This window comes from Hyperolius riggenbachi, chromosome 5 (genome assembly GCF_040937935.1).
Source record: "Hyperolius riggenbachi isolate aHypRig1 chromosome 5, aHypRig1.pri, whole genome shotgun sequence".
NCBI lineage: Eukaryota > Metazoa > Chordata > Amphibia > Anura > Hyperoliidae > Hyperolius > Hyperolius riggenbachi.
In genome coordinates, this window is record NC_090650.1 from 28323029 (window position 1) to 28448050 (window position 125022).

At 47.2% G+C, this 125022-nt stretch overlaps 1 protein-coding gene across 2 annotated transcripts; it reads left to right on the forward strand.

Moving 5' to 3' along the window:
- The first annotated feature begins 11662 nt into the window (after window positions 1-11662).
- LOC137518051 (acid-sensing ion channel 1C-like) lies at window positions 11663-83457 on the forward strand. 2 transcript variants are annotated; one of them, XM_068235258.1, is made up of 10 exons: window positions 11663-12487; window positions 25402-25552; window positions 27878-28005; window positions 28381-28531; window positions 42047-42112; window positions 44208-44361; window positions 46553-46644; window positions 60663-60742; window positions 66924-66995; window positions 83192-83457. In XM_068235258.1, the coding sequence occupies exons 1-10, from the start codon at window positions 11957-11959 to the stop codon at window positions 83258-83260; spliced, it is 1494 nt and encodes a 497-aa protein (XP_068091359.1). In that variant the 5' UTR covers window positions 11663-11956; the 3' UTR covers window positions 83261-83457. The 2 variants fall into 2 exon arrangements, with proteins under 2 accessions (XP_068091359.1, XP_068091360.1); XM_068235259.1 differs by having other exon boundaries at window positions 11664-12487; window positions 66924-67017; window positions 83192-83274.
- Window positions 83458-125022: the final 41565 nt, after the last annotated feature.

A 125022-nucleotide genomic window follows, 5' to 3' on the forward strand; every position in this document is an offset into this window, starting at 1 on the left:
TGGTATATGCAGGTGTCAGGTACCGCAATGGGAACACCTGTCGCATGCGCTTACGCTAATTTATTTTTGGCAGCTTGGGAGGAGGATTGCGTCTATAATAGACGTAATTCCTACAGAAGCTGTATCAGGAGATGGTCCAGGTATGTGGACGACGTCCTGGTGTTCTGGTCTGGGTCCCCTTCGGAGTTTACCCGATTTGTAGATTATCTTAATCTGAATGAGGTCAATATGGCCTTCACGTTTGAAATGGGCCCGACAAAATTGCCTTCCTCGATTTGGAGCTGCGGGTTTGCGGTTCTCGCCTAGTGGCGAGGGGGCACCGCAAGCCCACAGCTACCAACTCACTTTTGCGAAGGGATAGCTTCCACCCTGATCATGTCACTAAATCATTGCCTTATGGCCAATTCCTCCGTCTGAGAAGAAACAACTCAGAATTGGAAGACTTTGTAACTCAGGGAAATGCTCTGAAAAAAAGACTTTGCAGTAGAGGGTATCCCGAGAACGAACTTGATACTGCCTTCCATAGAGCCCTACAAAAAAATCGAGACGACCTCCTGTTCAAGGATCGCAATTCTAAATGCGATGACAAAATTGCCTTTACGTTTAACTACACACAAATGGCCAACACAGTTAGAAATGTTATTAAAAAGAACTGGTCTGTCCTAGTTAAAGACCCTATTCTGAAATCCTTGCTGCCCTCTTCCCCCTTGGTGGCATTCAGGCATGCGCCCACTATTGGAGACCATGTCACTAGGAGTGAGTGCACGCCTGGTCCCATTGAGAATTGGTTACAAAGATGTCGGCTGAAGGGCAACCACAGATGCCAATTTTGCTCCCACTGCCAATTTATGTGTACCGGCACGTCTTATCGTGTAGGTGCCTTGCAGTGGACAGTGCGTGACTTAATTACTTGTAATACTAAATTCGTGGTTTATGCTCTGTGGTGCCCTTGTGGCCGATTTTATATTGGCAAAACCACTCGCCCCTTAAAAGAGAGAATACAAGAACATTGGCGTTCCGTTGATAACGGTAAAGGCGACACGAGATTAATAGAGCATGTCAGACAAACACATGAAAGCAACCCAAACGTGTTAAAATTTTGTGGTCTGGCACAGGTTATGATTCCAAAACGGGGAGGAGATCGCTCTCGACTTCTATTAAGAAAAGAGTCGCTTTTGATCATTAAAAGTGAAGCCCTGGGCCCATTGGGTTTTAACGATCATAACGATTTGGCATGTTTTTTAGATCCATAGCTGTAGCAACCTATGCATTGAGATTATCCCTTAAGTTTGAATATGTACTTTTGATCTGTAATTTTAGATGTTGCAATTTTATGCAAACAGGTTTGCAATGAGGATGATGATTCCTGTAATAATTGCTTCCATCGTCTAGTAGTTTTTTCCTCCTTTATCTTCCCCTCGCATTTTCGGCATTTTTATGCAATCTCACGTTCCACATGCACGTTTGAGTCACTGTACTTCACAGCTAGCCTCAAACGGCCCCCCTCCCCCTTTTTCTTACAACTGATTTTGCAATCTGAAGCAATATGCTCCTTTAAGATGGTGAATACGCCTCTTTTTTAGATTGCATGCGTATACGGTTACGCGTCCGCATGCGTTCCATGCCGATACGCATGGTCTGCGCCGACGTGTAATTTGTTACGCATACGGTAACGCGTTTTCCTTTTGGATGCGTGAACGTCTGGTTGACGCTTACGTTTTTACGTATGCGGCCGGAAATACGCACGTCATTGCATTCATGTGTACAAACGTGGATCAGCCTCGGAAGAAGCACCGCCGTGCGAAACGGCCGTTAGGCTACCGTTTTTGCCCTGCACCCACCACCGCCACCTTTTGATATGGTAGGACATCTTCCTCTTGCAACTGTTTGAATGCACAAGATGTTTGCACATGACGATTTGTCTACAGATGATGATGTTTTGTACCTACCTTTTTGAATGTCATAATTTTTGCAATAACAATGGTGATTTTATTCACAATCTGAAACACCATTAAAACAGCAATCACTGCAGTGCCTGATTCAATTGCTTTTCTTTTCTGATGCTGATCCTATGTCTGTATCAAGCTGGCTTTGGGTACCAAGGTCTAGTTTGTATTGGGTGTTTATTTGCAGTGGATGCTATGCAGTATTGGGTGCTGAATGATTAGCAGATGGTGATAAACAATAGTGGGTGCCATGTGAGTGCTAATTACCATGTTTACTGCACTTTTTCTTATGTTCTGCCTGTCTGCAAACATCTACAAGTTGCATTGCAATATGCATCCTCCCAGTGTACCTCACTCCATATTCATTTCATCTGCTCTGCTTTGCTCACCTTACTCAGCTTCTCATGAACTGTTAGCTCTCCTGAAATCTCTCTCTCCCTCCAGCAGCTCAAAAACCTCACAAACATTTAAATCCCATTCACATTTGCTTACTCTCTCCCTCCTACTCTTACTTGCTGCTGGTGATATATCGCCTAACCCTGGGCCACAGCCTCCTGCCAGACAAGCATCCCCTGCTGACCCGCTTCACAGCTCTCTGTCCACAAATAACTTCAACACCCATCCTCGCCCCAACCTCATTTCCATCCATCCCACTCACAAGCACATGCTCCCCCTACCCTGCGGTCTCTGGAATGCCAGATCCGTCCGCAATAAACTTACAGAGGTCCACAACCTCTTCCTCTCCAAATCCCTCACCATCCTCGCACTCACTGAGACATGGCTCACCCCCTCTGACTCTGCCGCAGAGGCTGCCCTCTCCTACGGGGGGCTTCACCTCAGTCACACCACCAGACCAGACAACAGGACTGGGGGAGGGGTGGGTCTGCTCCTCTCCCCATCCTGCACATTCCGTGTCCTCACTCCACCTTTCTCTCTACAATTCACATCATTTGAGGCCCACACTATCCGCCTCTACAATCCCCTCCCAGCCATTGTTGCAGTCTTATACCGCCCTCCGGGCTCCACACGACAATTTCTCGACAACCTTGCCTCCTGGCTCCCACACATCCTCTCCTCTGACCTCCCCACCATCATCCTCGGGGATTTCAATATACCCATCAATGAACCCAAGAACTCTGTTGCGACCCGGCTACTCGCCATAGCCAACTCACATGGCCTAGTACAACACACCAACGCCCCCACTCACACTGCACGTCACACTCTCGACCTTATATTCACTAAATCCACCACCATTGCAGACCTCGACATCGCACCATTTCCACCCTCAGACCATTACCTTCTCGCCTTCAACCTCCTCACGGAAGGCACCTCCAAACTACCCGCCCACCCACCTGGTCGATGGCAGCGAGACCTACGCAAGCTCAACCCTGGCGTCCTTGCTGACTCCCTCCATGGCCTATCCTCCACTCTCCCCACCCTAACCTGTCCTAATCTTGCTGCAGCTCAGTATCACCAAATTCTCTCATCAGCCCTAGAGAGAGCTGCTCCACCAATATTCCGCCGCAACCGACCCCCTAACCCCCAGCCCTGGCGCACTACCCATACTCGCAACCTCCAGAGGGAAACACGCGCCACTGAACGAAAATGGCGGAAAACTCGACTAAACCAGGATTTCCTACAGTACAAAACTAACCTGCAGCAGTTCCACACTGCCCTTGCTCATGCGAAGCAGGAATACTTTACCAAGCTCATCGGAGCACAAGCTTCCAATCCCCGGCGTCTTTTTAGCACCTTCAACTCCCTGCTTAAACCCACCCCCCCACCTTCTGTTTCCTCCCTCTCTGCCACAGATTTAGCCACACACTTCACCAACAAAATAGTCTCCATCCGTCAGGAAATATCCAATCTTCAATCTTCACCTCCCACCTGCTCACAACCTACTCCTTCTCCACCCTATCCTCCCCTCACCTCCTTCACTCCTACTACCACTGAGGAGGTCAACCACCTACTGCAGACTTCCCATACCACTACCTCCCCCCTTGACCCTATCCCTTCTGATCTACTTCAGCCTCACTTCACGGATCTGGCCCCAGTCCTCACTACCATGTTTAACCTCTCCCTATCCACAGGCACCTTCCCCTCAGACTTCAAGCAGGCCACTGTACTGCCTCTGCTCAAGAAACCCTCCCTCGACCCCTCGCTACCCTCCAACTACCGCCCGATCTCCCTCCTCCCCTTCGCCTCAAAACTCCTTGAGCGTCTGGTTCACAAACGCCTGACCCAGTACCTCAATGCCAACTCACTACTAGACCCACTGCAATCTGGATTTCGGCCTGCCCACTCAACCGAAACGGCTCTCACAAAAGTGGTCAATGACCTTGCCTTAGCTAAAGCTGAAGGTAAATACAGCATTCTCCTCCTCCTTGACCTTTCAGCAGCTTTTGATACAGTAGATCATCCCCTACTCCTCCAGTCCCTCCAATCCATGGGCATTCACGATCTCGCCCTGACCTGGCTTTCATCCTACCTCTCCAACCGCTCCTTCACGACCTCCTTCAATGAGTCCTCGTCCACCCCCAACCACCTCTCAGTGGGAGTCCCCCAAGGCTCGGTCCTTGGCCCCCTACTGTTCTCCCTATACACATCCTCCATTGGCAACGTTATCTCCTCCATGGGTTTTAACTATCATCTGTATGCAGATGACACCCAAATCTATCTCCACACCCCTGACATATCCACCACTACCATGGACAAGGTCTCCTCCTGCCTATCTGCCATCTCCTCCTGGATGTCCGCTAGGTTCCTAAAACTAAATCTAGACAAAACGGAATTTATGATCTTCCCACCCCGGTCATCCCTGGACCTCCCAGATGTGCAGGTCACTGTTAACCACACTACTATTCACCCTACCTCTCAAGCCCGCTGTCTGGGTGTCACCCTGGACTCCGCACTCTCCTTCACTCCCCACATCCAAAACCTCACAAAGTCCTGCAACTTCCACCTTCGTAACATCTGTAAGATTCGCCCTTTCCTGACCCCTGCCACCACCAAACTCCTCATCCATGCCCTCATAATTTCCCGCCTCGACTACTGCAATGCCCTTCTGTCTGGACTCCCTAAGACCCGAATAGCCCCACTGCAGTCCATCATGAATGCGGCTGCCAGAATTATCCACTCCTCCCATCGCTCCACCAGGGCGGCTCCCCTCCGTGAATCCCTCCACTGGCTTCCTATCCAGTCCAGAATCAGATTCAAGATATTGTGTCTGACCTACAAATCCATCCACAAAACCTGTCCAACCTACATTTCTGATCTTACTCAGAGATACACACCAAGCCGCTCACTCCGCTCCTCCAATGAACTTCGCCTGACCGTTCCCTGCATCACCCAGTCCCATGCACGCCTCCAAGACTTCTCAAGAGCCGCTCCGACACTATGGAACTCCCTACCTCCACCCATTAGGGCAGCCCCCTCCTTCAACACCTTCAAGAAGGCCCTCAAAACTCACCTTTTCACTCTTGCCTACCACCCCTCACAATTGCTCTAAACCCACAGCCGAACTCTGGTCCCCTACCTCTCGTGTCCCTACCTCTCCCTCTAGATTGTAAGCCTTTGGGCAGGGTCCTCACTCCTTTTGTGTCCTACCTGATCATGCACCTCTATTACTGTGCACCCATGCTATGCATTTGAGTGAACCTAACTTGCCTAACTCCATGCTCCCATCCAGTGACTGACTAAGCATTACCTTGTACTCATACTGTGCTGTGTGATCTGGTTTTCTTGTATTCCTGTATTGTCATTTTGCTGTTTGTCACCCCTAAATATTGTCTGTAACCTAAATTAATGTCCAGCGCTGCGTAATATGTTGGCGCTTTATAAATACAACAAATAAATAAATAAATAAATAAATTGGTACAGGGAGCCATGTGAGTGTTGGACATGAGTGAGTAGGGAGTGCCATGTGTGGTCTGGATGTGTGCCATGGGAGAGTACGGAGTCTCATATGGGTTCGGACCAAGGATGGGCACTGGGTGCTATTTGGTTGCTGGTCATGGACTGGGAATAGGTGCATATAATGGCTTTGGAACTTGGTGACGTTTGAGTACTGTGCCATGTGCGTGTTGATTATGGGGGTATGTGGGTCTTAGGTGCAAATACTGAGTGCCAAGTGGCTACTGGGAGTGAGTACATGGTGACATATGGGTGCTGGGTGCTGGCTAGTGGGGTATTTGTTGTCATGTGGGTGCTAAAGGCAGATGCTGGGTGCCATGTGGGTTTTGGGTGCTGGCACAGGGTGTCATGTGGATTCTGGCTGTATGCGTGTGTATTAACCATCATGTAGGTGTTGATTGCAGGTACTCAATCCCTTGTGAGTTCTGGGTGCAAGTACTGGATGTCATACGTGAGTGCTTGGTGTGGGTGCTGGACACCAAGTGGAGGCTTAGTGCAACTGGAACTACTACAGATGAAACATGTGGGTGTTGGGTGCAGGTACTGGGTATCACATACTATAGGTGCAAATACTTGGTGCCATGCCTGGGTGCTAGCTATGGTTGGGCATTGTGTCATGTGGGTTCTGAGTGCAGGTACTTTGGATGTTAGTACTAGTTATGTGGGTGCAGATAGTGGGTGCCATGTGGAGGCTGTGTGCAGGTGTGAGTAGTGGGTGCCATGTTAGGGCTGGGTGCAAGTACTGTGCCATGTAGGTGTGAGTACTGGGTGCCAGCTATAGGGTGAAGGGGTGCAGGTATTGGGTGTCATGTGGCTGTTTGATGCAAGTACTAAGCAGGCATGGGCTTCCGAATTCCGCGGAAGCTAAAATTCCGAAATTCCGCCGGAATTGGGGTTTCCGCATGGTTCCGCGGAATTCGGAATTTGCAATCCGGAATTCGGAATTTGCAATCCGGAATTCGGAATTCCGGCAAAATCGGAATCGGAATGAATTGACCAATCAGGAGATGCGGAATGAGTTGACCAATCATAATCAGCGGAGAGTTACTGCGCTAAAATAACGGTTTCAACATTTTTTTTATCCAAATTTACAAAATACAAATCAACTTTATTAACAATAGATATTTCAAATGAGCGATTGAGTGTTTCCTCCTAAATTTACGGAAATCCGTTTAAAAATTACGGAAGTCCGTTTAAAAATACGGAAAGTGCACGTGGCGGAATACCGCGGAATGTAGCGGAATTCCACCGGAATGTAGCGGAAGCGGAATTTCGGTAGTGGCGGTATGCGGAATTACCGCGGAATCGGAAATTGGCTCTTCCGACCATGCCTGGTACTAAGTGCCATATTGAGGCCGGATGTGAGTATTGGGTGCAGGGTGCTTGGTGCAAGTACTGGGTGCTTGCTATAGTGGGGGTTACTGGTTGAGTGTAATGTGGGTGCTGAATATTGGTGGGATTGTTTTTGGTGCAAGGAGTGGGAGATCACTGTGGGTACTGCTATGAATGGCATAGTTGTTGCTAGGGGAGGTAGAGGTCAGTGTGGTTGCTGGGGGAAGGGTAGGTCACTGTAGGTGCTGGGGGGAGAAGTAACTGTAGGTGTTGTGGAAGGTAAAGGTCAGTATGGGTGCTGGAGGAAAGGGAGGTCACTGTGGGTCCTTTAGGGGAGGTCACTGTGGGTCTCGGGAGGTAGAGGTCATTGTGGGTGCAGGGGGTGGGAGGTCACTATGGGTGCTGCTATGAATGGCATAGTTGCTGCTAAGGGAGGTAGAGGTCAGTGTGGGTGCTGGGGGAAGGGTACGCTACCGTGGGTGCTGTGGAAGGAAGAGATCAGTATGGGTGCTGAAGGAAGGGGCAGGGCAGCCATCAGAGGGGGACAACTGACACTGCAGTGAGGGGCCAGGTCAGCTGGGGGCCCTGGCCCCCCACAAAGCGCTGGAAGGGCCGCATGTGCTGACTGCAGCACACCGCGTTCCAGCACTGAGAGTGACATCAGCGCTTGAATGTGGGGAGCAATTAAATGAGCCCGCTACAGCGGACACTCTATACTGGGGCACCACCTACATCTGGCTACAGGCTACCTATGCTGGGCCACCACCTATACCTGGCAACCTATACTGGGGCTGGAACCACCTATACCTAGCTACCTATACTGGGGCACCACCTATACTTGGCTACCTTTACTGAGGAAACCACCTGTACCTGGCTACTTATACTGGGGCACCACCTATACTTGGCTACTTATACTGGGGCGCCTATAGCTTGCTACCTATACTGGGGGCACCTGTACCTGGCTAACCTATACTGGTGCACTACCCATACCAGGCTACCTATACTGGTAGGCTGGGGTGGCTAGTGGGCGGGCACAGAAACCAGTGGGTGGGCCCATGGAGGATGGCCTAGGCCTGATGATGTGTGAGGGGCCCCAAAATTTCTGATGGCGGCCCTGGGAAGGGGAGGTCACTGTGGGTGCTGGGAGAAGTCAGTGTGGTTACTGGAGGAGGGAGTGGATGCTGGGTGTTGGGAGAGGCCACTATGGGAGCTGGCAACGGGAGAGGTCACTGTAGGTGCTGCTTTTGGGATGGGACGTCCCTATGGGTGCTGCAAGGGACAGGAAGGTAGCCACTGGGGGAGGGAAAAATCACTGTGGGTGCTGGGGGAGGGATAGGTCAGTGTGGGTGCTAGGTGGAGGGAGAGGTCACTGTGGGTGCTGGGGGGAGGGAGAGGTCACTGTGGGTGCTGGGGAGGGAGAGGTCACTGTGGGTGGTAGGTGGAGGGAGAGGTCACTGTGAGTGCTGGGAAGGGAGAGGTCACTGTGGGTGCTAGATGGAGGGAAAGGTCACTGTGGGTGCTGGGTAAGGGGGATGTCACTGTGGGTGCTAGGTGGAGCGAGAGGTCACTGTGTGTGCTGGGAAGGGAGATGTCACTGTGGGTACTGGGGTGGGAAAGGTCAGTATGGGTCTTAGCCTAGGTGGAGGGAGTGGTCACTGTGGGTACTAGGTACAGGTAGAGGTCAGTATGGGTCCTAGGTGGAGGGAGAGGTCAGTATGCCACACTAGGATTTCTGTCTGGGCCTCTTCACTTGAAAGTGTCCCAGGCGGGGGCGGAACTTCCCGCGGGTGGGCGGGGCTTATCGCGACCAGGGGCGGGGCTTATTTTGAGCAGCGAGAGGGGCTTTTTTTTTTGAATATTTTAAAAAGGGGGGTGCCTGGGCACCCAGAGAACCCCCCTGTGCACGTGCCTGGCCATACGGTTATTATATTTGCATTTGTGCATAAGTATTATTATTCATTTAGAAATTACAAGTTCCCAAGAGTACAGTTTTTTGCTTTGAGAGCTGCCTTTGCATTTTATTTATAACTGGTTTTATTAATTATGTATTGAAGGCAGAAATGCTTTGTTCCTGTCTGTGTCCAGGAGCTTCTCCACAGTCAGAGAATGTGTCACATTCCTCACTTGATACAATTAAGTAAACACAAGATAACGTTATCTACACTTAGGATGAGTCCAGATTTCTCTGCACTGAACGTTCACATTCTGTGTGTAACCCTTCGAATGCTGGTTGTATATAATATGCTGTAAATAATTTTTTAGAGAAAAGAAGAAATGCTGGGTTTCTTTCCGCTATTAGATATATAACATATTCATGTACCGTTACAATAAAAAAAAATTCTTAAAGTGGGATTGTCACCATAAAAATCTAATTTCAACAGCAACTGGTGTGAGTGTATTAAGTGATAAATATGCCAATCCTGAATTTAAAATTTTCTAAACTTTTTCTGCTCTTATGGTTTGGAGTTATCACATACCTTAGGAGCACTGGCACTTTAATTGCCATTGCCAAACAGTTGCATGCTGGGGGGTCTTTTTATCTATAATATATTCCTCTTCCCTTTATTTCCCCTTCCTTCTAATGGTGGCTGGATGGTGTAATGGCTCTGCCTCTGACACAGGAGACCAGGGTTTGAATCTCGGCTCTGCCTGTTCAGTAAGCAAGCACCTATTCAGTAGGAGACCTTAGGCAAGTCTCCCTAACACTGCTACGGCCTATAGAGCGCGTCCTAGTGGCTGCAGCTCTGGCGCTTTGAGTCCGCCAGGAGAAAAGCGCAATATAAATGTTCTGTGTTTGTTTGTTTGTTGTTTGTTCTAATGACATAAGACAGTACACTTCCTAGTATAGACATCAATGGGAGACTCTGAAGCTACATACTCACGGGGGACAATTGTCCCCCGTAGCATGCGCGCACGTGAACAGGGAGCGACAGCTCCCTGCCGGCGACAGCTGTCCACATGTCTCGCCAGAAAGGCAGAGACGCGGCGGAAGCTGTTTGTGAATGGAGCATCCCCCGGCCGGATGCTCCATTCACTCGCGTAGATCTCCTGTCGCTAGCACGCGTACTCACGCGGGACTAGCGACAGTTCCGGTGAAGTCGCGGCGACAGCTGTAGCCGGCGATTGAACATGTCAATCGCCTGGCGACAGCTCCGACGGACGGGCGACGGTTCGGGTTCGCGCGTTAAACACACGGGCGACCTGTCGCCGCAACACGCGCGTGCCACATGACTGCGGCGACGGCCGTACCCCGTGTGTATGGGTCTTGAGAGGAGGGCAGGTAATTAATACACAATTAGCAAGAGGAGAAAAAAAGAGTGAAGGAGGAAATTATGTCAGGAGGTCAAAGTTAATTTTTAAAATTCACAGGAATCATAATGTGGACAGTGCAATACATCTGTTATGTAAGTAGAACTACTGAACTGGTATTTATCTACTTATATAAGTGTTTTTATTTGTAGGTTAGCATTGGTGTCACTTATTCTTTAAAGGGACCATGCACATTCTTAGTTAACCAAGGACTCTACCAATACATATATTTGGTATTTATATAGCTCCGACATCTACCGCACGGAGTATATAGGGCTTGATTCACAAAGCGGTGCTAACCTACTTAGCACGCCTAAAGTCTTTAGACGTGCTAACCAGGGTGCTAAGTAGGTTAGCACCGAATTTCTGAATCAGATCGCGCGCTAAGTACCACGCGCAAAGTCCTATGCGCGCGCTAAGTCCCATAGGCTTTAATGGGCACTTCGCGCGGAGCGCCCTGCGCTCTGTGCAGTGCGCGCGTAAAGTTTTACGTGTGAAAAGCTCGTTTAGACATGCTAAGGGGGTTTTCACAGGCGTGCTAACAGTTAGCACCGCTTTGTGAATCAAGCCCATAGTCTTCTCACTTAACTGTCCCTCAGAGGGGCTCACAATCTAATCCCTACCATAGTCCTATGTATGTATCCTGTAGCGTAATCTAGGGCCAATTTTTAAGGGGAAGCCAATTAACTTATCTGTATGTTTTTTGGTATGTGGGAGAAAACCAGAATCCCCAGAGGAAACCCACACAGACATGGGGAGAATATACAAACTCCCTGCAGATAGTGCCCCAGCTGGGATTTGAACCAGGGACCCAGCAATGCACGGCAAGAGAGAGCTAACCACTACGCCACCGTGCTGCCTAATAGGAACATTGCTGCATGCTTTCTCCTCTCTGCTGGATTTACATGCGCTCTGCATGATACTGCTCTGCTGTTTATAGTTTATATATGCAAACACAGAGCACTTCCAGCTACAGGACCACAGTGGTATCCATGACTCCTGGCTGACTTTTGCCATTGTGTGTAATGCAGGCAAGTCTATAGTATTGCTACATATGCTACAGTATTTGTACTGTTTTAGGTTGTCCCTCATTATCTCTTCCGGCCGTCTCAAGATGTCTTTCATTTTACAGTTTGTTTCTCTAGTTCTGTAGCTCCCCCTTCTCCAGGCCACATGGGACATAAAATTCAAAGTGTTGGGTTTCTGGCTAATCCCCTCCTACTTACTCAGAGACCGCAGAGCAACAAACACAAAACTTTTGCAGCATCCCATCAGAGACACTTGGATGTCCACTGTTTTCTCCTACTGCATTGTTCGGTCACACCTCATCCAGGACATTTATTTTAAGACCCTTCCTTCCCATCCCATCAAAGCTGGAGGGGCAAGTTGGAGGCACTTCCTGGGATCCACAGACCATTTAGTGCCTCTGTCCCCACACAGATCAATCCCAGATTATCATGGATATCCTGGAACCACCACAAGGATCCGAGGCAGAGGAGAACAATGACAAAGCTTCTGACCTCACCACCTTTGCTAGTAACTCCACTCTCCATGGAATCAGCCACATCTTCCTGCCTGGAGGGGTGACCCCACGACGAGTGTTTTGGGCTTGTGCCTTCCTGGTATCCCTCATCTGCTTTCTCTTCCAAGTGGCCGATCGGATCAACTACTATTCAGAATATCACCATGTCACAACCCTGGATGTGCAGGAGAGCCAACTAATGACCTTCCCGGCTGTCACCATCTGTAACTACAACCGTTTCCGCGCCTCCAAGTTGAATGGGAATGATCTCTTCTGGATGAAGGAACTGCTGGGAATGGACAAAAATCTTGAAGAGGTGAAGAGAGCTCTGGGAATCGAGGCCCACAAATCCACAAATAAGTTCGACATGCTTGAGTTCCTCGACCGAACTGGCCACTCTATGGATGAGATGATCTTAGATTGTACCTATCGGAAAATTCCCTGCGAAGCCAGAAACTTCTCTGTGGTGAGTATCTAGCTGCTGTTGAATCTTTTCATTTGAGTCTTCTTTTTTTCTTTTTGAGTATTGATTCTGTTGTGAGTCTTGATTTTGAGTTGTGTAGTGTAACAGGCTAAGTCCTTGGTGCCTCTTTACCAGCCTTTCTATGTGTGATGGAAGAGTGTGAGGTAATCTGCATTCCTTGTTGGCGCTGTAGCACTATACCCTGGTCATGGCTCCAGGACCTTCATGATGGTAATTTTGACCACAGGAGTAGTATTAACAGTAACTGCTTATACCTAACTCTCCTGTAATCAAAGCAAGAATTCTGGGCATTTTATAAAATTCACAGATATTTCCCTCATCACCCTCACCCAGGAAGATTTAGCCTCCTGCTGCTGGCTTGCTATTAGCCTTAGCTACAGTATAGGTAGGATTACTGTGTATAGGTCCGTACACACGCCGGACTTTAGGCAACGACGGGTCCGTCGTTGCCTCCCGCTGGGTGGGCGTGCCAGCGACAGTCCGGCGTGTGTACACTCTGTCGTCAGACTGATACGGCTGTTTCTGAGCGATCCGCCGGGCGGATCGCTCAGAAACAGCCGTATCAGTCTGACGACAGAGCGTACACACGCCGGACTGTCGCTGGCACGCCCACCCAGCGGGAGGCAACGACGGACCCGTCGTTGCCTAAAGTCCGGCGTGTGTACGGACCTTTAATGTGTAGTTACTGCAGTGCTAGTTAGTTGTTAGAGAGTAGTACTGTGTAGCTACTTCAGATTACTGCAGTGCTGGTGTGCTGCTGAGCAGTGTCAGTGTGTCTTTTTCTACTCTGCTGTCTGTCACTCTGTGCTGATTTTATTCAAAGTCCAAGCCCGATATTAATAAAGTACAAGTACCCCACATCATCTGTGACATCACATATCTTGTACTATGTCTGGCACTGGCAGCCGGGGGAGGGTCAGCAAGGCCAAGACGAGAGGGAGCAACATTGCGGCCTCCGTCAGCAGCCGCGTCAGTCTCCATTCAGCCGCTAGCCACTGGCCGTCCAGCTTTTAGGGGAGTCACGCTGCAGAGGCACAGCAGGGTGTAGCGGCCATTTTCAAGCAGGGTTGGCTGCGCAAATTGGAGGAGAAAGACGCCGCGCCTGTGATGCAGCTGATGGTGAATGACGAGCAAGCCACCACCAGCTCTACAAAAGACATTCTGGGCGCAATGGGCTTTGTGGAGGAGTCTGAGATGTTGATGGTGGTTGTTGGGGGGGGGAGTCCGTCCATGATGTGTCAGCAGAAGAGGAGTTTGGGGCGGGGTCATCATCCCAGCAGTTGTTCGAGGAGGAGGAGTATGATGTTGATGATGGGATGAAGGACCAGGAGGACTACCATCCACAGGAGGGGGATGTCAGCTCTGACTCTGAGGAGGAGGATGCGTCAGTGGATCTGGCACAGAGGATCAGCATCACTGACATTCGCAGGAGCAGCAGTGGGCATGGAATGCATGACCCACAGCCTGCTGCTTCATCTGCCACTACTACCACCAGCCGCACCACTCAACCCCAGGCCCCAACCACCACAGGAAGAAAATCAGCAGCAGCAGCATCCCATTCTGGGCGTAAGGGGAAATTGCAATCTCCAATCTGGCAGTTTTTTCATCTGCCCTCAGTGGAAAGCCAGTTTGTGACTTGTAATGTGTGCCATGTGAAGCTGAGCAGGGGGTGTAACCCCTCCAACTATGGCACCTCCAGCTTCATCAACCATCTGGCCAAAAAGCACAAACATGAGCATGAGGCATTCAAGAGGCTGAAGGAAGCTGGCGCTGGCGCTTGTAGTGGTCAGAGCACCATAACCCCCTTTGCCACTCCTGCCGACGCTGAGGCCTGTTCAGGCAGACAGTCCTCCTCAGTGGTCTCCTCTGCTCCCTCCTCGGCTTCCCGTGCAAGCCAAAAACGCCACCAGACCCTGCTGAGCGAGTCCTTCGTGGTCAGGGCTCAGCCTCCCGGCAGCTGTCGAAGATGCCAGCTGAACAGCTTGCTTACACGGACCATGTCCTCCCAGCTCCTCCCGTACTCGTTTGTGCAGGAGGGGAGCCAGATGCGTGCGCTCCTGCAGTGTGCAGCGCCGGATTGGCCAATCCCCAGCCGGCACTACTTCGCACGCTTGTCCATCCCAACACTGCACCAGTTTGTAAAGACCAACGTGGAACGTGGGCTTGATCATGCGGTGGGTGAGCGGGTCCATGTGACAATGGACTCATGGAGCAGCCGGTTCGGGACAGGCCGATATCTGTCCTTCATGGCACACTGGGTCAGTTTGGTGGAAGGGGGTGAGGAGGGGACAGCAGCATCGGGCACAGCAGCAATCCAGTGGGTGTTGCCACCCCGCAGCAGGGTTAGGGGAAGTGCAGCAGGTTCCAGCTCTGATCCGGTTCTATCCTCCGGCAAACCCGCCGCCAAATCTGCCTATCACTACCTGCTCGCTACAACAATTTACCTATCAGGTTGTGATTTGGGGAGGTTTGCCTAGTATAGGGCCCCGAAAATTCTGATGGCGGCCTAGCTAACATTCATACAGACAGTTTTGGACTGGTTGATCCTCATCAGTGCATGGCATGGATAAATGTGGTTATATTGGGTAAGACTTGAAACACCCAGAGGTACAGATTGTCCAGCAAGCTAATGGTGAACCAGAACTCCTAAGAGCGTGTAAGGGGCTAAAAAGTACAAAAAAAATCCTCCTTACAAAAAACACAATGCAAAACATAAACTTGCCGTCTTAATACAGAAGGTATTTGCGCTTATTCAGGTCGGAGTGAACATCTCATGTCTCCCACAATGCATCACTGCTTAATTTGCAAGGCTTTGGTCACAGTTTGAGGCTTTGGTCACATCTAAAATCGAAATCGATGACACCAGCAATTTTCAATTTTTTTCCCCCTCCCGCCACTTACTTGTGAGTTGCAATTTTTTGTAAATCGCTTTTGCAGAGCGATTTGTTTTTTCGCTTCCTGACGCAAGTCAGGAAGTGAACTCTTTGACCCAGTCATAAAATATACAATGTATTTATTCTTAAAAGCGTTTGGGAAATCGCTATACCAAGCGCTTTTTCAAGCATTTTGCGATTTCCCTATACCTTCCATTGTGCAAATCGCCCTAAAAATGGTACAGGCAGCGCTTTGGTAAGCGGATCGGAATCAAACCGCTCAGATGTGAACAATCTCATAGGGAATCATTGCACAGGCGCTTTTAGGGTGATTTTTAAAACTCACCGGTGCTTAAAAATGCAGTCGCTCACGCTGATTGGCTGGCGGGGGGGGAGGGAGGGATACAAAATTATTTTAAAAATATGTTCTTTTATTTAAGAAATAAAGACATAATTATTTATAAAAAAATAAAATAAACACCCAGGGAGTGATCATAGCCCAACAACAGAAAGCTTTGTTGGCGGGCAGAAAAAAGGGGTGGAGGGGGATCACTAGTGTGCTGAATTGTACGGCCCTGCAGCAAGGCCTTAAAGCTGCAGTGGCCAATTAGCAAAAAATGGCCTTGTGACGGGGGGGGGGGGGGGGGGTTAAGACCGCAATCCTCAAGAAGTTAATGCAGTGGGGTGAACAAAACAATTGCATAAAAATGTGAGGCAACTAAAGCTTTTTTATAACACAGTCACTTTTTTCAGGTGCACAAAAGTAGTTGGCTAATTGACTCAAAGGCTATTTCATAGGTAGGTGTGAGCAAGTCCATCGTTATATGAACAGATAAAAGGCCTGGAGTTGATTTGAGATGTGGTGCTTACATATGGAAGATTTTTCTGTTAACAGACAATATGCGGTCAATGAAACTCTCCATGTATGTGAAAAAAGCCATCCTTAAAGAAAACCTGAAACGAAAATTTAGGCCCCGTTCACACTTGCGGTTTTGCGAAAATCGCACCGGATGTCCGGACCGCACCGGAGCCGGATCGGACCTGAACCGTACGGTTCCTGTCCGGATCCGGTCCGGTTGCATACGGTTTCCGTGCGGTATGAACACGGTTGCGGTCCGGATCCGGATTCTTAAAGAGATAACAACCTGTATAAATACCTGGGGTTCTGGGAGGTCAGCAGAAGCTCTGGGGTCATTGTTGGAGACAGCTGGATGTGTGGAGACCATCCTTGGATACAGAGACAACAGTTGGGACCATGGATCCAGTCATTTTTTACGCTTATTACCTGGGAATTCTCTCCTTCCTGTTGTTTACCTACTACTATGTTGGGAGAAGGCGTGCTCCTCGCAGGAGATGGTGGGTGCACCCTCTACTAGCCAGGAGGCAGAGGAAGGGAGAGTTCCAGGCCCTCTACCGGGACCTCAGACGACACCCACAGAAGTTCTACAGCTACACTCGGATGTCTATTCCCCTGTAAGTATATAGGCCTAAATACACCAACCCCCACCATTCCTAAACACCCCACCCTCACCCCCACAACACCTCATCCCTGTATACCTAGCTAAACACACCACCCTGACCCCCACACCCCTGTATACCTAGCTATACACTACACCCCCACCCTCCACAACACTCCCAAACCTCTGTAAACACACCTCCCCCATCCTCCACCCAACACCTTGTCCCACAACATACTTTACAGCTTCTTCCTTTACATCTCCTGACAGGTTTGATACCCTTTTGGAGATGGTGAAGGATGACCTTAGGAAGAAGGATACCACGTTCAGGAGAGCAGTCACACCACAAGAACAACTACTCATCACACTGAGGTATGTAAAAACAAAATTTTTTATTGCAAAAACAACCACTTTCCAACATGGAAACATTCTTCCAACATGGAAGACAAAAAAATAACATATCTATGGTATAGCCCGGTCAGTTTTAAGGAACACCAACCACCAACTTTGTGCTGGAAGAGTTGCAGGGCATAGCTGCCCAAGTGTCTTTCGGGGACACCAGGCCCTAATAAATTGAAGTGCTTCAAAAACCTAACCACTGGCACAGGACCCTCTGAGCCATGGGTGAAGGACACAGGTCAGTGAAAAGGCTAGGCCTCTCACCGACCAGTCAAGGTGTCCTTCATCCATGGCTCCAAGGGTCTTGTGCAAGTGGTTAGGAACAAGAACAAAGTGAGGAGCAAGAGGAACCGATGGCAGAGGAGCAGGACTACAGGTAGTGTCTTTTGGGGACAAAAGGCCCTAAATTATTATTGCTTCTAAACCTAACCACTGGCACAGGACCCTCTGAGCCATAGGTGAAGGACACAGGTCAGTGAAAAGGCTAGGCCTCTCACCGACCAGTCAAGGTGTCCTTCATCCATGGTTCAAAGGGTCTTGTGCAAGTGGTTAGGAACAAGAACAAAGTGAGGAGCAAGAGGAACCGATGGCAGAGGTACATGACTACAGGTGCAGTGCAACAGGCACAAGGTTGTGACCCAGGTAGTGTCTTTCGGGGACACCAGGCCCTAATAAATTGAAGTGCTTCAAAAACCTAACCACTGGCACAGGACCCTCTGAGCCATGGATGAAGGACACAGGTCAGTGAAAAGGCTAGGCCTCTCACCGACCAGTCAAGGTGTCCTTCATCCATGGTTCAAAGGGTCTTGTGCAAGTGGTTAGGAACAAGAACAAAGTGAGGAGCAAGAGGAACCGATGGCAGAGGTGCATGACTACAGGTGCAGTGCAACAGGCACAAGGTTGTGACCCAGGTAGTGTCTTTCGGGGACACCAGGCCCTAATAAATTGAAGTGCTTCAAAAACCTAACCACTGGCACAGGACCCTCTGAGCCATGGGTGAAGGACACAGGTCAGTGAAAAGGCTAGGCCTCTCACCGACCAGTCAAGGTGTCCTTCATCCATGGTTCAAAGGGTCTTGTCCAAGTGGTTAGGAACAAGAACAAAGTGAGGAGCAAGAGGAACCGATGGCAGAGGTGCATGACTACAGGTGCAGTGCAACAGGCACAAGGTTGTGACCCAGGTAGTGTCTTTCGGGGACACCAGGCCCTAATAAATTGAAGTGCTTCAAAAACCTAACCACTGGCACAGGACCCTCTGAGCCATGGGTGAAGGACACAGGTCAGTGAAAAGGCTAGGCCTCTCACCGACCAGTCAAGGTGTCCTTCATCCATGGTTCAAAGGGTCTTGTGCAAGTGGTTAGGAACAAGAACAAAGTGAGGAGCAAGAGGAACCGATGGCAGAGGTGCATGACTACAGGTGCAGTGCAACAGGCACAAGGTTGTGACCCAGGTAGTGTCTTTCGGGGACACCAGGCCCTAATAAATTGAAGTGCTTCAAAAACCTAACCACTGGCACAGGACCCTCTGAGCCATGGATGAAGGACACAGGTCAGTGAAAAGGCTAGGCCTCTCACCGACCAGTCAAGGTGTCCTTCACCCATGGCTCCAAGGGTCTTGTGCAAGTGATTAGGAACAACAAAGTAAGGAACAAGAGGAATCAAAGGCACAGGTGCAGGACTACAGGTGCAGTGCAACAGGCACAAGGTTGTGACCCAGGTAGTGTCTTTCGGGGACACCAGGCCCTAAATTATTAGTGCTTCTAAAACCTAACCACTGGCACAGGACCCTCTGAGCCATGGATGAAGGACACAGGTCAGTGAAAAGGCTAGGCCTCTCACCGACCAGTGAAGGTGTCCTTCACCCATGGCTCCAAGGGTCTTGTGCAAGTGATTAGGAACAACAAAGTAAGGAACAAGAGGAATCAAAGGCACAGGTGCAGGACTACAGGTGCAGTGCAACAGGCACAAGGTTGTGACCCAGGTAGTGTCTTTCGGGGACACCAGGCCCTAAAGTTCAAGTCCAGCAAAACCAAAAGTTCCCTGACATGGTCATCTGAACACCTCAGAACCTTGGTTGAAGGAGATGGGGCAGGGAAAAGGTTGGGCTAAAAAGCCCTGTGATGGTATCCTTCCTCCGAGGATCGGAGGTATTCAGAGGAGCATGTCCAGGAACAATTTGACTTTTTTTTTCAAATTGTATCGGCACCACTACTAGAAAAGGTGGGAGTTGCTGCCTGGAAATCTGGACTCTCTTGGGTGCTGGTCGTGGATGAGCTGGACCCTGACAGCGGTGGCCCATATTGACTGCCTCTGTAGCCGGTGTACATCTGTGATGATTGCCAGGTGGGCACCGCTGTTGGTTGTGGGGGTCTAAAAATTGGTGGTTGCAATAATGGCGTGTCCATGTGCTGTTTGATCACCTCCAGCAAAGTGGAATGGCACGCCATCATGTTTTGGGAAGGCACCTTTTCCAAATATGGTATTAGAGACATCACAGTGTGAAAACACGGGTGTGCCTGCAATTTCAGTAGTTCCTTGCTTTGTTGATGCATTTGCTGCATCATGTTCTGCAGCTGGCCCACCGACTGATGATGCTGCGCACGCAGTTGGTCGATTTCTCCTCTGTGCATCTCATGCATCATTTTAAGCTCGTCCCTGTAGTGCCCATGTACAGCGTCGAGCTCACATTGCAGTGAAGTGATGTGGGACTTGTACTGCTCCATGATATGGCCCCTGTCCTCATCTTGCAACTGCCGGGTTATGAGAGTTTGGTGGCTCTGAAGAATCCCGAGAAGTCCGGAGACAGCCCCGGACATCTCGGACTCTGTCTCTCTCCTTGTTGGGGGGAGGGTACCTCGACGCCTCACTGGTGTGGTGGTCCTCACTGGTGGTGTGGCAGCATCTTCCCGTCCTCTGGCCTGTGTCGGGGTTGCCCTGCGCGCTGGTTGTGCTGCAGTCTCTCGGTGCTCCTCACTTTGTTCTTGTTCCCCTGGAGCTTCCATAGCGGTCGATTGTGGAGGTGCAGCTTCTTCCACACTCGGTCCTGCAACCTCAACATCCAAGCTCTCTTCTCCCAAGTCATCATCAAAGGAGAGAGCTGGGATAGCTAAGGACTCCCTCCTCCTACTCCTCTCCTCGGGGAAAAAGGTTACATCGGCGACGTCATCATCCACCAAGCTCTCCTCACTGCTGAACCGTGCCTCCTGGGTCGGTTCCTCTTGCTCCAAATTGTCTTCAGTCCTGTAGATAAAAACAATATTTATTGGTGTGCCAAACAGCATGTGGCGTCAATTCACAGAGCTAGCAAACACTTTATCAACCGTTTCTACCAAACATTTGATAAAGCTTGTGAGAAAAGTTCGCTAGCCATGGGAATTGAGGCCAGTTTATAGCAATACATGGCCGAAGTCATGGTAGTAAATGAGCTCTCAGTTCCTGCCCACAGTAGTGGTACTTACAGTCTAGGTTCCAGGCTTGCATTGATGAAAGACAATTGCTTGGCAAATTGGTAGTCTTTTTGTCGCTTTCCCCCGCCACTGCCACTTCGTTCGGCAAGTTTTTTCTTCCGTAGCCATTTCACGTATGCATCACGTATATTGCGCCACCTTGTCTTGAACCTTTCTCCTGTAACGACATGAAAAATTGATTTCGATTATTTCTCTTGTAGGTACATCGCAACTGGACAAACATATACATCGCTACATGTCACATTTCGTATTGGGAAGAGCACGGTGGCAGGCATCGTCGTGAGGACTTCGAGGATCCTTTGGACGCGACTGAGGGCCAGATACATGCCTGTGCCGGACACCACGAAATGGGAGGAGATCGCCCAGGGCTTCTGGACCGAGTGCAAGTTTCCTAATTGTGTTGGCGCACTGGATGGGAAACACATCCGGATTCAGAAACCCGTGGGGAGTGGCAGCCATTATTTCAACTATAAAAAATACTTCAGCATTGTTCTAATGGCAGTGGCAGATGCGGACTACAAGTTTGTGTACGTGGACGTGGGGTCGTACGGTAGTTCCAATGACTCTGGAATTTTCCAGCGTACGACCCTTTGCCGGCTGATGGAGGAAGGCAGACTGCGTCTCCCCCGTGACAGACCCTGGCCTGGGACAAGGGCACCGGCCTACCCCTATGTGTTTGTGGGGGACGAGGCCTTCGCCCTGTCCGACCATGTAATGCGTCCTTACCCAGACAGGGGACTTGATGCCAGCCAGCTACACTTCAATGCTCGGTTGAGCCGTGCAAGGAGAATGGTGGAGTGCACATTTGGGATCCTGGTGTCAAAGTGGAGGGTGTTCCACACGCCCATGCTGCTGAAACCGGGCAACGCAGTTGTCGTGGTGAAGGCAGCATGCATCCTCCACAACTTTGTGCGGCAGGAGGAAAGAGAGACTCCGGAACCCCCGAATGTGCTTCCACTAATGCCCCTGCGGAGGTATGCAACCAGGCCAAGGGTAGTGTCACTGCGGAACAGGGACCAACTGAGACTTTATTTTACCACACCACCAGGACGAGGGTGAATGTTTGGTTTTTAATATGTTTTGTTGAAATGTGTTTATTTTGGAGTTTAAAGTTTTTAAGTGATTTTAAATGTCTTAATTTTTTTGCAATAAATTGATGTTTAATAATTGGTCATTGTGTATGTTTTATGTGCACAGGTGGGGTACATCGCAGGTGGGTGGGAGACATCACAGGTGGGTGGGATACATCACAGGTGGGTGGGATACATCACAGGTGGGGTACAGGTGGGTGGGATACATCACAGGTGGGTGGGATACATCACAGGTGGGTGGGATACATCACAGGTGGGTGGGATACATCACAGGTGGGGTACAGGTGGGTGGGGAACAGGTGGGTGGGCAACACGTGGGTGACACAAATCCATAGCAAAAGTGGAATACATCACAAGCTAACCACAAGCCCCCCCAAAAACTTCTAGTCAACATACCCTCTGTGCCTTGCTGTCTCTTGCTCAAGTGCTCAAAGTCCTCCACATACAGCTTGGCAATTTTTTTCCACAGGCCTCTGCATTTTTTGATGTTGCTGTGGTCCGCATCCCCCTTGTCCCACAGGGCTGGTACCTGCTGCACCTGTAGGATGAGGTCTTCTGATGTGTAGGGCCTCACCCCCTCGTTATCAGACATATCGTCAGACATGTTGCTGCCAAACAGCTCCAGCATGAAGTCACTGCTGCTCCACTCTGTGAACGCTGGTGCCATGTGGTCCCCATCCAAAATGGCCACCATACCATAGAGTCAGCATAGGAAGTGTGGTATAACATCCGGTTTTTATAGCCAGTGTGTTGTGCGCTCTCCGGTTCTCATTGGTTTCCATTGGCCGGATGCAACATTCCGGCTCCGGTCCGGATACGTCAGCCGGACCAGCCGGACCAAAAAATAGCGCATGTTGGAACGGACGCCGGAGTCCGGATCCGGTCCGGCTCCGGTCCGGACGAAACGGACGCATGTGAACGGTCGCATAGACTTTCATTGCTATGCCGTGCGTCCGTTTCGTCCGGTCCGCATGCGGTCCGGCTCCGGCACGGCTCCGGCACGGCGATTCCGGATAGCAACCGCTAATGTGAACCGGGCCAGCAAGTCAAAATAAGCATACACAAGTCATACTTACCTTCCATGTAGTCTACTCCTCAGTGTCTTTCTCCTGTCCCGCGTCCTATTTGTTCACTGTGATCGAGGGAATTTTCCGTCCTCCATTTTGAAAATGGCCATTACCCATAACAGCTTTCTGGTCAGCACACAGTTAAACTGTAACATCGCCCACTTGAGCCATAGGGAAACATGGACATTACCTGGTACATCAGTTTTCCTCTCAGCTATAACTGACAGCAACTGATATTTTATTGACAGCAACTGATATATTTCAGATCTGACAAAATAGTGTCAGAACTGGAAGGGATTATTGTCAGAAGAAAATAGTGAGCTTCTGAGAGGAACTGATGGCAAGGTAACTATGTAATGTTCATTTGAAGTTACCTCGTGTGTTTATTTTAAATATTTTTACTCAGCACAGGTTCTCTTTAACCTCCTTGGCGGTAACCAGTGCCAGGCAGCGCTGAGGGGTGGTTCGGGACTCCCAATGACGTCCCGACGTCGGTGACGTCATCCCGCCATGGCGACGGGGGAAGTCCTCCAGGAAATCCCGTTCTTCGAACGGGATTTCCTGATCGGAGATCGCCGAAAGCGATCGAAGCGGGCGGTGGGATGCCGCTGAGCAGCGGCTATCATGTAGCGAGCCCTGGGCTCGGTACATGATATAATAAAAAAAAAAACTGCTGCGCTGCTTCTTGACGGATTTTTTTATACCGCCAGGAGGGTTAAGCTGCGAACACAGAAAAAAAAACATTCCGAGAAACTGTTACTATGTTACAAGTGGCAATATCTACAGCTTGGTACAACCTGAGAAAGAAAGCAAGCACTGGTGAACTCAGCAATGCAAAAAAGCCTGGATGTCCACAGAAGACGACAGTGGTGGATGATCACAGAATCATTTCCATGGCGAAGAGAAACAACCTTCACAGCAGTCAGCCAAGTGAACACAACACTCTCCAGGGGGTAGACTTATCGATATCCAAGTGTACCATAAATAGAAGACTGCTTGAAAGTAAATACAGAGGGTGCACTGCAACGTGCAAGCCATTCAAAAGCCTCAAGAATAGAAAGGCTATATTGGAGTTTGCTAAAGAACATCTAAAAAAAGCCAAAACAGATCTGGAAAAAACATTCTTTGTACAGATAAAACTAAAATCAACCTCTACCAGAATGATGTCAAGAAAAAATATGGAGAAGACGTGGAACAACTCGTTATCCAAAGCATAACCAAGCATACCACATCACCTGTAAAACACAGTGGAGGCAGTGTGATGGCTTGGGCATGCCTGGCTGCTAGTAGCACGGGGACACTAGTGTTTATTGATGATGTGACACAGGACAGAAGCAGCCGAATGAATTCTGAGTTGTTCAGAGACATGCTGTCTGCTCAAATCCAGCTAAATGCAGTCAAATGAATTGGGTGGCATTTCATGATACAGATGGCCAATGACCCAAAACATACAGCCAAACCAACCCAGGAGTGTATTAAAGCAATTCTTGAATGACCAAGTCAGTTACCTGATATTAACCAAATTGGGCATGCATATCACTTCACATGTTAAAGACTAAACTTGAGACAGGCCCAAAAACAAACAGCCACTGCACTAAAAGCCTGGCTGAGCATTAAAATGGAGGAAACCCAACATATGGTGATGTCTATGGGTTCAAGACTTCAGGCTTGCATTGCCAGCAAAGGGTTTTCAACCAAATATTAGAAATGAACATTTTATTTCCAGTTAATTAATTTTTCTTTTGAGCCCCAGAAATTAAGAGATTGTGTTCCAAAAATGCTTTAGTTGCCTCACATTTTATGCAATCGTTTTGTGACTTGTTGCCTCATCATACCGATGTACGAGGCTCTATAAAAAAATGAAAATGTGAGAAAATGTTCTTCTCCTTTTGCCGAAGTCCAACAAAGTCAACTCTTTCTGCTGTCCCCGCTTCCTGCTTATCTGGAGAGACTTCTAGTCCTGTTTCTTTTTCTGAGCAGAAGCAGTAGAGTGTTGTACCATGTTAGCCATCAGGAAAAGCACAACGTTTGAAATCAGGATGATACCATTTATTGGCTAACTTAGAGGTAAACAAAAAGTAAGCTTTTGGCTAATAAGCCTTATTCAGACTTTGTTCCTGTATATAAACAAGACGTTGACATTTATGATATTTATGTTTACCCCCTAGCGAGAGTCCTTTTTCGTGTGCCAAACTATATGCAACATTGGACCTATGCAGGAAAAGGCCAACATAGTCCAACATAGACTAAAAAGGGTTAAAGATAGGTTCTTGCGGATGCACAGAAGACACAAATTCACTAAAATTCTACTGTGTGCTGATATGACACGGGTGATGGCTTACTTCTAGCAGTCATTACTGAGTTCTGATATGACACAGGTGATGGCTGCAAACTACCATTTCATAACAGACAGTTAAAAAAAAAACAAAAAAAAAACAGGCAGTTCAGATTGATTGGAGTAAATGCTCCAGTGTTTTCCAGCTTTAGTGACTCAAGTCCAGAGGATGATGAGGTCACAGCATGTTCCTCATCCATGTCCTGCAGGTGTATACACGCTATGGGAAGTGCTACACGTTTAACTCGGGGAAGGAAGGCTTTGATCTCCTCTACACGCTAAAGGGTGGAACCGGGAATGGCCTGGAGCTGATGCTGGACATACAACAAGATGAGTACCTACCTGTGTTTGGAGAGACAGGTGAGTGACCTTCAGCAGGAGACCAGTGATGGGAGTGATCAGTAGCGAGACTCTGTGGGAGGCATCATTGACCCCTTGATTGGCCTGTCCATGGGAGCTTAGATCAGGGGTAACCCCTCTGCTTCTTTGTGTGAGTTTGAGCTGGTGGTTATAAACTGGGTGAGGGTGGAGGAAGGGGATTAGGGATGACCCCATAGTTTCCTGGGGAGGCTGGTGGTGAAACCAATATCTCCATGACTGTGGGAGACTAGTCTGGTAATAATGACCGAAGCAGGCAATTTGGGCGCCATAGCCACCTATAGAAATATAGCCATTGAGCCGTAATTTGGGTGCCCGATTAAGTGCCCGCCAATTATCAGGCACCCAAATTATGGCTCAAGGTTCCTATGGCGGTGCTAGAGAACGTACCTTTTTTTTGCGGCTTGGTTTGGCGATGGTGAGGGGAAAGGCATGCGTGTTAGATGTCAGGGAGGTAGTTTGGGGGGGAATATGGGTTAGGCATCAGGGAGGTAGTTTGCGCGGGGAGAATGTAAGGGATAGGCATCAGGGAGGTAGTTTGTGTGCAGGGGGGGTTTAAGGGTTAGGCATCAGGGAAGTCGTTTATGCAGGGGCCAGGGGATGTGGGTTAGGCACCAGGGAGGTAGTTTATGTGGGGGCCAAGGGATGTGGGTTAGGCACCAGGGAGGTAGCTTGCGCGGGGAGGGAGTAAGGGTTGGGCGTCAGGGAGGTAGTTTATGCGGGGTCCAGGGGATGTGGGTTAGGCACCAAGGAGGTAGTTTGTGCAGCGGGGGGGGGGGGGGAGGGGGGTAAGAGTTAGCCATCAGGGAGGCAGTTTGTGTGGGGGGTGTTTAAGGGTTAGGCATCAGGTAGGTAGTTTGTGCAGCTAGAGGGGGGTCAGTGTTGGGTATCGGGTAGGTAGTTTATGTGGGAGAGATGTTAAGGTTAGGCATCAGAGAGGTCGTTTGTGTGTGGGGGGAGTAAAGGTTAGGTTTCAGGGGGGGGGGGGAGTTTGTGTGGGGGTGGAGTTTAAGGGTTAGGCGTCAGGGAGGCCGTTTGTGCAGCTGGGGGGGTGAGAGTTAGGAGTCAGGTAGGTAGTTTGTGAAGCTGGGAGGGGGGGAAGGGAGGTAGGGATTTAAGGGTTAGGCGTCAGGTAGGTAGTTTGTGAAGCTGGGAGGGGGGGGAGGGAGGTAGGGGTTTAAGGGTTAGGCGTCAGGTAGGTAGTTTGTGCAGCTGGGGGGGTGAGAGTTAGGAGTCAGGTAGGTAGTTTGTGAAGCTGGGAGGGGGGGGAAGGGAGGTAGGGGTTTAAGGGTTAGGCGTCAGGTAGGTAGTTTGTGCAGCTGGGGGGAAGGGGGGTGAGGGTTAAGCATCAGGTAGGTAGTTAGTGGAGCTAGAGGGGGATTAAGGGTTAGGCGTCTGGTAGGTAGTTTGTGCAGGTAGGGGGTTTTTAAGAGTTATGTGTCAGGGGTGAGGTTCTGTGTGAGAGTAGGGTTAGGTTTAGCTTTAGTAAAAGTATTTAATACTGATATTTTACACTTTATAGTAAAATATCAGTATTAAATACCAATATTTTACTATCGGCATTACTCAACGCCCAAATGTTTGTGTGCCTTTTATTTGATGTACGCAATAACAACTGCTTAGCGATATGTAAGAACTGTGCAATATTACAACATTTTAGGCGACAACAGCACATCAATACATGTATAAAAAAAAATACATACCAAAATACCCCAATTTACAGATATAGAAAGTGTTTCTGATGCTGAATTCAGGAAAATTACTGTAAAAGTGGGTATCCTGAATAATTTACTGCATTCTACTATTTTTCACTACAACACCCCCCTAATGTTTTGCTGGTCCTGGCATATATCTTTCCTACACTGAAAGGGGTACGGTATATGATAACTGAAACATACTGAAGAAATATGTAAGAGTTTGGTCCAATTGGCTTTATTTACTTGAAGTCTGTTTAGATCAGTAACTTGAGTCGGCTCTTGTAGGAATGCAGGTTGGTGGTAAGTCAGTTGACTTGCGCGTTGACGGGGCTTGCCTCTGTTCTGCAATTTAGGTAAATCTATATGTTATTTTGTGTTTGTTTTTTTCTGTTCTGCTCTGTCCGCTTAACAGTTGCTGCTGCTGTTATATTTATGCACAATGTTAAATAAAATCTGTCTTAAAAATGTTCTGCTGGTCTGATAACTTTGTCTTTTTTCTCTCCAATCCATCTTCCCCTGTTCCCCACTCCTTACCCCTCCTCTTTCCCTTACCCCCTTCCTTTTCCCCTTTCTTCCCCCTCCCTTTCCCCTCCCCTTTTCCCTCCCCAAGAGGAGACAGCAATAGAAGCCGGGGTGAAGGTGCAGATCCACAGCCAGGATGAGCCCCCATTTATAGACCAGTTTGGCTTTGGTGTAGCTCCTGGATTCCAGACCTTTGTGTCCTGCCAGCAGCAGCAGGTAACCCTTCCCCAACGCTCATCCTCTGTATTGTCTTGTGTGGCTCCTCCAGATGAATTTGGCAAATGTCTAAAGTTTTGATGGGTGAAGTGAATTTCAGAATCCTCCATTAGTGCACAGGGATGACCCCCATACAAGGACCACTATAAAATGGGTGCAAGTAGTACCTCAGTTCTGGCCTATGGGGAGGAGGAGCATAGGTTTCCCTTGCCTGGGAAGCCGACATACAAGAGCAGTCCTGAACTTCTGCATCCATCCCTAACATGTCCATTCTAAGTGGACTTAGTCGTCACTGAGTATTACTACACTTTTCAATGTATGGTCTTCCAGTCTTGTCCTCATGTATAATGGCAAATCTCTCCTCCTCCACCACAGCTGACGTACCTTCCCCCTCCATGGGGGGATTGCAAGAGCAGTCCCTTTGAGTCGTCTTATTTCAAGAACTATAGCATTACCGCCTGCCGCATTGAGTGCGAGACACGCTACGTGCTGAAGGAATGCAGCTGTCGTATGGCGCACATGCCAGGTAAGGACTGGTGCATTGTGGGTAATCAGAGATATAAAGACGGTTGTGGTGGGAATCTAGAGCCATGTGTTAGGGGTCCACAGGTCAGCTGGTATTGTGCTGGCAAAAGGCAATGGTACCTAAGCTAAGCACAGAGGTATGCTGATGCTGGAGCCACATACATCTGTGTGCTGTCTGTTCCTTTGTCCCTGAAACCACTTCTTGAAAAAGTTGACTTTTAGCTTGAAGAGACTCTAAGGAAAAAAAAAAACCTCTGGGGGATACTTACCTTGGGAGCAGGGGCAAATCCAGGATTTTCAAGGGGGATTCAGGGGGATTCCTGATAGGTCTCTTTTGGCAAGCCGCACACTACCGCGCATGCGTTTGCCCACAAAATCCACATGATGCACAGCATTTCTCCACAAAATACACACAATGCGCAGTGTTTCCCCACAAAATACACATGATGTAGTAGCGTTTCGCCAAAATATATATAATGTGGCAGTGATGAAGTAGCCAGATAACCCCCCTTTATTATGGATAACGAAATTACCCCACCCCTCTTTAGTATAGGTGACCAGATGACCCCCATTTATCACACAGGTAGCCAGATGAGCCCCCCCCCCCCCCAGTTAGGATAAGTAACCACATGATCCCCATTTATAGTATATAGCCAGATAACTCCCCGTTCAGTACATTCCCCCTTGTATTTCGCCAGATCCCCCTTGTGTATATATAGCCAGTGTATATAGTCAGATCCCCTGTATATATAGCCAGAGATCCCCCCCCCTGTATATACCCATATACCCACTGTATGTAGCCAGATGCCTCCCCCTGCATATAGCCAGTGTATATAGCCAGATCCCCCTGCATACAGCCAGTGTATATAATCGTAATGTGGGCAGCAGCCATCAGAAAATAATCGTAATGTGGGCAGCAGCCAGCAGTCATCAGAAAATAATCGTCATGTGGGCAGGAGTCACCAGAAAATAATCGTAAAGTGGGCAGCAGTCACCAGAAAATCACAATGTGGGCAGCAGGCACCAGAAAATCGCAATGTGGGCAGCCGTTACCAGAAAATTGCAATGTGGGCAGCAGTCACCAGAAAATTGCAATGTGGGCAGCAGACACCTGAAAATCACAATGTGGGCAGCAGACACCTGAAAATCACAATGTGGGCAGCAGTGACCAGAAAATCGTAATGTGGGCAGCAGACACCTGAAAATCGTAACGTGGGCAGCAGTCATCAGAAAATCGTAATGTGGGCAGCAGACACCTGAAAATCACAATGTGGGCAGCAGTGACCAGAAAATCGTAATGTGGGCAGCAGACACCTTAAAATCACAATGTGGGCAGCAGTTACCAGAAAATCGCAATGTGGGCAGCAGGCACCAGAAAATCGCAATGTGGGCAGCAGTGACCAGAAAATCGTAATGTGGGCAGGAGACACCTGAAAATCGTAATGTGGGCAGCAGACACCTGAAAATCGCAATGTGGGCAGGAGACACCTGAAAATCGTAATGTGGGCAGCAGACACCTGAAAATCGCAATGTGGGCAGCAGACACCTGAAAATCGCAATGTGGGCAGCAGTGACCAGAAAATCATAATGTGGGCAGCAGTCACCTGAAAATCATAATGTGGGCAGCAGACACCAGAAAATCCTAATGTGGGCAGCAGTCACCAGAAAATCATAATGTGGGCAGCAGACACCTGAAAATCATAATGTGGGCAGCAGTGACCAGAAAATCGCAATGTGGGCAGCAGTCACCTGAAAATCGCAATGTGGGCAGCAGTCACCTGAAAATCGCAATGTGGGCAGCAGACACCTGAAAATCGTAATGTGGGCAGCAGACACCTGAAAATCACAATGTAGGCAGCAGAAACTAGGAAAAAAATGCACCTGTGAAAAAAAAACCAATTCACTTACCTGACAGAAGTCTTCTCCTCTCCTGGCATCTGGCACACAGCTCCCCGACGTCGATCCTCCTGCAGCACATCTCCCACGCTGACAGGCAGAGTGCAGGGCTATGACAATATGGCTCCCGAAGCCCTGTACTGGAGACACAAATAGTCTCCAGAGCAGGGCTTCGGCAGCCATCTTGCCGTAGCCCTGCTCTGCCTCCGGGAGACTGCGGGGAAGAAGTAGTATATCTGGCTGGGGGGTCCCTCAATCGGGAGGGTGACAGCACCCCCCCCCACACGGCTGGCGGGCCCCCCTGCTGCACACACACATGAGCAGGCGGCAACTGCACCATAACATTCAGTGGCTGCCGCTGCTCAGATTCCAGAGGCACTTCCGGTCTAGGTGCGAGGGGGTGGTTCCAGACACCCGGAACACCCCCTTCCGTGCGCCAGTGGGGAGAGTAAAGCCTCTGGATCCTAACAAGGCTTCCCTCATCCTCCTAAACCTCCGGAATTCAGCGCTGGCTCCCCCTAAACCACAGCCGACAATACAGTAGCGCTGTCAATATTAACCTACCGCAATCCAGCCTGCGCAATAGAGCAGACCTGATCGGGCTTGCCTGTTTCTGCCTGAACCTGATCGGAAAGCCACTACTGCACCTGCACTGGATAGCGGCAGGTAAATATTTACCTCACCGTTGTTTGGGGGCTTCCAGCACTGGATCGCCGAGGCTAAAGGGGCCCATACACCTAACGATTTTCCCGCCGAAATACGTCCGTTTCGAAACCGCCGTGAAATCGCCGCGCACACCGCTAACAGAACGATGGATTTCCATCCGAAATCCATCGTTCCCGTCGACTCCCGTCGATCCATCCGTGGGAAAGATTTTTCTCAGTCGCCGGCGGGTCGGGAGTGCGTCGATAGCAGCGTTCGAATGCCAGACGACCGACGCAATACAGCGGGTATACATTACCTGCTCCGCCGCCGCGAGTCCCCTGGTCCACCGCTGTCTTCTCCGCATCAGCTTCCGCATCCCGGCATTCGGCATAACTTCCTGTGTCACTGCAGTGACAGCGGAAGTACAAATAGAGGGCGCTCTATTTGAACTTCCGCTGTCACTGGAGTGACAGAAAGTTATACGCGGATGCCAGCCGGGAGCCGATGCGGAGAAGATGCCGGGACCAGGGGACTCTCGCCGGCGGAGCAGGTAATGTATGCAGGGGGGGGGGGGGGGCGGCAGCAGCGGCATGCTGAAATCGATTCACAATCTGTTTGCAGTTAAGGTGGCCATACCATCCCTCTCTGATCAGATTCGATCAGAGAGGGATCTATCTTTTGGTCGAATCTGATGGCAAATCGACCAGTGTATGGCCACTTTTAGGAGGGAAACCTCATTAGGATCCAGAGGCTTCCCCATCCCAAAATAAATATCCCCCAGAGGGTTTTTTTCCTTACAGACTTTCTTTAACCATTTCAGCCTGCAGGTATTTTTCACCTTATGGACGACAGGTATTTTCCCCTTTCATCGCTCCTCCCTTTCATTCCCCAATAACTTTATCACTACTTATCACAAATAATTGATCTATACCTTGTTTTTTCTGCCACTAATTAGGCTTTCTTTGGGTGGTACATTATGTTAAGAATTATTTTATTGTAAATGCATTTTAACCGGAATAATAAAAAAAATGGAAAAAAATCATTATTTCTCAGTTTTCGGCTATTATAGTTTTAAAATACCACATGCTACCGTAATTAAAACCCACACATTTTATTTGCCCATTTGTCCCGGTTACTGCAATGTTAAAATTATATCCCTAGTGTAATGTATAGTGACAACATTTTATTTGGAAATAAAGGTACATTTTTTCAGTTTTACATCCATTGCAAATTTTTAGCCCATGAATTTATAACAATATTGCCCTCTTGACATACATACATATTTTTTTTTTATTCCCTAAAGTCAGTAGATGTGATTTTACTATTTTAGGGAAAGGTGGGAGGAAAGGCTGCGCATCCCTAAACACATGTTGCAATTGAATGGTTAATCGCACAGGCATACACCGCCTCTGCCAGACTGAAAAATGCATGCCCTGCATGATTTGCATCTGAATTGAATGCGAAGTGTGCAGAAAATCTATTTAGGTGCTGCACACTGAGCTGGTGGTCATTTCAGATGCAGCCTTAGTGGTATGCGCTGGCGTTCTTCTCGTGATTTTACTATTTGGCCACAGGATGTCCCCGTTGAGAAAAATACTATGTAGCGTACAAGTACCCTACATAGGAAACAATGTGTTGCTACATTGTTACTAGGGAAGTGACACGTTTCAATGGAAGCCTGCATCACGGGTGGGCTGCGGGGAGAATAAGGAATGGGAACTTTGTTGGCATGATTTGGCACAGAGCACTGCAGCCAATTCCCCCTGCACCCAGCAACAACGCGATCTTTGGCATTTGCCTGCAGAATCTCCTGCACAGCAAACTGCAGGGACGTGACTAGCACGTCCCTGTGGCTGTAGCAACTGCCGCTGCGGACCAGGAGCTCACGCCCACGCGGCATAAATGGTTACGGGGTACCCCAGGTGACATGGTGAGATAGACATGTATGTATGTACAGTGCCTAGCACACAAATAACTATGCTGTGTTCCTTTTTTTCTTTCTCTGCCTGAAAGAGTTAAATATCAGGTATGTAAGTGGCAGACTCATTCCTGACTCAGACAGGAAGTGACTACAGTGTGACCCTCACTGGTAAGAAATTCCAACTATAAAACACTTTCCTAGCAGAAAATTTCTTCTGAGAGCAGGAAAGAGATAAAAAGGGTCAATAATTCATAGATTTTAGCTCTGGCATACGTCCATTAATGTGTCATTGAGCAAAAACAATAAAACAGTTAAAACTTAAAAAGTAGATTTAAACATAAAATAAAACTGTGGAATATCTTAAAAAGTCGTTTTAGGAGAAGGAAGATAGATACAATCGTTTATTTCATTAGTTTATTTTCGCCTCGGGTGTCCTTTAAGTCAAATTTTCAGAGAGGCAGGTTGACTACAATGTTCCCTTCCATCACCCTCTGCCACGGTCAGCTACCTGTTCAGAAGAGGCGGCTGGTACACACCGATACTGGCAGGCATTCATGTGCACTCCGGCAGGGACCCACCCGGGGGGGGAGGCGGTTTAGGCACACGCACGTTATGTAGCTCGGAGTAAGTGTTGGCTTCATTGACCATTTGTGCACATGAGGGGGTCTGTTATGTATGATTTCAAGGCTGTGTGCATGTGGTGGCATGTCCCCGTAGGCGAGTGAGGCGTTATGCAATTCGCGCCATACAGCCTATTTAAGTCTGGAGAATGCCACTCTCCAGTGCTGCAGTATTGCAGCTCGTTGTGAGTCCTGATTCCTTGTTCCATGTTCCTGATCCTGGCTCGTCTGACTACCCGCTCTGTTATTGACCTTGGCTATGTACCACTACCTCCTCTGTTGCCGACCCACACTTATCTGACTACCTGCTCCCCGGCCGAACCTGTTGCCTGTCCGAGAATCCACATTGCTGATGAAACCTGCCTGTCTGAGAGTCTGTCCTGTTGCTCAACCTGCATTCGTTTCTGACTTAAGCCTATGTCTGAGGTCTTGTAACAAGTCCTTGTGGGAGCATTGCTTCACTGTTCTGGTCACGCCCCTTTCTCACTGTTGCCAGGGGCATAACAATAGACCCTGCAAGGGATGCAGCTGAAGGGGGCCCAGAAGCAACAGGGGGCCCTGTCCTGAGAGACTGACAACTAAGGGCAAGGAGGGAAACAAATTTCTGCTCTTGTACTCTTTGCACAATTGTTCTAATGACTGCATCTGCTCAGCTATTGATAAGGAATCATACAAAGTTTTGCAGACAAAGATTTGTAGACAGTCCTTATTCAGTGTTCAGCAGGCTATTGTGTACAGCACTGCTCTACCCCTCCCCAACTGCTGTGTCCTGTAGTGGTACTTGAGGAGACTGGGCAGGGAGAGAAGGTGGGGTGGGGCGGAGGGGCAGCCAAAGTTTTGCAGGGGGCTCCGTGAATTCTAGTTACGACCCTGACTGTAGCCCCCTGTTTCAACTTCAGGGGACACAGTTATTAAGTCACAAGTGTTGCTGTCCTCGACACTGCAGTCTCCAGGTACGTGACACCCTCCAATTTCCTGCTCTTTCCTGCTCTATTCACCCACCTTAAAGAGTAACTGTCAGGCTGCAAAAGCTAATTTAAACCTCTATTCTCCTGTGTTAAACAGTTTAGAAGGAAGCCAAAAAGGCAATACTGAACTTAAAAATCTCTCTTACTTTGATGTGTGCTGAACAGCAAGGCTCTGTATTCCCAAGCTCCTAAGGAGGACGGCAGGACGCATAACAGATACTGCAAAGCATTCTGGGGCTGCTTCTTCTCCCCAGTGCACTCCCTTGGTCCTCCCCTTCATTTTCCTATCCCGCCCTAAGGCTGCTTTCACAGTGGGAAGTTACATGCTCAAGTTACAGCAGCTTGTAACAGCAGCCTAACTCACAGCACATGTTCCATTAGAGTATACTGCCTGAGTCCTCTATTGGTCCTAGCCACATGGCTAATTAATATGCACTGCACAGTAGTGTTGTCCGGATCATGAACCATTAGGATCTTTGATCCTGATCTTTTTTGTGAGTCGAATCACCAGGAAGCAGGGTAAGGGAGGATATTACATCACAATTGGCTTCATACAAGACAGACAAACATGTAACCTGCCATGAGCTGTCAGGAGCATCATTCTCTGCAAATACTATATACAAATTCTGTGAAATCCAAATGTGGACAGTGAAATGCATATGTAATGTAAGTACAGCCAATATTTAGCTACTGATATATGTTTTTTTTCTCTGAGACCTTATACCTAACAGCTCCTCTTTAAAGTGGTCTGACAGTCAGCATTTCTACTTTGCTCTAAAAGATTCCTCACAGCTTTAAAGCTAATATCCCAGAGAAAATTTGTAGCAAAGCATCACTGAAATGGTTAAACAAAGCACTGTGTCCTGCTATTCAGCTTCAAATCCGCATCCAAACTGAAGATAACAGTATCTTTGTTTACATTCCAATGTTGATACATTGGGCTTGATTCACTGAACCGTGATGACTCATATCACAGCCGTGCTAGCGTTTTTGCATTTTCGCACGCAATCACGAATTTTCGCGTGTAAATCAGCGATTGCATGCGGAAATTTACAATTGCGCTCAAAAAGGCAGGCAAAAACGCTAGCAAGGCCTTGATATGAGTTATCACGGGTTTAGTGAATCAAGCCCTTTGTGTGTAACAAGTAAAAAAAAAAAAAAACACTGTCTGAGACGCTGTCTCTGCTTCAAGCACACACACAGTTCAGAACAACTCATTAGAAGATTTTAATATATAATAAAAAGCAGTTGGAATAAAATGCCATGGCATCTTTCAGGGCAAGAAAAACTACACTTCGGAAACTTATTTGTAGACAGACAATATTACTTGTGCACAAAAGCAAATATGATAACTGTATGAATAATAACAAGTAGAAAAACACATTTTTATTGAATGTTATGAGTTTCGGACCACTTTAAGAGAAGAGAATAAAAGGGTGATAGGAGGAAACCTCACAGCAAGCCAGCCTCTTCCAGGTGCCTGTGCAGGTGCGAGGTGCCTGTGCAGTAGAGCAAACCCGATTGGTCTTGGCTAATTGCACCAAAGCCCGAGCGGGAAGCCGGTAATGCACCTGCACTCAGCGGAGAATAGAAATGTTTTTTTTATTTGTTTTGTTTTTTTTGTTTTTTGTTTTTTTTTTTCTTCCAGCGCTGGATTGGGCTGACTCAGGAGGACGGGGGAAGCCTCATTTGGATCCAGAGGCTTCCTCCTCCTGAGGTCAGAACTCCCCTTGGGCTCTTTTTTTTCCCTACAGGTTCACCTTAAAGGATACCCGAGGTGACATGATCAGTAGACGTGTATGTACAGTGCCTAGCACACAAATAATTATATGGTGTTCCCTTGTTTTTTCTTTCTCTCACTGAAATAGTTAAACATCAGGCATGTAAGTGGCAGTTCATGTGTGAGTCAGGAGTGGGTCAAACTACAGTGTGACCCTCACTGCTAAGAAATTACAACTATAAAACACTTTTCTAGCAGAAAATGACTTCCGAGAGCAGGAAAGAGATGAAAAGAGCTAATAGTTCATAGATTTTAGCTCTGGCATACTTCAATGAATGTGTCATTGAGCAAAAACAACAAAACAGTAAAAACTTAAGGCTGCTTTCACAGTTAGACGTTACAGGCGCACGTTAGTGCAGCCAGTAACGCAGTCCACCTCACAGTAATGAAAAGTCAATGGGCTGTTCACAGTGCCCACGTTGCGTTACATTGTAACGCAGCACGTCAAGTTAAAGTGCTGCATGCTGTACGTTATAAGCGGCTAAGCCGCGTTAGACATTTTGCACAGGCTCAGTAGTGTTGGAGGAGGAGGTCTCCCCTCCTCCTCCCCGGCCAGCCACATGGCAGATTAATATTCACTGCACGGTGTGACGTGCAGTGTTTACTTCCTGGAGCGGCCGCTCTGTGCGGCGATTGGCTGGCGGGACCACGTGATGCCGCATGCATCCAAAAGTACGCATCACGGCATCACGGACGCCAGAGTGAGCTGCACAACGCGGCTCACTCTGACCTCCACATCCAACACCACCAGGCGTTGCGTTAGGGGCACGTTATGCGACGACAACGTCCCCTAAAATGCAACGTCCTGGTGGGAAAGTAGCCTAAAAAGTAGATTTAAATATAAATTAAAACTGTGGAATATCTTAAAACTTCATTTTTAGGAGAAGTAGGATAGATACAGTTGTTTTTCATTAGTTTATTTTCACCTCGGGTGTCCTTTAATGCCCATATGCAATTAACTTTTTCTCCTTAGTTTTCTATATGTGATATTTTCAAAATTATCAATGAAATGCCTTTTAACCTCCCTGCCGGTTATCCCGAGCTCAGCTCGGGGTAACCTGCCGCGGAGGATTCCTCAGGCCCTGCTGGGCCGATTTGCATAATTTTTTTTTTGTTACACGCAGCTAGCATTTTGCTAGCTGCGTGCAACTTACGATCGCCGCCGCTCCGCGCCGATTCGCCGCAACACGCCGCATCAGAGGGTGCCCCCCCCGAGACCCGTGCGCTGCCTGGCCAATCAGTGCCAGGCAGCGTCGAGGGGTGGTTCGGGACTCCCTCTTACGTCACGACGTCGATGACGTCGGTGCCGTCATCGCGCCCGTCGCCATGGCGACGGGGGAAGCCCTCCTGGAAATCCCGTTCAGAACGGGATTTCCGGATGGGTATATGCGCCGGCGGCGATCGGCGCATTCGGGGGGACGCCGCATGGAGGGGGGAAGCATGTAGCTAGCGCTAGGCTAGCTACATGCTATAAAAAAAAAAATAATGCCAAAAAACACCCTCCCTGCCGTGCGCAGCAATTTTTTATAACGGCAGGGAGGTTAAACCCCCAGCAAGCAGGAAAATACTCAAAATAATGTTGATATTACATTTTAACCTACTTTTTTGTACTTTTTCAGTTGCAAAATGGTACAAAGTTATTTTAAAAAGATGATGAAAAATTATGTTTGTGAGAAACCGTTTATTGCATACGGGCCTAAGAGAGAAGAAGCATCGGCTTGTAAACGTTCTCTGCTTGTATATGAAGACGCCGCTTACTTAAAAAGTTGAAGCTCCATTAAATTCCCCAAAAATATTTTTCTTGTCTTGCAAAGCACTCAAGGCTCTTTTACACTACATGTGATTCCAATTTTGATGCAATTTTAAATGCGATTTTGATTTTTGAGCCGATTAACCACATGAGGACGACAGTGTTAAACCTCCCTAAAGACCAGGCCATTTGTCAATAAATTGGCCACTGCAGCTTTAAAGGCTCACTGCAGTGGTAATTGTCTATTTTTTATTAATAAATTTCCTATTTTTCTTTTTCTTCTAGTCCCTCCCTGCCCCCGCCAGTCAATCACTGTGATCGGCTGTCATAGGCTTCTGCCTATGACAGCGGCTCACCTCCGAGCCCACAGAGGGGACAGTCGTGTCACACGGCTGTCCCCAGTAGAGCGCTGCCGTAGATCGCAGCGCTGTACAAGCTAATTAGCGCGCGATCTCCTGCAAAGCAGGCCCCAAGGACCTTACGCCAATTGGCGTTAGCCAGTCCTGACGCGGTCGGCAACCAGTTAAAATGAAAGTCCTGCATGCTGCTTTCTTTTTTGTGTTTTGCTTCTTGTGTTGCTAGCATCCAGTTAAAATCGTTATTGCAAATCAGAATTGGAGATCAAAATTGCGGTTTGCAGTGTAAACGAAGCTTCAAATCAAGTTACGCTCTCAACCCAAGGTTTTCACTGAATAAAATCTTACCATCAAACTAGTATAACAGTGCCACCTACAGTCCAGATGTATGAACACCACAATTGTCATTACATGAATGCTTACATTGAATCTAACCTCTGTACAGAGCATGGAGCAGCAGCGTGTGTACAGATCATGGAGCAGCAGTGTGTGTACAGAGCATGGAGCAGCAGTGTGTGTACAGAGCATGGAGCAGCAGTGTGTGTACAGAGCATGGAGCAGCAGTGTGTGTACAGAGCATGGAGCAGCAGTGTGTGTACAGAGCAAGGAGCAGCAGCGTGTTTACAGAGCATGGAGCAGCGTGTGTACAGAGCATGAAGCAGCAGCGTGTGTACAGAGCAAGGAGCAGCAGCGTGTTTACAGAGCATGGAGCAGCAGCGTGTGTTCAGAGCATGGAGCAGCAGCGTGTGTACAGAGCATGGAGCAGCTGCATGTGTACAGAGCATGGAGCAGCTGCGTGTGTACAGAGCATGGAGCAGCTGCGTGTGTACAGAGCATGGAGCAGCTGCGTGTGTACAGAGCATGGAGCAGCAGCGTGTTTACAGAGCATGGAGCAGCAGCGTGTTTACAGAGCATGGAGCAGCAGCGTGTGCACAGAGCATGGAGCAGCAGCGTGTGCACAGAGCATGGAGCAGCAGCGTGTGCACAGAGCATGGAGCAGCAGCGTGTGCACAGAGCATGGAGCAGCAGCGTGTGCACAGAGCATGGAGCAGCAGCGTGTGTACAGAGCATGGAGCAGCAGCGTGTGTACAGAGAATGGAGCAGCAGCGTGTATATAGAACATGGAGCAGCAGTGTGTGTACAGAGCATGGAGCAGCAGTGTGTGTACAGAGCATGGAGCAGCAGTGTGTGTACAGAGCATGGAGCAGCAGCGTGTGTACAGAGCATGGAGCAGCAGTGTGTGTACAGAGCATGGAGCAGCAGCGTGTGTACAGAGCATGGAACAGCAGCGTGTGTACAGAGCATGGAGCAGCAGTGTGTACAGAGCATGGAGCAGCAGTGTGTGTACAGAGCATGGAGCAGCAGCGTGTGTACAGAGCATGGAGCAGCAGCGTGTGTACAGAGCATGGAGCAGCAGCATGTGTACAGAGCATGGAGCAGTAGCTCTAGGGAACTTAAAGGGAACCTTAACCGTGGAGCAAAGAAAAGTTTCACTTACCTGGGGCTTTCCCAAGCCTCCTGCAGCCGTCCTGTGCCCGCGCAGCTCCTCCAGTGTCCTCCGGTCCCCCGCTGCGGCTTAGTTTCGTTTTCGGCCGACTCCCAGTCGTCCTCCGGCAATGCGTCCTATTCTTACGCATCCCCCGCCGTAAAGCGCGTCATGCGCAGGCGCAAAGGTAGGTAGCCACTTAGATGCCCCCAGTATTGGTATCTAGGTACAGTTTCCCCCAGTATATGTTAGCCAGACACAGTTGCCCCCAGTATAGGTTGGCCAGGCACTCTCTTCACTTCCTACTTCTGCCTGGTGCTGCCCCCAGACTTCTCCCTCTTGAGGAAGTCACATCATGGGTGGAACGGGGCTGACCCCTGGTGTGGGGAACATTACATAATCAGGCCGGCAAACACATTAGTCCAAGGAAATACTATGCAGGTCCATCCACTTAAACCAAACCTTTTCAAACTTTTTAGGGATATTTCTGAAGTCATATACCTGCTTAAAAGTGAACCAGAGACGAAGCACCTTCATGTATTTTACCATATATATATCAGTGGTGACATTAGAGAAAACACCTACCCTGCTGTATGTTTTATCCTTCACTGCTCAGCCTGCTTGTTAGCAGCCCTGATAAAATCGCTGACTGAGCATTTAGGCTGGCATTGCTCAATAATCATTATAGCTGAGTCTGTCTTCTCTGATGTCTTTTCAAGGCCAAGCCTGCCCCCTGCTGGCTCTGCTATAATGACTCAGCTATAATGATTCCTGAGCAAAGCTAGACTGAAAGCTCAGTCAGGGATTTTATCAGGGCTGATAACAAGCAGGCTGAGCAGTGAAGAATGAAACAGACAGCAGGGTAGATGTTCCCACTGATGTATATATGGTAAAATACAAGAGGGTGCTTCGTCTCTGGTTCCCTTTGTTCACTTTAAAGAGAATCTGTACTCTGAAATTCTTACAATAAAAAGCATACCATTCTATTCATTATGTGCTCCTGGTCCCCTCTGTGCTGTTTCTGCCATTCTCTGCTGCAAACCTGGCTTGTAATTGCCAGTTTTAGGCAGTGTTTACAAACAAACTAACCAGCTTCTAATAGGCTCAGCTAAGCAGAGTGTGTTAGTCACACAGAGCCTGCAGGGGGTGTGTACAGCTTCTAGCTAATCACAAGCAGCCCTGCACATTCCAGTCTGACTGCCTCAGCCTGACTGTGCCGACTATAGAGAGAAGATTAGATCATATAACAGAGATAACACAGCTACTGTGCAATTAGGAAAAGCTGCAGTAAGCCAGACCACATTAGAAAAGGCATAGGAACTTATAGCATAGAAGAAATAAAGATAAACAATTTGTTACAGAGTCTCTTTAAGGGTTAATAATTCTTGTGCAATATAAGCCTCCCAGTTGCTCACTGTTGTGGGATCCCCCTGTTTCCACCTGAGGATTATAGCCTTAACAGCATAATAAGCAATGTTTCTAAATAGCTTGGGTTCTCCCTTGACAGTGTCGTTAATAATTCCGCGGAATGTTGGAAGAGATTTGGGAACAGTTTCTGTGTTCCGCTCATACCTGCGACCAAAAGGACTGCAACTGAGGACACACCGACAAAACATGGAAGAAGTCAGCACTCAGCAGGCCGCATCTATTGCACACAGGCAGTTTAACTGATTTAATGTCAGCCCTCTGCCCGCCCCTTGCTTTCTGGTACCCTAGGCCGTGGCCTTTGTGGCCTTGCCTCAAATCCGGCCATGCTAGTGACCATTAGTGGTGTGAATTGTTCAGTGAAAAGCGCTATATAAATGCACTATTCTAATACTGTGCAGATCAGTGTCAGTGTATTTCTAACTATCTGTGTCCCCTCCTGTCTGTGTCAGATTTCCTCAGTAGAAAGCAAAGAGAAACCTTTTCCAAGGAAGCACAGGCAACATTTTTGGTAGAAAAATTAAGAAAAGTGTAACTTAAGTCCTGTTGTTAACCCCCCCCCCCCCCCTCCCCATTCCCCGCCCTCCTTTTTAGGTGATTCTGCTGACTAGATTCAAAGTTTAGGCATGAATTAGGACATATATTGGTAATCTAATCTCTCTTCTGCAGGAACAGAGAGGGTCTGCAGTCCGGTGGAGTACCTGGATTGTGCGGAGATCCAGTTAGAGCATATAGGTTGGTATCTTTATAAAGCATCATATTATACTGCAAATTACAGATACATAAATAAGGAGTGCAAGAATCGTAGTTAACCACTTGGGGACCACAGTGGTAAACCCCCCTAAAGACCAGGCTGTTTTTTTCATAATTGGCAACTGCAGCTTTAAGGCCAAGCTGCAGGGCCACACAAGTGTTCCCCCCCCCCCCCCTTTTTCTCCACACCAACAGAGCTCTCTGTTGGTGGGGTCTGATCGCCCCCTTGTGTTTATTTATTTTTTTAATAAATACAGTGTTTATGTTCTTATTTTTTTAATATTTTTTAATGTCTGTCTTTTTTTCCCCCAATCCCCTCCCTCCCCCCAGCCGACCAATCCTGGCGATCGGCTGTCATAGGCTTCTGCTATGAGAACCGATCGCTCTCTTGTGCCCCAGGGGGATGTGTCCCACGGCTGTCCCCAGTACAGAGCTGCTGCTGATCGCAGTGCTGTATTACATGTAAAGACGGCGAAACGCCGATGGCAATCGCCGCTTGGAGACTGAAGGCGTTGTGGAGCTCCGCCCCCCCCGAGCAGAAGATTAAGGGTCAGTACTATTCCATTGTGAAAAAGGGTTTACAAGAGGACACTGCAAGGGAATCGCAGAGATGGCAGGACGGAGAATAGAGAAAGGAATGCGGAGTAGGTAAGTAATGATGAGGTGGGGGGGGGGGGGGGGGGTTGGGGGTAAAGGATACCTTTGGCCCCATTAAATTCTCAAATTGATGCCCTGTGTGAGTGGGGAGGTGCGCATAGGCTTACCGCACCTCCCGTGGCCTGGCGTTTGCCTCAGTTTGCCCGCTAGGTCTCCCGTTTTCAGGGGTTCTGGTCAGCGCCTGCTGACCCGGACATATAGTATCATTCAGAAAGCATTTCTGCATGCGGAAATGCTGAAAACAGCTGAATTTACCGAGCACTTAGCAAAGTGTTTATTCATAAAAGCTGTTTCCGCATGAAAAGCTTACATTCCTGAGCAGATCAATAAATTACCGCCTTGTGCGGTGATTATGTTAACAAATGTCACCATATGTCAATTCATAAAGATTAGAGCAAGCGGTATCAGCAAGGAGATTACCGCTCCCTTTGAAGTAGCGATAACCATGCAGAGAACAGCTAAGCTAATGAGACAGACCTCCCAGGCAGCAGCAGCAGTGAGAGCAGAGCAAAATATATCAATACGGCAGCTTCTCATGTTATGCAAACATACCGCCAGCCTACCGCCTGCCTAGTTCGGGAAAAAACCAAACTTGTATCGCAACTGTAAACATTTTTATGAATGAGCACACAGAAGTCTAAACTACCGAATGCGGTATTTTCCCGCACAGATTTTTTTTTTACCACACTGCTTTTATGAATGATAGCCATACTGTGCTGCACAGTCCTCGCTGGGGACCTAGTGTGCTGCGCGCACACACTCCCAAGCGTGGAGGACATACTGCGCATGTGCAGCACAGTATGTTCGGGTCAAGGGGCACCGAACGCGTCGACCAGAACCCTGAAAATGGGGGGCATAGTGGAGAAACGGAGGCAGACGCAGGGCCGCGGGAGGTGAGGTAAGCCTATGTGCACCTCCCCACACACGCAGGGCATCTACCTGAGAATTTAGTGAGGATGTATTTAGCCTTCAAAGGCAATTCTGGCATGCGATCCTGGCAACGAACACGCCTCCGGCAGCGCACACACATAGCAGCTCTCCTGCACACTGAGAACTGTAACACATTGGTATCTGGAACTGGTATCTGGAAGTCTGAGTAGGAGGTAAGTATGCCTCAAGGGGGCGTGATCAGGGGTGAAAGGGGTGTTCTTAGGGACGGACTGGTTGCATACAAAGGAGGAGAACTGCCACTTCCTCCCTGCCCGAAGTGCCTCCTATTTGAAGATTTCAACAGAGTAGCCCCAGGACCCCTAAGGGCACTGGACAGTAGGGATGGTGCTGCGATTAGTCACTCAGCACCACACACAAAACCTAATTAATATGAACCCCGCTCTGAGTTCAGGGTTACGTTAAAGTGCATTTCAAATATGGACCACAGAACGTTGTTCTACAGATATCACTAGTTTATTTCTCCTTCTAGATAGGATGGCGGAGCAGGATGAAAAGGTGTGTCCCTGTGAGACTCCCTGCAGCCTGACCCGCTACGGGAAGGAACTGTCCATGGTCAGGTTTCCCAGCAAAGCCTCCTCCAAATATCTGGCGAAAAAGTATAACAAGACAGAAGAATATATTGTGTGAGTTACTCCCCTCTCTCTCTCTCTCTATCCATCACCTAGTCTACACCAAGTTCTGACCACTGGCTGATGTGTACGTTCCATGCCACAGTCCAACCTCGTGCCCACCTATCAGATGCTTCAACTATCAGGTGAAGAAAACCCGTACATCAAATAAAGGCGCGGGGAAATAAGGGCGCACAGTAAAGTTGTTAGTACAATATCGTTATTAAATACCAATATTTTACTATAAAAACGTAAAATATCTATATTAAATATCAATATTTTACTATGGCCAAAACTAACACTACTTTCGCACAGAACCCTCCCCCTGCCGCCTAACCCTAATCGCCCCCTCCCAATGCCTAAAACTAACCCTCCCATCCGTACAACCTACCTAACTAGTGCCTAAAACCCATCCACACACACTTTCTACCTAATTCCTAAAACTAACCCTCCCCATCCGTACAACCTACCTTAGGCCTCGTTCACATCAGGGCCGTTTATGTGCGCTTTTTACAGCGCACTGCCCTGTGCGATCAGCAAGGTATTTATTTTCACATGTAACTAAATGTAGCTGGTTCACATCTATGCGCTGCGCTGAGCAGCGTTACAGAAACGTAGGGTTGCATGCATTTCTGTGCATTGAGCTGGAAAGCGCACATCAATGCAAGTGAATGGGTGCGCTTTTTTAGTGCATAGAAGCGCGTACAAGCGCATAGAAGCGCATGCGTTTTTTACCCCTAATTGGAGAAAAAAATACATTTACATACAAAAACAAAGTTTTATTGACAACTGCTGCTGGTACAACAAGCAAAACGTGCTTTAAAGAAGCGCAGCGCAACGCACAGAAACGCGCACTAAAGCGCGCACAAGCGCATGCGGTTTTTACCACGCGCTTTCACACGTTTTTCAGCGCAGCAGATGTGAACGACTAGTGCCTAAAACAAATCTCACCCATCCACACACACTTCCTACCTAATGCCTAAAACTAACCCTCCCCATCCGTACAACCTACCTAACTAGTGCCTAAAACGAATCCCGCCCATCCACACACACTTCCTACCTAATGCCTAAAACGAACCCCCACCCGCACAAACTACCTAACTAAAGATGCAAACCCTCGATCGCACCGCACAAAAAAGTAAGAAAGAAAGTTAAATATGCGCTACAGAATAGCGGCATTTTGATGCTTGCTACAGATCAGGCGTCCCATTTTCCACTGTGGCGCCCAAAGACCGTTATATTGTATTGGCACCTATGGCGGTGCCCATTTAGTCCACTTGCCGCATGCCCCCTTTTTTCTGCTTCGAAAGAAAACTCCTCCTCCATGCAGTGGCGTAGCTAAGGAGCTGTGGGCCCCGATGCAAGTTTTACAATGGGCCCCCCCAAGCACTCTATACATAACAATTGACATGACGCACCAAAACCTGCCAATTGCAACTACAGTGTCAGAGGTGCAAGAAGGGGATGGGGAATAGTTTGTTAATAATTACCACAATTCAAAGTATCTATAGAAGTGATTATTATGAGCACATGACCAATAGAGAGCTAATATTGTGTTTGAGGGAGGACTCTTCGGGGTCCCTCTGGCCCAAGGGCCCCGATGCGGTCACAACCTCTGCAACCCCTATTGCTACGCCCCTGCCTCCATGGCATACAGACAGTGTCTATGTACGTAGCAGTTGGAGGTGGATGTTATTTGAATAGTTCATCTGTGGAAAGCAATGGTGCACACCAGATTATTAACAGGATCCTGTGACATCTCCGAACCTAGTGTGGTAGACCATCTATGAAGTCAGATCCTGGATCCTGATATGACACTGTGGGAGGGGTTTCACCGCAATATCAGCCATATACACACCCCTGATGATCTATTCAAGAAAAGGTAAAGATTTCTCATGGGAAAGGGGGTATCAGCTACTGATTGGGATGACGTTCAATCCTTGGTTACAGTTCCTCTTTAAGTTTGAGCCTCTGGAGTGCCTCGCTTTCTTCTACTGTATTGAAGTTTGACTGGTTGGCTGGAGTGGTGTACCTGCAGAAGAGGATGAGTTGATGGACTTGCAGGTGAATCACGGCCATCTCCTGTAGTCACATTTCTGCCTCTAACAGGTGCCTGACTGTCACAGCAAGCTGTCTCCTTCTCACACATCTCTCTCTTACAGATTCTCGGCTGTCTATCACAGAGTTCTGTGTCTTCTGTCCGCAGGGAGAACATTCTGGTTCTGAATATTTTCTTTGAAGCATTGACCTACGAAAGCATCGAGCAGAAGAAGGCATATGAGATGGTCGGACTGCTGGGTGAGAGGACTCTCTTGCACCAATCCGTAATAATCGCACAATATTTACAGACAGCGCCGTTCTAGCTGTAATTAGTGAGGGTCCAAATAGTTCCCAGCGAACTTAGGCTGTTCACCGTTCGCATTTGATGCTAATTTTTTTGTCAAAAATTTGCGTTCGCATTCAATAGCCACTGACTTTAGCGGTTAATAGCAAAGCCCCTTGATAACAGGGTGCTGTGGGTGCTCCAGGCTGCCGGCATGGGTGGGCGGGGGGGGGAGTGGTGGCTTTTTTTTGGGGGGTGCTATGCAGGTGCTGGACCAATTTCTGGGGTAGCTGATCTCACGCCACGGCAAAAAATGGGTGTGGCCATAACCTGCGTGCCGTGGCAAAGAAATGGGCATGGTCATGACCGGATGAGGGCGGAGCTAACTGTAATTTAAAGTGAACCTGAGGTGAGAGTGATATGGAGGCTGCCATATTTATTTCCTTTTAAACAATACTAGTTGCCTGGCAGTCCTGCAGTAGTGAACTGAATTACACCAGAAACAAGCATGCAGCTAATCTTGTCAGTTCTGACAATATTGTCAGAAACCCCTTGCTGTATGCTTGTTCAGGGTCTATGGTTGAAAGAATTAAAGGCAGAGGACCAGCACAGCAAGGCAACTGGTATTGCTTAAAAGGAGATGAATATGGCAGCCTCAATATTATTCTCACCTCAGGTACCCTTTAAAAGTGCAACGCAAAGACAGTGGCCCCAAGTTTTGGTGACCCTTTCCCCAGAAAATTCACATAATTGTGCAGGTTTTCTCAAGAAAATACACATAATGTGAGCAGATTTAAATAGAAAATACGTTCAATCATGTCAGCAGATTTGACCAAAAAACACGTTCAATCATGTGGCAGATTTGACCAGAAAACACGTTCAATCGTGCGGCAGATTTGACCAGAAAATAGTTCAATCATGTCGGCAGATTTGACTAGAAAATATGTGCAATCATGTGGCAGATTTGACTAGAAAATACGTTCAATCATGCGGCAGATTTGACCAGAAAATAGTTCAATCATGTCGGCAGATTTGACTAGAAAATATGTGCAATCATGTGGCAGATTTGACCAGAAAATAAATGCAATCATGTGGCAGATTTGACCAGAAAATACATGCAATCATGTGGAAGATTAGACCAGAAAATATGTGCAATCATGTCGGCAGATTTGACCAGAAAATACATGCAATCATGTGGAAGATTTGACCAGAAAATACATGCAATCATGTCGGCAGATTTGACCAGAAAATATGTGCAATCATGTGGCAGACTTAACCAGCAAATACACCTGATAATATAATTATAAAAAAAAAACATTTACTCACCTGCAGCAGACCTCCTGTCCCAGCCTCCGTCCGGCGCGCAGCTCCCACGATCCTCTGCAGCCAGCAACTGAAACTCCCGCGCTGAGAGCAGGGCTACGGGAAAATGGCGCCCAAAGCCCTGCACTGCAGACTCAGTCTCCAGAGCAGGACTTCAGACGCCATTTTACCGTAGCCCTGCTCTGATGCTGTCGGAGCTGCGCTGTGACCTGCGGGCTGCTGCTGTCAGTGAACTGACTGTCTATTAGATGCTGAAAGTCAGTTCACACTGGGGGGTGCTTGGAAAATTTTAGGGGGTGCTTCAGCACCCGAAAACACCCCTCTGGCGCTGCCACTGGCGGGGAGGAGAGATGGAGAATTGTAGGGATGCAGCTCTAGCTATACTAAGTATAGCTAGATCACAAAGCAACTTTAACCACTTTATCCACCACTGCAGTATATCCACGTCCTCTGTGACTTCATCTAAGCCACGAGGATATAGATATACATCTTGTAGCAGAAACAATGCTGTGCAGGATGGGGCTTGCTCCTGTGCACATTTTTTGGCACTATCTGATGCAGCACTAATTGGTGAACGGGAATATATGTTCCCTGAGCTAATGAGATTGATTTTTACCATTAAAAATACTTTTATTTTCTCAGTTCATAGTGAAAAAATACAATCTGTAGCATTATTTCAGAATCAACTATCTTAACCATAAATTGTGACAGGAATATAATCTAAGTTTTGTGATAAACGGCAAGAATAGCCAAACAAAATTTGTGGTTTTTATCCACAGTAGCACTTTTTATTTTTAAACTGGAATTGGTAAAACTGAGAAATAAGGCGTTTTTTTTCTTGTTTTTCCATTCAAATTCATAGAAAACAAAATTGTTCAAGGGAAAAATGGCATACAATGAAAGCCTAGTTTATCTTGAAAAAAACAATATATATTTCATTTCTGTGTCATACGTAGGGATCAAGTTATTGCTGATTAAATAAGGACATAGCTAAACTGTCAAAAGGTGGGGAAACAAGGTCTGGATGCAAAGTGGTTACATTTCCCTCCAGGGCTCCCAATTTGTCTATTAACAGACCAATGGGGGTGCCATGGAGGGAAATTTAAAGATTGTGCTCTAGCTATACTTAGTATAGCTAGAGCTGTGTGGGCAGCGGCGGTGTGTGGCTGTGGGTACACGGTGGAGATCTTCAATCAAGTTAACAAGAGGATATTGGCGTGGGAAGTATTTATGGTTAATTAAGAAAAATAAGACTTTTTTTGTTGTGTTTTTAGAGCCCCTTGTCCATGGATTGGACAATGGCTCTGGGGAAAGCGGGAGGCTTGGCTTCCCCTCCCCCAGAACCTCCCATACCATGGACCATGCGGGCCAGTATAGTTCTGGGTGCGAAGCCCCACACGGCCGGTGCTACATGGGGAACAAGGGGTTAAAGAGGCTCAGAAAGGGGGATCCCACTTAATTTTTTGCTAGGTATTTGACAGCTGATCCTCCTCTGCCATTCCACTGACTGGGTTTTGGTATACATTTTACACCTTTTTTAAAAGAAATTGTGGCTACAGAGAGATGCCCTGCAAGTTTTAGAAGTTCGAATGCCATTAAAGTCTATGGAGCCCACATCGGTGCTCAACCTTATTTCAACGTTTGGGGAATACTCAGGCCTACAGATAAACTGGACTAAGTCACTACCTTTAGATCCTCTGCCAGATAACCCCATAATTATGTCACCACTTCAGGTGGTTAACCACTTCCCGACCGCCTAACGCACAGAGGCGGCCGGGAAGTGGAGCCCTGAAGGACCGGCTCACCCACAGAGGCGGCGGTCCTTCTAAGGGCATGGGCGGAGCGATCGCGTCATCCGTGACGCGATCCTCCGTCGGCGCCTGTCACCGCTCGCCCGCCGCAACATCCCGCCGGCTATACGGAAGCGCCGGCGGGATGTTAACCCCGCGATCGCCGCATACAAAGTGTATAATACACTTTGTAATGTTTACAAAGTGTATTATACAGGCTGCCTCCTGCCCTGGTGGTCCCAGTGTCCGAGGGACCACCAGGGCAGGCTGCAGCCACCCTAGTCTGCACCCAAGCACACTGATTTCTCCCCCCCCCTGCCCCAGATCGCCCACAGAACCCCTCAGACCCCCCCCTGCCCACCCCCCAGACCCCTGTTTGCACCCAATCACCCCCCTAATCACCCATCAATCACTCCCTGTCACTATCTGTCAACGCTATTTTTTTTATCTCCCCCCCTGCCCACTGCCCCCTCCTGATCACCCCCCCACCCCTCAGATTCTCCCCAGACCCCCCCCCCCCCCAGACCCCCCCCCCCCCCTGTGTACTGTATGCATCTTTCCCCCCTGATCACCTGTCAATCACCCATCAATCACCCCCTGTCACTGCCACCCATCAATCAGCCCCTAACCTGCCCCTTGCGGGCAATCTGATCACCCACCCACACCAATAGATCGCCCGCAGATCCGACATCAGATCACCACCCAAACGCAGTGTTTACATCTATTCTCTCCTCTAAACACCCACTAATTACCCATCAATCACCCATCAATCACCCCCTATCACCACCTGTCACTGTTACCCATCAGATCAGACCCTAATCTGCCCCTTGCGGGCACCCAATCACCCGCCTACACGCTCAGATTGCCCTCAGACGCCCCCTTATCAATTTGCCAGTGCAATATTTACATCGGTTCTTCCCTGTAATAACCCACTGATCACCTGTCAATCACCCATCAATCACCCCCTGTCACTGCCACCCATCAATCACCCCCTGTCACTGCCACCCATCAATCAGCCCCTAACCTGCCCCTTGCGGCAATCTGATCACCCACCCACACCAATAGATCGCCCGCAGATCCGACATCAGATCACCACCCAAACGCAGTGTTTACATCTATTCTCTCCTCTAAACACCCTCTAATTACCCATCAATCACCCTCTATCACCACCTGTCACTGTTACCCATCAGATCAGACCCTAATCTGCCTCTTGCGGGCACCCAATCACCCGCCTACACGCTCAGATTGCCCTCAGACCCCCCCCCTTATCAATTCGCCAGGGCATTATTTACATCTGTCCTTCCCTGTAATAACCCACTGATCACCTGTCAATCACCTGTCAATCACCCATCAATCACCCCCTGTCACTGCCACCCATCAATCACCCCCTGTCACTGCAAAGAAATGAACAGCGCTACTTAAAAACAGATGAGTGCTTACCTGCAAAAAAGTGCACATCCCACTCATGGGATTCAAATACACAATGAGCATACACATGACCTGTCTACCACTTGGAGGATGTTAGTTTCTGCTAACAATTTGCAATTTGTTAGGTACTTGTCCCTCCCACTGTCGAAGAAGTCTTTCCTCCATGGGAGGGGACCTACCACTAACTAAATTCTACCTATGCATATGCATAGCCTGGGCGCGCTACCAGTAAAATTGAGAATTGCGCAAAAAAAGTGGGATCAGCGCATCACCAGGCCGCCTCTGAATGGCCTCAGCTCAGAGATGCGCTGAGCCCCCCCAGAAACTGCAAACGCACCTTGAACCCAAACAGAGGCTCTGCATATACACCAAAGGAAAACTATTAAGTGGGAGCAGCTGACCAGAAATAAATCAATCAAACATAGCAAAGAAATGAACAGCGCTACTTAAAAACAGATGAGTGCTTACCTGCAAAAAAGTGCACATCCCACTCATGGGATTCAAATACACAATGAGCATACACATGACCTGTCTACCACTTGGAGGATGTTAGTTTCTGCTAACAATTTGCAATTTGTTATGTACTTGTCCCTCCCACTGTCGAAGAAGTCTTTCCTCCATGGGAGGGGACCTACCACTAACTAAATTCTACCTATGCATATGCATAGCCTGGGCGCGCTACCAGTAAAATTGAGAATTGCGCAAAAAAAAAAGGTGCGTTTGCAGTTTCTGGGGGGGCTCAGCGCATCTCTGAGCTGAGGCCATTCAGAGGCGGCCTGGTGATGCGCTGATCCCACTTTTTTTGCGCAATTCTCAATTTTACTGGTAGCGCGCCCAGGCTATGCATATGCATAGGTAGAATTTAGTTAGTGTTAGGTCCCCTCCCATGGAGGAAAGACTTTTTCGACAGTGGGAGGGACAAGTACCTAACAAATTGCAAATTGTTAGCAGAAACTAACATCCTCCAAGTGGTAGACAGGTCATGTGTATGCTCATTGTGTATTTGAATCCCATGAGTGGGATGTGCACTTTTTTGCAGGTAAGCACTCATCTGTTTTTAAGTAGCGCTGTTCATTTCTTTGCTATGTTTGATTGATTTATTTCTGGTCAGCTGCTCCCACTTAATAGTTTTCCTTTGGTGTATATGCAGAGCCTCTGTTTGGGTTCAAGGTGCGTTTGCAGTTTCTGGGGGGGCTCAGCGCATCTCTGAGCTGAGGCCATTCAGAGGCGGCCTGGTGATGCGCTGATCCCACTTTTTTTGCGCAACCCCCTGTCACTGCCACCCATCAATCAGCCCCTAACCTGCCCCACGCGGGCAATCTGATCACCCACCCACACCAATAGATCGCCTGCAGATCCGACATCAGATCACCATTCAAGCGCAGTGTTTACATCTATTCTCTCCTCTAAACACCCACTAATTACCCATCAATCACCCATCAATCACCCCCTATCACCACCTGTCACTGTTACCCATCAGATCAGACCCTAATCTGCCCCTTGCGGGCACCCAATCACCCGCCTACACGCTCAGATTGCCCTCAGACCCCCCCTTATCAATTCGCCATTGCATTAGTTACATCTGTTCTTCCCTGTAATAACCCACTGATCACCTGTCAATCACCTGTCACTGCCACCCATCAATCACCCCCTGTCACTGCCACCCATCAATCACACCCTGGCACTGCCACTCATCAATCACCCCCTGTCACTGCCACTCATCAATCAGCCCCTAACCTGCCCCTTGCGGGCAATCTGATCACCCACCCACACCAATAGCTCGCCCGCAGATCCGACGTCAGATCACCTCCCAAGGGCAGTGTTTATATCTGTTCTCTACCCTAAACACCCACTAATTACCTATCAATCACCCCCTGTCACTGCTACCTATCAGATTAGACCCCTATCTGCCCCTAGGGCACTCAATCACCCGCCCACACCCTCAGAATGCCCTCAGGCCCCAGCCCTGATCACCTCGCCAGTGCATTGCTTGCATCTATTCCCCCCTCTAATCACACCTTGAGACACCCATCAATCACTTCCTGTCACCCCCTAGCACACCTACCCATCAGATCAGGCCCTAATTTGCCCCGTGTGGGCTCCTGATCACTCGGCCAAACCCTCAGATCCCCCTCAGACCCCCTTCCGATCACCTCCCCAGTGCATTGATTGCATCTATTTTCCCCTCTAACCACCCCCTGAGACACCCATCAATCACCTCCTGTCACCCCCCTAGCACTCCTATCCATCAGATCAGGCCCAATACAACCTGTCATCTAAAAGGCCACCCTGCATATGACCGGTTCCACAAAATTCGCCCCCTCATAGACCACCTGTCATCAAAATTTGCAGATGCTTATACCCCTGAACAGTCATTTTGAGACATTTGGTTTCCAGACTACTCACGGTTTTGGGCCCGTAAAATGCCAGGGCGGTATAGGAACCCCAGAAACGGACCCCATTTTAGAAAAAAGACACCCCAATGTATTCTGTTAGGTGTATGGCGAGTTCATAGAAGATTTTATTTTTTGTCAAAAGTTAGCGGAAATTGATTTTTGTTTTTTTTCACAAAGTGTCATTTTTCACTAACTTGTGACAAAAAATAAAATCTTCTATGAACTCGCCATACACCTAACGGAATACCTTGGGGTGTCTTCTTTCTAAAATGGGGTCACTTGTGGGGTTCCTATACTGCCCTGGCATTTTAGGGGCCCTAAACCGTGAGGAGTAGTCTAGAAAACAAATGCCTCAAAATGACCTGTGATTAGGACGTTGGACCCCTTAGCGCACCTAGGCTGCAAAAAAGTGTCACACATGTGATATCGCCGTACTCAGGAGAAGTAGTATAATGTGTTTTGGGGTGTATTTTTACACATACCCATGCTGGGTGGGAGAAATCTCTCTGTAAATGGACAATTGTGTGTAAAAAAAAATCAAACAATTGTCATTTACAGAGGTATTTCTCCTACCCAGCATGGGTATGTGTAAAAATACACCCCAAAACACATTATACTACATCTCCCGAGTACGGCGATACCACATGATTGGCACTTTTTTGCAGCCTAACTGCGCTAAGGGGCCCAAAGTCCAATGAGTACCTTTAGGATTTCACAGGTCATTTTTGTTTCAAGACTACTCCTCACGGTTTAGGGCCCCTAAAATGCCAGGGCAGTATAGGAACCCCACAAATGACCCCATTCTAGAAAGAAGACACCCAAACGTATTCCGTTAGGAGTATGGTGAGTTCATAGAAGATTTTATTTTTTGTCACAAGTTAGCGGAAAATGACACTTTGTGAAAAAAAACAATTAAAATCAATTTCCGCTAACTTGTGACAAAAAAATAAAAACTTCTATGAACTCACCATACTCCTAACGGAATACCTTGGGGTGTCTTCTTTCTAAAATGGGGTCATTAGTGGGGTTCCTATACTGCCCTGGCATTTTAGGGGCCCTAAACCGTGAGGAGTAGTCTTGAAACAAAAATGACCTGTGAAATCCTAAAGGTACTCATTGGACTTTGGGCCCTTTAGCGCAGTTAGGGTGCAAAAAAGTGCCACACATGTGGTATCGCCGTACTCGGGAGAAGTAGTACAATGTGTTTTGGGGTGTATTTTTACACATACCCATGCTGGGTGGGAGAAATACCGCTGTAAATGGACAATTGTGTGTAAAAAAATCAAAAGATTGTCATTTACAGAGGTGTTTCTCCCACCCAGCATGGGTATGTGTAAAAATACACCCCAAAACACATTGTACTACTTCTCCCGAGTACGGCGATACCACATGTGTGGAACTTTTTTGCACCCTAACTGCGCTAAAGGGCCCAAAGTCCAATGAGTACCTTTAGGATTTCACAGGTCATTTTGAGAAATTTCGTTTCAAGACTACTCCTCACGGTTTAGGGCCCCTAAAATGCCAGGGCAGTATAGGAACCCCACAAATGACCCCATTTTAGAAAGAAGACACCCCAAGGTATTCCGTTAGTAGTATGGCGAGTTCATAGAAGATTTTATTTTTTGTCACAAGTTAGCGGAAATTGATTTTAATTGTGTTTTTTCACAAAGTGTCATTTTCCGCTAACTTGTGACAAAAAATAAAATCTTCTATGAACTCACCATACTCCTAACGGAATACCTTGGGGTGTCTTCTTTCTAAAATGGGGTCATTTGTGGGGTTCCTATACTGCCCTGGCATTTTAGGGGCCCTAAACCGTGAGGAGTAGTCTTGAAACGAAATTTCTCAAAATGACCTGTGAAATCCTAAAGGTACTTATTGGACTTTGGGCCCTTTAGCGCAGTTAGGGTGCAAAAAAGTGCCACACATGTGGTATCGCCGTACTCAGGAGAAGTAGTATAATGTGTTTTGGGGTGTATTTTTACACATACCCATGCTGAGTGGGAGAAAGATCTCTGTAAATGGACAATTGTGTGTAAAAAAAAAATAAAAATTGTCATTTACAGAGATATTTCTCCCACCCAGCATGGGTATGTGTAAAAATACACCCCAAAACACATTATACTACTTCTCCTGAGTACGGCAATACCACATGTGTGGCACTTTTTTGCAGCCTAACTGCGCTAAGGGGTTCAAAGTCCAATGAGCACCTTTAGGCTTTACAGGGGTGCCCAAAATGTCAGGACAGTAAACACACCCCACAAATGACCCCATTTTGGAAAGTAGACCCTTCAAGGTATTCAGAGAGGGGCATGGTGAGTCCGTGGCGGATTTCATTTTTTTTTGTCGCAAGTTAGAAGAAATGGAAACTTTTTTTTTTTTTTTTTTTTGTCACAAAGTGTCATTTTCCGCTTACTTGTGACAAAAAATAATATCTTCTATGAACTCACTATGCCTCTCAGTGAATACTTTGGGATGTCTTCTTTCCAAAATGGGGTCATTTGGGGGGTATTTATACTATCCTGGAATTCTAGCCCCTCATGAAACATGACAGGGGGTCAGAAAAGTCATAGATGCTTGAAAATGGGAAAATTCACTTTTTGCACCATAGTTTGTAAACGCTATAACTTTTACCCAAACCAATAAATATACACTGAATGGGTTTTTTTTTTATCAAAAACATGTTTGTCCACATTTTTCGCGCTGCATGTATACAGAAATTTTACTTTATTTGAAAACTGTCAGCACAGAAAGTTAAAAAAATCATTTTTTTGCCAAAATTCATGTCTTTTTTGATGAATATAATAAAAAGTAAAAATCGCAGGAGCAATCAAATAGCACCAAAAGAAAGCTTTATTAGTGACAAGAAAAGGAGCCAAAATTCATTTAGGTGGTAGGTTGTATGAGCGAGCAATAAACCGTGAAAGCTGCAGTGGTCTGAATGGAAAAAAAGTGGCCGGTCCTTAAAGCGGAATATAACCCTGCATTTCAACTTTGCTCTAAAACATTATTTACAGCGTATTATATGCAAAAAGCATTTTTTTTTAGTAGACCAGCATTGGAAGGGTTAAACACAGAGGTTTTAAGTTCCCTGCAGACGTTCAGATAGTTACATTCTATTTAGTTAGATGTATCTATTGATAAACAGTTACACACTCTTTGGCTGTCCTCCAAGCTCCTTCTCAGTGAGAGAGATGAGTCACAATAAACACTTAGATACTTATTTGTAAACAAAAAGTATCTAACTGAAGTTCGGATGCGTCTGCAAAAATCTCCAGGGACTTTAAAGCCCTGTGTAACCCTTCCAATGCTGGTCTAGTAAAAAAAAAAAATGCTGGTTGCATATAATATACTGTAAATAATGTTTTAGAGCAAAGTTGAAATGCAGGGTTATATTCCGCTTTAAGGGGTAGAAAGCCCTAGGTCCTCAAGTGGTTAAACGCAGGGCCAGGCCGAGGCATAGGCTGGAGAGGCTTCAGCCTCAGGGCGCAGTGTAGGAGGGGGCGCACAATTCATTCAGCTGTCATTCCTAATTGTGTATGAAGCAGAAAGAAATAAGAAAAGGGGATACATAGCAGTGACTGCAAGCCAGATAACTAGATATTAAGGTGTTGGGGAGGTTGTGGGCCCTGTGGCGCCTCTTAGTCTAATAGCAATCAGTGTGTGACGGCTGGGGTGGGAGGGATGGAGGGGCGCACTTTGGTGGGGGCACTTGGGTGCTGAAGGACCTTGTCCCAGCTCTGGTTAAACGAATAACATATCTTGGGATTGAAATATCCCCGCAGGTTTCCTCTTACTATGGTCTCAATGTATTACCATTACAAAATCATATTAAATCTAAATTTCCCGTCTGGAGCACACTGTCTATATCACTAATAGGGAAAGTTAATCTAGTCAAAATGTGCATCCTCCCACATCTTCTCTATGTATTTAGAAATACACCTGTTCTCGGGGGCGTTGCTAGGATCCTAAGAGATCCGGGGCACTTCAGAAGGAAAATGGGTGTGGTCATGGGTGGAGTCAAATTTACATGACCTTAACAGCTGTCTACGTAGCTCTGCCCAGAAAAATCTTGGATGAACACAACTCCCAGCATGCCCCCATAAAGGCATCACAGCGCCTAGCATGGCACCACAGCACTCAGTATGCCCACATAGAGGCACCACAGCACCCAGCATACCCCCAATTGATGCACCACAGCTCCCAGCATAACCGCCATTGAGGCACCACAGCTGACTCTGCCTGGGGGACATCCGGGGCACCCCACAATAGATCCAGGGCACGTGCCACTGATCTATGGGGCTAGCAATGCCCCTGCCTGTTCTGATACCAAACTGCTTCTTCTCTGCTATAAATAAGCTGATAACGTCCTTTCTTTGAAGCTTATCATCCCCACGCATAGCCCTCTTCAACCTACAGCTGCCTGTGGAAAGGGGGGGTCTGGCTTTACCAATTCTTAAGCTTTATTATTGGGCAGTAGTTCTTCATACAGAATATTGGTGATTTAAACAATCCATATATAACCCAGCAACAGTACTAGAGGGCTGCCATGTAGGCTGGTGTAGGCCAGCTGCTGCCTGCCACATGCAAACACGTGCAAAGTGCTACATGCAAACACGTGCAAACTGCCACGTGCAAAGTGCAAACACGTGCAAAGTGCCACATGCACACACGTGCAAAGTGCAAAGTACCACGTGTAAACAAGTGCAAAGTGCCACATGTAAACAAGTGCAAAGTGCCAATTGCAAAGTGGCACGTGGCACTTTGCACGTGTTTGCACTTTGCACGTGTTTGCACTTTGCATGTGGCACTTTGCACGTGGCACTTTGCACGTGTTTGTATGTGGCACTTTGCACGTGTTTGCACGTGGCACTTTGCACATGTTTGCACGTGGCACTTTGCACTTTGGACACAATGTGGGCTGCACGACAGCTGTCTGGAACCTAGGCCTGATGTTATTTGACAGCCCTTTTTTGGGGGGGGGGATTTTAAGTCCCCACATCATCAATCAGTGTTCTCCTTTAAAAAATAATGATGCTACATGCCTCATTGACCCTAAAAAATTTTTATAAAGCAATTTAAAGTGCACTTCCGGGTTTTCTATCCATATATCTGAATTTGCCCGGATATCCCGGATAGTGGGGTCGGATATCCGATCCGGGTCGCATACCAAAATGCCCAAATCCGGATATCCAATCTGGATCCGGATATCTGGGTATCCGGATCCAGGTCAACCCGGATTTTGAAAAGGGAAATCCGAGCACCCCTGATATTGATATCTGATTTTAATGTGAAAATTAGTATCTCAGGAGGAGATGTATCTCATTTTTTGTACATATTACTTGGAGTGGGTGGGGGAGGGCTGACTTGAAAAGAAACCGGGGGATACTTTGTACAAGGGTGTTTGTAATTGTTGCACACTGTTATGTTATATGTTTTAAATTTTATGAAAATCAATAAAATGTTTAAAAAAAAAAAAAAAGTCTATGGAGCCCGCAACGAACGGCCGCTTTACAAATATTTCCAAAAATGTGATGTTTGCTACATCTCTGGGCGTAATACACATTACGAACAATGGCGGCGTCCAAATCATGGATGCAGCTCTGCACCAAAATAAGCTGTCTTGGTCTGTTTGCAGGTCCTTCCCCATATACTGCTGCATCCAGCCACATCACCATCACTCATCAGCAGTGGAGTAACTATTGATCACGAGCTGTTTTTTACGATCACGAGTTTGTTTTTCCCCCTCGTTTCCAGTGTTCTTCTTAACATAACCTGCAAATTTGGTGTTTTTAGCATCTAAGGGGGCTTTGCTATTAACCGTTAAAGTCGGCGGGGTTTTAATCACAAATAACAACTCGTGATTAGTGATTACATGCAGTTGGTCGACTTGAAACTGCACTCGAGTCGGATATCCCAATTCGGAAGTGGGCGGGGTCATGCTTGTGATTGCTCGTACTCGTGATCAGGGCTATCCGAGCAACCCTGCTCATCAGTTTGTAAGCTATCCATCCCACTCAGAGTAAATAAGAAAAGAACCACATGAACAAGGGGAGCTGATGATCTATTTGAGAAAAGGAAAAGATTTCTCATGGGAAAGGGGGTATCAGCTACTGACTGGGATGACGGCAATCCTGGGTTACAGTTCCTCTTTAACCACTTAAGGACCAGGGGATTTTCTTCTGATCGGTGCTGCGTGGACTCTCCAGCCCGCAGCACCGATCAGGAAATAGCCAGGGCGATCAGACTTCCACCCCTTTTTTCCCCACTAGGGGGATGTCCTGCTGGGGGGTCTGATCGCCGCCAGCTACCCGCACTTTCCCGGGGAGGCTCTTCAAAGCCCCCCTCCGCAGCGCTTTCCGCCCTCCCCGGCTTTCCCTCCCTCTCCCTTACCCTCAGCGATGGGATCAGCCACGCAACGCGTACAAACGCGGATGGCGTGCGTTCGCATGCGTTGCGTTCCGCACGCATGGTCGTCCGCGTTTGTAATGTGAACGGGGAGTAAGAGGTAATGCTTAGTCAGTCACTGGAGGGGAGCATGGAGATTAGGCAAGTTAGGTTCACTCAGATGCATAGGATGGGTGTACAGTAATGGAGGTGCAAGATCAGGTAGGACACAAAAGGAGGAGGACCCTGCCCAAAGGCTTACAATCTAGAGGATTATCAATCTAGAGGTTATCGTCCTTATGACTTGTTTACCAGATAAAATTAAAGAATTGATTTTTGATTTTATGCCCGACAGTTACACTTTAATTCAGCATAAGTATACCAAAAACACAATCCATCTAATAAAACCCCACAGTAATAAGTATGAAATAACATTTGGATTATTCCGCACCCATCCTGCTCTGTGTCACCATTAGGAACTCGCCAGCGATATAGCAGATATTATAGCGGATATGGCATAGCAGATGTTATTATTGATTGATAGAGCGCTGGCATCTTCCGTGCTGCCATAGGGTCCAGGAATGTTGTGCCCATAAACTCCTGACACATAAAGCTTTCCATTTGCATAACTGTCCATATAGTAGCACGCTGTGTTTTATATTCCATTAGGTGACATTGGGGGACTGATGTGTCTGTTCATTGGAGCCAGTATCCTTACCATCCTGGAGATCATGGATTACCTGTATGAGGTAAGACACATTAGGTACAGGCCTTGCCGTATGGTTCAGTGTTAGTTGTGGAGCGGACATCAGGGGTGTAACCAGGGGGGAGCAGAGGTGTGTGTGTACGTGGGGGGGGGGGGGGCTGAGGTAACTACTAACTTGCTGGCACCGGGGACTTCGGTTCCCACCCGGCTCCCTCTCGGGGGAGCCACCCGGACCATGTGGGATGCCACATGGCCAGGCCCTTTGGGTAACCACTGGGCACAGTAGGGGTCCTCCTCGGAGGACCCCAGGATCCTTCAACCCCTCGGGTGTTGGAGGATGCCACCCCCTGAGCCGATGGCAAAGGGGGAAGGTTCCCTTCTGGGAACAACCGGAAGGGCCCTACTGTATTGTGGGGCCGTGGCTACTCGTGCACGTTTTGTGGGGGTGCTTTAGGGCACTCACACTTTTTCCGTGCACGGGGCTAATAGCCTTGCTGACCGGGACTCCTGTTGCATGCAACAGGAGCCAAGACAAGCTAAAAAAACCAAAAAAACAAACAAACAAAAAAAAACAACTACTAACCTTCCCTTTCTCTGATACTCCAGATCATGTGGTTTTGTGGCTACATACTGTATGTTATGGGTGTGAAGATCCTGATGGCCACACTTGTTTTGTTTTATGACCCTTGTGAGATGACCTCTAGGTTGTGAGGGTCACCAAGGACCAAAGGAAGGGTTGTGAACATTAAAGGATACCCGAAGTGACGTGACATGATGAGATAGACTTGGGTATGTACAGTGCCAAGCACACAAATCACTATGCTGTGTTCCTTTTTTTCTTTATCTGCCTGAAAGAGTTAAATATCAGGTATGTAAGTGGCTGACTCAGTCCTGACTCAGACAGGAAGTGACTACAGTGTGACCCTCACTGATAAGAAATTCCAACTATAAAACACTTTCCTAGCAGGAAAAGGATTCTGAGAGCAAGAAAGAGGTAAAAAGGGGAATTTCTTATCAGTGAGGGTCACACTGTAGTCACTTCCTGTCTGAGTCAGGACTGAGTCAGCCACTTACATACCTGATATTTAACTCTTTCAGGCAGAGAAAGAAAAAAAGGAACACAGCATAGTTATTTGTGTGCTAGGCGCTGTACATATCCATGTCTATCTCATCATGTCACATGTCACTTCAGGTATCCTTTAAGAGGGGGCCCATAAATGTTTTCCTGGGGGGCTCCATGATTTGTAGATATGCCCATGACAGACATGCCAACATCTAACCAACAAACGTTAACACAGGTAATACCTTGCCTAAATGTACATAGTTTATGACAAGCTTTCGAAACTTCAAGTTTCTTCTTTACACATGACAGAGTTCAACAGATCTAAGCACTGATGGGGTCTTTTACATTTCAGACTATGTGACAAAGTGTCCAAAGACATGGTGTGAGATTGCAAAATAAGACTACAAAATCATATATGTAAGTCTTGTTACATAGACTTTTGTAGGGTTCTAATCCAGTTCTGTATCATACCTGAAGAAGAAACTTAAAAAGACACTGAAGCGAAAACAAAATTACGATATGATTTGTATGTGTAGTACAGCTAAGAAATAAAACATTAGGAGCAGAGACATACATCTAATATGTTTCCAGTACAGGAAGAGTTAAGAAACTCCAGTTGTTATCTATGCAAAAGAGCCACTCAGCTCAATGTCTTTCAAAGTCGCAGAGAGCTCTGTCTTCTGAAGCTTTTTATCTCAAGTGTCTCTAACTGTATTGTTTTTTTTCCTGCAGATGACAGTTCAAAAGTTAACTAGCCTGCTCTGTAAAATCATTTAGAATGCTGAGTGTAATGTGTAAATTGCAAATATTAGAGAATGATGCAATATTCTAAAAAACTAACTGAAAATAAAAATATAACAATATTTTCTTTGCTACTAATGTTTTAGTAATTATCCATACTATACAACCTGTCTCTTTAAAGTTTTGAAAGCTTGCAATAACAGTTAGTCATTAAAGGTATTACCTGAATCAACATTTGTTGGTTTGATGTCAGTATATTAGGTACAGCCCATGACTGAATCAGGACCGTCATTAAGGTGGCCACTAACGGTCCAATTTCTAGCAAAAGATCGTGGTAGCAATCAGATAATTCTGATCGGAAGAGACATTGTTCACTACATCATCAACGAACCAATCTTTGCTTCCTATCCATCACAACCAACAAGAAAATCCAAATTTTGGTTTGACTATTTTTATAATCGTTCGTAATCAATTGTGCCCATCAATGGAGATTATTTACAACCAATCCGATCAGAATTTCTGATCGCTTGAATGATTTATTTTTTTTTGCTAGAAATTGGACCGTTAGTGGCCACCTTTAGAGTCTATACAAACTCTGCAGGCTCCAAACAAGTTACACCTCAGGACTCCCCACCTCCATACTTGGTGACAGAGTATGAATACTAATTGTATGTTCTACTGGTGGCACCCTGGATAGAACAGAGAGGTTCAGATCTTTATACAGAGACCAACAAGACAGGAAGGGGCTGACAGGAAGGGGATAGAGCTTTACCACAAGACTATTATACGGTGAGAAGCAGGGTGGGCTTAATTATCCTAAAAAACAGACTACTATACAGAAACCACCAGGGTAGGCTGGGATATTAGTTATAAAGGGTTAATACCATTAGTTGTACCAAGAGAATCAATTATGAAGTGAAAAAAACTATAGACTGAGGTTTAGTTGCTGATTAGTAGCCCCAATAAAAAGCAATAGCAGTTACCTCAATTCACACTGCTATATGGACAAAATAACACCACCTTACATAAAAAACACTATGTTTCACCCCCTTAAAATTGGGACTTCGTCAGGGATACAGAAAAGTGCTTGTGCCAAAGTGCCCAATGTTAAAGTAGATTCATTTACATAGACCAGGGGTAGGGAACCTATAGCTCATGAGCCAGATGTTTTTCTTTTGATGGCTACATCTGGCTCACATACAAATCAGTAGGGGTTGATTCACTAAGCTACAATGCTCAAGCAGCGCAGCTTAGTGTGGCAGCGCAAGTAACATTTTCAAAGTAGGCATGCTACTGCTGTAGCGTGCACTACTAACTTACTCGTGCTACCCCCAAAACGAATAGCTGCTCCAATTGTTCCACTCTGGACTTGTCAGGTCCAGTGACGTTGTAGAATGTTATCCTCGCACTTTGATTGGCCCAATAGGCTGCCTGTCACTTGACAGGCAGCCTATTGGGCCAAAGTGCAGGGATTTCGTCCTACAAAGTGAATCAACCCCCAAGTCAGCTAGCTAATTGTACAAGCTGTTAGTCGGTATTTCTCCTGTCTGGCTCTCAGAGAAATTGCTGATGTTGCTGAAACCCAAGAGAAGCTGAAGACGTGTCTGACACTTCCACTGCCCAGCGGAACAACTGTATACACATCAACATGACAACAGGGATGTGGGCCCTACTGTTCCAACATATTGTATGGCTCTCACGGAATTACATTTTAAAATATGAGGTGTTTATGGCTCTCTCAGCCAAAAAGGTTCCTGACCCCTGACATAGACAATAATAATTTACATCATATTACAAATTGACAGTCGTTTAGCTAAGAAAGCAGCCAAAAGGGCTGTCAATTTGCGATATGATGTGAATTATTAATGTTCATATAAATGAATGTACTTTAGCACTAGGTATTCTTGCACAAGCACTTTTCTGCACCCCTGACAAAGCCCCAATTTTAAGGTGGTGAAACATGTAGGGTTTTTTATGTAGGGTGGTGTTATTTTGACTACTTATCAGCAACTAAAGCTCAATCCACAGTTTTTTCACTTCACAATTGATTTTATTGGTACAACTAATGGTTTTAACCCTTTATAACTAATAAAAGTGAAGTTTTAGGCCTTAGTCTCCCCCAATAAGGTTACATTTTGTGTGTTCAGTTAAATCAGGTGTGTGTGTACTCTAGGCTGGGATATCATTAGAACCAGCCAACTGTACAGAGAACACCAACGTTTGGCATTAACCTAACAACAAGACCATCAATGCGGGTGGGGCTGTTCCAAGAACAAGACCATTATACAGAGTACCAAAGTAGACAGAGTTAATAATTATATTAATAATATTGCATATTTATATAGTGCCTACATATTTGGCTGCGCTTTTACAGAATGTATTTAGTCAATTTCAGACCATTATACATAGACTACCAGGGAAGGTAGCGTTATCCCAAGAACCAAGCAGTTATACAGAGATGAACAGGATAGACAGAATTATCCTAAGCCTCCAATAATTATACTGTGACCACCAGTATAGGCAGCACTATTGCAAGAACTACCCAGGGTGGGTAGTCCTATTTCAAAAACCAGACCTATATACAGAAACCATCAAGGTGGGTGGGGCTATTCCAAGAGCCAGACAAATATATTGAAACCACCAGAGTAGGTGGAGAAGTCCAAACAACCAGACCATTATACAGAGACCTTCAGGGTAGGCAGACCAGTCAAAGCAATCAGACCATTTACAGAGACCACCAGGGTAGGCAAAATTATCCTAAAGCATCAATAGCCATTAACCAGACCATTAAAGTAGGACCACCAGGATAGGCAGAGTTATCATAACAATCAGACCATTAAATCAGACTACCAAAGTAGGCAGAGGTTTTCCAAGAGATAGAGCTTTATGCAAAGACCATTAGGTGGGGTGTGGATATTTAAGGGCCACCAGGATAAGGTAAAGTTTTCCTCTAGCTCCCATAGTTATAATGTGACCATCAGGGTAGGCAGAGCTATCCCAAGAACAAGACCTTGATTCAGAGACCACCAAGGTAGATACATTTATCTTAAAGGGATACTGTAGGGGGGGTCGGGGGAAAATGAGCTGAACTTACCCGGGGCTTCTAATGGTCCCCCGCAGACATCCTGTGTTGGCGCAGCCACTCACCGATGCTCCGGCCCCGCCTCCAGTTCACTTCTGGAATTTCTGACTTTAAAGTAAAAAAACCACTGCGCCTGCGTTGCCGTGTCCTCGCTTCCGCCGATGTCACCAGGAGTGTATAGCAGAAGCCCAGTATGGTGTGTGCCTGCGCAGTACGCTCCTGGTGACATCAGCGGGATCAAGGACACGGCAACGCAAGCGCAGTGGTTTTCTGACTTTAAAGTCTGAAATTCCAGAAGTGAACTGGAGGCGGGGCCAAAGCATCGGTGAGTGGCTGCGCGGGCACAGGATGTCTGTGGGGGACCATTAAAAGCCCCGGGTAAGTTCAACTCATTTTCCCCCGACCCCCCTACAGTATCCCTTTAAGAACCAGACCATTCTACAGAGACAACCAGGGTGGGCAGGGTTATCTTAAGAACCATAATGGAAAGGCCCCCAGGGAGGTGCAGCATTATCCTTGAGGGCCCGTTTCCACTATCGCGAATCCGCATGCGTTGCCCGCATGCGGATTCGCACAGTCAGTACAAGTGGATGGGACTGTTTCCACTTGTGCGTTTCCCCGCACGTTTTTCTGTGCAGAAAAAATCTGCAGGGTAGGGCCCTCAGAATTCGCCTGCGTGTGGAATGCAGGCGAATCACACGCAATGTATTTAATAGGGAAATCGCATGCGTTTTCCCCATGCGTTTTTTGCCGCGATTTCGCATGCGATTTCGCATAGGTATTAATGTTAATTTACACAGGCAGTGACATGGTTAAATTCGCATACAGCCTTACCTATGCGAAATCGCATGCGAAATCGCGGCAAAAAACGCATGCGGAATCGCACCCGCATGCGATTTGCCTGCGGTGATTCGCCGGCGATTCCGCAACGCTATAGTGGAAACGGGCCCTAAATCAGACCAATACACAGAGACTATCAGAGTGTATGGAGATTTCATAAGTAACCGGGCATTATACAGAAATTACCATGGTGGCCAAAGTTATCCCAAGAACTGGGCCATTATAAAGAGATCATATGGATAGGTGGGGTATGCCAATAACCAGACCACCAACTTTATATGGGTAAACATATACATATGTCCCAACATATAAACCTATGTTCTATTTATTCAGATATCAGATGTTCAGGGATAAGAACCTCTGTGGTCTCAAATGTCTTACCTACTCCTTTCTGGTATTTTGGGATAATGCCCTGTAGTGTAACTGTAATATATCTCAAATATTCCTGCAGGTGTTCCAGTTCTGTCTAATGTCATATATCTCATATACCCCCTCTAGGTGATCCGGGATAAAGCTGTTGCCCATCTCAAAAAGAGAAAAAAGTCTCAGAGTAAAGAAGAGAACATTGTGGTAAACTCAACCTAGAGCGGTGGTGAGAAAAGAGACAAAGATAGATGACAAGTCAGACACTCAATTAATAGTCCCACTCCATGGCATATTTACATATGTATTGCCTGTAATGATCAGACCAGAACTGGGCTGTGGCCACCTCCAGAGGGAGGATGTTGGGCATTTCCAACCATCTCCAACAGACTTGAATCAAGGTTTATGATTGGTCAATGTCAGGAACTACTCCAGTTTTGCTTATATTTTCCTCGTACAGGTTCTGATCAATCTGCTTCAATGTGTTACGGTCCAGGAGAGATACAAATCAAATGACTCGCCTTCAGATAAGGTTATCTCATGTGTTCATTGCAGTCCTATAGACTAGTGTTTTGAGGCCATCAGGGTCTCTTTATCAAGGTAAAATAAATCCACACAATGTCCAGATGCATTCCTGATGATCCACTGCATCCACCAAACCTTTTCAGCCACTGGACCACTGCAAGTGCATCTAGATGATGATTTGTGGAATTGTTATCCCTTGACCCCGGAGATCTCAAAATGATGCTTTATACAACTACAATAAACGGATAACCTTATCTGAAGAGGGTTGATGACCTCTACTTTGGTTTAGATCTATGCTTCAAGGACACCCAAGGCGAAAATAAACGAATGAAATAAACAATTGTATCTATCTTTCTTCTCCTAAAAATGACTTTTTAAGATATTCCACAGTTTTATTTTATGTTTAAATCTACTTTCTAAGTTTTAATTGTTTTATTGTTTTTGCTCAATGACTCATTCATTGAAGTATGCCAGAGCTAAAATCTATGAAGTATTGACCTTTTTTTTTTTATCTCTGTCCTGCTCTCAGAAGCCATTTTCTGCTAGGAAAGTACTTTATAGTTGGCGGTCACACTGTAGTCACTTCTGGTCTGTCAGGACTGAGTCAGCCACTTACATACCTGATATTTAACTCTCAGGCAGAGAAAGAAAAAAAGGAACACAGCAAAGTTATTTGTGTGCTAGGCACTGTGCATACCCATGTCTATCTCATCATGTCACATGTCACCTCGGGTATCCTTTAACCACTTGCCGACCGCCTACTTCATATTGGCGGTGGCAAAGTGGCAGCCCCAGGACCACGTAACGCAGATTGGCGTCAGGTCCTGGGGCACTCTCTGGCCGGGGATCGCGCGCTGGGATGCGCGCGCATCCGCCGGCAATAGGCTCCGCCCACCCGCGACGTCAACCCGCCAGGCCAATCGGAAGCGCCGGCGGGTTGTTAACCCGACGATCGCCGGATAGGAAGCGTATAATACGCTTTGTAATGTTTACAAAGTGTATTATACAGGCTGCCTCCTGCCCTGGTGGTCCCAGTGTCCGAGGGACCACTAGGGCAGGCTGCAGCCACCCTAGTCTGCACCCAAACACACTGATCTGCCCCCCCCTACCCCCTGATCGCCCACAGTACCCCTCAGACCCCCCCCCTGCCCACCCCCCAGACCACCGTTTGCACACAATCACCCCCCTAATCACCCATCAATCACTCCCTGTCACTATCTGTCAACGCTATTTTTTTTTTAGTCCCTAAACTGCCCCCTGCTCCCTCCTGATCACCCCCCCACCCCTCAGATTCTCCCCAGACCCCCCCAGACCCTCCCCCCCCCCCCTGTGTACTGTATGCATCTATCCCCCCTGATCACCTGTCAATCACCTGTCAATCACCTGTCAATCACCCGTCAATCACCCGTCAATCACCCCCTGTCACTGCCACCCATCAATCAGCCCCTAACCTGCCCCTTGCGGGCAATCTGATCACCCACCCACACCAATAGATCGCCCGCAGATCCGACATCAGATCACCTCCCAAATCCATTGTTTACATCTATTCTCTCCTCTAAACACCCACTAATTACCCATCAATCACCCATCAATCACCCCCTATCACCACCTGTCACTGTTACCCATCAGATTAGACCCTTGCGGGCACCCAATCACCCGCCCACACGCTCAGATTGCCCTCAGACCCCCGCCTTATCAATTCGCCAGTGCAATATTTACATTTGTTATTCCCTGTAATAACCCACTGATCGCCTGTCAATCACCCATCAATCACCCCCTGTCATTGCCACCCATCAATCACCCCCTGTCACTGCCACCCATCAATCAGCCCCTAACCTGCCCCTTGCGGGCAATCTGATCACCCACCCACACCAATAGATCGCCCGCAGATCCGACATCAGATCACCTCCCAAGTGCAGTGTTTACATCTCTTCTCTCCTCTAAACACCCACTAATTACCCATCAATCACCCCCTATCACTACCTGTCACTGTTACCCATCAGATTAGACCCTAATCTGCCCCTTGCGGGCACCCAATCACCTGCCCACACGCTCAGATTGCCCTCAGACCCCGCCTTATCAATTCGCCAGTGCAATATTTACATCTGTTATTCCCTGTAATAACCCACTGATCACCTGTCAATCACCCATCAATCACCCCCTGTCACTGCCACCCATCAATCAGCCCCTAACCTGCCCCTTGCGGGCAATCTGATCACCCACCCACACCAATAGATCGCCCGCAGATCCGACATCAGATCACCTCCCAAGTGCAGTGTTTACATCTCTTCTCTCCTCTAAACACCCACTAATTACCCATCAATCACCCCCTATCACCACCTGTCACTGTTACCCATCAGATTAGACCCTAATCTGCCCCTTGCGGGCACCCAATCACCCGCCCACACCTCAGAACGCCCTCAGACCCCAGCCCTGATCACCTCGCTAGTGCATTGCTTGCATCTATTTCCCCCCTCTAATCACACCTTGAGACACCCATAAATCACCTCCTGTCACCCCCTAGCACACCTACCCATCAGATCAGGCCCTAATTTGCCCCGTGTGGGCTCCTGATCACTCGGCCAAACCCTCAGATCCCCCTCAGACCCCCTTCCGATCACCTCCCCAGTGCATTGATTGCATCTATTTTCCCCTCTAACCGCCCCCTGAGACACCCATCAATCACCTCCTGTCACCCCCCTAGCACTCCTATCCATCAGATCAGGCCCAATACATCCTGTCATCTAAGAGGCCACCCTGCTTATGACCGTTTCCACAAAATTTGCCCCCTCATAGACCACCTGTCATCAAAATTTGCAGATGCTTATACCCCTGAACAGTCATTTTGAGAAATTTGGTTTCCAGACTACTCACAGTTTTGGGCCTGTAAAATGCCAGGGCAGTATAGGAACCCCACAAGTGACCCCATTTTAGAAAGAAGACACCCCAAGGTATTCTGTTAGGTGTATGATGAGTTCATAGAAGATTTTATTTTTTGTCAAAAGTTAGCAGAAATTGGATTTTTATTGTTTTTTTTACAAAGTGTCATTTTTCACTAACTTGTGACAAAAAATAAAATCTTCTATGAACTCACCATACCCCTAACGGAATACCTTGGGGTGTCTTCTTTCTAAAATGGGGTCACTTGTGGGGTTCCTATACTGCCCTGGCATTTTAGGGGCCCTAAACCGTGGGGAGTAGTCTAGAAAACAAATGCCTCAAAATGACCTGTGAATAGGACGTTGGGCCCCTTAGCGCACCTAGGCTGCAAAAAGTGTCACACATGTAGTATCGCCATACTCAGGAGAAGTAGTATAATGTGTTTTGTGGTGTATTTTTACACATACCCATGCTGGGTGGGAGAAATCTCTCTGTAAATGGACAATTGTGTGTAAAAAAAATCAAAAATGTGTCATTTACAGAGATATTTCTCCCACCCAGCATGGTTATATGTAAAAATACACCACAAAACACATTATACTACTTCTTCTGAGTACGGCGATACCACATGTGTGACACTTTTTTGCAGTCTAACTGTGCTAAGGGGCCCAAAGTCCAATGAGTACCTTTAGGATTTCACAGGTCATTTTGAGACATTTGGGTTCAAGACTACTCCTCACGGTTTAGGGCCCCTAAAATGCCAGGGCAGTATTGGAACCCCACAAATGACCCCATTCTAGAAAGAAGACACCCCAAGGTATTCTGTTAGGTGTATGATGAGTTCATAGAAGATTTTATTTTTTGTCAAAAGTTAGCAGAAATTGGATTTTTATTGTTTTTTTTACAAAGTGTCATTTTTCACTAACTTGTGACAAAAAATAAAATCTTCTATGAACTCACCATACCCCTAACGGAATACCGTGGGGTGTCTTCTTTCTAAAATGGGGTCACTTGTGGGGTTCCTATACTGCCCTGGCATTTTAGGGGCCCTAAACCGTGAGGAGTAGTCTAGAATCCAAATGCCTCAAAATGACCTGTGAATAGGACGTTAGGCCCCTTAGCGCACCTAGGTTGCAAAAAAGTGTCACACATGTGGTATCGCCGTACTCAGAAGAAGTAGTATAATGTGTTTTGGGGTGTATTTTTATACATACCCATGCTGGGTGGGAGAAATCTCTCTGTAAATGGACAATTGTGTGTAAAAAAAATCAAATAATTGTCATTTACAGAGATATTTCTCCCACCTAGCATCTGTATGTGTAAAAATACACCCCAAAACACATTATACTACTTCTCCTGAGTACGGCGGTACCACATGTGTGGCACTTTTTTGCACCCTAAGTGCGCTAAGGGGCCCAAAGTCCAATGAGTACCTTTAGGATTTCACAGGTCATTTTGCGACATTTGGTTTCAAGACTACTCCTCACGGTTTAGGGCCCCTAAAATGCCAGGGCAGTATAGGAACCCCACAAATGACCCCATTTTAGAAAGAAGACATCCCAAGGTATTCCGTTAGGAGTATGGTGAGTTCATAGAAGATTTTATTTTTGTCACAAGTTAGCGGAAAATGACACTTTGTGAAAAAAAACAATTAAAATCAATTTCCGCTAACTTGTGACAAAAAAAAAAAATCTTCTATGAACTCACCATACTGCTAATGGAATACCTTGGGGTGTCTTCTTTCTAAAATGGGGTAATTTGTGGGATTCCTATACTGTCCTGGCATTTTAGGGGCCCTAAACCGTGAGGAGCAGTCTTGAAACGAAATTTCTCAAAATGACCTGTGAAATCCTAAAGGTACTCATTGGACTTTGGGCCCCTTAGCGCAGTTAGGGTGCAAAAAAGTGCCACACATGTGGTATCGCCGTACTCAGGAGAAGTAGTATAATGTGTTTTGGGGTGTATTTTTCCACATACCCATGCTGAGTGGGAGAAATATCTCTATAAATTGACAATTGTGTGTAAAAAAAATAAAAAAATTGTCATTTACGGAGATATTTCTCCCACCCAGCATGGGTATGTGTAAAAATACACCCCAAAACACATTATACTACTTCTCCTGAGTACGGCAATACCACATGTGTGGCACTTTTTTGCAGCCTAACTGCGCTAAGGGGCCCAAAGTCCAATGAGCATCTTTAGGCTTTACAGGGGTGCTTACAATTAGGCACCCCCCAAAATGCCAGGACAGTGAACACACCCCACAAATGACCCCATTTTGGAAAGTAGACACTTCAAGGTATTCAGAGAGGAGCATAGTGAGTCCGTGGCAGATTTCATTTTTTTTTGTCGCAAGTTAGAAAAATGGAAACTTTTTTTTTTTTTTTCTGTCACAAATTGTCATTTTCCGCTAACTTGTGACAAAAAATAAAATCTTCAATGAACTCACCATGCCTCTCACTGAATACTTTGGGATGTCTTCTTTCCAAAATGGGGTCATTTGGGGGGTATTTGTACTATCCTGGAATTTTAGCCCCTCATGAATCCTGACAGGTGCGCAGAAAAGTCAGAGATGCTTGAAAATGGGAAAATTCACTTTTTGCAGCATAGTTTGTAAACGCTATAACTTTTACCCAATCCAATAAATATACACTGAATGGTTTTTTTTTAATCAAAGACATGTAGCAGAATAACTTTCGCGCTCAAATGTATAGGAAATTTTACTTTATTTGAAAAATGTCTGCACAGAAAGATAAAAAAGTCATTTTTTTGACAAAATTCATGTCTTTTTTGATGAATATAATAAAAAGTAAAATTCGCAGCAGCAATCAAATAGCACCAAAAGAAAGCTGTATTAGTGACAAGAAAAGGAGATAAAATTCATTTAGGTGGTAGGTTGTATGACTGAGCAATAAACCGTGAAAGCTGCAGTGATCCGAATGGAAAAAAAGGCTCTGGTCCTTAAGGGGTTTTATGACTGCAGTCCTTAAGTGGTTAAGTGATGGCATCAACCACTTCTGCCTGAACATCCTCCTACGTTCCTTCTGACGTTTCCATATGTAGTGTAGAGCTATTTCTACCTAAAGGATGGTGTGAGGGAGGTGACAGTAGACTCAGCCAGTGGCAGTCGCCGTTGGGCAGCAGCTCAGTTTTGAGTTGAATGATTATTCTGATAAGGATGATTGATCGGATTTCTACTGTTTAGTAAAGTGGACCATCCAACATTGCTGAAAGAATACATACAGGGAATTATTTGGGCCATCAGATAAATGAATGCCTGTTGATTAGTCACACACTCCAGCGGCCCATTCAATCCCTCTTTGTCAGGGTTCTATTGATCTCATCACTGGTTACAGACTAGACTAACTAACAGGACAGCGCGGACAGGAAAGGTTGGGCAGGAAGGACTGGACAAGATGGGTTGGATGGAACAGGATGATCTGGACTAGTTGGATAAGTACTGGAGTACTGGGCAGGGGAATCAGGATAAGTATCGAAATACTGGAATGTGCAGCCTGGAAGAGACGGACTGGGCTGTACTGATGGGCCGTGCTGACAAAGCTTTATTGACAGGGCCGTATTGACAGGGCAGTACTGACGGGGCCAAGACTGGCAGACAGGGTAGACAGGTAGTGACAGGGTAGACAGGTGAATGACAGGACTGACAGGGATCAGAACAGACTGGCTGACAGACAGGACACCGATATGGTAGACAAAGGACTGGCAAGGAGACTGGTTGGCTGACAAGACTGGGCAAACTGACAGGCTAGAGAACCAGGGAACAGGCTGAAGATGGCGTGGATGCATGCCATGGCTGTGTGGTGATGCAACGGCACTGGAATGGCGAGAGTTCAGGGTTTAAATACCCTCACTGTCGCGCCAGTGCTGTGGCCACACACCCCGCTGCCAGGACAAGAGATGACGAAGCGCGCACACGCATGCCTTGTGAGCTGAGGACCCTGGCTCGGCACCCCTCCGCCATTGTGGAGTCGTTGCTGGTCTCAGGGCTCGGCGAGTAAAGTGTTACACTGAGGGCCCTTACACTCTGGTGCTGTGCGGCAAATTTCCGCACTGCTACCACAGTCTAATGTAACCCTATGGAGAAGTTCATACTTCCCAAACTGCGGGATGCTGCACCGGAAGTTCCCAATTTAATGCTAGCGCAGTACTACGTTACCCGTGGCCACCTGCAGCGGCCAGGAAGTCAAGTTACTCTATGGCGATGCAGGGTGTTTTAAAACGTTGGAGTTGCGATGTCGTTCTTAGAATACACTTCTGCATACCCGGAGCAGGAAGTGACCGTAAGCATGCATCACTTCCTGCTTGGCCGGTGGCCATACAGGGAACATCGTGTACTAACGCTATGTTTCCTGAAGTCCTGTTTTTAGCGGCATGGTGGATTCGACGCAACGCATCACTGGCGCTGGTTTGTAGTGTAAAACCAGCCTCAGCCTGAAATCATCCCGCTGATTTTTGGATCCCAAGAATTTCTATATCTGTGAAATGTTTCCATGGGAAGATCTACCTCTGGATTCTGCAATAAATGTGTTGTGTCTATGGGTGGTCTGCAGCATTTTGTGATACCAATCCCTGCATACCTGTTCTGTGCACCTACCTATGTGACCGCACGCAGTGTTATAAACCAGTCACTGCACATGTTCACGGTACCTGTGTGTGTGACAGCTGCACATTTGGAATACCAATCACTGCATACCTACCTGTTCAGTGCACCTACCTATGTGAGCACATGCAGTGTTATATTATATACCAGTCACTGCACCTGTTCACGGTACCTGTGTGTGTGACAGCTGCACATTTGTAATACCAATCACTGCATACCTGTTCAGTGCACCTACCTACATGACCGCACGCAGTGTTATATACCAGTCACTGCACCTGTTTACGGTACCTGTGTGTGTGACAGCTGCACATTTGTAATACCAATCACTGCATACCTGTTCAGTGCACCTACCTACACGACCACATGCAGTGTTATATACCAGTCACTGCACCTGTTCACGATACCTGTGTGTGTGACATCTGCACATTTGTAATACTAGTCACTTCATACCTGTTCACTGCACCTGTGTGACTGCACATTGTATTAGTCAAGTCAGTGCATACCTTTCACTTCATCCCCCCCAATATGGGCAAAACAGGCAGAGGCAGGCCACCCGGCAGGTCTGTTCGAGGTCGTGCTGTCGTGATTTTGTGCGGCCCTGGACCAAAGTACAGTGTTCAGAAGGCACGTGCCATCAACCCCCAAGATTGTCAAGACGTAGTTGACTATTTAACACAGAACACCTCATCTTCCTCATCTTCCGCATGGAACCCTGACATATCTTCCTCCTCCTGCTCTGATTCTGGAACCCCACTTAACACTCAGTCCGCCGCCACCACCAAAGTGCCATCATCCCAGGGCTCTGAGGTGTGGATATTTTTTTGTGCGTCTGCCTCAGATGAGAGCAATGCCATCTGTACTCTCTGCCACCAAAAATTGAGCCGTGGAAAGACCAAGACCCGCGTAGGGACAACTTCCTTACGAAGGCACATAATGACAAAGCACAAACTGCAAAGGGGTGACCACCTGAGGAAAAGCAGCAAACAAAAGCAAAGCCACACACCGCAGTGGAAGATACCAGGCAGCAATTATTTCTCAAAAAAGTTGATACCCAAACTGTACCGTGATGTTGAAAGACAAGTGGTTTCATCTCTGGCACACAGCGTTGGGTCAAGGGTCCATCTGACCACTTGGTCTGCAAAGCACGGTCAGGCCTGCCTGTGAAGACTAAGTCACTCCCCACACACAGCATCTCTGCCTGCACACTGTGTGACTGCCTGCCCCAAGACAAAGTCGGTCCCCACACAGCATCTCTGCCTGCAGGCTGCTTGACTGCCTCCGCCGCCACCACCAAAAGGGTCCAGGACTCCAGATGGATTCCTGAATTTTTAAGGCCGTTGCAACAACAAAACAAAAGGCATGTACATGTGTCAATTCCCCTTCATGATGATCATTACCTTGTCGCGGTTAAGGGGCTTGCATATCACAATGGAGCAAAGACCACCGGCTATATGAGTGTGACGGGGGGGGGGGAGAGGTGGGCACACCCAAGATAATAAGGTCGTTGCTTCATTGTGGACAGACCATATTCGATCAGCTGGACAGTCACTGTTCTGTCATTCAGCTACCTCAGCCCGACCATATGGGCTTGCCTGCACTCTGGCCATGGTGCGCACCAGTCCAGCATGGCCGTCGCTACACAAACAGCTGTTTGTGGTGCGTTACACAGTGAGTTTGGTCTGTCAGTGTGAAGCAGAACTCTAATTACACTCCCTGATTGATGTATACACATGCAAGATGTTTTAAAGCACTTTAGGCCTCCAATTTAGCATGCAATGTGATTTCCTGCCCTTAAAACGCTGCTGTGCATCAAATCCTGATTTTTTTCCCCGGGACTTTTGGCATGTATCCCACTCCGCCATGCCCCCCTCCAGGTGTTAGACCCCTTGAAACATCTTTTCCATCACTTTTGTGGCCAGCATAAATTGTTCTAGTTTTCAAAGTTCATATCCCCATTGAAGTCTATTGCAGTTCGAGCCCTCTCTACTCCAGTATAGGTTAGTCTGCCAGTGCTCCATTATAAATGTGTCTATCTGCAGTTCAGTATTGGTGTATCTGTCTGCACTACAGTGTCGATCTGTCTCACTGCCCTACAGTATTTGTGTGTCTATCTGCACACCAGTATTTTTGTGTCTGTCATTACTGCAGTACTGGTGTGTCTGTCTGCCAGGGCCGGCCCGCTCATGAGGCGGGGTGAAACGTTTGCCTCAGGTGGCAAACTTCTAGGGGCGGCACCCGCCCGCCCGTGGGTGCGGGGGGGGGGGGGGGGCGGCCGCCGAGCCGGAGGGGTAGCGGGCAGGACGGGGGTATTGGGCCTCACCTGGGTCCCCCGATCTGCGCTCCCCTCTAGCTTAAATAGGAAGCAGCCGATGCCCATTGCCCAATAGTAAGAGGCACGGGCGGGGAGGACTTACCTTATCCGCGTTCCAGCGTGCGCTCCACTGACGTCACTTCCTGCATCGCCGACCACTTAGAATTGGGCATCCGCTGCTCCCTATTTAAGCTGGAGGGGAGCGCAAATCGGGGGACCCAGACGAGGGAGTGGATCCGGCCCCCCTCCCCACCGCTAGGGGGGGGGGGGGGGGTTATGCGGCGGCGGCAATTTTTTTCTAAATTTGCCCCAGGTGGCAAAAAGTCTAGGCCCGGCCCTGCTGTCTGCACCCCAGGATTGGTTAGTCTGTCAGCACTTTAGTGTTTGTCTGCTCTCCAGCATCGGTTAATCTGTCAGTGCTCCAGTATTGTTGTCTCTATCTGCAGTTTAGTATTAGTGTATCTGTCTACACTTTAGTCTTGGCATGTCTGTCTGTATTATAGTGTTGATCTGTCTGCACTCCCGTGCTGATTTGTCTCCCTGCACACCAGCGTTGGTGTGTCTGTCTGCACTCTAGTGTTGGTGTGTCTGTCTGCATTCCAGTGTTGGTGTGTCTGTCTCCATGCTAACGTTGGTCTGTTTGTCAGCACTGCTGTGCGGTGTCAGTTTGTATATCTGCACCCCAGTGCTGGTGTGTCTGGCTCCCGCCAGTATTGTTCTGTCTTTACCCCAGAATTGGTTTGTCTATCTGCACTACAGTGCTGGTTTGTCTGTCAGTCAGCATTCCTGTGTTGATGTGCCTGTCTGCACTCCAGCACTGGTTTGTCTGTCTGCACTCAGGTATTGGTCTCACTGCACTCCAGCACTGTCTGTGCCTCATTCAGACTCCTCATTTAGATGCTGTCTCACTTGTCTCACTCTGTGTCTCTTTCTCACTCTGTCATCTGCATCCTTCCCCCTTTTCCCCATCCCGATCCTCATGCCTCCTCTTATGTTACCTCTCTTTTTAGGGTAACCCTGATGCCCTGTCCAGCCCCAACCTGGGGCACATTCATAACCCCGGTAGCTACTGTGGTAGAATGTAGGAGTTTAGATGAGTCGTGGTCTCCTGAGGGGTATTGAGGGGTGGCGGATAGATGTTAGTATGGTATGGCAAAAAATAGGTTCCAGTTATGGTTAGGAACTGGAGGTTGAAGAGGTTAGGTTAGTCACACGGCAGGAGGCGAGGTTATGGTTAGTCACACGGCAGGAGGTGCGGTTAGGGTAAGTCACACGGCAGGAGGCGAGGTTATGGTTAGTCACACGGCAGGAGGTGCGGTTAGGGTTAGTCACACGGCAGGAGGTGCGGTTAGGGTTAGTCACATGGCAGGAGGTGAGGTTAGGGGTAGGCATGTGGTACAGAGAGTGTGGGGTTGGGCCTAATAGAGCGGGATAGATTTAGGCTGTGTGTGGGTTTGATAGGTTTGGTAGGACCCATCAGTTAAGACATCTACAGAATTTCTTGCTGGTACCTGGCTCTTTACTGAGCACCCAAATACATATACTCAGCTGTCCACATTGTGTCCAATTACTAGAATCTAAATGGATCTTATTAGCCGCATCAAACAGAAACATGGCCAATACTTCCAGTTGAGGCTGGATTTACAGGTTCATAGAATGGTTAGGTCCAGTGTAGCTGAAATGATGACATCACAGCACTCATATGTATCCTTGTCTTGTATGTGGTGAGACCAAGCACACAGTTTACCTATTTTAACAGTTTTTCTCAGGTTAACCCAAGTTTATGCAAGATGAGCCTTTGGCTCTTGCAGATTTCAAGGTATGAAGATGATTTTTTTTTAAACTCTTTGGTGGCTGGATAAGTGTAATGGTTAAGGGCCCTGCCTCTGACCTAGGTTAAAATCTCGGCTTTTCCTATTCCAATAAGCCAGCAAGAAGTTCTTGGGTCAGACTCCCTAACACTGCTACTGCCTGTTGAGTGCACCCTAGTGGCTGCCTCGCAAGCACTTTGAGTCTGACAGGAGAAAGGCCATATATACAGTAAATACTGGAGTTATTAGGTCAATAACTGGACAGTTCTGAGTATGAGATTGGTGCTATTCTTCTTAGGGCTCTTTCACACTACAGTCAGTGGTAAAAAGCAAAAACGCTGCATTTTGGCTGTAGGCGTTTTGAAGGCGTTTTAATGCCAACACATTATTATCAATTGTAATGAGAAACGCAGCGGTCAGCCCTAAAAAAGCTCCTGGGAGCGTTGAAACGCAATGCTCCAAAACACAGCGTTAGATGTGACAGGTAAAATGAAAGTCTGTGGCCTTTCATTTTACCTTGGAAAACGCCAACTTTGGCCGTGGCGTTAAAACGCCAAAAAAGCCCTCTAGTGTGAAAGGGCCCTTAAAGGGACTCCGAGCTCAGAGTAAAAATAAAATTTGAACTTACCCGGGGCTTTCTTCATCCCAGCCCTGGTCAGGACGTCCGCGCGTCATGACGGCGGCCGGCGTGACAGCACGGGGCATGTGCGATTAAACCGCGCATGCGCCGTGCTGTCACGCCGGCCGCCGTCATGACGCGCGGCGGTCGGCGTGTGACGTCATTCGTGACGTATACGGAAGGAGAAGGCCCGACACTCGCCAGTGTCGCCCGGGGGACCGGCCTGTCCACGCTATGCGGACAGCCACCGGGAGAAGAGTCAGGAAGCCGGCGTGGGACGTCCCGACCAGGGCTGGGATGGAGAAAGCCCCGGGTAAGTTCAAATTTTATTTTTACTCTGAGCTCGGAGTCACTTTAAACCTTGGGCAGGGAATGCTTTGAAAGTCTGGTCTCTGCTGCCGTTTTGGTTACTCTGATATCTCTTGCAAGTTACAAATTGGCCAAAACAATGCTAGCTAATTAAAGGGGCACTATGGCGAAGAATTGTAAAATTAAAATTATGTGCAAACATAGACAAATAAGAAGTGTGTTTTTTTCCAGAGTAAAATGAGCCATAAATTACTTTTCTCCTATGTTGCTGTCACTTACAGTAGGTAGTAGAAATCTGACAGAAGTGACAGGTTTTGGACTAGTCCATCTCGTCATAGGGGATTCTGAGCAAGGCTTTTATTCTTTATAAAGATATTCCCTAAAAATGATTTAAACAATTGTGCTGGTCAGCCTCCCTGCTCGCTACACAGTTTTTTGACAGTTGGACAGAGCAACTTCCATTCACTAAGTGCTTTTGAAAATAAATAAATCCCTGAGAATCCCCCATGAAGAGATGGACTAGTCCAAAACCTGTTGCTTCTGTCAGATTTCTACTACCTACTGTAAGTGACAGCAACATAGGAGAAAAGTAATTTATGGCTCATTTTACTCTGGAAAAAAGTACTTCTTATTTGTATATATTCGCACATACTTTAAATTTTACAATTTTTCACCATAGTGCCCCTTTAAGGCTAGAAATAGTGGGCGGAGCCAAAAACAACTATTTTTTTACATTGGAAAATATAAACTGCAGCTTTTCTTACACTGTTCATGGCAGGGTTCTCAAACTTCACACAGTTGGTCACTGGGTGACTGGGATTAATATTCGGAAAAGTAGGTGGAGCCTACAAGAGCCAATCAAAATTCACCTATTGAATTTCAAGGGGAATATTGAAACTGCAGCCATTCTTACACTGTTAATGGCAGAGCCTCAAACCTGCTACAGTCGGTCGTTAAGTGTCTGGGGTTCAAATTCAGTAAAGGGGCGGAGCCAAACACAGCCAATCAGATTTCTTTGCTGGATAAACTGCTTCCATTAGCAGAATTTTGATGCCAGGAACCCAAAAGCTCACAAACTTGATAATTGAGTGACTGTGTGTCAAGGTTACAAAAACTGGGTGGAGTCAAAAACAGATTTTTCTTGGAAATTGTAAACTGCAGCCTTTCTTCACTGTTAATGTCAGGGTTCTCAAACTTTGCACAGCTGGTTACTGGGTGACTGGGATTAATATTCAGAAAAGTGGGTGGAGCCTAAAAATGCCAATCAAAAATCACATATCGCTTTTCAAGGAGAATGTTAAAATTGCTGCCATTCTTGCACTGTTAATGGCACAAGCCTCAAACCTGGTACAGTTGGTCATTGCGTCACTGGGGTTCAAATTCAGAAAAGGGGACAGAGCCACAAACAGTCAATCAGATTTGTTTCATGTCATGGGAAAGTACAAATTATCGATGCCAAGGACCCCAAAGCTCACAAAATTGGTCAATCAGTGACTGTGTGCCCAGGTTACAAAAAGTGGGCGGAACCAAAACCAAATTTCACTGGGAAAATATAAACTGCAGCCATTCTTACACTGTTAATGGCAGGGTTCTCAAACTGTGCCCAGATGGTCACTGGGTGACTGAGATTAATATTCAGGGAAGTGGGTGGAGCCTATAATAGCCAATCAAAATTCACCTGTTGATTTTCAAGGGGAATATTTAAATTGCTGCCATTTTTACACTGCTAATAGCAGATGCTTCAAACCTGCTACAGTTGATCATTGGGTGACTGGGGTTCAAATGCTGGAGAGGGGGTGAAGCCACAAACAGCCAATCTGATTTGTTTCATTTCATGGGAATATACAAATTATTGATGCCAAGGACCCCAAAGCTCACAAACGTGGTCATTGAGTGTTTGTGCATTAGGGTTAGAAAGTGGGCGGAGCCAACACCAGTCCAATACATACACAGGCAACGCCGGGTCATCAGTGGGTGGAGACAAATACAAATTTCCCTGGGAAAATATAAACTGCAGCCATTCTTACACTGTAAATAGCAGGGTTCTCAAACTTTGCACAGTTGGTCACTGGGTGACTGAGATTAATATTCAGAAAAGTGGGTGGAGCCTACAAAAGTGAATCAAACTTCACCTATTGCTTTTCAAGGGGAATATTTAATTGCTACCATTCTTGCACTGTTAATGGCACAGGCCTCAAACCTGGTACAGTTGGTCATTGGGTGACTGGGGTTTAAATTCAGAAAAGGGTGTGGAGCCACAAACAGCTAATCAGATTTTTTAATTTCAATGCAAATGATTGATACCAAAGACCGCAAAGCTCACAAACTTGGTCATTGAGTAATTGTGTGTTAGGGCTAGAAAAAATGGGCGGAGCAAACACCAGTCAAATACATACCCGGGCAACGCCGGGCAATCAGCTAGTTCTTTATAAAAATATTCCCTAAAAAGAATTTAAACAATGATGCTGGCCAGCTTCCCTGCTCGCTACACAGTTTTGTGGCAGTTGGACAGAGCAACTGCCATTCATTAAGTGCTTTTGAAAATAAATAAATCCCTGAGAATCCCCTATGAAGAGATGGACTAGTCCAAAACCTGTCACTTTTGTCAGATTTCTGCTACTTACTGTAAGTGGCAGCAACATAGGAGAAAAGTCATTTATGGCTCATTTTACTCTGGAAAAAACATACTTCTTATTTGTATATTTAAAATTTTACAATTTTTCGCCATAGTGCCCCTTTAAGAACTCCAGCTGCTGTAAGTCTGTTTGTATCTGTGTTCATTTTGTGTCAGTCAAGCTAAGGTGGAACAGAGTGTAAGTGCAAGTTTGTTGCAAGCGGTAACTTGACACCTTACCAATGCAACCAATAGTCACTGGTGGGGAGATCTGCATTTCCTGTCTAAACAGGAAGTGGTAGAAATTGTCATGGACAGCAATAAATAAAGTGGTTCTAGCCCTTTAGCACACTATCTAAAACTACAATAGTGAAATTAATTTAGAGGTCCATGTATTTTACTCTAAGGTTTCAGGGTATGGAGGTAAGATAAGGCTTATCCAATGGCAGAGATGCCCTCATCACTCACATATGGGCACATCATGTGCTATCATGTGTACTTAATATCCACGTACAGTATGGACTAGGAAAATGAGGAGGCAAAAGCCTTCTCTGCTCCACTCATAGGAGAGTTCTCTGTAGGGAAGTAGGCAATGGGTTTGGTAGGCTGGGGGTCTTCTGTACTCTTCTCCACCTCTGTCATCTTCACCCTTCTTACACCCTCCCAGCTTTCTCTCTCCCATCTCACTATTAACCCTTTTCTTTGCTCCACAGAATCCAAGCTACAGTGCTGGATGCTCACCACACCAGCTACCTTGTAACCCGGCTGAAGGGTCCATCTAGGAATTTGTGCTGCTGACATGAACAGCATGGCCTTCAACTAAAGGTCTTCTTCTATGGGAGTGACATATACAGCTAAACCAAAGACTTCTGACCTACAGCACCAGTCCTCCACATCGAGCCCAAAACCTGCTGGAACAGGACAACATCTTTATTCCTTTCTTAAAAAATGTATAAATGATAAAGCAAATCTGATCTTTTATTGTCCCAATGCCAATTCTTAAATGTCCCAAGCATTGTTGTAGATAGTCGTTTATAGAGCACGGGTATCTTTTGCGTAGCATTTTACACACACTATACAATTCACATCACTAACGGTCCCTCAACAGGGCCACTTTCTAATGTGCTACCACAGTCCAGGACCAGTGTAAAGGATAACTGAAGTGAGAGGTACATGGAGGCTGCCATATGTATTTACTTTTAAGCAATACCAGTTGCCTGGCTATCCTGCTGATCCTCTGCCTCTAATACTTTTAGCCATATATCCTGAACAAGCATGCAGCAGATCAAGTGCTATCTGACATTATTGTCAGATCTTAAAGATTAGCTGCATGCTTGTTTCTAGTATTATTCAGACACTACTGCAGCAAAATAGACCAGCAGGGCTGCCAGGTAACTGGTATTGTTTAAAAGGAAATAAATATGGCAGCCTCCATATACCTTTCACTTCAGGTTCACTTTAAGGAGATTAGACATGGATTCTTGTATTTCACTGATCTGGGGCCTCTTGGAATGTCTGCCTGTGTTTAATAATACAAATGTGTGCCAGATGGGCCCCTTGTGATTTGTGGAGAAGGGGGGAATGTAAAAATCTAAGTAATGTTTAGGAAGTGGTGGGCGTGGGGAACTCGCATTGAAAAATTGGAGAACAGAAGTAGTTCATAATGATGTACTGTATGTAACCATGGATGCATAGAGGCAGGGCATAGTCAGACATGATGATGTACTGTATGTAACCATGGATGCATAGAGGCGGGGCATAGTCAGACATGATGATGTACTGTATGTAACCATGGATGCATAGAGGCGGGGCATAGTCAGACATGATGATGTACTGTATGTAACTATGGATGCATAGAGGTGGGGCATAGTTAGACATGATGATGTACTGTATGTAACCATGGGTGCATAGAGGCGGGGCATAGTCAGACATGATGATGTACTGTATGTAACCATGGATGCATAGAGGCGGGGCATAAGTAGAAGAGATTAGCAGCACCACGTAGATATATTTAAGCTCTTTATTGCATAAAGATAAAGCCCAGGGACAGCGACAGACGCTGTTTCGGAGGCAAACTCCTTCCTCAAGCTGTATAGGCTCACTATACAGGCGGGGCATAGACAGACATAATAATAATGTACTGTATGTAACCATGGATGCATAGAGGTGGGGCATAGACAGGCATAATGCTGTACTGTATGTAACCATGGATGCATAGAGACGGGGTATAGACAGGCATAATGCTGTACTGTATGTAACCATGGATGCATAGAGGCGGGGCATAGACAGACATAATGCTGTACTGTATGTAACCATGGATGCATAGAGGCGGGGCATAGACAGACATAATGCTGTACTGTATGTAACCATGGATGCATAGAGGTGGGGCATAGACAGGCATAATGCTGTACTGTATGTAACCATGGATGCATAGAGGCGGGGCATAGACAAGCATAATGCTGTACTGTATGTAATCATGGATGCATAGAGGCGGGGCATAGACAGGCATAATGCTGTACTGTATGTAACCATGGATGCATAGAGGCGGGGCATAGACAGGCATAATGCTGTACTGTATGTAACCATGGATGCATAAAGGCGGGGCATAGACAGATATAATGCTGTACTGTATGTAACCATGGATGCATAGAGGCGGGGCATAGACAGGCATAATGAGGGTGGCAATCAAGATTGGATAGGCATTTATATAGCACCGGTATCTTTTGTGTAGAATTTTACATACACCATACAATTCACATCACTTCAGTTATCCTTTACACTGGTCCTGGACTGTGGTAGCACATTAGAAAGTGGCCCTGTTGAGGGACCGTTAGTGATGTGAATTGTATAGTGTGGGGCCAATGTCCTACCACAGTCCAGGACCAATGTTGGGGGGGAACCCAGGAAAAGGACACCTAAAGTGAAAAGTTTGCGGAGGCCTGCCATATTTATTTCCTTTTAAACAATACCTGTTGCCTGGCAGTCATGATGATCATTCATGCATCAGTAGTGTTTGAATCACACACCTGAAACAAGCATGGGGCAAATGCAGTCAAACTTAAAGGGTACCTGTAACCTGTTTAAAAAAAAAATTAGAATATCCCCTCAGTAAGGGGATCCTCTGGATGGTGCAGAAGCTTCCCCAGTCTCCCTACGCCCCTCCTGCGCTGTGCTGGGACCTCCAACCCTTGACATTAATGCTAAAGATTGCATGCAGCTGCGCTCCCCTCCAGGGCCGAATTTGTACTTTTTACCGCCCAAGGCCACTGTCACTAGTCGCCCCCCTTCTGTATAGCTAGCCAGATGACCCCTCCCCCCCCTCCCTCTATGATAGGTAACCTGATGACCCCCCCCCCCCCTCCATTATAGGTAGCAAGAGGACTCCTCCCCCCTTTCCCTGTAGTATAGGTAGCTAGATGACTCCTCCCCCTCCAGCATAGGTAGCCAGATGACTCCCTTAATCCCTCCTTTTTCCTATCCCCCCGCCCCCTTTCAGTATAGGTAGCCAGCTTGCCTTCACACCGCAGCAGCCATCAGTGTCACTCTTTTTTCAGCTAGTCTCCAGTGCCGAAGCTACCTCTTTATTTCTATCTCCAATGCTGCCCAAGTCCATAGCCGCCTGCCACAATGCAAACGTGCACAGAAAACATGGTGGCCGCTGCACCTCTGCGGTCAGGTGCCCGATCTCCTTGCATTGCAGCATTTGCATGCTTGCAAATGCTGCATAAATTCAGCCTGCTGCTTTGGTGTTCTTGCTCCTGTGGTACCCTAGCCCATGGCCTAGGTGGCCTTGGCCTATATCCTGCCCTGCTCCCCTCTGTGTATAAGCACGGCAATATTGTGCAGGTGCAAAATACGGCCCGGACCTGCACACTAGCACGGAGTGCTTCTGCACAGCTTTTCTCTCTGTACACAAGTGGCTCTGTGCTGCTGCGCATATGTGAATTCAGTGTGGCCGTGCTCAAGTACAGAGTGGAGCATGGCCTTGAAGATACAGAGGGTCATGACTGGCAGCGGAGGAGTCGCAGAAGATGGGGAAGGTACTGAATCATCCAGAGACTTTCCCCTACTTCCGTAAATATATAACTTTTTTTTAAGTTACAGGCAAGGTTCTAGACTTTTAACTGCCTGAAGCAATACTTTGTACACTTAAGCCACGCCCCTGTCACACCCCTGATCATGCCCCCCCCCTCACACCCCTAGTCGCGCATATGACAAATATTTCATAAGAAAAATATGTTGTTTTATAATTCAAACCACACTGGTCCTTCCTAGCCTGGTTCATTTTCCTTCATAGTAACATTTTAAAATTAGTAATATATCAATTTAAAGGATGGGAATAAAGTTTAGAGTCAATCAAACACATTTTTTTAGTAGAGAAATACATATATTTACATAGAAAGAGGGACAAAGTCCTGGAAGAGGGACAAATGAGGAGGAAAGAGGGACAGGGCTTCCAAAAGAGGGACAGTTGGGAGCTATGGATTAGTAATGGGTTCACCAGCCACAGATAAAGTCCGGCTTCCTCTCTGACTACAGCGGCGCCTCATGTGACCCAGCAGCATGTAACAGGTCCCATGAGGCACCGCTGTAGCCATGGATACAGGATGCTGGATGGGTGGATGGAGATGCCATCGCTGGAATGCTGAGAGCAGGTGAGTGAAGCGGCGCCGGGCATCTAGGGTGGGGGAGTGAGAGGGGAGGGGGACATTTGGGGAGGAGAGCTACCTCTTGCCGCCCTCTAATTGTTGCCACCCTGAAGCACGTGATTCATGTTGCTTCATGGAAGAACCGCCCCTTACAGGTTTGCTTTATGTCACACATCTTCTCTGCATGCCTGTTCAGAGTCTATGGCTAAAAGTATTAGAGGCAGAAGATCAGCAGGACAGCCAGGCAATGTGCATTATTTAAAAGGAAATAAACATGGCAGCCTCCATATTCCTCATTTATTTTGTCCGTTAACCCAAAATAATGTTTTTGGAATGTAGGGAGGAAACCCCTACAGCAAGAACATAAACCCCCTAAACAGCAAGAACATACAGCCTCCATGCAGATAGTGCCGTGCAAGAACTTGGGACTCCAGTGCTGGAAGGCCACTCAGCCACGCTACTGCCCTTTAGATAAAACAATGGAAATGCCAACTTTATAAACTTTATAGCATTCCTTATTGAAAAAAAAATATTGAAAAGCTGAATAATATTCAGCAGAGGAGATACTCAGGCCCTACATGTGGGGTTGATGTGGCTGTGTAAAATGTAAAGCTATAGGCTTGCTTTGCACCAGAGGTTCTGGATGCTTGCCTGGCTTACAGGGGCATAAAGAGATCATTTGCATATCCAGTAGTGGTGCATTGTGGGTAACCACAATTGTTCACTTAAAGTACTGTGACCAGGTTTTTGTAGGCTCAACCTGGGACAGGGTGGCAGGGGGGAAGGAGGGGGCGCAAAGCCCAAAAATGGGCGTGGCCATGACATTCTATGGGCGGAGCTAACGTAATGATGTAACAGCGAGGCATAAGAAAGCCGTGTTTATGCCATGATGTGGTCAAACGAGGATTTGCATCATGGGTGTGCAGAAACTGTGTGATGCTATTTAATAGTATACCGTCCCCCCAAAAGCAGCAAACATAGCCAACTTTGACCATTAAAGAGGAGCTGTTAGGTATAAGGTCTCAGAGAAAATAAACACATATATCAGTAGCTAAAGATTGGCTGTACTTACATTACATATGCATTTCACTGTCCACGTTTGGATTTCACAGAATCTGTATATAGTATATGCAGAGATAGATGCTCCTGACAGCTCATGGCAGGCTCCATGTTTTTCTGTCAAATGTGTCATCATGTCCTGCCTGCTTCCTGATCACAGATAAGCTTGTACTAAATAACACAGTGTGCAGTGAATATTAATGAGCCATGTGGCTAGGAACAATAGCTGACTCCTGCAGTGTAGTCTGCCCCAGATTTATCAGTGCTACGTGATTACAAGCTGCTGTAAGGTCTCATTAGCAGCCGAGGGGAGAGCCCCAGAATGCTTTGCAGTAATATGCGGCTTGCGTCTTCTTAAGAATAACAGACTTGCTGATAAGCACACATCAAAGGTAACTGAGATTTTTATCTTCACTAATTGCTTTTGGGCTTCCTTCTAAACTGTTTAACACAGGAGAATAGAGGTTTAAATTAGCTTCTGCAGCCTGACAGTTACTCTTTAAATAATAAATGCAGCAACAGTTACCCCAAACACCACAAAATAAACACAATGGGCAACATGTCAGCACAAAATAAACGCGTTGCGGGCAACATTTCAGCACAAAATAAACGCATTGCGGGCAACATTTCAGCACAAAATAAATGCATTGCGGGCAACATGTCAGCACAAAATAAACGCATTGCGGGCAACATGGAATGGAGTAAAGCCGGAGCAAGAAGCAGAGGTAGCCACTAGTTGGGTCACAGTTAGAAGGGGTAGGGGAAAAAGTGGCAGGGAGGCTAGTCCCGAGTTGTCCCTCACTAATAAGTATGCTTGTTTGCGTAATATTGGGGAGGATGATTCTTGAGTAGCAATGCTGCAGCAGGATGTGCTCCTTAGCAACTAAGGGGCAGACTGCTGTAACGAGAAAGGGAATAGGAGTACAGCTAAGGCTAGACAGGTACTGGTGGTGGGGGATTCAATTATTAGGCTCACAGATAGGGTAATCTGTCGAAGAAACCGTGAATGCCGTACAGTCTGTTGCCTCCCGGGTGCTCGGGTTCGGTATGTAGTGGAAATAATTGACAGATTATTGGGTGGGGCTGGGGAAGACCCAGCTGTCATGGTACACATTGGCACCAATGACAAAGTTAGTGGGAGATGGAAGGTCCTCAAAAATGATTTTCAGATACTTAGAGATAAACTTAAAGGGAAGGTTCAGGGAGGGGATTCAAAAAATAAAAATAAATTTCCACTTACCTGGGGCTTCCTCCAGCCCGTGGCAGGCAGGAGGTGCCCTCGCCGCCACTCCGCAGGCTCCCGGTGGTCTCCGGTGCCCAACCTGGCCAGGCCGGCTGCCAGGTCGGGCTCCTCTGCGCTCCATTTCCTGGGACTTCTGCGTCCCACGACGGCGCGCTGACGTCATCGGACGTCCGCCGGGCTGTACTGCGCATGCGCAGTAGTTCTGCGCATGCGCGGTACAGCCCGGCGGACGTCCGATGACGTCAGCGCGCCGTCGTGGGACGCAGAAGTCCCAGGAAATGGAGCGCAGAGGAGCCCGACCTGGCAGCCGGCCTGGCCAGGTCGGGTCTGGCACCGGAGACCACCGGGAGCCTGCGGAGCGGCGGCGAGGGCACCTCCTGCCTGCCACGGGCTGGAGGAAGCCCCAGGTAAGTGGAAATTTATTTTTATTTTTTGAATCCCCTCCCTGAACCTTCCCTTTAAAGCAAGGACCTCCAAGGGGGTGTTAATTGGTGTAGGAAGGAAGGGTTTGGGTTCCTGGAGAACTGGGCAGACTTTGCAGTCGGGTACAGGTTCTACAGCAGGGACGGGCTGCACCTTAATGGGGAGAGTGCAGCTGCATTGGGGGAGAAGATGGCTAAAGAGTTGGAGGAGATTTTAAACTAGGATCTGGGGGGAGGCGGGAGGATAAAGTCTCAATATGTAGACAAGATAAGGTAAATAGACAGTGGGAGCCTAACATTATGGGGGGTGGGGACAGTGTAAAGATTAAGGAGGTTGGTAAAACTTCAAGTAGCCCATTTCATGTAAACAAAATTGGTAAATGTGGTGGTAAAAATATAAAGTGCATGGTAACCAATGCTCGGAGCCTTGCAAATAAAATAGACGAACTAGAGTTCATTCTGGATGACAAAGGCTATGACATTGTAGGAATAACCGAGACATGGATGGATGAAAGCCATGACTGGATAGCTAATTTAAAAGGATACAATGTGTTTAGGAGGGATAGAACAGGGAAAAAAGGTGGAGGGGTTTGTCTCTTTGTTAAGAATTCTTTTACAGCTGTCCTCAACGATGAGATGGAGGAAGATTGCGAAGATGTGGAGTCCGTTTGGGTAAATATTCATGGTGGAAATAAAAGTTACCAATTGCTTATTGGGGTATGCTACCGACCACCTCATATTAATGAAGCTGCAGAACTGTGATTACTACAGCAGATTGAAAAAGCTGCAAGTAAAAATGAGGTCATAGTTATGGGCGACTTCAACTTTCCAGACATTGACTGGGGTATTGAGGCTACCCATTCTGGTAAAAGCAGCAGATTTCTGGCAGCACTACAGGACAATTACTTGACTCAAATGGTAAAGGAACCAACTAAGGGGGGATGCGTTAATGGATCTGATCATTTCTAATAGACCAGATAATGTATCAAATGTGCAGGTTCAAGAACATTTGGGAAATAGTGATCACAACATGATAACGTTTGATCTGGTGACTGATAGGCCACGGGGCAGCGGGACCACTAAAACTATGAATTTTAGAAAAGCAAAGTTCAATCAAATTAGGCAGGCACTAAGTTTGGTGAACTGGGATAATGTACTACAAGGAAAGGACACTGAAGGGAAATGGCAAGCTTTTAAACTTATTCTCAATCAATATTGTAGTATGTATATCCCATATGGAAACAAAATGTCTAGGAATAAAAAAAAAAGGCCTCTATGGATGAATAGAAAAGAATGCCTATAAGGACCTAAAACAGGAGGGGACCGAGGCTGCACTAAGCAATTATAAGGAGTGCAATCGAAGCTGAAAATCAAATCGCTAGGGATGTCAAATCTAACCCAAAAAAGTTTTACAAGTACATCAACTCTAAAAAAAGAAAGGTTGACTGTATAGGACTCCTAAAGGATGAGGGTGGGAACTCAATGGTGGATGACCAAGGTAAGGCAGAGTTATTAAATGCTTTCTTTGCTTCTGTCTTCACAAAGGAAACAGCACTGTTGAAAATTACAGAGGCAGAAGAGTCTCAATCTTCTAACTGTAATATTAAATACTTAATGCAGGAAGAAGTGAAGGCAAGACTAAATAAATTAAAAATAGACGAGGCACCTGGCCCGGATGGCATGCATCCTCGGGTCCTAAGGGAATTAAGTTCAGTTATAGATAAACCCCTTTATCTTATCTTTTGTGACTCTCTTTCAACTGGCAGAGTCCCAGTGGATTGGCGTACAGCCCACGTTTTCCCATTATTTTAGAAGGGCAAAAAATCACATCCAGGAAATTATAGACCTGTAAGTTTAACATCAGTTGTATGCAAACTATTTGAGGGGTTACTAAGAGATACTATACATTACATCATAGTAGAAAATAATCTTATTTCTCAGCATCAACATGGGTTTACTAAAGACAGGTCCTGTTTGACTAACATGTTCAGCTTTTATGAGGTAGTGAATGCTAATTTGGATATTGGGAATGCTGTAGATGTGATATACTTGGACTTTGCAAAGGCCTTCGACACTGTTCCCCACAAAAGTCTGATGCAAAAGTTGAGGATGCAAGGAAACTGGCACTGGCAAACTGGCCACTCCTGCACTGCGCCCCGGGGTTGGAGCCTCTCGCGCCTCTGCCTCAGCCCTGCCGTCAATGAAAGTACTCAGGGCCTGACTACTGCCAAAGCCCTGAGGTCTCCCGAGGGTGAATACATTTCACAGGAGGATACGGGGCGTAACTACAAATCATGGCGCCCTTTGCCGGGCCTCCCATTGTTCACATCCTTTCCTTGTAATCCCTGGTGACCCTCACAGCCTGGCGGCCCATCATGCAAAGGTCATAAAACAAGTGTGGGATTCATAATCTTCACACCCACATCAAGTGCAGCCACAAAACATCTGATCAAAAGCATGGACCCCTGTATCGGAAGGAGTGTAGTAGTAGTTGGGGGCCCTTTTATAGCACTGGGCCCCTCTGCAGTCGCAGGGGCTGCTTCCCAGAGTAACGCCCCTAGGATGACAGTGGTGGGCCGAGGGGTCGGACAGAGGACCAGTAAGTCAGTATAGGATTCAGAGCATTGCCTCTGCATAGGTGAGTATATAACTTTTTTTCTCAGGCTCGCTTTAGTATTAGTTTAAAGGGAACTAGAGCTAAAAAAAGAAAAATAAGTTATACATACTAGAGTTGGGCCGAACGGTTCGCCTGCGAACGGTTCCATGCGAACTTCCGTGGTTCGCGTTCGCGTCCCGCAGGCGAACCTTTGCGGAAGTTCGGTTTGCCCCATAATGCACATGGAGGGTCAACTTTGACCCTCTACATCACAGTCAGCAGGCCCAGTGTAGCCAATTAGGCTACACTAGCCCCTGGAGCCCCACCCCCCCTTATATAAGGCAGGCAGCGGCGGCCATTACGGTCACTCGTGTGCTGCCTGCGTTAGTGAGAGTAGGGCGAGCTGCTGCAGACTGTCTCTCAGGGAAAGATTAGTTAGGCTTAACTTGTTCCTGTCTGGCTGCATACCTGTTCTGTGAACCCACCACTGCATACCTGTGCTGTGAACCCACCACTGCATACCTGTGCTGTGAACCCACCACTGCATACCTGTGCTGTGAACCCACCACTGCATACCTGTGCTGTGAACCCACCACTGCATACCTGTTCAGTGAACCTGCCACTGCATACCTGTTCTGTTCAGTGGACCCGCCACTGTATACCTGTTCATTGAACCCACCACTGCATACCTGTGCTGTGAACCCACCACTGCATACCTGTTCAGTGAACCCGCCACTGCATACCTGTTCTGTTCAGTGGACCCGCCACTGTATACCTGTTCAGTGAACCCGCCACTACATACCTGTTCTGTTCAGTGAACCCGCCACTGCATACCTGTTGTGTTCAGTGAACCTGCCACTGCATACCTGTTCTGTGAACCCGCCACTGTATACCTGTTCTGTTTAGTGAACCCGCCACTGTATACCTGTTCTGTTTAGTGAACCCGCCACTGCATACCTGTTCTGTTCAGTGGACCCGCCACTGTATACCTGTTCAGTGAACCCGCCACTGCATACCTGTTGTGTTCAGTGAACCTGCCACTGCATACCTGTTCTGTGAACCCGCCACTGTATACCTGTTCTGTTTAGTGAACCCGCCACTGTATACCTGTTCTGTTTAGTGAACCCGCCACTGCATACCTGTTCTGTTCAGTGGACCCGCCACTGTATACCTGTTCAGTGAACCCGCCACTGCATACCTGTTGTGTTCAGTGAACCTGCCACTGCATACCTGTTCTGTGAACCCGCCACTGTATACCTGTTCTGTTTAGTGAACCCGCCACTGTATACCTGTTCTGTTTAGTGAACCCGCCACTGCATACCTGTTCTGTTCAGTGGACCCGCCACTGTATACCTGTTCAGTGAACACGCCACTGCATACCTGTTGTGTTCAGTGAACCTGCCACTGCATACCTGTTCTGTGAACCCGCCACTGTATACCTGTTCTGTTTAGTGAACCCGCCACTGTATACCTGTTCTGTTTAGTGAACCCGCCACTGCATACCTGTTCTGTTCAGTGGACCCACCACTGTATACCTGTTCAGTGAACCCGCCACTGTATACCTGTTCTGTTTAGTGAACCCGCCACTGCATACCTGTTCTGTTCAGTGGACCCGCCACTGCATACCTGTTGTGTTCAGTGAACCTGCCACTGCATACCTGTTCTGTGAACCCGCCACTGTATACCTGTTCTGTTTAGTGAACCCGCCACTGTATACCTGTTCTGTTTAGTGAACCCGCCACTGCATACCTGTTCTGTTCAGTGGACCCGCCACTGTATACCTGTTCAGTGAACCCGCCACTGTATACCTGTTCTGTTTAGTGAACCCGCCACTGGGATTCATAATCTTCACACCCACATCAAGTGCAGCCACAAAACATCTGATCTAAAGCATGGACCCCTGTATCGGAAGGAGTGTAGTAGTAGTTAGGGGCCCTTTTATAGCACTGGGCCCCTCTGCAGTCGCAGGGGCTGCTTCCCAGAGTAACGCCCCTAGGATGACAGTGGTGGGCCGAGGGGTCGGACAGAGGACCAGTAAGTCAGTATAGGATTCAGAGCATTGCCTCTGCATAGGTGAGTATATAACTTTTTTTCTCAGGCTCGCTTTAGTATTAGTTTAAAGGGAACTAGAGCTAAAAAAAGAAAAATAAGTTATACATACTAGAGTTGGGCCGAACGGTTCGCCTGCGAACGGTTCCATGCGAACTTCCGTGGTTCGCGTTCGCGTCCCGCAGGCGAACCTTTGCGGAAGTTCGGTTTGCCCCATAATGCACATGGAGGGTCAACTTTGACCCTCTACATCACAGTCAGCAGGCCCAGTGTAGCCAATTAGGCTACACTAGCCCCTGGAGCCCCACCCCCCCTGATATAAGGCAGGCAGCGGCGGCCATTACGGTCACTCGTGTGCTGCCTGCGTTAGTGAGAGTAGGGCGAGCTGCTGCAGACTGTCTCTCAGGGAAAGATTAGTTAGGCTTAACTTGTTCCTGTCTGGCTGCATACCTGTTCTGTGAACCCACCACTGCATACCTGTGCTGTGAACCCACCACTGCATACCTGTGCTGTGAACCCACCACTGCATACCTGTGCTGTGAACCCACCACTGCATACCTGTGCTGTGAACCCACCACTGCATACCTGTGCTGTGAACCCACCACTGCATACCTGTTCAGTGAACCTGCCACTGCATACCTGTTCTGTTCAGTGGACCCGCCACTGTATACCTGTTCATTGAACCCACCACTGCATACCTGTGCTGTGAACCCACCACTGCATACCTGTTCTGTGAACCCACCACTGCATACCTGTTCAGTGAACCCGCCACTGCATACCTGTTCTGTTTAGTGAACCCGCCACTGCATACCTGTTCTGTTCAGTGGACCCGCCACTGTATACCTGTTCAGTGAACCCGCCACTGCATACCTGTTGTGTTCAGTGAACCTGCCACTGCATACCTGTTCTGTGAACCCGCCACTGTATACCTGTTCAGTGAACCCGCCACTGCATACCTGTTGTGTTCAGTGAACCTGCCACTGCATACCTGTTCTGTGAACCCGCCACTGTATACCTGTTCTGTTTAGTGAACCCGCCACTGTATACCTGTTCTGTTTAGTGAACCCGCCACTGCATACCTGTTCTGTTCAGTGGACCCGCCACTGTATACCTGTTCAGTGAACCCGCCACTGCATACCTGTTGTGTTCAGTGAACCTGCCACTGCATACCTGTTCTGTGAACCCGCCACTGTATACCTGTTCTGTTTAGTGAACCCGCCACTGTATACCTGTTCTGTTTAGTGAACCCGCCACTGTATACCTGTTCTGTTTAGTGAACCCACCACTGCATACCTGTTCTGTTCAGTGGACCCGCCACTGTATACCTGTTCAGTGAACCCGCCACTGCATACCTGTTGTGTTCAGTGAACCTGCCACTGCATACCTGCTCTGTGAACCCGCCACTGTATACCTGTTCTGTTTAGTGAACCCGCCACTGTATACCTGTTCTGTTTAGTGAACCCGCCACTGCATACCTGTTCTGTTCAGTGGACCCGCCACTGTATACCTGTTCAGTGAACCCGCCACTGTATACCTGTTCTGTTTAGTGAACCCGCCACTGCATACCTGTTCTGTTCAGTGGACCCGCCACTGTATACCTGTTCAGTGAACCCGCCACTGCATACCTGTTGTGTTCAGTGAACCTGCCACTGCATACCTGTTCTGTGAACCCGCCACTGTATACCTGTTCAGTGAACCCGCCACTGCATACCTGTTGTGTTCAGTGAACCTGCCACTGCATACCTGTTCTGTGAACCCGCCACTGTATATCTGTTCTGTTTAGTGAACCCGCCACTGTATACCTGTTCTGTTTAGTGAACCCGCCACTGCATACCTGTTCTGTTCAGTGGACCCGCCACTGTATACCTGTTCAGTGAACCCGCCACTGCATACCTGTTGTGTTCAGTGAACCTGCCACTGTATACCTGTTCTGTGAACCCGCCACTGTATACCTGTTCTGTTTAGTGAACCCGCCACTGTATACCTGTTCTGTTTAGTGAACCCGCCACTGCATACCTGTTCTGTTCAGTGGACCCGCCACTGCATACCTGTTCTGTGAACCCGCCACTGTATACCTGTTCTGTTCAGTGAACCCACCGCATCAGTGCGCATACCTGTGCAGTTAAGTGAACCCACCTACCTACGTGAGTGCACGCAGTGTGATATACCACTCCGTGCATACCCGATATGGACAAAACAGGTAGAGGAAGAGGTAGTGCCAGAGCCAGAGGAAGGCCACCCGGCAGGTCTGCGCGAGGTCATGTAATTTCGTGTGGACCTGGCCCACAGTACAGTGCTCGGAAGAAGGCACGTCCCATCACCTCCCAAGATTGTCAGGACGTGGTTGAGTATTTAGCGACACAGAACACCTCATCTTGCTCAGCCACCAGCGCTACTACTAGCACCACTTCCGCTGCATTTGACACTTCGCAAGAATTATTTAGTGTTGAAATCACTGATGCACAGCCATTGTTGTTACAGCCAGATGAATTTTCACCAGCTCATATGTCTGAGTTACGCGGCAACACTATGGATGTAACGTGTCAGGAGGATGAAGGACCTACTGATGGTGCAAGTTTGGATTTGTCTGAGGCAAGCGAAGCTGGGCAGGATGACTACGATGATGACGGTAATAGGGATCCTCTGTATGTTCCCAATAGAGGAGATGAAGTGGGGGACAGTTCAGAGGGGGGGTCAGAGAGTAGTAGGAGGAGAGAAGTTGCTGAAAGAAGCTGGGGCAGCTCTTCGTCAGAAACAGCTGGTGGCAGAGTCCGGCACCATGTATCGCCACCTATGTACAGCCAGCCAACTTGCCCTTCAGCATCAGCTGCTGAGGTCCCCATAGTGCCCACATCCCAGGGTGGCTCAGCGGTGTGGAAATTTTTTTATGTGTGTGCCTCAGATCGGACCAAAGCCATCTGTTCGCTCTGCCAACAAAAATTGAGCCGTGGAAAGGCCAACACTCACGTAGGGACAAGTGCCTTACGAAGGCACCTGCAGAAAAGGCACAAACAGCAATGGGATGGCCACCTGAGCAAAAGCAGCAGCAGCACACAAAAGCAAAGCCACCCTCCTTCTCCTCTTCCTCCTCCATCAGGTGCATTATCTGCTTCTGCCGCTTTCTCCCTTCCACCTTCACAGGCACCCTCCTTCACTCCGCCTCTGCCCTTGAGCGGTTCCTGCTCCTCTGCCCACAGCAGCAGTCAGGTGTCCGTGAAGGAAATGTTTGAGCGGAAGAAGCCAATTTCGGCCAGTCACCCCCTTGCCCGGCGTCTGACAGCTGGCGTGGCGGAACTGTTAGCTTGGCAGCTGTTACCATACCGGCTGGTGGACTCTGAGGCCTTACGTAAATTTGTGGCCATCGGAACACCGCAGTGGAAGATGCCAGGCCACACTTATTTTTCGAGAAAGGCCATACCCCAACTGCACCGTGAAGTTGAGAGGCAAGTGGTGTCATCTCTTGCGAAGAGCGTTGGGTCAAGGGTACACCTGACCACGGATGCCTGGTCTGCCAAGCACGGGCAGGGCCGCTACATTACCTACACAGCCCATTGGGTGAACCTGGTGGTGAACGATGGCAAGCAGGGCGCAGCGGACCAAATTGTGACACCTCCACGGCTTGCAGGCAGGCCTCCTGCCACCTCCTCTCCTCCTGCTACATGCTCTTCGCTGTCCTCCTCCTCCTTGGCTGAGTGGCAGTTCTCCTCTCCAGCTACACAGCCCCAGCTCCGCAGGGCCTATGCTGCATGCCAGGTACGACGCTGTCACGCCATCTTAGACATGTCTTGTCTCAAAGCGGAGAGTCACACTGGAGCAGCTCTCCTGGCTGCTCTTAAGAAACAGGTGGATGAGTGGCTGACCCCGCACCACCTGGAGATAGGCAACGTGGTGTGCGACAACGGCAGCAATCTGCTTGCCGCTTTGCATATGGGGAAGCTGACACACATACCCTGCATGGCACATGTCATGAATCTAGTGGTTCAAAGATTTGTGGCAAAGTACCCTGGCTTAGCGAATGTCCTGAAGCAGGCCAGGAAGTTCTGTGGGCATTTGAGGCGGTCTTACACAGCCATGGCACGCTTTGCGGAAATTCAGCGCAAAAACAACATGCCGGTGAGACGCCTCATTTGCGATAGCCCGACTCGCTGGAACTCGACCCTGCTCATGTTCTCCCGCCTGCTAGAACAGAAGAAAGCCATGACCCACTACCTCTACAACTACAGTAGAATGAAACAGTCTGGGAAGATGGGGATGTTCTGGCCCGACAACTGGACACTGATGGAAAATGCATGCAGGCTCATGCGGCCGTTTGAGGAGGTGACCAACCTGGTGAGCCGCAGTGAGGGCACCATCAGCGACTTAATTCCCTACGCTTACTTCTTGGAGCGTGCTGTGCGTAGAGTGGCGGATGAAGCTGTGAATGAGCGTGACCAGGAACCGTTACGGCAGGAACAGGCATGGGACCAATTTTCATCAGACCCAGCTGTTTCCTCAACACCTGCGGCAGCACAGAGGGGGGAGGAGGAGGAAGAAGAGAAGTCGTGTGCAGAAGACGAGTCAGACTCAGAGGATGATGAGCAAGGTGTTTCTTTGGGGGAGGAGGAGGAGGAGGAGAGGACAGCGGCAGGAGAACAACCTCAGCAGGCATCGCAAGGGGCTTGTGCTGCTCAACCTTCCCGTGGTATTGTTCGCGGCTGGGGGGAGGAGGTTGACTTACCTGACGTCACTGAGGAAGAGCAAGAGGAGATGGAGGGTACTGGATCCGACTTTGTGCAGATGTCGTCTTTTATGGTGTCCTGCCTGTTGAGGGACCCCCGTATAAAAAACCTCAAGGGGAATGAGCTGTACTGGGTGGCCACACTACTAGACCCTCGGTACAGGCACAAAGTGGCGGACCTGTTACCAACTCACCGGAAGGTGGAAAGGATGCAGCACATGCAGAACCAGCTGTCAACTATGCTTTACAATGCCTTTAAGGGTGATGTGACAGCACAACGCCAGCAAGGTACCACTGCCACTAATCCTCCTCCCGTGTCCACGCAGTCAAAGACAGGACGCTCCAGCGATCTCATGGTGATGTCGGACATGCGGACGTTCTTTAGTCCAACGCCTCGCCGTAGCCCTTCCGGATCCACCCTCCACCAACGCCTGGAACGGCAGGTAGCCGACTACCTGGCCTTAAGTGTGGATGTAGACACTGCTGTGAACAGCGATGAGGAACCCTTGAACTACTGGGTGCGCAGGCTTGACCTGTGGCCAGAGCTGTCCCAATTTGCCATCCAACTTCTCTCCTGCCCTGCCGCAAGCGTCCTGTCAGAAAGGACCTTCAGCGCAGCTCGAGGCATTGTCACAGAGAAGAGAAGTCGCCTAAGTCACAAAAGTGTTAAGTACCTCACCTTTATCAAAATGAATGAGGCATGGATCCTGGAGGGCTGCTGCCCGCCTCAAGACTAAGTCAGTCCCCGCACACACAGCATCTCTGCCTGCACGCCGTGTGACTGGCTGCCTGGCCTGCCCCAAGAAGACTAAGTCGCTCCCAGTCCCTCCACACAGCATGTCTGCCTGCAGGCCGCTTGACTACCTTCTCCGCCACCACCAACAGGGTCCGGGACTCCAGGCGGATTGCTGAATTTTTTAGGCCGTAATAATTTTTCTGGTGCGTGTACATGATTGCCTAATTTTTCTGGCTGCACTGCGGGCAGCTGCAACAACAAAAGAAAAGGCATGTACATGCGCCCATTCCCCTTCGTGATCATTACCTTGCCGTGGTGAAGGGGCTTGCGTATCACAATGAAGCAATGACCGGCGCCTAGATGAGTGTCTCGGGGGGCACACCCACGATAATAAGGTCGTTGCCTCATTGTGGTCAGACCAAATTTGATCAGCTGGACAGTCACTGTTCTGTCATTCAGCTACATCAGCCAGGCGACCATATGGGCTGTAAAGCCACCAAAACCTGCACTCTCGCCATGGTGCGCACCAGTCCAGCACGGCCGTCACTACACAAACAGCTGTTTGCGCTGCGTTACACGGTGAGTTTGGTGTGTCAGTGTGAAGCAGTATCTTAATTACACTACCTGATTGATGTATACACATGCAAGATGTTTGAAAGCACTTTAGGCCTGTCATTTAGTATTCAATGTGATTTCTGCCCTTAAAACGCTGCTTTGCGTCAAATCCAGATTTTTCCCGGGGACTTTTGGCATGTATCCCACTCCGCCATGCCCCCCTCCAGGTGTTAGACCCCTTGAAACATCTTTTCCATCATTTTTGTGGCCAGCATAATTATTTTTTTTTTTCAAAGTTCGCATCCCCATTGAAGTCTATTGCGGTTCGCGAACTTTAACGCGAACCGAACCTTCCGCGGAAGTTCGCGAACCAGGTTCGCGAACCTAAAATCGGAGGTTCGGCCCAACTCTAATACATACCTAGGGCTTCCTCCAGCCCCCTATGCGCTGATCGATCCCACGCCTCCATCCACCGCTGCCTGCATCTACGAGAACCTGCTCCCGTCGCTGACGTCATCGGAGCCAGCTACGCAGGAGAAGAGTGCCCTCTACGTATCTCTCCATACACTGCTGCAGAGATACGCAAAGAGCACACTTCTTATGCTAGACTGGCTCCGACTGACGGCAGAGCGGGGAGCCGGTTCTCATAGCTGCGAGTAGCGTTGGACGGCGGCGTTGGATCGATCAGCACGTATGGGGCTGGAGGAAGCCCCAAGTATGTATACAATCTTTATTTTTTCAGCTCTGGTTCCCTTTAAGTCACGGAGAACTAAAAGCACCAATAGTTTGGTAGCAGGCTAAAAAGAGGCAAAAAGTTCCTCCGCCGGAAAAATAAAAAACAATGAGAAGTACAATTTAAAATTTTCCTTCATGAAAGAATTTGAAGGAATTTGGCATTGCAGAAGGTTACCCCCATACTTGGTGATGATGGCAATGTTCAGTCCTTCTCAACCTATTCAGCACATGTACCCCTTTGTGGGTCATCCCTAAGCAAATGTACCCCTACTGGTGAAAATGTCGGTGTGGCCATGACATGATGTGGGTGGAGCCAAATACTAACAAAATACTGAAGTTCCGGGTTAACAAATGAGAAAGGGACTGTGTCCATTCTTAACCTGAATCCATTCTCTTTCATCCCCCTCTGTTCTCCCTGTGCCTTTTGTGTCCCCCTCTGTGTCACCTCAGTTTGTGCATCTTTTGTCCCCATCTTTTGTCTTGTGTCACCTCATCTCCCCCATATCATCTCTGTTCCCCCTGCGCCTCTTTTCTCCCCCTCTGGTCCCCCTGTGTCTCTTTTCTCCCCCTCTACTACTTCTTGTCCCCCTCTGTGTCAGCACTTGTTCTCCTGTCCTAGCCAGGTATAGGTGCCCCCGTATAGGTATCCAGGTATATGTCGCCCAGTATAGGTAGCAAGGGTATAGGTGCCCCCAGTATTGGTATCCAGCCATAGGTGCCCCCAGTATAGGTTAGCGAGGTACAAGTGCCCCCAGTATAGGTAGCGAGCTATAGGTGCCCCAGTACAGGTAGCAAGGTACAGGTGCCACAGTGTAGGTAGTGAGCTGTAGGTGCTCCATTATAGATAGCTAGGTACAAGTGGTGCCCCAGTGTAGGTAGCAAGGTGTAGGTGCTCCAGTATATGCAGTCAGGTACAGGTGGTGTCCCCAGTATAGGTAGCCAGGTACAGTTGGTGGCCCAGTGTAGGTAGCGGGCTATAGGTGCTCAAGTATAGATAGCCAGGTACAGGTGGTGCCCCAGTATAGGTAGCCAGGTACAGTTGGTGCCCCAGTGTAGGTAGCGCGCTATAGGTGCTCCAGTATATGCAGTCAGGTACAGGTGGTGCCCCAGTGTAGGTAGCGAGGTATAGGTGCTCCAGTATATGCAGTCAGGTACAGGTGGTGCCCCAGTATAGGTAGCCAGGTACAGTTGGTGCCCCAGTGTAGGTAGCGCGCTATAGGTGCTCCAGTATATGCAGTCAGGTACAGGTGGTGCCCCAGTGTAGGTAGCAAGGTATAGGTGCTCCAGTATATGCAGTCAGGTACAGGTGGTGTCCCCAGTATAGGTAGCCAGGTACAGTTGGTGCCCCAGTGTAGGTAGTGAGCTATAGGTGCTCCAGTATAGATAGCCAGGTGGTGCCCCAGTGTAGGTTGCGAGCTATAGGTGCTCCAGTATAGGCAGCCAGGTACAGTTGGTGCCCCAGTGTAGGTAGTGAGCTATAGGTGCTCCAGTATAGATAGCCAGGTGGTGCCCCAGGGTAGGTTGCGAGCTATAGGTGCTCCAGTATAGGCAGCCAGGTACAGTTGGTGCCCCAGTGTAGGTAGTGAGCTATAGGTGCTCCAGTATAGATAGCCAGGTGGTGCCCCAGTGTAGGTTGCGAGCTATAGGTGCTCCAGTATAGGCAACCAGGTACAGGTGCTGCCCCAGTGTAGGTAGTGAGCTATAGGTGCTCCAGTATATATAGCCAGGCGGTGCCCCAGTGTAGGTTGTGAGCTATATGTGCTCCAGTATAGGCAACCAGGTACAGGTGCTGCCCCAGTATAGTCTTACATAACCCCGTTCCCGTGCGGACTCCTCTCGCCAGGCTCCTTTCGCTGCCTGGCCGCTTCCTACCACTATGTTTACTTTGCAACTGCATTAATGTTCCTTGGCCACAACCCGAGGGTTTAAAGCACCGCCCGTGTAGGATGTAGGAACTAGTCTAGAACAAAGACCATTAGTGTGGAAACGCTGCATGCATATGTAGCAGGCTAATCACAGACCGCTGCCCAAAGTATCTTGCAGCACACTCACAGGTGTAACCACAGAGCAACAAGTCATGTGGTAACGTAAAGTGTACCTGAGATGGGGAAAAAAGTACCTGGAGCACGTACACGGATGGGAACATGGCAATGCTGGGGTGACACTTTGTGGACATGGCTATACTGATGATTCTGCAATACTTGGAGGTAGCACTACGGATTATGAGGGGACATTATTGATAGGGAGGTTGGGGATAATTTGTAGCTACAGATCTTTAAATTAGGAGCCCTAACTATTAAAGAAGAGTGGGAGAAAAAAGTAAGGGGGTAGAGGTAGTGAGCAATGCAGATTAGGTGCAAGATAGCAGGATTCTGGATTCTCTAGTATTTGCTGCGTTCAGAGTGCATCTCAGCACACGTGTGTAGAAGCTCTTCATTGCTCTGTAATCTTATTCGACCTGTTGCTCAGCTATTAGAAACACAATTATTTATAACCAACACAAAATCTTCCTTTTGTTTACCTATGCTAAACATGGTGTATCCTGGTCTGGATAGCCAGTAAATTTATGAGTTGATAACAGAACGATTCAGCTCTGTGACTGAAACAAAAAAAATGCATACCATTTGAGTACCTCATCATGGAATTCTTTAACTCTGTAGCTGTTTTTCCTGTTCCGTGCACACTGCTGTAGCCTGGAAGCAGTTCATTGTATGTTACTCAGCAGGGAGAGGGACGGGCCCCCTTTACTGCGGGGCTCTTACAGGTCTGTTGGTTGTAACGCCCTGTCTGTGGCTCTGAGATAATTCCTTTGCTGTAACTCCTCAGGATTTCCTAGAGAGATGTATATGAGGGTGTTTATCAATACTGTAAATGGTTCTATGGAAGCGGCATCTTCAGTGGATAAAACATTTCAAATATTAAAAAGGAGCATAGGAACCCACTAATTGAGGGGTCAAGTAAAACGCCAATAAAATTTTACATGACGCCTTAATTAGCGGGCAGTCTTCTAGACAGGAGGTATGGTTTGGTATGGTCCTTTTCAATATTTTAAAGGTTTTATCCACACCAGCCGCCTATTCCATGCATCCATTTACTATATTTTATGAGCATGATTTATGATGTTAGAAGATCCTGCTATTATCCCACCACAAGCATAAAAAACGGAAGTTGTGTGTTTTACGAATATCGAGGGATGAAACCATGTATGAGACAACTGTCTGGACGTTTCTTGGGCAGCTAAAGCTCACCAGGCCTGGGAAACCTGATCTACGGTAAATTAAAAGGGAGACATGAGGAGGCTGACATTTATTTCCTTTTAAATAATGCACATTGCCTGGCCTTCCTGCTGATCCTCTGCCTCTAATACTTTTAGCAATAGACCCTGAACAAGAATGCAGATCAGATGTTTCTGACAATCTTACAATTTTAGTTAGAAGGTTTGAATCAGGATGATACCATTTATTGGCTAACTTTAAAAAAATATAAGAGTAAGCTTTCGGCTACTGTCTGTGCCTTCAGGCTCAAACCTACCAGAAGCCTTTTCTAACTGCTAGTGATTTGAAAATGTTCTTGCTAATGCAATGCTATGGGGGATTTTTATAAACTCACATTGCTCAAGTGGGATCGCACCCATAGCATTACTTTAGCAATAGCTTTTCAAATCACAACTGCTTAGTAATAGCCTGTTAGTGGGGTCTAGGTCTTCATCTGACTGAATCCTGTATGCTTGCAAGAGGTTAGAACAGACAGCTATATACATGCAACATCAAAAGGGGATACATGGATTATGAATTCATGTCATTAAAATGCCATAATTGAAACAAGACATTCAAATAGGGTCTTGAGAGGATGTTAGCTGATTTATGACAAATGGATAAGACCCTTTTTTTTAACTCATTCCTCCCATAACTGAAACTTTGCCTGGCACACAGGCATCGTAAAATCATAAATTCCGACTTCAATAGTTAGCTGCAAGCACAATGGATGCAGTTAGTCTGGGCTGAAAAAGAATTATGACATTAAAGCGGACCCAAACCAGACATTTTTTTTTAATTCAAAATATTTAGTTGCACCACTCTGACACATACAAATATAAATAAACACTCCTTCAAGCCTATGAGCATTTAAGTGCATGCTTTTCACCACCCTCTTTGCATAACTAGGGTTATACAGGTGGCAGCCATTAGCAATTCCTCCTTTGCTGCACACCTCCTACTCCACCAGTCTGCCGGATTCTGTCCCGGCAATATGAAAGGAAGGGAGGGGTTCCTCCAATAAATGTAAAATATTTTACATTTGTCATCATGCAGCTGAAAAAAAGGCTGATATTTATTATTATAATTTAGAAAATAGATTTTATTTCTGAAATCTTGTATTTTTAATTTGGGTCCACTTTAAATATCATCATCAACCTCATAGCTCATCCAGCTGCCGAGAAGGATGGACGTGTCCCATGGAGCAGGTGAGTCATTTACAAAACGCACTGCTGCGCCAGCTCTGCAGTGGGCACAGGATGGAAAAGGGGTGATGGGTTGGTAAAAGGGATGGAAATAATCTCTGCACTGGTGTCAGACAAGTGGTTAATCTCTAGGGGTTGGCAGTCAGGGACCATTACCACTCTGTCCGAATATGCCTAGTTTCCCCACATGCGAGCCAAACTGGGAAACGTTACCTATTCAGACAATAGCTATCCATCGAAATCGCTAATCTACTGTGCAAGTGCTGCCCTGGTGGCGCACATCTTTGATCATGCTCCCGTAGTCGGGAACGCTCTTCTCATGTGCACTACGTAACAACTTGTAGTGCGCATGCACATAGCGCTTCCGGCCATGGGAGCGTCATTAAGGAAGCGTGACCAGGGCCGGGCCGAGGCATAGGCTGGAGAGGCTCCAGCCTCAGGGCGCAGTGTAAGAGGGGGCGCAGAATTCATTCAACTGTCACTCCTAATTGTGTTTGAAGCAGAAAGAAATAAGAAAAGGGGATACATGGCAGTGACTGCAAGCCAGATAACTACATATTAAGGTGTTGGGGAGGTTGTGGGTCCTGTGGCGCCTCTTAGTTTAATCAGTGTGTGATGGCTGGGGTGGCAGGGATGGAGGGGCGCACTTTGGGGTCTCAGCCTTGGGTGCTGGAGGACCTTGTCCCGGCTCTGAGCGTGACACCAGCACTTGCACAGTAGTGCGCAACTTGGACGACCTGGCGAGACGTAGGGGGCTGCCACCTTCCCGACGAGGTTGCGAAGGGGTTAAGCAGCTGGTTTTGCACATATAGATTCGCATATCTCTTGTTATGTTGTTGCTGTTTGTTTGGAGTGGAGATCAATTCCTTTACAGCCAGTAATTGTATTTCTCCGGCTGGAGTGCTGGGCTGTCTGTATTGTGCTGCTGATTACTGACCGCTGTGACCAGGAACTCTGTCGATTGGTGGAGTAGGGAGGACATATAATATGTACACTGTAACAGCAGCTTCACTGTAAACTCCTATATAAAGTCTTAAAGTGAAATCTTCGGCTCGGGTCTAGTAGGAAATACTTAGTTAATGTTACCCAGAAATGGCGCTGATGTGTGTTTCCTAAAAGCTGTGTGTCAAACAGGGTTCCCCTTTAACCTTGTAAATTAAACGTACATAAGTAAAATAACTTTTCCACACGCTGACTAAAATGAAAAGCTGCTTTATTGTACACAAATATCAATGGTCATGCAATGCATATGAATCCAAAATTATGCGCTCACACCTCACAAATTCACACACCCATCACCATCTAGAAGGGCCCTTCTATCTTTCTATTTCAATAATGTCTAAAAAAAATATCTAAAAGATAGTGTCCTCAGTTTTAGACACAGAGAAAAAAACATTATTAGAACATTATTGAAATAAAAAGATAAAAGGGCCCTTCTAGATGGTGCTCCTGTTGTCACTGCTCGGTACGCTCTGGAACATCAGGGCCACACTCCTCTTTTGGTACGAGCACAGCAGAGCAGAATCATCCACCAGGCAACCTAGGCAGGTGCCTGGGGCTTAGTGGGTAGCAAAGGGCCCACCTGACACCTCCTCTGACTTCTCTCCACTTCAGCTTACCAAAAGGACCACACGGGGGTGCAAAATCTTCTACTTTGCCTAGGGCCCAATTACATCTTAAAGCAAACCTGACGCAAAAAAGAAACATGATATAATGAATTGTATGTGTAGTACAGCTAAGAAATAGAACATTAGCAGCAAAGTAAAGCGTCTCATATCTTTTCTAGTACAGGAAGAGTTAAAAAATAATCAGTGGTTATCTTATCTATGCAAAAGAGCTTTTCTGAGCTCTTGACCCACTGGGTCCAATGCAGTCCTGTTTTCTGAAGAACTTAAACAGCCAAGAAACAGTGAGAAACAGCTTAAGATAAGGCTTTACTGCAGGAAAGTTCAAAGGGTCATTATTTCTGATCTGTTTTATAGCTTTAAAGACAGAGGCCTGGTGCACACCAAAACCCGCTAGCAGATCCGCAAAATCCGTAGATTTTAAAACGCTTTTTCTTATTTTTCTGTAGCGTTTCAGCTAGCATTTTGCGGTTTTGGTGTAGTAGATTTCTGATATTGTTACAGTAAAGCTGTTACTGAACAGCTTCTGTAACAAAAAACGCCTTGCAAACCGCTCTGAACTGCCGTTTTTCAGAGCGGTTTGCGCTTTTCCTATACTTTACATTGAAGGCAGAAACGCCTCCGCAATCCAAAAAATGCCTCATCCCGGGAGAATGTGTTTCAGCAAAATGCCTCCTGCTTTGGTGTGCACCACCCCATTGAGATACATTGACCAAGCGTTTCCGCAGCCGCAAGCGGCTGCAGAAACGCTCAAAAAGCCGCTCGGTGTGCACCAGCCCAGAGTGAGCTTTTAAAACTGCAACTGTAACAGAATGATACAATGTTATAAAAAAAAAAGGCTATATAACTGAAAATAAAAATATGAGATAGCTGGACACTGCAAAAATTAGTTTAAAATAACGGTATTTCAGCTGCCAGCGCCTGAAATACGAGTCCCCCCGAGTTGCTACAACTCGTGGGGGAATAGTAATCGGCGCGGGAGTTTTTGCAGGAGCAGGATGAGATGTTTTTCAGATTTACTCTGCGCCAAAATTTCCCAAGCTGAGAATGTTTGGACTCCAGAATCCAGAGGCTTCCCTCTTCATAGGTAAGTATTTCCTTTTTGACCCAAGCTTCTGTTTTGGTACACTTTAAAGCAGAACCAACATCAGTAAACTCACTATAGTAACAATATTTTTCTTTAAAGGGGACCTGAACTCTTGCACAGGACAGAAGGAAATCATAGAGAAATGCACCCTGTATGTAGTTAGAGAGTTTAGCCTGTCTAATTCCCCCCTCATCTGTGATTAATCACAGTGTCATTTGATCTCTCTTCTGTGTCACATGACTGCCACAGCAGAGATGGCAGATAAGCTCATTTGAAAGCACAGGAGGCTAACAATATGTCTGCTTTTATGAAATAGGAAGTAGAAACTCTGCAGATATTATTTTAGGATTTGTATCAGCTGTAACAAAGAAACGTTTATGCCGTTGTGTATCTTTTAGAGAGGACGTTTTGAGTTCAGGTCCGCTATAAAGAAGAGCTGAGATTAAAAAAAAAATACCTTTGACTATATTGGTCCAGCAGCATTATAAAAAGAAAGTACAACCGTACTACCTAGCTAAGCCTCACCCACTGTTTCTAATAAATGGGTTCCTGTATCAAATTGAGGGTACAGCCATCTTATAAATGCAAAACAACTGCAAAACCCCCCATTTTTCTGTGCTTTCTGTGCTTTTTCAGTTTTGGGAGAAATTCTTCCAGGAGCACTTGCGATCTTGGAACCAGGAGAGCCGCGGCTGTAGTTAGATGAGGGGGAGGAGCTAATTACATTAGAGGGTAATAGGAGGGGAAATGAGCAATAAAACCATTTTAGGGGGAAGTATTGACTATTTAACATTTGAGAGAAGGCCATTAGAGATAACCACACATTTTACCTCGGATCCACTTTAAATTTACACCGTTCTGTAGTTAATGGAAGCATACCTCCCACAGATAGTGCTGATGGATTTTGGCTTCTTATGCTGTTTCAGAATTCTCACTGGTATCTTTTATCAGCTATGGTTTACTCTTATCTCCAGGGCGTTTCACTGCTGCATCTTTTCTATGGAACCAGCGGCGTAACGTGCACAGCCTGGGTTTCCCCAGCAAAATCCGGCAGTTGAGCCCCCCACCTCCCAAACATCCCCCCCCAGTCCCCCTTACCTCCTGAAAACGGGCCTCCTGAACGCCCCTTCTCCTTCCCCGCACAATCATGCAGAGCAAAGGCAGACGCAGCAGTGCATATACTTTACCTAATTCTGGCAGGACAGGTCCTCTTCACTATTCCGTGTAGCCACAACGTTCAGCCTGTTAACTTGCAGCAGAAAAGAGGTGCTCAGAAGGCCCGTGTTCAGGAAGTGGTGTCAGGCCCGGATATACCTCACAGGAGCCTCCTATAGGCACAAATGTCCTGGTACCTTAGACTTTGAACCTACAAGCCTCCACCGCACCGCACTGCAAGTGGGCTGGCTGGCCCAGCTGTCACTTCTCTCTTACTTCCTCTATCTATCAGCTACAGGTGCTCCCAAGTATTAGGTAGCTAGAGGAATATTAGTATTAGGTAGCTAGAGGCGCCCCTGACTGAAGGGAGATCTGGTCAGTGGAATGTCGAGAGCCGGGTGAGTAACCTGTCATTTACACTCTCATCAGGACTCTGCATAGGGAAGGAGGGAGGTGCTTGGGAGGGGAGTGAACCACCTTTCCATCATCAGGCGCCTGTAGGCACGTGCCTACAGTGACTTATGGTAAATTCAACCCTGGGTGGAGGGGGTTAAGGGGGGGGGGGAGACATGGGAGTGAGCGCACAGAAGGGCCTGCCACTTAGGCCCCGGGCCCTCCTGCGACGGCAGGGCTCTCAGGGGATATTGTTGACCAGTGCATGGAACTCACTTCAAGATTCAAGCACCTTTATTGACATTGTGTAACACAACAAATTACTTTTCATGAGAGCCCCAGGGTGTATAGAGTAAGAGTAGAAACAACAAAAAAAGGGGGACAACGAGAGGCTGATCTGGTGCAGTATCGTTGTATGAGGGCAGGGTAGTAGTATGCAAAGTAGAAATATACTCACAAAAATTGGGTTGCTAATCCAGCAACCACTTAGCAAAGCATGGGGGGAAGTACCGGCCCACTCGGCCTTGGTGTCCAGCTCTGGTCGCAGCAATGCAAAAAATTCGAACACGTTTCTTATCTGTATGTAAATACCCATTGGGGGATATTAACATACAGATAAAATTAACACGGGAGGCGCCCATGAAATGACGATTAGAATGATGACTATGAAATAAAGGCAAGTAAGTTCTTACCTTCAATAATTCATCGATACAAAAGCTTCAGACTTTTATTCCGCACAAAAAACAATGACTACGCGTTTCACAGCCTAGAAGCCTCTTCCTCAGGGCAATACAACGTGCAAGGTTTGTAGCTGTGTAAAGCTCTGAGCGCCTGATGCCAGGAATCCCCGATTTAAATGTATTGGGACTTCCAGCATTTTTTAACATTTTTGTTTGGTACCTCTCATATTTATCTTATCTGTATGTTCAGGGCCAGATTTGTACATTTTACCCCCCAAGACTGCCCCCTTCTGTATAGATAGCCTGATCACCCCCCTACATCCAGTATAGGTAGCCAGGGGAAACTTCCCCCAATATAGCTTCCTGCCCACCTGCCCTTGATCTTTTGGTGCCCTAGGCCATGGCCTATGCAGCCTTGCCGTAAATCCAGCCCTGTGTATGTTAAAAACCAAGCTGTATATAAGCTACATAGGCCCATATGCCATTCACTTTTCCTCCTGAGTTTTCTCCTAGGAGATCATTTTTCATCTTCAATTTCAATTCCCTTTTTAGCACTTTACAATGGAAAAAGTACTAAAACGTTTGTGAAAAAGTGCTGTCAAAATTATTTTGAGCATTTTCTGGTGGTGTGAAAGGCATTTTATTTACAAGTTGCGAAAATATCACCTAGGAGAAAACTCCGGTGAAAAAGTGAACTGCATTTGGCCCACAGTCCGAGTTCTTAAAGAGAAACTCCGACCAAAAATTGAACTTTATCCCAATCAGTAGCTGATACCCCCTTTTACGTGAGAAATCTATTCCTTTTCACAAACAGACCATCAGGGGGCGCTGTATGACTGATATTGTGGTGAAACCCTTCCCACAAGTAAGCTGATGGCCTCAATTCACTAAGATCATGCTGGAGATAATAAGGCAAGAGAAAACTTAACACCACACAGTGAGAGAGTTATCTTATCTTTTCATTCCTTAAGTTACCTCCTCTGTAGTTAAGTTACCTCCTCTGTAGTTAAGTTACCTTCTCTGTAGTTATTTTCACACACAGTTCAGGGGCAAACCCAGGATCTTCAAGGCGGGGGGGGGGGGGGCAGTGTTGCCAATCGCCCGTAAATTTACGGGCAGTCCGTAAATTTTGATACAAAATGAGCTGCCCGTAAATTCCGTAAGGAATTCAGCAGCGTCCGTAAAAGGGCGGCCCTGTTGCAGGAGGACAGCAGCGCAGTGGAGGAAGAGCTGTGGGCAGCGGTGGAGAAGGGGGGCAATCTACCCCCCTTCTCTCACCTTAGTGCTCTCCCTCCCTCGCTGACTGTCCCCTCCTGATCTGTGGTGTTTGGCAGCGGGCGGAACTTACCTTCCGTCACGCTCCTGCGCCGGAAGTTCTGCTGCTCTGGTCTGGACCAGACCAGAGTAGCGGCAAATCATCCCGCGCCGGCGACGAGACGCAGGTAAGTTCCGCTCGCTGCTGCCTGCCAGCCACTCCGCACTTAGATCAGGAGGGGACAGTCAGCGAGGGAGGGAGAGCACTAAGGTGAGAGAAGGGGGGTAGATTGCCCCCCTTCTCCACCGCAGATGCCACAGCTCTCCCTCCACTGCGCTGCTGTCCTCCTGCTGGGGGGGGGGGTCACCTGGCTACCTATTGTGCGCACATATACCTCTGGCTACATATACTGTTCACATATACCCCTGGCTACATATACTGTTCACATATACCCCTGGCTACATATACTGGGCACATATAACCCTGGCTACATATACTGGCCACATATACCTGTGGCTACATATACTGGGCACATATACCCTGCCTACATATACTGGGCACATATACCCTGGCTACATATACTGGGCACATATACCCTGCCTACATATACTGGGCACATATACCCTGCCTACATATACTGGGCACATATACCGCTGGCTACATATACTAGGCACATATACCCTGCCTACATATACTGTTCACATATACCCATGGCTACATATACTGGGCACATATAACCCTGGCTACATATACTGGGCACATATACCTGTGGCTACATATACTGGGCACATATACCCCTGGCTACATATACTGGGCACATATAACCCTGACTACATATACCGGGACATATACCTGTGGCTACATATACTGGGCACATATACCCTGCCTACATATACTGGGGACATATAACCCTGTCTATATATACTGGGCACATATACCCACTGACTACCTATTATGGACACATATACCTCTGGCTGCATATACTGGGTACATATAACCCTGACTACATATACTGGGACATATACCTGTGGCTACATATACTGGGCACATATACCCCTGGCTACATATACTGGGGACATATACCTCTGGCTACATATACTGGGCACATATACCCCTGCCTACATATACTGGGGACATATACCTCTGGCTACATATACTGCACACATATATCCCTGGCTACATATACTGAGGACGCTGGCTGTTTGCCATGTGCATGTGCATTTACTGGTGAAAAGCTGTCTCTTATTATGTGCATTTACTGGTGAAAAGCTGTCTCTTATTATGTGCATTTACTGGTGAAAAGCTGTCTCTTATTATGTGCATTTACTGGTGAAAAGCTGTCTCTTATTACATGCATTTACTGGTGAAAAGCTGTCTCTCATTACGTGCATTTACTGGTGAAAAGCTGTCTCTCATTATGTGCATTTACTGGTGAAAAGCTGTCTCTCATTACGTGCATTTACTGGTGAAAAGCTGTCTGTCATTATGTACATTTACTGGTGAAAGGCTGTCTCTAATGTGCATTTACTGGTGAAACGCTGTCTCTCATTATGTGCATTTACTTGCCATGCCCACTGTCGTCGCCGCGGCCGCGCAAATTTCCTCGTGCATGTTGCCCCCTACCCATTTGACTGCCCCCTCATATGTGCCAGTCTAGAACCGGCCCTGTAACCCTGCCTACATATACTGGGCACATATACCCCTGGCTACCTGTTCTGGGGACATCTATACCCCTGGCCACCTATTCTGGGGACACCTATAGACCTGGGGCTACCTATTTTTGGGGAACCACTGCTGTCAGATTAAATGTATTTTGTGGAACTGCTGCCAGATTATGTGTTAGTTGGGGGAATCGCTGCTGCCAGATTACATCTATTTTTTTGGGAACCACTGCCATATTGTCTGTATTTTGGAAGAACCTCTGCCAGATTACGTGGATTTTTGGTGACATGCTGTAAGATTACATGTATTTTGGGGGAAGGGGGGAAAACACTATGGCAGAGCTCAAACTTCCCTGGCAGACCTTTTACAGCAATACTAAAATCATGTATATTTGGCCCCACCCATGACCACGCCCACATTCTGTTGCGTGACCACGGGATTTTGTCAGTAAAAAAAATCTTTTGTCAGTAAATTTTTAGGTATTTGTCAGTAAAAAATAACGTGAAAGGTTGGGGTGGTAGGGGATTCCTGAAAGGTCTCCTTCAAGAAAATCTGTATTGTTAAAATCGCACAAAAGTAAACATACCAGTGCATTAGGGGACATCTCCTATTACCCTCTGTCACAATTTTGCCGCTCCTCGCCGCATTAAAAGTGGTTAAAAACAGTTTTAAAAAGTTTGTTTATAAACAAACAAAATGACCACCAAAACAGGAAGTAGGTTGATGTACAGTATGTCCACACATAGAAAATACATTCATACACAAGCAGGCTGTATACAGCCTTCCTTTTGAATCTCAAGAGATCATTTGTGTGTTTCTTTCCCTCTGTAGCTATCATCCACTGAAGTGTCAGGCTGTTTCTTCCTGCAGAGTGCAGACAACTCTGCCTGTATGTAATTCCTCAGTATGTGAAAGCCCAGCCAGCTCAGAGGAGGATTTATCCAGCTTGTAAAAGATAAGAGAGAAGAGAGAAGCTGTCCTAATCTAAATAATACACAGGCAGTGTGCATAGAGGGGCCTGGAAGGGGGAGTTCATAGCAGAACCACAACACTGAAGAACTTGGCAGCCTTCCAGACACAGGCTGACAAGTCTGACAAGAGAGAGATACGTTGATTTATTACAGAGATGGTGATAGTAGAACGTGCTGCAGTAAGCCACAACACATTAGAATAGCTTTTGGAACTTGTAGGATGATAAAAAACAGGATGCAATTTTTGTTACGGAGTCTCTTTCAGTCACGCACAATACAGTATAATAATGCAAAAAAACAAAGAATGAGAATTGGCTCTCTGGTGCATGAAATAGAGTAAAAAATTGCTTTATTATAGTTAATCACATATATCCCAACAATTGTATAAAACCCACCCTAAAACACATACAATCCCATATACATAAATAGATATTTGTCTATTCCTCCTCAACACAAGTTAAACCTACGGGGGCTGCAGTCCCCCATAAGATTGATTATCAAAAAGGAGTTCATTTCCAAAAAAATCGATTAATAACCTGCTGGCTCACTAGTGATTAATGTCCATGGCAACCATTTATGGTAGATAGACACACAATGGATCTAAGAAATGATGAACAGCATGTCGCTATGACATATCAGTGCAAATAGATGAAGCAGACGTGGTCCTCAAATCCCCCAATCGCAGGGTATAGATGGCTTGTCAATGAGATGTAGGCAACAAAGACACAATCAGCATGCACTACAGTTCGTGTCCCTCAATCGCAAGGCAATAGGAGACCTATTAGCGTGGTTTTGATGGCAAGCAGGTACAAGCGGCATGCATTGAAGTGCGTGTCCCTCAATCGCAGGGCAATGAGGCACATAACAACAAAGTTCTGATGGTAGAATTTTGTATGGCAGCACATACATGCAAGCAAATGAGGCACATGCAGCAAGCACTGAAGATGTGTGTCCCTCCGTCACAAGGGAATAGAGTGAAGCAGATGATGGTTAATGGTGCCAATAGTTACCAGTCCATGCCAGTATCCAGGTCTGTTTGGGATGTGCTCCTGAAGATGTTTGGAAGATAACTGTGGAGGAGGAATACCGCTGTCAGGAAGAGCCTGACATGTTTCGCCGCAACTAGCGGCCTTTTCAAAGGCAGACAGCGTGTATAGCTGTTCGACGCCATTACAGCGTCTATAAATGTGAAACTTAGCCGCGCCGCCCCGCCCGCCGACCCCCCACCCCCCCACGTCACCGCTACATGCCCACCAAGCAACCACGTGGGCGTGTGGGCGGCAGACCTCCGGAACGCAAATGCGCTCCAACTCGGCATATCCGGAAGTGCCAGAACGGCACCCGTCGGGAGGCCGAGGAGTGTCAAGCGCCCAATAGCGAGGACGGGGGGCGGAGAGACAGAGGCGGTCCAAGGCGGAGCGGCCGCATAACGTGCATCTAGTAACTAACAACAACCCCTATATAATTGATTAAATAACACCCCCAAAGTAAAATAAACAATGGGAAAATAAATAAAACAGATACATCTATGTGCTAATCTAGAGCGGCGCGGAGACCCATGCCGACAGACACCGGCCAATTAAGAGGACGCGTATTCTGCAGACAGGGGCCGCCACGCCCCCCAGATCAGCATCACATAACTGCCTACAAAGAAATAATATACAGAGTATATGAAAAGTGGAAAGGGAGAGGAACCAGCTCACATAAACATATGATAACTAAGAGAGTGTACTCAAAAAATGACACTCACCAGTCAAAAATGGCCAAAAAACATAGCAAGCTACAGTCCCAATCGTGAGAAGGGGATAGAGGGATAAAGGGGGGCACAACAGGCAGGGGGCTAGGGGGCCTAACGTGGACCCCATATGATGTACCTGGAAGTGTTGGCCCGGAGGAGGGGGAGGAGAAGGGGGAAAGTCGAGGTAAAGGGATGGGGAATAGGAATTAGGTGGACGGAAAGAGAAAAGAAAAAGGGAAAAGAAAAGAAAAAAGGAAAAGGGCGAAAGATGAGGGAAGGGGGAGAGAAGGAGGAGAGAAAAAAAGGGTAAAAGACAGAAAAAGAAACCATGAAAAGGAAGAAGAAAAAAAGGAGGAAACAGCAGGGAAACAAGAGAAGACCACGAAAGAAGGGGGGGGGGGGGGGAAGGGGGGGGGGACACAAAGGAAAGGAGAGAAAACAGTACGAACCACTCGGTACTAAAATGTGTATATCTCCATTTAAATTATGATGTAATTTGTAACACTATCTTGGCAGAAAGATACGATAATTAATGCTATCGTTCAAACCTTTTGACTCAGTAGCTTTAAGGTCGAAGATCCATCGAGACTCTAGTTGCAACAATGCTCTATCAATATCTCCCCCGCTGGGATGTACATGGATTCTATCTAAGCCTATAAATTTAACAAAACTAGGATCCCCTCTATGTTCCAGGTGTATATGTCTAGAGATAGGCGATTTAAAATTGCAGTTTGAAATGTCACCCACATGGTTTTTAATCCTTTCTTTAAAGGCTCTTTTGGTTTTGCCCACATAAAAACATCCGCATCTACAATATAATAAGTATACAACACCAATAGTGTTGCAATTCACAAAGTGTTTTAATTTCCATTTGCGGCCATTGGGTAACATAACAAACTTTCCAATCTGAAGATAACGGCAGAAACTGCACCCCCCACAGCTATAACAACCTGTGACTGTGCAGTGTTTTTGGGGACCATTCGAGCCCCAAAAATGACTAGATGTTACAATATCGCGTAGGGTTTTACTACGTCTATAGGTTACCTGGGGGGAAGGAGATATGAATTGGCTTATATTTCTATCGTTGGTCAACACGTGCCAATGTCGGCGGAGGATCCCGTCAATCTCATTATTTTGATCATTAAACCGAGTAATTAATCGAGTCATGTTACCATTTACGGTATCTTTAGGTTTTTTGGATAAGAGTGTCGTACGGTCTGTTGCTTTCGCCCGTTTGTAGGCTTTTTTGAGCCAACGATCCTTGTAGCCCCGTTCTTTAAACCGAGAGCGTAGTGATTTGGCCTCCTTCTCAAAAGTGATCCCATCACTACAATTACGGCGTGCTCTCAAATACTGGCCCGTGGGGATACCACGAATCGTATGAGTGGGATGTGCACTATTAGCATGAAGATAGGCATTAGATGCCGTCGGTTTACGATATAATTTAGTCGACAGGGATCCATCCACCCCAACATTGATCACAAGATCGAGAAAGGGTATGGACTGGTCACTACACTCCATCGTGAATTTTAGATTCCAGTCATTCCGATTGAGCACCGCTACAAATTCATCCAGCAGATCTTCACCCCCTGTCCAAAACATCAACACGTCGTCAATGTACCTGTGCCATGCCACAATGTGGCACAGGTACGCGACGAGAGAGTCATTTCCAAAGATGAAGCGTTCCCACTCCCCCAGGTACAGGTTAGCCAGCGAGGGGGCACACGTTGTCCCCATCGCGGTCCCCTGCACCTGGAGGTAATGGACGCCATCAAATATGAACACGTTGTTCCGTATAATAAAGGTTAATAGATCAAGAACAAAGTTGCTGTGAGCCACCTCTCCTATCTCCATCTCTGAGAGAAACCTACCCACTACCTCCACTCCTCTATCCTGTGGGATACAGGAGTAGAGGGCCTCCACATCCAGGGCCACCAACAAAGACCCGACAGGCAGTTGTGCACCCTCAATGATCTCCAAAAGATGTGACGTGTCCCGAACGTATGACGGCAGACGATGCACATGTGGCTGTAAGTGTTTATCCACATAAACACTTATTTGTTCGGTGAGTGACCCATTGCCTGAGACAATGGGTCGTCCCGGTGGTCTCACTAGACTCTTATGCACTTTAGGTAAAGCATAAAACGTAGGTGTGGTGGGGTTCTCAACCTTGAGAACGGATCCCACTTCCGCCGTAATGATACCCTGGCCAATTGCCGTATCAATTAAATCAAAAAGCATACGTTGGTTGTTGATGACCCTGGATGCAGGCACCCTCCGATACCAGTGCTTGTTGTTCAAAATCTTATGACACATGTATGTGTACTGTTCAACCCTCATGACGACCACGTTCCCCCCCTTATCCGAAGGTTTAATAACAATGTCCCTATTGTTGCGCAGCTCAGCCAGTGCGCATTGTTCCACCTCGGAGAGGTTAGGTGTTTGATTATTCGTTATCCATAGTTTACGAATGTCCCTCTCAACTAGAGAGACAAACGTATGGACACTGGGGCACAGGGAGAAGGGGGGGAACGAGGCAGACCTAGGTTTAAATTGCCGATTGATCTGCTCACTGACAGTTTGTTTAGGAACAGCAAAGCCAAACAGATCCTCTCCATCATCACAATTAGTCTCTTCCAGAGTCGGGACAAGGTCTTTCAGCACCCAAGGCTGAGACACCAAAGTGCGCCCCCCCCATCCCTCCCACCCCAGCCGTCACACACAGATTGCTATTAGACTAATAGGTGCCCCAGGGCCCCCAACCTCCCCAGCACCTTAATTTCTAGTTATCTGCCTTGCAGTCACTGTCATGTATCCCCTTTTCTTATTTCTTTCTGCTTCAAACACTATTGGGAATGATAGCTGAATGAATTTTGCACCCCCTCCTACACTGCGCCCTGAGGCTGGAGCCTCTCCAGCCTCTGCCTCGGCCCAGCCCTGGTCTCTTCACTTAACTTGATCAAATCCATAAGCGCTCTGTAATCCTGATTGGACCAATCTTTCCAATCTGAGATGGCGCCCCCTAGAGAAGCTTCGCTTTTTCTTTTATGTAGAGTCTTTAAGGTGAGGTTGCGGCCAAACAGATGTAGATCCTTCACAAATTCAAATCTATCCAGGTTGCTGTTAGGGCAAAACCCAAGACCCCTACCCAAAAGGTCAATGGTGCCCTGGGTTAAGTCATAACCTGATACATTAATGACTTGCAAGTTGCCAGAACTTGTAGGCAAACACTGGAGTGGAGAATCCACTACATCCGTATTGGCGGCTCCTCGTCCTCCACTAAAAAACCAACAGAAGAGGACTGAGAGCTGGAAGGCCCACATGCTCCCAAATCTGATTCACTCTCCTCTCCCTGGGAATCTGTAACGTTTGTTAGATATTTATTAATGGGGCCTGTCTGTTTATCCTTGCCTCTGTTCTGTTTCTCTATAATAATATGGTAGTACGTCATGCTGGGTACACATAATGCAATTTCCTGTCCGACTGACAGGATGTGACAATTATTTCCTAAATGTCCGATCTGCTCCTGATCAACAACGGGATCGACCAGGAGCAGTTTGGATACAGATAATAATGAGGACAGCCAACATTGGCACGGCTGTGCTCATACTTGACTCTTTTAAGTTCCCCAGAGCTGCTCCATGCTCTGTACACATGCTTCTGCTCCTTCCAAAGTCAACTGTAGCAGGGAAAGAAAGGGGGCAGTGCTGTGAGCTGCAGGATACCTGCAGATATTCTGGTGTCTCAACTTGTGCCTGTCCCCAGACACTGCACCAGCCCTGGTCTGAGGGGGGGATTCTGGGTAGCTGTAATCCCCCCCTGCGTTTGCCTATGCAGTTAATTAACAGCCTGTCTTTAACTTTAGAATTCTGGAGTTATTTTAAGGATTGAAGAGTTAACTTAAAGTGAACCTAAAGCCGATAAAAAAAAATGAGATTAACTCACCTGGGGCCTCCCTCAGCCCCCTGCAGCCGATCGGTGCCCTCACAGCTCCGCTCCGATGTCCCAGGACCCGCCGGCGAGCACTTCCGGTTTCGCCGTCACTCGCCGTCACCGGCCGACAGGCATGGGAACGCGAGTGATTGTTCGCGTTCCCAGCCTGTATATCGTCCCCTATGCTGCTATTGCGGCCTCCTGGCCGCAATAGCAGCATAGGGGGCGATATACAGGCTGGGAACGCGAACAATCACTCGCGTTCCCATGCCTGTCGGCCGGTGACGGCGAAACCGGAAGTGCTCACTGGCGGGTCCTGGGACATCGGAGCGGAGCTGCGAGGGCACCGATCGGCTGCAGGGGGCTGAGGGAGGCCCCAGATGAGTTAATCTCATTTTTTTTTATCGGCTTTAGGTTCACTTTAAAGACAGAAGAGTTAACTTTAGGTTTGCCTGAGGTAAAATGTTTCCTGACTACTACATGCCTCATCACCATGGTGATAACTATAGAAACGTTATTAAAGACAGGAGATAAGCTTAGTGAATTAGGGCCAATGTTTCCATGGTGAGTGTTACGCTCAGTAATGTTTTTGGCCCTTCTCATACTGTCTTATACAGGTGCAAGAGTTCTAGTGATGTAGTTCAGTGCCGATAATGACCTCTACTGTTTTTACTGGCGATGGGCTTCCGAGTAGGAAGCCATTCGAATTCAGAATTAAAATGAGGCTTAATTAACGCAGGTGTGAGCACGGGACACAGAGGGTTACTTACCCAGAAGTCTGTATGCGTCACACTCCAATGGCATGCAACCTGTGGGACATGTTCCCATCAATTTAATTAATGGGAAGAAAGTTTAGAGTCAGTTAACCACATTTTTCAGGTAAAAAATGCATATATCAATATAGATCTATACCTCAGTTTTGAAAGAAGGACAGGGTTCCCAAAGAGGGACTGTCCCTCCAAAAGAAGGACAGTTGGGAGCTATGCCTATTCTGTGAAATCTCTTTTTCATTTTCTCATCTTCAGGAATCAGGACAGTCTTCATGTTATATGTATTCAATGGAAACACTGCTACTCTCTCCATCCTCCGTCCAGAACCTCTCCTGCACTTCACAGTGGAACTCACTACCTCTTCCACCTCCAGGACTTTTCATGTGCTGCACCTGTTCTATGAGTCACTTTTCCCTTCTCTCATCTCCAGGACTTCCCCTGTGCTATTCCACAGAACTCACATGATCTGCAACTATCCTGTGAAATCACTTCCTCCTTTTCTCATTTTCAGTACATTCTTCATGTTGCATGTATTCAGTGGAAAGACTGCTTCTCTTTCTTTCTCTCTCTCTACCTCTCTCTCTCTTTCTCTCTTTTTCTCTCTCTTTTTCTCTCTTTCTCTTTCTCTCCAGAACCTTTCCTCCACTTCATAATGAAACTCACTCCCGCCTTTTCCACCTCCAGGACTTTTCATGTGCTGCACCTGTTCTATGAGTCACTCACTTCTCTCTTTTTCTCTTCTCTCGTCTCCAGGACTTCCCCCTCTGCTGCACCTCTTCCATGGAACTCCAAGAGTTGCACCTATTCCACAGAATCACTTCCTTCCCTATCCCACCTCCAATACTGCACCTATTCTTCTAACTCGTGCCCTCCTCCCCATTTCCAGGACTTCTATTCCACTGCCCTGCTATATATAGGTAACACATAGTCCGTTCGCCACACTCAGCCTATATATGACTATGACGGGTGAGCTGTGCTGCCACATTCTGCATGTTCCCGCCGCAGTCTCGTAGTCAGTAATTTGTTGAAGAGGACTTTTGCATTTTCATGAGCTGTGAGTAGTGCTGTGGTTTTTAATGTTACATTACCAGACTCCCCTCTGTCCGATAACAGCAGCAGCAGTAAAATACATTATGTATATTGCTATTCTCATTATTAATCATTCATATAGCACCTTCTTCTTCTGTGGCTGTGTTTAAAGTAAGTGAAACAAGCAATGACGCGTGATTCGCATAATGCAGATCTATAAATTGCCTTACGGTAATAGAGTCCTTGCCCACGAAGCTTACAATCTATAAAGGATTTATAAGAAAGAGTCAATTTGTTTATGAGATATACATAGAATGGTCATTCAGTATTAGGATGGAGGAGGTAAGTGCATGAACGCATGTCATGCTGCCCATGTTACCCCTTGGGGTATTATTCAGAGTTCAGGGGTCAGTGTCACCGAGATGCCATTGTTTCATCTTATGCTTTGCAGTTCCTCATTATATGCAGCTTACTGACTCCCCCCACCTCTCGTGTGCACACATTGGCCCTTTACACTGGAAGATTGTATGGGCAGGTCTCTCCTGCCACATCTGATCTTGGTGTTACTGTTTATTCTTTGCCAGAAGCAATTGTACTTGGCTAGCTCTGCTCCCCCCGTCACTGCTATCTGTCCACCCGCTTTCTCCAGGCCACCAATGCAGGATTTTTGTCCTGCTGCTGCTCATGCGACACCAGCAGTTATATGACCGAGTCACCTGACCAGTTTCAGCACATGTAATATGGGGGACATGATAGCTGCACTTGTTCTATGGGGACATGATGGCTGCACTTGTTATATAGGGACCTGATAGCTGCACTTGTTATATGGGGACATGATGGCTGCACTTGTTATATGGGGATATGATGGCTGCACTTGCTGTATGGGGACATGATGGCTGCACTTGCTGTATGGGGACATGATGGCTGCACTTGTTGTAATGGGACATGATGGTGGCACCTTTTATATGGGGGACCTGATGGCTGCACTTGTTGTACGGGGACATGATGGCTGCACTTGCTATATGGGGGACATGATGGCTGCACTTGCTATATGGGGGACATGATGGCTGCACTTGCTATATGGGGGACATGATGGCTGCACTTGTTATATGGGGACATGAGGGCTGCACTTACTATATGGGGGACATGAGGGCTGCCCTTGCTATATGGGGGACATGATGGCTGCACTTGTTATATGGGGACATGATGGGTGCACTTGTTATATGGGGACCTGATGGCTGCACTTACTATATGGGGGACATGAGGGCTGCCCTTGCTATATGGGAGTCAAGATGGCTGCACTTGTTGTAAGAGGACATGATGGCTGCACTTGTTATATGGGGACATGATGACTGCACTTGTTATATGGCAGACATGATGGCTGCACTTGCTATATGGGGGTCATGATGGCTGCACTTGCTATATGGGGATATGATGGCTGCACTTGTTATATGGGAACACAATGGCTGCACTTTGTATATGGGGGTCATGATGGCTGCACTTGCTATATGGGGGGCATGATGGCTGCACTTGCTTTATGGGGGACATGATGGCTGCACTTGCTATATGGGGGACATGATGGCTGCACTTGTTATATGGGGACATGAGGGCTGCACTTACTATATGGGGGACATGAGGGCTGCCCTTGCTATATGGGGGTCATGAGGGCTGCCCTTGCTATATGGGGGTCATGAGGGCTGCACTTGCTATATGGGGGTCATGAGGGCTGCACTTGCTATATGGTGGTCAAGATGGCTGCACTTGCTATATGGGGGTCAAGATGGCTGCACTTGTTGTAAGAGGACATGATGGCTGCACTTGTTATATGGGGACATGATGGCTGCACTTGTTATATGGCAGACATGATGGCTGCACTTGCTATATGGGGGTCATGATGGCTGCACTTGCTATATGGGGATATGATGGCTGCACTTGTTATATGGGAACATAATGGCTGCACTTTGTATATGGGGGTCATGATGGCTGCACTTGTTATATGGGGGACATGATGGCTGCACTTGCTATATGGGGATATGATGGCTGCACTTGTTCTATGGGGACATGATGGCTGCACTTGCTATATGGGAACATGATGGGTGCACTTGTTATATGGGGGGACTTGATGACTGCACTTGTTGCACGAGGACATGATAGTCGCAGTTGTTATACAAGGGACATGATGGCTGTATTTGTTGTATGGGGACATGATGCTGGCACATGTTGTATTGTAAGGGAATATGATAGCTGCACTTGTTATATGGGGATACTAGCTAATGACCCGGCTTTGCCAGTGTATGTATTTGGCTGGCGTTGGCTCCACCCACTTTTTCTAACCCTAACACACAAACACATGCTTTGGCATCAATAATTTGTACATTCCCATAGAAATTAAATAAATCAGATTAATGGTTTGTGACTCCGCTCCTCTGCAGCGTTTGGACCCCAATCACCCAATGACCAACTATAGCAGGCATCTGCTATTAACAGTGTAAAATGGCAGAAATTTAAATATTCCCCTTGAAAATCAACAGGTGAACTTTGATTGGCTATAATAGGCTCCACCCACTTCCTTGAATATTAATCTCAGTCACCCAGTGACCATCTGGGCAAAGTTTGAGAACCCTAACCCTACCATTAACAGTGTAAGAAGGTCTGCAGTTTATATTTTCCCAGTGAAATTTGTTTTTGGCTCTCCCCACTTTTTGTAACCTGGACACACAGTCACTCAGTGACCAAGTTTGTGAGCTTTCGGGTTCCTGGCATCAAAATTGTGTGAATGGAAGCAGTTTATCCGGCAAAGAAATCTGATTGGCTGTTTGTTGCTCCTTCCTTTTAGTGAATTGGAATAAGAATGGTAGCACTATAAATGTTCCCCTTAAAAAATCAATAGGTGAATTTTGATTGGCTGTTGTAGGCTCCATCCACTTTCTAAATATTAATCCCACTGTATCAAGTTTGAGAGCCCTGCCATTAACAGTGTAAGAATGGTTGCAGTTTATATTTTCCCATGTAAAAAATGTAGTTGT

What these genes read in the sequence shown, in the direction of transcription:
- LOC137518051 (XM_068235258.1), top strand. Translation starts at nt 11,957, where the DNA reads ATGGATATCCTGGAACCACCACAAGGATCCGAGGCAGAGGAGAACAAT. An exon ending in ACCTGTGTTTGGAGAGACAG is followed by an intron (nt 25,553 to 27,877) that starts GTGAGTGACCTT and finishes TCCCTCCCCAAG; the next exon opens with AGGAGACAGCAATAGAAGCC. An exon ending in GTAAAGAAGAGAACATTGTG is followed by an intron (nt 66,996 to 83,191) that starts GTAAACTCAACC and finishes TTTGCTCCACAG; the next exon opens with AATCCAAGCTACAGTGCTGG.